This window comes from Pelophylax lessonae, assembly GCF_965119305.1.
Source record: "Pelophylax lessonae genome assembly, chromosome: 12".
Classification (NCBI taxonomy): domain Eukaryota; kingdom Metazoa; phylum Chordata; class Amphibia; order Anura; family Ranidae; genus Pelophylax; species Pelophylax lessonae.
The window spans coordinates 198,008,717-198,130,423 of record NC_138779.1 but is presented as its reverse complement, the minus strand read 5'-3'; the positions used below and the strand labels follow the sequence as shown (position 1 = coordinate 198,130,423).

At 44.7% G+C, this 121,707-nt stretch overlaps 1 protein-coding gene across 1 annotated transcript; it reads right to left on the bottom strand.

Moving 5' to 3' along the window:
• Positions 1–21,146: 21,146 nt before the first annotated feature.
• Positions 21,147–102,093, bottom strand: LOC309567677 (transmembrane protease serine 3-like). Its single transcript, XM_082273113.1, has 14 exons — positions 101,735–102,093; positions 93,435–93,488; positions 88,508–88,622; positions 86,487–86,624; positions 77,227–77,370; positions 73,568–73,712; positions 68,904–69,026; positions 62,953–62,996; positions 60,377–60,542; positions 57,555–57,724; positions 50,125–50,220; positions 49,756–49,898; positions 36,841–36,993; positions 21,147–21,190 (listed from the first exon to the last, which is right to left on the bottom strand). Exons 1-14 carry the CDS (start codon positions 101,741–101,743, stop codon positions 21,170–21,172), a joined length of 1,521 nt encoding a protein of 506 aa, XP_082129239.1. The 5' UTR covers positions 101,744–102,093; the 3' UTR covers positions 21,147–21,169.
• Positions 102,094–121,707: the final 19,614 nt, after the last annotated feature.

Here is a 121,707-nt window from a genome sequence, read left to right as displayed (position 1 = left end):
GGGGTGACGTTATCGTGGGAGGGGCTGTGCGCCTCTTGCTGAACTACAAATCCCAGCATGACCATCCAGGACCTCTAAGATTGCAAAGCTCCCAACATGTCGAATCGCATGACAAGTCGCAGCCTATTGCTGGCAATGGCACCGTTCCAATCAGTGTGACGTTGACTGATTGGCAAAAGTATTTCCTTCACTACTTTTGTCGATTTTGAGTGCGACTTCAATAGACATTTGTGCATGAAGCCGCACAGATGTCTTTCAATTAGCACCTGAAATTGCTCTGACCTGCTACTTTGAAATCTACTTCAAGCGAATTGACATAAGTGATTGGACACAGCGGGAGCCAATCAGCGTGTCCGGTGTACCCCATGTCTGCCGAAACCCGCTGATCGTTCCGGAGAGCCGCAGATCGCTGTTCTCTTAGTAGGGAAGACCGAGATCTTGTGTTTCTGCTACAGTACAAGCACCCCCCCCCCACACACACACAGTTAGCAAGCACTCCCTAGGAACACATTAAAACCCTTTGATCACCCCTGGTGTTTATCCCTTCACTGCCAGTATCATTAGTACAGTGACAGTGCATTTTTTTGTGTGCTGAACACTGTATTGGTGTCACTGGTTCCCATTCGTCCGCCGCAATGTCGCAGTCCCGTTATAAGTCGCTGATCGCGGCCATTACAAGTAAAAAAAAGAAAGATTCCATAAAAATATCTTATAGTTTGTAGATGCTATAACTTAGCAGAAAAAAAAAATTGTTCTTTTAATGTATTAGAGCGGAGCTGAGCATTCACTTCGCATTGTTGCAAAGTGCATTGCCGATCATTAACCCCTTCAATATCGGACACTTTTACCTCCCAACATAAAGTTCTTTAACCACTTAAGCCCCGGAGGATTTGGCTGCTAAAAGACCAGGGGGTATTTTGCGATTCGGCACTGCGTGATTTTAACGGACAATTGCGTGCGACGCTGTACCTAAACGAATTTGACGTCCTTTTTTTCCCACAAACAGAGCTTTCTTTTGGTGGTATTTGATCACCTGTGCGATTTTTACTTTTTGCGCTATAAACAAAAAAAGAGCGTCAATTTTGCAAAAATAACAATATTTTTCACATTTTTTTATATGAAATTCCCCCAAAAAAAATGTAAAAATCAAAATTTTTTAACATTTTCGGCCAATTTGTTTTACACTACATATGTTTGGTAAAAAAAATCGCAAAAAGCGTATTTTTATTGGTTTGCGCAAAAGTTATCGCGTTTACTAACAAAGGGAAAGATTTTTGTTATTTTTGTTGGGTTTTTTTTAACGCGTAATGGCGGCGATCTGCGTTTTTTTTTTGCGGTACTGCGACATTGGGGTGGACAGATCGGACCCTTGACTGACATTTTTGACACTTTTGGGGTTACCAGTGACATTACTGCAGTAATCAGTGCTATACATATGCACTGTTACTGCAAAAATACACTGGTAGTGAAGGGGTTAACTTTATTTGAGAGGGAGGGGCTGTGTGTGTCCCTAGGGGCGTGATTCTAACTGTGATTGGCTGTGGCTTGAGGTGTAGTTACACTGATCAACGGTTGTACATTGTAGAACCGTGTGATCGGTGTTTCTACACCGGGGAGAATGACAGGCGGCTTGTTTACACTAGCCGCCTGACTTTCTCCCTCTCCCCCGACGATCGCCGAGTGACAGGCGGACATCAGGTCCGCCAGTCACACGCGCGGGGGTCCCCGTGACCGCGCGGGAGCGAGAGCGCGCCTCCGGCGGCGCGCGCTCGCTCCCCAGAGCCTCACAGGCTAGCGACGTAGACCTACGTCGCTCTGCCTGTGAGGGGCTGACTACCGCAGTAAATATACTGTGCGCAGTCGGCAAGTGGTTAATTTTTTTGAGAAAAATAGAGCTTTCTTTTGGTGGTATTTAATCACCACTGGGTTTTTTTTATTTTTGCTAAATAAATGAAAAAAGACCAAACATTTTGAGAAAAATGTTTTTTTTTTTTCTTTTCTTAGTTTCTGTTCTAAAATTTTGCAATAAGTAATTTTTTTCCTTGACTGATTTGCACTGTTGAAGCACTGATAGGCACTGTTGGTGCTGCACTGATAATCAGGACACTGATGACCAGTGCCCTGATTATTTCCACTGCAAGTACCGGCTCGGCTCCACTCGGCCCTGCTTGGCTCGGTTTGGTTTTCCACTGCATGGTACCGCATGGTACTGCATGGTACCGCATGGTACGGTGTTGGAACGGTTCGGCACGGTTTGCTTTTCCACTAATAGTAAGTGGGTGGGATAACAACAATTCTCTGACCAATCAGTGGCTAGTAGTGACAAACAGTCAAGGCTGCATGCAAAGGATTGTGGGATATGGTATTGGTACGGCCCTCTTGGAACCACAACCGAGGTGGTACTGTTTAAGCGAGCCGTACCGCTTGGTTCCATGTAGTGGAAAAGCGCCAATATGTCCCTTGTCACACTTGCCGATTACCGGCTCTCTTTGCCTCACGCTGAAAGAAATGCGGATGACCGCCAAGTTAGCTTACATGCTTTCACAGCTGATCACATGGTAAAGGGCCTCTGTGATTGGCCCTTTTCCCTGATCTGTAATCAGCCGTGTCTAAAGAACACAACAATCACAGAGAGTGTCGCAGGAGGCATGGTTTGCGGGAGGACGCTCATGGACACCCTACCAGTACTGGATGACCGTGCTGTAGCCATCTTTAAGTTATGGCGCCGTCGGGAAGAGGTTAAGGACCATCCACTGCGCAGAAGAGGACCGCACAGCATCACATGACCGGCCTGAAGAGTTTAGAGAAGGTTAAATAAAATAATAGCTCACAACTGTCCCTGATTTTGAGGGATGGTCCCTGATTTGGAACCTCTTTCCTCCTCATTTTGGTCGGACCTGTATAGTTGTATATGAAAATACACAAATTATCCTTCAAGTGTTTTACAGTGCTAAATCTAAAATTTCAACAGCCACTGTAAAGGAATAGTAGTGCTAAAAAAAGTCACTTGTGGGTTAAGGCCCCTTTCACACTTGTGCGACTTCAAAGTCACGCGATTTTTCCCACGACTTTTGCCGCGACTTTGACTGGGTTTGAATGTCTTTGGCCTCCAAATCGTGCCAAAGTAGTGCAGGGACTACTTTGAAGTCGGTGCAACTTCAAGTCGCACTGATATGAATGGTACTCATTGGAAATAATGGAGAACAACTTGTCATGCGATTTTGCAGTCCCAATATAGGGTCAAAATCACTTACTTATATGTGTGTAGCCGTTTGTGTCCTGCCGTTTACCTCCTGCCGCATCTACTAATGTTTCCTGGTGGCCTAGTGGCCTAAATAGCCCAAAAAACACCTGCCGCGAATCGGCGCAGGTGTTATGCGACGATTGCGGCGCACCCGGAAGTGCGTCACATCACCGCCGCCGGAAATGACGTTCGTTGGAACGCATCCTCTCCGGGAGTAGGGACGTAAAGCGGAAGTGACGTGCGCTCACCAACAACCCAGGAAAGGGGTGGATCATCGCCGCCAATTACACTCCCGCTGAGAGCGTCCCCACTGGCGGAGGATTGAATTGGCCCAAAGTACGATACATACAGTGTGCAACCACCGAGGGAGGTCCATGCCCAACAGTTCCAATAAACCATTACAAAACACATTACTGAGTAAATCTGCCTGAACCATTCGGTATCTCGATCATCATATAATCTGTATCAATATAGTCAAAGATTACCCCAAATTAGGAGTATTTTAGAGACGGACATCTTAATAGCGGAGTTGATGTAAATATTTGTAATGAAAAGGGAAGGGGAAAAAAAAGAAAGAAAAAGCCTATTAGCCTATTGAAGGCTATTAGACCCTCTGGCTCTAATCACGTGCATCAAAACAAAAAAAGCCGCTATTGGAATCCATGCGTCCGGCGCCCTGCATGTAGTAGGGGGCCGGACGCATGGATGGGGGGGCGGCGCCCCTGCGCCCCTAATGGACGGGCCGCCACTGGGACAGAGTGAAGGCAGCCCAATGGAAATCAGAAACCACCTTAGGAAGAAACGACTGACTAGGTCGAAGTACCACCTAATCTCTGTGGACCACCAGAGAAGGAGAACGGCAGGACAGCGCCACAAATTTAGACACTCTGCGGGCCACCAAAAAAGGCAACCTTCTGTGACAGTGTACGCAGAGAAATCTCCCTAAGTTTTCAAAGGGAGGTTTTTGAAGAACAGACAGTACCAAGTTGAGATCCCACAGAGGTAATGGGGACTGTATCGGAGGAGCCACATGGCGAACTCCCTGGATTAAAGTGCGAATCAAAGAAGGCGTAGCTAAAGGGCGTTGAAAAAGCTCCGCCAAAGCCAACACCTGGCCTTTAACCACTTTACCACCGGAGGATTTTGCTGTCTTCCGTCCAGGCCACTTTTTGCGATTCAGCGCTGTGCGACTTCAACTGACAATTGCGCGGTCGCGCGACGCCGTACCCAAACTAAATTTACGTCCTTTTTTTCCCACAAACAGAGCTTTCTTTTGGTGGTATTTTTTACCTGTGCGATTTTTACTTTTTGCGCTATAAACAAAAAAAGAGCGTTTATTTTGAAAAAATAACAATATTTTTAACATTTTTTTATATGAAATTCCCCCCAAAAAAGATGTAAAAAGCAATTTTTTAAAAAAATTTTGGCCAATTTGTTTTCTGCTACCTATGTTTGGTAAACAAAATCGCAATAAGCGTATTTTGATTGGTTTGCGCAAAAGTTATTGCGTTTACTAACTATGGGAAAGATTTCTGTCATTTTTGGTGTTTTTTTTTTAACGCGTAATGGCGGTGATCTGCGATTTTTTTTGCGGGACTGCGACATTGCAGCGGACAGATCGGACCCTTGACTGACATTTTTGACACTTTTGGGGTTACCAGTGACATTACTACAGTAATCAGTGCTATATATATGCACTGTTACTGTAAAAATGACACTGGCAGGGAAGGGGTTAATTTTATTGGAGAGGGAGGGGTTAATGTATGCCTGGTGCTTACTGACGTGTGGGGGGGGGGGAGGTGACTGAGTGAGTCATGGACAGATCGGATGTCCAGCTATGCTGAACAGTCCGATCTGTCACTCCCTGTCACTATGGAGATCCGCCCGCTTATGTTTACACAGGCGGGCGGATCTCCACACTAGATCCCCGGCGATCAGGGCAGAGCAGCGGCGATCGCCACTGCTCCTCCCCTGGCCCGACTCCCGCTGTGAATGAAAACAGCGGGAGCGAGCCTCCGGCGGCGCGCAAGCGCCGCCCAGAAGGGGGAGTGTCTGACGACGTAGTACTACGTCGTCAGACGATAACGAGCCACTCTGCCGCAGTAATATTACTGTGAGCGGTGGTAAAGCGGTTAATAGTACCCAAGGCCAACCGCTGCTCAACCCCTCTTTGGAGGAAAGCCAATATCCTAGCCACTGAAAAGAAGCGAGGATGCACCTTAATCGATTCACACCATGAGACAGGCACGGACTGGCCATAGGACAGACCGGGCATATACCCGGTGGGCCGAGGCCTCCGCTCCGGGCGCATGATGTCTGAAGTGTCCCTATGAGATGTACGATTTCCACGTACGATGATAAATCTTCCTGGAAGTAGATTTTCTAGCCTTCAAAAGTGTAGTCAAAAGGACCCCTATCCTTCATTACCTGTCTTTCAACAATCACGCCATTAAAGCCATCAGGATGGAAGATTGGCCCTTGAGACAACAGATTTTCCCTCAGAGGAAGTCTCCAAGGAGCATCGGGGACCAACCTTACCAGATCTGCATACCAAGACCGGCGAGGCCAGTCCGGGGGCCACCAGAATGACCGGAATCCCTTCCACCTCTATTCTGCGCAGAAGCCTCGGCAGAAGTTTCAGCGGCGGAAACGCATAGATCAGCTGATCCTGACCCCAAGGAGCCACCAGTGCGTCTGTGGCGTCAGCCAGAGGATCCCGAGACCTGGCTACAAACCTCTGTACCTTCTCGTTGAGCCGAGAAACTAACAGGTCTACATCGGGTGTCCCCCACCGGACACACAACAGGTGAAACACCTCCGGGTGCAGGGACCATTCCCCCTGACCCAACACCTAGCGACTCAAGTAATCCACCTGCCAGTTCTCCACTCCGGGTATATGCATGGCAGAGAGGGCTGGAACAAAATTTGGAGCTGCGTCTGTCAATGAACTTCAGAGAAAAAATCCAGTTTTTTCCCTTTCTGCTATATAACATTCCCAAAAAAAAAAAAAAAAATTAAAAATCAAATTTTTTCATCTTTTTAGACCAATTTGTATTCTGCTAAATATTTTTGGTAAAATAAAATCCCAATAAGCGTATTTTGATTGGTTTGCGCAAAAGTTATCGCGTCTGCAAACTAGGGGAAAGATTTGTCATTTTATTTATTTTTATTTTTTTACTAGTAATGGCGGCGATCTGTGATTTTTTTTTTTTTTTTAGCGGAACTACGACATTGCGGCGGACAGATCGGACCCCTAACTGACATTTTTGACACTTTTGGGGGAACCAGTGACATTACTACAGTAATCAATACTAAAAATATGCACTGTTACTGTACTGACACTGGCGGGGAAGGGGTTAACATTGTGGGTGATCAAGGGGTTAAATGTGAGCTTAGGGGAGTGATTCTAACTGTGGGGGGGGGGGGCGTGGCTTCTGAAATGACCATAGAGACATGTGATCATATATAGAAGGATCACAGGGGCTCTATGATCATTCCAGAGAGAAGAACGGTCAGCTGTGTTTACACAGCTGACCGTTCTTCTCTCTCTGCGGGGAACGATCGCGGGTGTCAGGCAGCAATCAGAGCCATCTGCCCTGTGCATCGGCTTCCCCGCTGAAGAGTGGGGGCGGGTGCGCGCCGCTGGGGGCGGGTGCGCGCCGCTGGCGGCGCCCGCTTGCCCCCTAGCCTCGTGCACGAGAGCGACGTACGGCTATGGCGATTTGCCTGTGAGCAGCTGCCTGCCGCCGTATAACCCACGGGCGGTCGGGAACAGGTTAAAAAAAAATTGAAAGAGAAAAATACCTAAGCATGATCTGTCAATCCTTAGCCCTGCTATGTTATATGTGTGCCATGGCCTTGTAGCCATTTTAGTGCCTATTTAAATGTAATCTGGTACTGCAGAGGGATGGAATATAGAATCTGAATCTTTGAAACTTGATAATCTTTAGTAGATAACATATACAATGTCAGAATGAATAGACAACTGCAAGTCATCATGATCCGGTCCTTCCAGCTGTCACGGACTCCTCTGAGATAATAGAAATAGCTCATCCGCTGTGTGCCGGTAAACAACACTTTATGTATCAGCTGTATATTGTAAAGGAATAAAATGAAAACATAACAATAATAATAATAATATAAATGGATGTATATGTCTACTTTTATTTCAGATTGTTTTAAATGGTTAATGTGATTCTGACAACAAATTTTTTTAAGTAAATGTTCTGCACAAGAGCAGAAACCACAGGTTGTCTATTATCTTTATTAGGCAGATAGCAGCTCAGTGACCAGTAATGGTTGTTTGCTTAGAGAGAGTGACAGAAGGTGGCTGGAGGGGCATGAAGGGGCACTTGCACCTCTCCTGCAGCTGTGGCACCCCCCTTGTCTCTGCCCCCACCTTGTCTCAGCAGTTGGCAGCCAAGAGGCAAACAGAAGTCCTCCACCAGATCCTACATTTCCCTGTGTAGCCGCAGAGAGGCTCATCTCTCCCCCCCCTATCTCAGCAGTTGGCAGAAGAGAGGAGGACAGAAGGCCTCCTACAGATCCTGCGTCTCTCTGTGCAACCTGCAGCACCCCCTTGTCGCCACCTTCCCTGGCCTCAGCATTCAGCAAACTCCAGCAGCTGACTTCCGCTCTCCTATGGCCCCCCCTCCAGATTATGTACTTTCTGCTTCCCAGCTTCTTCCTGACATCAGCACCAGGTAAGGGGGGTGCACTGTGATGTAAGGGAGGGTGGGAGGCTCTTGATTTCTGATGGTGGGGGACTCTTGATATATGATGTAAGGGAAGGTGGGGGTCTTGATTTCTGATGGTGGGGAGGCTCTTGACATCAGATGTAAGGAGGGGTTGGGTGCGTTGGACACCTAGTCTGTGTAACGCTCCTGCGTTTTATGTATGATGTGGATTTTCAGCTGCAGAAATATTCCACTTCAGTAGTCATGTAGAGAAACGCCGAGACACCAATCCCAATTCTCAATGACTCATCATGTGTGGATGATCTCAATTCAGCAAGTAAATACACACACTCAATAAGATGTTTCCTAGAGTGACTTATGTATATAGTAACACAGTGATGATAGGCTGAAGAGACAGGTTGGGTAGAGATGGTAGATGACAGACACTTGAAAGGAAATGTTCTTGAAAGTAAGATAGTAGCAGATGGGATGCAGATAGGTTTAGCAATCATGTATGGTAGCAGATGACAGAGTAGCAGGTGGACATACAAGAGAGATCAACCCAGTGCAAGAACAGGTGGTAGTAGGCTCAAGAGCTAGCAGTCTTAGATAATGCAGATGTAGTAATAGTCCTTAGTATGCAGAGCTAGATAGTGTAAGCTTTAGTATGAAAGTTATAGAGGTTTCCCCTGTGGGGTACTTATCACTAATAGCAATGTAGTAGAGGAGAGGTTCGGCAAGAGCGGATGATCCGGTAGAGGGATACAGGGATCAGCGCAGCGTGGTTCTGACAGCAAGGTATGCTTGCAAGCATGAGAGCTTCAAGACAGGTTAGCATCAAGGCACAAAGCAGTTTGAACGAACACATGTGAGTGAGAGCCGGCGATCTAAATAGCCATCCAGTCCGGCGCTTAGTGATGACAGCATCAGTCTTAAAGGTGTATGCGCACCTTACCAAAAGAGAATGGTGGGGCGCATACACTTATGAAAGAGTAATTAGGGTACCCAAAGGTACCAGAACATTACAGTCTGACAGATGTAACCAACCTTTTGAGGGCAACCATAATGCTAATGCCGCCCAGGGTGAAATTTAATTTGTCACCCCTCATCTATAAGGTCACCATCCCCTTAAAAGCCCAATATGGGGGATTGGGGGGAGAAAGGGGTGGGGACAATTTATACTTTAAAGAGCCCCTTAATTTTAACAAATATATTCCCATAGGATTATATCTGCATTGTGAAAAAACTAAATTAATACCCGCGCTAATGGATCAATGACGTGAATATGTGATTATATATAAAAAATAAGGTGCATGGAAGTATGCAGCTGCTGCAACACTAAGTAAGCCTTTGGATGATAGTTGAAAGCCAAAATTAAGCAGCGCTAGCATTAGTGACAATAATCATGTGAAACAAATATATAATCAATTATCAAAAATCTAAAATACATATGTAAAATTCTATAATCTGCATTAGCATATTTTTATGCATAAAAACCAAAAAAATTCCTTGCGCTTGTGGGCTAGGTAATGTGTTAGGAGTATAAATCAAAATTTAAACAGCGTGCGTTCCACCAGCCGGAACTGACGTCACACGCTCTGCGCGTTTCGCCCTTCCCCTGGGCGTCATCTGTAGCTACCGGTGGAACGCCCGCTGCAGAAGCAGGAACCATCGCGCCGTAGTTAGCCGATTGTACCTATTTTAACTGTAAGTGGATATTTTATTCAATAGAGTCCTGCCTGGACATACTTCACCATGGCGGGCTTTGATTTTCATATGTCACTGAGGAACTTGGCCAGCAGTTTCATCTAACAGCTTCCTCCTACCCAAACAAGTACAGCGCTTTGCACACAGGACTTGGTCTCAAGGTTAATGTGGAGAGGGCACAGCAACCCCAGGCAGCCTTTGATGTCATATAGGCGCTAATATCTTCTTGTTCCGGTGAGTAGGGAAGCTGAAGGAGGGCACAAGCACTATTTGTGATTGGAGCACAGAAGCATTTTTCCAGCACCATTTGCACTTAAATATTGATTTTGGAGGACAATTATTTACCTTTTTTACCTTATTGGAGGACTTTATCATTATTTTGCACTGTTTGCACAAAGCACTTTATAGAATTTATTTATCATATGATTTATATGATTGTTTCAATTGTATATATAGCAGCGCTGACATTCATACACTATATATTTTTATGCATGGCTCAGCTGTCAATGAAGTGACACGCTATAGTATTCCCTATTGTGCTCCTCACCAGGCAGATACATTAAAGGTTATGTAGGGTATTGAGGGGAGGGGCCAAGGAGCTGGGCCAGCACGGAAAGTAAATAGAGAATTTCCAAGAAGAGTAGAGGGCTAAGATGTGTAAGGTGAGAGGGGGCTATGCTAGGGTATTGACTTATCTTGGAGAAGTTAAATGCGCTAGCAAGTTCAAAAGCACATTGAAAGCAAATAAAACATTTGTTTTATTCCATTGCAGCCTCCTGGCATAAGTCACAAATCCCAGGAGGCTTCAGGACAGTCTCCTCCAATCTGTGCATCTCACACATGCGCTGTGGGGAGTCGGCTATGACTGATCAGGAAGTCAAAGTCAGCTCCAAAATCCAAGATGGCGGCACAGGACTGAAAACACCCTGGAAGGGAAAGTACCTGCTTTGTAAAAGTCAGCTTCTACAATACTTTTTGCAGACCAGGCTGGAGTACCCCTTTAAAAACTAGTCTGCAATTAGGGTTCACATCTTTTGTCCTGCCAGGCTCCTTCTCGATAGCACTGCCATCATTTTAAATGTAAATTACTCTTCTGAGTCTGAAACATTTATGTGTTTGAACACTCTCATAAATAATGGCCATAAACTAGGGCAGGGCATCTAAAAAACACACTACAGTGCCTCGTATTTTTCTGCTGAGGAGATTGAAAGCCAGAAAAGATGGAACTTCCATCATGTTTGTGTAGTGACACACGTACACATATGACATTGGTATGCTCCAGAGGCATTCCTGAAATACAAGTGTTGACGCTCTACGATCAGCCCTTCCAGCTCTTCCAGATGCCGTTCAGTAACGGCAGAGTCAGATTCTTGGTTCTAAAATCCTATTTCCTTGTTAAAATCAGCCCTATTGTGCGATCATTATTACTTCTACTATCAGAAGCATTCAATTGTTACTTTCTGGGTTTCTCAGGATCACAATGGGCCAGGCTTCCTCAACAAGAGTTCCTCTGGAGGTTGCTAGGGGTTCATTGAACAGTGGGCAATGACAGAATGATCTCCCTCCTCCAATGATTACCAATGTAAGGGGGGAATTTCCTACTGACATTCAATGTAAGGACCACCTCTACACTGATCACCAGTTCAAGACTGGATTTCTCCACTGACCACCAATGTAAAGGGGTATTTCTCCACTGACCACCAATGTAAAGGGGGTATTTCTCCACTCACCACCAATGTAAAGGGGGTATTTCTCCACTGACCACCAATGTAAAGGGGGTATTTCTCCACTGACCACCAATATAAAGGGGTATTTCTCCACTGACCACCAAGTTAGGGGCATGTCTGCATTGACCCCCAATGTAGGAGGGTATTTCTCCACTGACCACCAAGTTAGGAGCATGTCTGCATTGACCCCCAATGTAGGAGGGTATTTCTCCACTGACCACCAAGTTAGGAGCATGTCTGCATTGACCCCCAATGTAGGAGGGTATTTCTCCACTGACCACCAAGTTAGGGGCATGTCTGTATTGACCCCCAATGTAGGAGGGTATTTCTCCACTGACCACCAAGTTAGAGGCATGTCTGTATTGACCCCCAATGTAGGAGGGTATTTCTCCACTGACCACCAAGTTAGGGGCATGTCTGCATTGACCCCCAATGTAGGAGGGTATTTCTCCACTGACCACCAAGTTAGGGGCATGTCTGCATTGACCCCCAATGTAGGAGGGTATTTCTCCACTGACCACCAAGTTAGGGGCATGTCTGCATTCACCCCCAATGTAGGAGGGTATTTCTCCACTGACCACCAATTTAGGGGCATTTCGGCATTTACCCCCATATGTAAGAAGGTATTTCTCCACTGACCACCAATGTAAGAGGCATTTCTGCATTGACCACCAATGTAAGAGGTATTTCTCCACTGACCACCAGTTTAGGGGCATTTCTACACTGACCACCAATGTAAGAAGGTATTTCCCTACTGACCCTCAATTTAGGGGTATTTCTGCATTGACCACCAATGAAAAGAGGGTATTTCACGACTGACCACCAATTTAGGGGCATTTCTGAGCACCAACGTAAGAGGATAATTCTCCACTGACTACCAATGTAAGAGGCATTTCTGCATTGACGACCAATGTAAAAAGGGTATTTCTCCACAGACCACAAATTTATGGACATTTCTGCGTTGGCCACCAATTTAGGGGCATTTCTGCATTGACCATCAATGTAAAGAAGGTATTTCTCTAAAAACCACCAATTTAGGGGGATTTCTGCATTGACCACCAATGTAAGAGGGTATTTCTCCAATGACCCCCAATTTAGAGACAGTTCTGCATTGACCACCAATGTAAGAGGGTATTTCTCCACTAACCACCAATTTAGGGGCATTTCTGCATTGACCAGCAATGTAAGAGGGTATTTCTCCACTAGTGGATGCTTTAATTGTTTTACACTATTAAAAGTGTCTCTTGTGTTCTATATTTTCACATGAAATACTGAGTTGCCCAAGCTGAGGAGGTTCTTTGGCTCTCCTCCATCACATCCACCCTGGGCAGTTAGGAGACTGGATGAGTATTGAGTAGGAGTTTTTTTCTTAGAGGAGTTTGCTGATTAAAATCTTTCTCTTTGAATGAAGGTCATGGCTTTCTGGTAAGCATTGTTTGCACACTTTGTGTGGTGTAAAGCACCATGTCTGTGTTTTAACAATCTGATCCCAGCCTCTAGCAAGGGAATTTTTCCAGGATTGTGTCCCTTTTGATAATCATCAAGTCTCTTGTATGGACTTTGTCTTGCACTTTGTTTTGTATATTTAAGCCACTGTTGTAAGGGTGTGTGCACAGGTACCTGTCACAAGGTTGTACATATGGATTGTTTTGCACTTTAAATGTACAGTATATTCATGATTTACTTTTAGTACACATGGCTTATGCCATATCACAGTTGAAGGTTTGTAGGTGTTATTATATGTTTGCATTCTGATTGAGTGCAAGGTATATATTTTTTTTAAAAATATTTAATCTCATGTGTTGAGTTTTATCCATAGTGCTAAACTTGGTGTTTTGATTTCCCTACTAACCACCAATGTACAGTAAGGGGGCATTTCTCCACTGACCACCGATGTAAGAAGAATTTCTCTATTGACCACCAATGTAAGAGGGCGTTTCTACACTGACCACCAATGTTTCCGAAGACATCACATCTCTGACGAAACGCGTCATTGGAGAAATACCCTCTTACATTGGTGGTGATACGCACGCTGCCTCGCTCCGAGCCCACTGTTGAACCGCACGCCGAGTCCCCACTTCCGGGTACGGCGGTACAACGCGATTGTTCACATACAGAATAGAAAAACCCCAAGATAGATGGGATTATATAGCGCTTGCTGGTAAGATCATGTAGAAATATAAAATATAATAAAAAAGTTACATAAAATCTAAACCCTTAAAATAAACACACATTGATAAATATATAACATTGGTGTCATAAAAGTGCAATAATGCCAGGTGAAGTCCAAAAAATAAAAAGTTCATATGTGACTTAGTGACAAATAATCCACTTCAGTGCAAAGAAAAGTGCTGGTGCTCAGTGTTGGATCCTCCAATGGATCAAAAAAATCCAATCATGAGAAGTGGCTTCAGGAAAGGGTAAGGTGTATACTCACCAGATAAGGTGGGTCTCAATTGCCTTACGACAAAGAGATCTACAGCGCTTGATGACCTTCCAGGTCAAAGGAATGGTGACTGCTGGGCTGTGTTCCCTGTAGACCGAACTCCCCTTCCTGAGCAGGTAAGGTCCTCCAAGTCCGATTAAGGAAAAAACACAAGGCTCTGAATGGTGCAGTACCGTTTAAAAGGTTCATTGGAATTGGTAGACAAACCGAGATAAAAACACGCTAGTTCCATGCCCGCTAATGTGATGTCTGTAGCGTGGAGAGCGGTAGCTACCGGATTGCGTTCCACGTGACTTCCGGGCTGACGGCGTGCGTTCCACCTGACGCGCGTTTCGTCAGAGCGTATGACGTCTTCAGAGGAAAAACTCTGAGGACGTCACCGGATGTGACGAAACGCGTCGGTTTGGACCGCATTACGTCATTACGCTACCCTGGGTGGAACGTAAGCCGGAAGTAGCCCGTTGATTCCGCGAGGAGGACGCGCAGCCCGCACCGCTGACCACCAGGGAGTGTTTTATACTTTAACATTGTATTCGGAACACGATGTACGGGTAATAAACTTTATTTAACTCTATTACGCTATCTGGAGGTTTCTTTCCTCTTCTCACATCATATTAAGTTGATTATACCCCGGAGCTCAGAGGAGCCACATCAATCCATAGGACCGCTTAAAGGATGAACCTTTTGGCCCAGGAGGCCACCAAAGCCTGAATGGTCTCAATGTCATACGACATATGAGACCCACTGCATCTGGTAAGTGATCCATTTCTTTCATTCACCTGGGAGAAGGAATCGACACCATAGCCAATCAAGCCACAGCATTTGCACCTTTTCTATTGTGAAGAATCACTCACACTAAGGACATTTTTTTGAGCACAAAGTTACTTTCAACATTGGACTGTTTTTTCTATTTGAATTGTATATAACTACGTATATAGGAGCTGGTAATCTATACCAATTATATTTTATATCACAGTCACCTATGCACTAAGGAATAATGTGAGCACTACATCACCTTTACATCTTTTATTGCCGTTTATTGTGGATTTTATAATAGTTTTTATGCATTTGATTTAATCAATTTTAGGAATTTATATAACATCCATTTAATTTTTTGGTTAGCAAGCGCTGTATTTGGCCTTTTTTTTTAAAAAAGACCATTCTTTTATACTACATCTTTTACTGTACAGCAGCTGTTCTCATCTCTATTTATTAGAAATTCTCCAATATATTTATATACTCATTAGATTTCTCTATTTATTTATATATATATCTATCTGAAATTTTATCCTTGGCGTGTGGTATATACTCTGTATATTTTGCCACATGAAATATTCTTGACCATGGGCATCAAGCGCATAAACATGAAGTTATTTCTGACCATTTGACTTGAATATTTCATGTTTATGAATTGGATGTCCATTGTCAGGAATATTTCATGTTTATGAATTGGATGTCCATTGTCAGGAATATTTCATGTTTATGAATTGGATGTCCATTGTCAGGAATATTTCATGTTTATGAATTGGATGTCCATTGTCAGGAATATTTCATGTTTATGAATTGGATGTCCATTGTCAGGAATATTTCATGTTTATGCGTTTGATGCCCGTTGTGAGGTGTACTTTATGTTTATGAGTTTGATGCCCATTATCAGGAATATTTCATGTTTGTGTGTTTGATGGATGTTGTCAGGAATATTTCAAGTTTGTGTTTGATTTCCATTTTGGGAAAAACAAAAGTGAATTTGTAACAAGGCCTCTGGAGTGCATTCTATTCTAGATAGATAGATATTATAAAAACTGCATTTTATAGTTGGCCCCCCTACTTTTGTCCCTGTCCCCCCATGTGCCCCCCCTAAATAACAAAGCTGGAGACGCCACTGTTGAGGCACACATCACCTACCCCTCTATAGAGTTGTATTACTTCTGACACTGCTTGTAACAAAACTGAGTACCTACAGCAGAGAGGGGGAGTATACCCCCTGGTGCTGCCCATAGGTGTAATCAAGTTCTTTTTCTGCCTAGTGTCCTACTCCTTCTAGAAGGCAGTATAACCCAATGGTCAAGAAGATTAGGAGCTGTGTCCCTTATTGAACATCAGAGAAATTGATTTTACGGTAAGTTAAAAATCCCATTTTATTCTCACTAATGCTGGGCCCAAGACATTTTCGACATTTATTGGCCACAATCTGGCCCCTCTAAAGTCTGCAGAAGAGTGAACTAGCCCTAGTTTGGAGACTCCCGTTCTAGAGGGATTCCACTGGTATGACATATGCATAGTTACAGTGTCCGAACTTAACCAATGTAACCATGCAATAAAAGACTGAAATCTAGTTTAAGGAGGAAAGGTAAGTACAGGGATCAGCTACTATCACATATTAAAATGTTAGGGCTAAATAACACTTTGAGGTATATCTATGCAGCCACCACATGCAAGGACTGGTAGGCTACAATAAATGACATATTTATTGGTTTTGCACAGAGCAGCGCCTGTCCGTTTCTTCTCGGGTCCCCCAGAGGCACTCCTGGCTCCTTCCCCTGCCGAGTGCCCTCATAGAAAGCCGCTTGCTTTGGGGACACTGGTACGTGCTTGCTCTCGAGTCCCACTCTGTTTGTCCATAAGACTGGCTGTGATTGACAGCATCTGAGCCAATGAGGAGGGAGAGAGCCTCTGCTCTCTTGCATACTGCTGGATCGAGACCGGGCTGAGGTAAGTATAAGGGGGCTGCGGGGGGGGGGAGCTGCATTTTTTTACCTTCATACATAGAATGCAGTAAGGTAAGGAAACTTCTGCCTTTACAACCACTTTACTTTGTGTCATAATCAATTGCCATTTCTTAAAGAGGAAGTAAACTTTTTTTTTTTAGGTTTTTTTCCCCCCCTGCAAAGTAAATGCATAATGTGCTAGTATGCATCACATACTAGCACATTATGTGACACTTACCTCCAAATGAAGCCCTCGTCGTCCCCACTGGAGGCCGCATCCATCTTCTGCCGTCTTCCTTCCTGGTCTTCGGACTCCGGGTATGCTACTGGCCGGGAGCAGCGTGACGTTACTCCTGCACAAATGCGCACGGGAACCGTCGGTCATGGCACAGGGCTCTGAAGAAACGACACGGGCGGCCGTTTCTTCAGACGTCATGACGTCATCGGCTTCATGCAATGTAAATATCTTCTAAACGGTACATGTTTAGGAGATATTTACAGTACCTAAAGGTAAGCCTTATTAAAGGCTTACCTATAGGTAAAAGTTATAAGAGTGGGTTTACAACCACTTTAATATTCCTGTTCTCAGTTTTGTTTCATCCTTTATTGCACTGTAATGCTGGTCTCCTGCAGCTCATATGAAGCTTGCATGACATTTCTCAGAGAAGGTTTGCTGATTTTACCAACAGTTAGGACCATGCCTGAGGAATGTACTGCTTATATATTTGTGTTTAATGGCTATCTGTGAATTTTTGAGGTCATTTACTTGACTTTCCACATGGCAGTGTTCCTTTCATTATACAATCTGTGCAGTGGCCGCACAGTACACAATACTATTTTGGGCATTGAGCTGCAAAGACTTTTTTTTTTCTTTGCTTGCATGAGGCCACGTGTAGACATTCCATGCAGCCGTCTGAGCTGTGTAATAAAAGCTTCATGTGTTTCTTCCAATCTGTCTATGTAACATGATTCAGCATATTCTTCCTAGTAGACGTGACCAGCAAAGTCATTCACTGCTGCTCGAGGAATGGGAGGGACAGTCTACTCTACACCAAGTGGTGGACTGAATTGAGATCTTAATTTCCTTCTTAAATTGGAACATTAGGCAAATAATGCTTTTTTTTTTAGCATGGGAAAGGCATAGAGAAGATTTACTAAAACTTGAACACTAATGCCTCGTACACACGCATCGATAGTTGGCCGTGAATTTTCGGCCAACGTCCGATCGGTCGATTTTCGGCTTGTTAGTATGATGCTTTCGACAACCGACTCCGACTTTTCGGCCGAACAAAATCTGGTGTGCATGCTATAAAATTTTTGTTGGCCGTCAACAGAACGGCCGATTGTTCGTCAGTCAGTACAGATTTCGGCAGACAAAAATCTGATGAGCAAGACTGGGCATGCTCAGAGAAGAAAAAACACACGGAAAGTAAACCAGCACATGACATCACTTCTGAAGTTGGTTTTTGTTGGCCGAGAAAATTAGTGTGCAGTCTAGAGCACATTTCAACCAACACAACAACACTGGACAAAAGGCGGCCGATAATCGTTGAGTGTGTACGAGGCTTTAGAATCTGGTGCAGCTGTGCATGGTAGCCAATCACCTGCTAACTTTAGCTTGGGCCTTGAGAATAAAACAAGGAAGCTTATTGGTTTCTGTGCAGAGCTGCACCAGATTTCGCACTCTCCAGTACGCGGGCACTCAGTGCTTCTTGGGCCTTTCGTCATCAGGCATCAGTTTTTTTTTTTTTAAAGCCCGTAGCGTGTGAAACACACTCAAAAGACTCCACCCGGTGCATAAAAAAGTGCACACACACAAACGTGAGGAACACAAAAAGTGCACAGGGTGTGCGAAACAAATGGTCTTCCCTCCGAAGAGGTAGGACCCGAACCTCGATCCCCCGGGGCGCAAGACTCCTGACAGGGATTTAAGGTACTCATTGTCTGTCTGGCCAAAACCAGACTGACCCCGTTCTTCAGGGGGACTGCCGAAACAGCCCTCCCTGAGTACTAAGTGGGGCTCCCCCGAAGGGAGACCCCATGGGAGAGGGCGAACTAAGCCAAAAGGCCATATCCACCCCCTCCCAAGACTCAAGGCTGGGCCCGAGGACCCACACCCTACAAGTCGTGCAAAAAAGAAAACAAAAGGTGATAGTGCAGGTGACAAACTACAAAGAAAAAGAGACAAACAAACAAAGAAGTGGGGGAAGGGGAAGTGGGGAAAGTGCTATGGTGCCATGTGAGGAACCAAGGCAGGCCTTCCAGCCGGAGCCGGAGTCAGGCATCAGTAACGCAGGTGTGCAAGGTGGGTACTTGGTCGTTTGGCCAATCATGCCTCTGACAGGACACTGTGCTGTGATTGGCCAAAGCATACAGGTCATGTGCATGCTTTGGCTAATCATCAGTAATTTATTCACTGCACCAGTGCAGTGCATTATGGGGCGCAAATCGGCGGGCTAACTTCCTGCCGAGCGTGCCATTTGTTCGTGTGTTCAGCGAACACACGAACAGCTGATGTTCGAGCCGAACTTAGGTTCGACTCGAACTCGAAGCTCATCCCTAGTCTGAAAGCGCTAGTTGTCTGGCTGTTTCTGGTGTCAATGCGTCTTAAGTTACAGGCCCGAATCAAGCATGTAGCAGGCAAAGTCAGTGAAGGTTAGAACTCCAGATCTGAATACTCATTCCAATTAATAACTCAGGAAGCATTTAAACCATTGAATCAGCATGACATCCAACCAACCAGAATTTTAAGAACACCACATTAACAATGGAAGCATATAGTGCATTGCGAAAGTATTCGGCCCCCTTAAACTTTTCAACCTTTTGCCACATTTCAGGCTTCAAACATAAACATATATAACTGTAATTTTTTGTAAAGAATCAACAACAAGTGGGACACAATCATGAAGTGGAACGAAATTTATTGGATATTTCAAACTTTGTTAACAAATAAAAAACGGAAAAATTTGGCATGCAAAATTATTCAGCCCCTTTACTTTCAGTGCAGCAAACTCTCTCCAGAAGTTCAGTGAGGATCTCTGAATGATCCAATGTTGACTTAAATGACTAATGATGATAAATAGAATCCACCTGTGTGTAATCAATTCTCTGTATAAATGCACCTGCACTGTGATAGTCTCAGAGGTCCGTTTAAAGCGCAGAGAGCATCATGAAGAACGAGGCAGGTCCGAGATACTGTTGTGGAGAAGTTTAAAGCCGGATTTGGATACAAAAAGATTTCCCAAGCTTTAAACATCCCAAGGAGCACTGTGCAAGCGATAATAACGAAGACCTGGCCGTCCCTCTAAACTTTCAGCTCATACAAGGAGAAGACTGATCAGAGATGCAGCCAAGAGGCCCATGATCACTCTGGATGAACTGCAGAGATCTACAGCTGAGGTGGGAGACTCTGTACATAGGACAACAATCAGTCGTATACTGCACAAATCTGGCCTTTATGGAAGAGTGGCAAGAAGAAAGCCATTTCTTAAAGATATCCATAAAAAGTGTTGCTTAAAGTTTGCCACAAGCCACCTGGGAGACACCAAACATGTGGAAGAAGGTGCTCTGGTCAGATGAAACCAAAATCAAACTTTTTGGCAACAATGCAAAACGTTATGTTTGGCGTAAAAGCAACACAGCTCATCACCCTGAACACCCCATCCCCACTGTCAAACATGGTGGTGGCAGCATCATGGTTTTGGCCTGATTTTCTTCGGCAGGGACAGGGAAGATGATTGAAATTGATGGGAAGATGGATGGAGCCAAATACAGGACCATTCTGGAAGAAAACCTGATGGAGTCTGCAAAAGACCTGAGACTGGGACTGAGCTTTGTCTTCCAACAAGACAATGATCCAAAACATAAATCAAAATCTACAATGGAATGGTTCACAAATAAACATATCCAAGTGTTAGAATGGCCAAGTCAAAGTCCAGATCTGAATCCAATCGAGAATCTGTGGAAAGAACTGAAAACTGCTGTTCACAAACGCTCTCCATCCAACCTCACTGAGCTCGAGCTGTTTTTCAAGGAGGAATGGGCAAAGATTTCAGTCTCTCGATGTGCAAAACTGATAGAGACATACCCCAAGCGACTTACAGCTGTAATCGCAGCAAAAGGTGGCGCTACAAAGTGTTAACTTAAGGGGGCTGAATAATTTTGCACGCCCAATTTTTCAGTTTTTTATTTGTTAAAAAAGTTTGAAATATCCAATAAATTTCGTTCCACTTCATGATTGTGTCCCACTTGTTGTTGATTCTTCACAAAAAATTACAGTTTTATATCTTTATGTTTGAAGCCTGAAATATGGCAAATACTTTCGCAATGCACTGTATATAATGAGTTTGGCTTACATAGTCAACAGTCATAGAAAATCACGTATAATCACCCACATTTGTTTAAAACAAATGTATAAGCCTACTCCACTCAAGCTGAGTATCGTTTTATGTATAAGGAAGCATAGACCCCCTTATGTATCTCAGAGACTCACCATAAAAGGTCTATGGGTAAATATTTCTACCTTACTACATCTGTACGTAGGGACATTAGATTGTAAGCTTCGGTGGGCTAAGTCTGTAGAATATGTAATGCAAAAAAATAACAAGCAAGCATAATTAAAAGCATAAATATATTTATTCTCCCTGATGGGCTCCATCTTGTCATGGAATCTCATTGTCAGTCTGCAGAGAAAAAAAGGATGAAAATGTTAATAATTATGGGGCGCATATATATACATACATACATACACAATATAAATATATGTATACAGTATAGAGATACAGATAGAGAGAGAGTGTGTGTGTGTATATATATATATATATATATATCTATACACACACACACACACGCGCGCGCTATATTACCAAAAGTATTGGGACGCCTGCCTTTACACGCACGTGAACTTTAATGGCATCCCAGTCTTAGTCCGTAGGGTTCAATATGGACGATTGGCAATATATATATATATATATATATATATATATATATATATATATATATATATATGCAGTATTTCACAAAAGTGAGCACACCCCTCTTTTTGTAAATAATTATATTTTTTCATGTGACAACTCTGAAGAAATACTTTGTTACAATGTAAAGCAGTGAGTGTACAGCTTGTATAACAGTGTAAATTTGCTGTCCCCTCAAAATAACTCAACACACAGCCATTAATGTCTAAACCGTTGGCAACAAAAGTGAGTACACCCCTAAGTGAAAATGTCCAAATTGGGCCCAATTAGCCATTTTCCCTGCCCGCTGTCATGTGACACGTTAGTATTACAAGGTCTCAGGTGTGAATGGGGAGCAGGTGTGTTAAATTTGGTGTTATCGCTCTCACTCTCACTCTCTCATATTGGTCACTGGAAGTTCAACATGGCACCTCATGGCAAAGAACTCTGAGGATCTGAAAAAAGAATTGTTGTTCTACATAAAGATGGCCTAGGTTATAAGAAGATTGTTAAGACCCTGAAATTGAGCTGCAGCACAGTGGCCAAGACCATACAGCGGTTTAACAGGACAGGTTCCACTCAGAACAGGCCTCGCCATGGTCGACCAAAGGAGTTGAGTGCACGTGCTCCGCGTCATATCCAGAGGTTGTCTTTGGTAAATAGAGGTATGAGTGCTGCCAACATTGCTGCATAGGTTGAAGGGGTGTGGGGTCAGCCTGTCAGTGCCCAGACCATACGTCGCACACTGCATCAAATTGGTCTGCATGGCTGTCGTCCCAGAAGGAAGCCTCTTCTAAAGATGATGCACAAGAAAGCCTGCAAACAGTTTTCTGAAGACAAGCAGACTAAGGACATGGATTGCTGGAATCATGTCCTGTGGTCCTATGAGACCAAGGCAAAATTATTTGGTTCAGATGGTGTCAAGCGTGTGGGGCGGCAACCAGGTGTGGAGTACAAAGACAAGTGTGTCTTGCCTACAGTCAAGTATGGTGGTGGGAATGTCATGGTCTGGGGCTGTATGAGTGCTGCCAGCACTGGGGAGCTACAGTTCATTGAGGGAACCATGAATGCCAACATGTACTCTGACATATAGATAGATGTTTGTTTGTATAATAGTATTATGGTACCAACATCCCTAATAATAATGCAAAAAAACAAGGAGTTAAGTGAAAGCCCTGGTGTGAGGGTCGAACACAGACACCTTGTTTAAAGTGATGAAGGTCTAGAAATGATGAAGAAAAGGAATGAAAATAGTGAATTTAAGCAGAAAAAAGGAGAATGGGGAAAAGTTGAAAGAGAAAGGGAAAGTAAGAGAGCTGAAAGAAAAATGGTAGAGGGGAAAGAAGAAAAAAAAAAGAGGGAGGGAGTGAAGGGAAAGGGGGAAATAGAAAAAAGGAAGGAAAGAGGAGGGAGGAGGGGGGGGGGGGGAAGGGAAAAACAAGGGGAAAGGGGAGGAGAGGGAAAGAAGAGAGAAGCAGAGGGTTGGATGGGGAGGGAAAGGGGGAGATAGGAAGAAAAGTTAGTAGAGGGCTAGTGGGATTTTAACGGTACTTAAATCAACGATGGAAAAACCACCATATATAAAAAGATATAAATTTTATTATTCCATTAAAAATTACATACATAGAGAAGAGAAAAAGATTATTGTAAAATAAAAAATTGTACAGAATAGATTACCATCATAGTCATATCAATTACATACAGTTCTGAACATTGCAGGCAGTATCGATGTTATGCAAGCTCCGATAACCCCAAAACAGGGTACCGGGCCTTAACCCAACATGTTTCGCGGGTTTCAACACTCCGCTTCTTCAGGGGTGTAAAATTGTACACTATATTGGTTGCCTTAGAGTTCCTGTGCAATAGAAATATGTTATGAGAACATTGTAATCAACAGTTGTATGCAGAGGGGTTATTTGCATGCACAAACACATACAGGTCCAGGGTTCCCACCACCAAAACACATGCAGGGGTATCCACCCAGTGAACGCCTCACCCACGGATGTGGAGGGGGTCATTAGGGTAGCGTGATTTTAATAATAAAGGTTATGTGTGACAATGTCACAATACCTGTATGTGATAGTATCAGTATCTGGTAGGTCATAGAATGCCCATGAGGTTGTATGGCCAGACAAAGTGGCACTTCTTTCTGTTGAGCATAAAAATGTTTATGTAATGCCGTAGCCAAGGGGGGGCTCTAAGCCTTTAAGGACACACAGTTCCATTAAGATTAAAGCTTACCAAACTTGAGTTGGAAGTATGCAAGTGTATCTATAAATACATCATGATGTTCCAAGTAGTTCTTTTTTGGCTCCAAGTTTGCATATAAGCAATTATGGAGGGATGTATGGGTGTTCCGGATAAAGGCTCCCTTTAAGGAGGTAAGAGGCACTTGAATGCCTGTATAGTAAAAAACAGATTGTATATAGATTAGGAGAGCATGAATCTAGGCATATGCAAGTCTGTCATATCCAAAGAATGGCTCCCAGCGCTTACCTCGTGTCTGGTCTGCTAGTGTATACCCCGGCATCTGCAAGGGAATTGTTTGCCCGCCACCTTATGAACATCCCCTCAACCCGGCGTGTATGCGCACCTCCGGGCGGAAGTGACGACATCGCGTCGGGTCAGGTCTCTAACGGCGCTCGCCAATGCGCAGGCGCGCGCCGTGCTGCGTAATCCACAACCGCAAGAGCAGCTGTACGTAGCCACATGATCAGACATGGGCGGGGACATTGCCCCGTAAGTCTGTCAGTCCAGAGACCACACATCCGTTGGGAGTGCTGAGTGATATCGCCCCCCGCAGTTGGATAGTGGGAAGTAGAGGACAATGAATGTGCATGCCGAAGCTCCAATGTGGAAATCAGATCTTGTATAGATGGAAAATGATTCTTATGAATATTAGAAAAATACAACAATATGACAATAATATATACATATATGAACATGAAACACCAATACTGAAGAAATGTTTGCAAAAATACATATATTAAAGGGTATATTGTAGGATGCTGAGATTGTTCCCAATCATAACAGCACCAACAATAACTAGTACTAGGCATCACACAGAAAGATTTTTTTGTGTGGCCTGTCATATCAAATTATTACAACATAGTCTAAATTTTGGCTGCTGATCTGTAATAGAGAGTAAATATTAGCAAATCCAGGGAAAATATTAAAATAAGAATATAAAGAGGAAGAGGGAAAAAAACAAACATATATTGTAAAGTACAATATATGTAAGGTAAGATTGTTTAAAGTGATCCCTCGATTGAATATGAATCGAGGGAAGCTCTCATGGTCCAAATTTGTCCCATATACATGCAGATCGCGGCTGCAATAGGCGGCCCTATGGAATCCTCCACGGGGGTCCCGGATGGTATTATGCAGAGTACAAGATGTGGTGATGTGTCACCTATTCAGCCAAGAAATGGTTTATAAGTAATCATTTCGTTGATACCTGGGGGTTGTGTAGCATTCAATGTTTCAATCCAATAGCATTCTTTTTGAAGAATGCGCTTGTCCCAATTACCCCCACGGGGATCCTGGGGAATAACTTCTAGGACAAAAAATGATACAACGGAATTATCAAATTTATGATACAGATTAATGTGTCTAGTGACACTGGTTTGATAAGTGCCTCCCTCCGAATGATAGACATGGTCCCCAATTCTTTGTCCTAGTTTGCGAATTGTCTTGCCGACATAGTAAGAGCCACATCGACAAGTCATTAAATAAACCAGTCCCTGTGTATTGCAGTCAGCGTATTGTTTAGATTTTAGCCATTGGCCATTAGGCAGGCGGATACCATTACCACTGTGGATCCAAGGGCATCTGCTGCAGGATCCGCAGGGGTATGTGCCTTTTTTATTGCCATAGTAAGGGCTCTGAGTTGTATAATGACTTTTAACAAGATTATCCCTGAGGGATGTGGCTCTTCTGAAGACTAAATCGGGTCTAGGTTTGACATATTTATTTAGCGTGTAATCCTGTGTGAGGATAGGCCAGTGTTTGCGCAGGACATCACGAAGAATTTCCTCATGTGCGGAAAATCTCGTGATGAACCTCACATTCTCTTGGTCATCCCTAGAGGCGGTTTTATACAGAAGTTCAGATCTTGATTTTGCCTTTGCCCGGTTAAATGCTTTTCTCAAGAGGCTTTTTGAGTAACCTCTGGCCAATAGCCTAGATCTTAGATGATTGGCCTGAGTGTGAAACTTTATGTCGGTTGCACAATTTCTGCGAATTCTGAGGTATTGCGCATATGGTATGCTTTTTTGAGAGCTTCCCTCGATTCATATTCAATCGAGGGATCACTTTAAACAATCTTACCTTACATATATTGTACTTTACAATATATGTTTGTTTTTTTCCCTCTTCCTCTTTATATTCTTATTTTAATATTTTCCCTGGATTTGCTAATATTTACTCTCTATTACAGATCAGCAGCCAAAATTTAGACTATGTTGTAATAATTTGATATGACAGGCCACACAAAAAAATCTTTCTGTGTGATGCCTAGTACTAGTTATTGTTGGTGCTGTTATGATTGGGAACAATCTCAGCATCCTACAATATACCCTTCAATATATGTATTTTTGCAAACATTTCTTCAGTATTGGTGTTTCATGTTCATATATGTATATATTATTGTCATATTGTTGTATTTTTCTAATATTCATAAGAATCATTTTCCATCTATACAAGATCTGATTTCCACATTGGAGCTTCGGCATGCACATTCATTGTCCTCTACTTCCCACTATCCAACTGCGGGGGGCGATATCACTCAGCACTCCCAACGGATGTGTGGTCTCTGGACTGACAGACTTACGGGGCAATGTCCCCGCCCATGTCTGATCATGTGGCTACGTACAGCTGCTCTTGCGGTTGTGGATTACGCAGCACGGCGCGCGCCTGCGCATTGGCGAGCGCCGTTAGAGACCTGACCCGACGCGATGTCGTCACTTCCGCCCGGAGGTGCGCATACACGCCGGGTTGAGGGGATGTTCATAAGGTGGCGGGCAAACAATTCCCTTGCAGATGCCGGGGTATACACTAGCAGACCAGACACGAGGTAAGCGCTGGGAGCCATTCTTTGGATATGACAGACTTGCATATGCCTAGATTCATGCTCTCCTAATCTATATACAATCTGTTTTTTACTATACAGGCATTCAAGTGCCTCTTACCTCCTTAAAGGGAGCCTTTATCCGGAACACCCATACATCCCTCCATAATTGCTTATATGCAAACTTGGAGCCAAAAAAGAACTACTTGGAACATCATGATGTATTTATAGATACACTTGCATACTTCCAACTCAAGTTTGGTAAGCTTTAATCTTAATGGAACTGTGTGTCCTTAAAGGCTTAGAGCCCCCCCTTGGCTACGGCATTACATAAACATTTTTATGCTCAACAGAAAGAAGTGCCACTTTGTCTGGCCATACAACCTCATGGGCATTCTATGACCTACCAGATACTGATACTATCACATACAGGTATTGTGACATTGTCACACATAACCTTTATTATTAAAATCACGCTACCCTAATGACCCCCTCCACATCCGTGGGTGAGGCGTTCACTGGGTGGATACCCCTGCATGTGTTTTGGTGGTGGGAACCCTGGACCTGTATGTGTTTGTGCATGCAAATAACCCCTCTGCATACAACTGTTGATTACAATGTTCTCATAACATATTTCTATTGCACAGGAACTCTAAGGCAACCAATATAGTGTACAATTTTACACCCCTGAAGAAGCGGAGTGTTGAAACCCGCGAAACATGTTGGGTTAAGGCCCGGTACCCTGTTTTGGGGTTATCGGAGCTTGCATAACATCGATACTGCCTGCAATGTTCAGAACTGTATGTAATTGATATGACTATGATGGTAATCTATTCTGTACAATTTTTTATTTTACAATAATCTTTTTCTCTTCTCTATGTATGTAATTTTTAATGGAATAATAAAATTTATATCTTTTTATATATGGTGGTTTTTCCATCGTTGATTTAAGTACCGTTAAAATCCCACTAGCCCTCTACTAACTTTTCTTCCTATCTCCCCCTTTCCCTCCCCATCCAACCCTCTGCTTCTCTCTTCTTTCCCTCTCCTCCCCTTTCCCCTTGTTTTTCCCTTCCCCCCCCCCCCTCCTCCCTCCTCTTTCCTTCCTTTTTTCTATTTCCCCCTTTCCCTTCACTCCCTCCCTCTTTTTTTTTTCTTCTTTCCCCTCTACCATTTTTCTTTCAGCTCTCTTACTTTCCCTTTCTCTTTCAACTTTTCCCCATTCTCCTTTTTTCTGCTTAAATTCACTATTTTCATTCCTTTTCTTCATCATTTCTAGACCTTCATCACTTTAAACAAGGTGTCTGTGTTCGACCCTCACACCAGGGCTTTCACTTAACTCCTTGTTTTTTTGCATTATTATTAGGGATGTTGGTACCATAATACTATTATACAAACAAACATCTATCTATATAATCTATCTGGGTGGATAACACACCCGAGGGCGCTCTCTTTGTTTCGGTTTGTCCGAATGTTTGTTTCATTTACCTTGTGACTATACATTGATAAGGTTGTAATGACTGCTGATCTATAATTTGAGCTTTCTAGGGACTTCCTATTTCATAAGTTTACATATTTTGATATTATAATTTAACTTCTTTTCATATTTCTACTCTTTATCTCTCACGTTCAAACGCTCTTTTCCCAGTACTGCTGATTGACGGCTGTATATGCGGCCATGGACCTAATGGGGAATGCCTGGACGGGCTTTATGGCAGATATTCAGTCCAATTGTGGGGTACGAACCAAAACTGAGGAAGATTTACAGGTATATTTAACAAAAATGCACAGTTTACTAAAACGGAAGTCTCATTTGTACTGGCACACCGAGTTTTTCTTAAAGTATATTAATGATAATATCAGCCCCCAGGGACTCAGGATACATAATTTACCAACTTTACGAGATCCCACAGAAAGTTTTAAAAAAGAATGGGAGGGCATTCTAAATACATGTAGTACAGACTTAATGAAGGCTCTGGTGACCCAGCACAAATCAGACATGGTAGTGCTGGACAAGGAGATTGAAGTCATGAACACTCAATTCGAACATGTATTTGATATACCTACCTTTGTCACTAGTTGGCAAGAGGTCAAAAACAAGTTGGAAGCTTTAAACAAGGAAATTTTTACCAAAAAACAACAAAAATACAATAAAGATAAACAGGCCTTTGTAGAAGGCTATGCCTACAGATGGACCACAAAGAATCACCCCTCACGGTCACGTAGACCCCCAACACGTAACACCACAGAGAACACAGAAGAACACATGGAGTCTGACTCCTCACTTTCCAGTTCTGTATCACATTTATCACAGGGCTCAAGACACAGTGTCACAGCCACACACAATCGCACTAAATCACAAAAACGTGGAAGGGGAGGAATGGGCCCCTCACCTAACCAATCTAACAAAAATAGCAAGAAAAAACCAGACACTCATGCACAACTTCTCACACCCTCACAAATGCCAAACTTGACACCGACTGTTCAAAAAATCCTCTCAAAAGGCCTTAATTCCAATACTCAAACTGAAAATGAGGATGGTTTTTTAGTGCTACCCCAAACCCCAATCACCAAGATTTCCAAACAGGGCAACCTGGATATCTATATAAAACCACAAACAAATTAATTTCCTGTTCAAATACTGACAACACCAAAAAAAATTTTAATATCATTAATCTAACTGACTTCAATCTCACAAAGGCACAAGAAGATGTTCTAGGGTTAGGCCTTGGCTTTTGTCCTTCAAAATCCATCGACACCCCAGAAACTATTAAGGACTTGCACCTTTTTGCAAGAAACCTTACGTTTAGATACATATTCGATACCGATAGGAAACAAAAACAATTTGAACGACAAATAGCGGAACAAACTAAACATCTTACCATGGCCGAAAGCAGAGCCCTCAAAGATTTGGTTCTCCTGTATGAGGAGGGCAACACAGAGGTGGTCTCTGTCTTTGATACCTCGACCTCCACAAAAAAACCCCCCCACACACAGGGTACCTTGATCCCCAAAAAAACCTTCAAACCTAAATCAGAAAAATTTCCTGATCTAACCATTAATCCTCACATCTGGACTTTTGTCCAAAGGGTTTCCCAGGACCTGAAATCTACTTCTTGGCCACCTGTAACTAGCAACTTAACACACGAACAAGAAACTGCATTAAAACAGTTAAAAGCAAACAAAAACATACTGATAAAGCCATCAGACAAAGGTGGCAACATCGTGATCATGTCACCTTGTCAATATGAACAGATGTGCATGAAGGTCCTGGAAAACCCGGATTGGTATCGTCCCATTCAATCCACACGCATTCAAGGATTTATTGAAGAATTCAAATCTCTTTGTAACAATGCTTATACAGCCGGATTAATAGACAAAGACGTGTACAAATTTTTAAATGTTAAGTTTCCAAAAACTCCTACGTTCTATACGTTACCGAAAGTTCATAAAGACATCTCATCCCCCCCAGGTAGACCGATCATATCCGGTAACGAATCACTAACTGAGAATGCCAGCAAATTTGTCGACTCATTCCTCATTCCTCACGTATGTGGTTTACCTTCATACATACGTGATACCACTGATCTTCTCAAACATCTGGAAGAGATTCAAGTTCCTCCGGATGCCCTGCTCGTAGCCATTGATATCGAGGCTTTATACTCGAGTATCCCGCACGAGCAGGGCATCCGGATGACTGAATCCTTCTTAAAAGAACAAGACCATACTACCTGGCCCCTTATGGATTTCGTCCTTGAATTACTCAGATTTATTTTGACTAGAAATTATTTTACTTTTTTAGAACAGATATATTTGCAAATACAGGGGGTCGCGATGGGCACTTGCTGCGCGCCGTCCTATGCCAACCTTTACCTTGGTGGCTGGGAGCGTCTGGTTTTTTCCAATGAGGACATGGAGCAATGGTTGTCCCATGTCCTCATTTGGTACAGATTTATTGACGATTTACTATTGATCTGGACAGGCAGCAGAGAGGACTTAGAGAAATTTTTATTAGCATTGGACAACAATGATCTCAATTTAAAATTTACACATACCATCAGCCATCATCAAATTTCCTTTTTGGATCTCAATATCTCTCTGCTGCCCAATGGCCATATCGACACAGATCTGTACCGAAAACCCAGCGCAGGCAACACCATACTGTGCGCAGCAAGTGCCCATCCCGCCCCCCTGATAAAAAGCATACCATATGCGCAATACCTCAGAATTCGCAGAAATTGTGCAACCGACATAAAGTTTCACACTCAGGCCAATCATCTAAGATCTAGGCTATTGGCCAGAGGTTACTCAAAAAGCCTCTTGAGAAAAGCATTTAACCGGGCAAAGGCAAAATCAAGATCTGAACTTCTGTATAAAACCGCCTCTAGGGATGACCAAGAGAATGTGAGGTTCATCACGAGATTTTCCGCACATGAGGAAATTCTTCGTGATGTCCTGCGCAAACACTGGCCTATCCTCACACAGGATTACACGCTAAATAAATATGTCAAACCTAGACCCGATTTAGTCTTCAGAAGAGCCACATCCCTCAGGGATAATCTTGTTAAAAGTCATTATACAACTCAGAGCCCTTACTATGGCAATAAAAAAGGCACATACCCCTGCGGATCCTGCAGCAGATGCCCTTGGATCCACAGTGGTAATGGTATCCGCCTGCCTAATGGCCAATGGCTAAAATCTAAACAATACGCTGACTGCAATACACAGGGACTGGTTTATTTAATGACTTGTCGATGTGGCTCTTACTATGTCGGCAAGACAATTCGCAAACTAGGACAAAGAATTGGGGACCATGTCTATCATTCGGAGGGAGGCACTTATCAAACCAGTGTCACTAGACACATTAATCTGTATCATAAATTTGATAATTCCGTTGTATCATTTTTTGTCCTAGAAGTTATTCCCCAGGATCCCCGTGGGGGTAATTGGGACAAGCGCATTCTTCAAAAAGAATGCTATTGGATTGAAACATTGAATGCTACACAACCCCCAGGTATCAACGAAATGATTACTTATAAACCATTTCTTGGCTGAATAGGTGACACATCACCACATCTTGTACTCTGCATAATACCATCCGGGACCCCCGTGGAGGATTCCATAGGGCCGCCTATTGCAGCCGCGATCTGCATGTATATGGGACAAATTTGGACCATGAGAGCTTCCCTCGATTCATATTCAATCGAGGGATCACTTTAAACAATCTTACCTTACATATATTGTACTTTACAATATATGTTTGTTTTTTTTCCCTCTTCCTCTTTATATTCTTATTTTAATATTTTCCCTGGATTTGCTAATATTTACTCTCTATTACAGATCAGAAGCCAAAATTTAGACTATGTTGTAATAATTTGATATGACAGGCCACACAAAAAAATCTTTCTGTGTGATGCCTAGTACTAGTTATTGTTGGTGCTGTTATGATTGGGAACAATCTCAGCATCCTACAATATACCCTTTAATATATGTATTTTTGCAAACATTTCTTCAGTATTGGTGTTTCATGTTCATATATGTATATATTATTGTCATATTGTTGTATTTTTCTAATATTCATAAGAATCATTTTCCATCTATACAAGATCTGATTTCCACATTGGAGCTTCGGCATGCACATTCATTGTCCTCTACTTCCCACTATCCAACTGCGGGGGGCGATATCACTCAGCACTCCCAACGGATGTGTGGTCTCTGGACTGACAGACTTACGGGGCAATGTCCCCGCCCATGTCTGATCATGTGGCTACGTACAGCTGCTCTTGCGGTTGTGGATTACGCAGCACGGCGCGCGCCTGCGCATTGGCGAGCGCCGTTAGAGACCTGACCCGACGCGATGTCGTCACTTCCGCCCGGAGGTGCGCATACACGCCGGGTTGAGGGGATGTTCATAAGGTGGCGGGCAAACAATTCCCTTGCAGATGCCGGGGTATACACTAGCAGACCAGACACGAGGTAAGCGCTGGGAGCCATTCTTTGGATATGACAGACTTGCATATGCCTAGATTCATGCTCTCCTAATCTATATACAATCTGTTTTTTACTATACAGGCATTCAAGTGCCTCTTACCTCCTTAAAGGGAGCCTTTATCCGGAACACCCATACATCCCTCCATAATTGCTTATATGCAAACTTGGAGCCAAAAAAGAACTACTTGGAACATCATGATGTATTTATAGATACACTTGCATACTTCCAACTCAAGTTTGGTAAGCTTTAATCTTAATGGAACTGTGTGTCCTTAAAGGCTTAGAGCCCCCCCTTGGCTACGGCATTACATAAACATTTTTATGCTCAACAGAAAGAAGTGCCACTTTGTCTGGCCATACAACCTCATGGGCATTCTATGACCTACCAGATACTGATACTATCACATACAGGTATTGTGACATTGTCACACATAACCTTTATTATTAAAATCACGCTACCCTAATGACCCCCTCCACATCCGTGGGTGAGGCGTTCACTGGGTGGATACCCCTGCATGTGTTTTGGTGGTGGGAACCCTGGACCTGTATGTGTTTGTGCATGCAAATAACCCCTCTGCATACAACTGTTGATTACAATGTTCTCATAACATATTTCTATTGCACAGGAACTCTAAGGCAACCAATATAGTGTACAATTTTACACCCCTGAAGAAGCGGAGTGTTGAAACCCGCGAAACATGTTGGGTTAAGGCCCGGTACCCTGTTTTGGGGTTATCGGAGCTTGCATAACATCGATACTGCCTGCAATGTTCAGAACTGTATGTAATTGATATGACTATGATGGTAATCTATTCTGTACAATTTTTTATTTTACAATAATCTTTTTCTCTTCTCTATGTATGTAATTTTTAATGGAATAATAAAATTTATATCTTTTTATATATGGTGGTTTTTCCATCGTTGATTTAAGTACCGTTAAAATCCCACTAGCCCTCTACTAACTTTTCTTCCTATCTCCCCCTTTCCCTCCCCATCCAACCCTCTGCTTCTCTCTTCTTTCCCTCTCCTCCCCTTTCCCCTTGTTTTTCCCTCCCCCCCCCCCCCCCTCCTCCCTCCTCTTTCCTTCCTTTTTTCTATTTCCCCCTTTCCCTTCACTCCCTCCCTCTTTTTTTTTCTTCTTTCCCCTCTACCATTTTTCTTTCAGCTCTCTTACTTTCCCTTTCTCTTTCAACTTTTCCCCATTCTCCTTTTTTCTGCTTAAATTCACTATTTTCATTCCTTTTCTTCATCATTTCTAGACCTTCATCACTTTAAACAAGGTGTCTGTGTTCGACCCTCACACCAGGGCTTTCACTTAACTCCTTGTTTTTTTGCATGTACTCTGACATCTAATTAAACCATGGAATGGGTGTGCACAAGAAGAAAAGTGGGTGTTGGCGCTGCTCTTACCTCCGAGTGTTATGCAAGCTCATATATCAAGTATAATTAGATGGACATGGAAAATGTACATAAACTAGAGTGGTGCCAGTTTATTAGATATACTGTAGATATAAACCCCAACTGGATGACATTTTGTTTTCTAAATCACTGTGTATCATATAGAACTGACATTTTTTCCATAAAAAAAGCTGTTTTCCCCTTTTTTATCTTGCATCTCAGTGCTACTGATCTCCTGCAATCTTTTTTAGCAGCTTTCTATCTACATACACTTGTTTCAATGGTCGCTGCCCATCATTGCTCTGGGACAGCATCGTAGTAAAAAATCTTGTACAATGCCTGCACAGCCATTTGTAGTATCCCCCAGGGGTGCGTGTGACAGAGTGACAGCGTAGAAGCACAACTAGAAGACAATTGTCACTCCATGACAGGAAGTGCCTGAACATGGCAGAGTCACCAGGTATTCTTTCACGGAAAACTCTAGATATAAAAGGACTGAAAAAAACTCTTGAAATGATGTTAACATGGTAAAGTTTATATGTGACCTTAGTGATCGGTTTATTTTGATACCTAAATTTACCCTTTTACAGTTTACAACCCTACCCTCTTTTCACCGAAAGAAGGAAGAGGGGAACCATACAAGTACAGCGAAGGGTCCCAGGTTGACTGAAGACAACAATTGAATCCCCGCCTGCAAGAAGATGCCTTCCTATTCGTGGCTACCCTTAAATGGATTGAATTGTAGTTTTGTACAATTTTTTTCTTTAATTAAGGTTAATGATCATGAAAAAATATGTTTTTAAAATACAAATACTTATATTTTTATACGCAGTAGACATGTGGAGCTCTCCCCTCCTTGTCACATGGTAGACATTGTGACCTTGGGTGAGGTGTGGTGCCTGGGGGTAATGTGGTGGATTGGCGCGAATCTGCTGTGACCTGGGTGGTGTGAAGTGGATGGGAGAAATGTACGGAGGGGTGGGGTTAAAGTGGTTTGAGAGAGAGGGGGGTGGTTGAGGGGCACATCAGCATTGAATGTGTGGATATATAGTGTAGGACAGCAGCATAGGATAGGGGGATAAGGAGTGGGGGGACAGAAGCAATGGGATGAAGGAGGAGGTGTGGGGGCCCAGAGATGCAGATGGTGGGACTACAGTATAGGATGAATGAGGAGCAGGCGACATGAGTGTGAGAAGGGTTAAGTAGTGGTGGGCCATGGCGTCAGGTGGGTGCTGTGGAGCAGCGAACTGCAGCACTGGATGGGAAGGTAAGGAGTGGGGACTATGGCATCAAATGGAAGAGTGAGAAGCGAAGGATTGCAGTGTTGGATGGTGATTGTCGAACGGGGGTGGGATAGGGGGTTGATGAACAGGAGACAACAACATGGGAAGGGGGTGAGGTGTGAGACAGCAGCATGGGATAAAGGGGTGGGGAAGGGCTAGCGGCATGGAAGAGACTTTGGGTGGATAAGGAGTTTGTTTGGATGTGATTGCAAAGGGAGAGCACTATAACTGGAGGCTGAGAGGAAGTTCAGGCAGCCTGGGGTAGAAAAGGGGTTCTGTCAAAGTGAAAGCAGTGAGCCTGGAGGCAGAAGGGCATATCAGGTGGCATAGAAAGTGACTGAAGCAACTAATGGGGGAGCAACAGTGCCTGGACTTGCAGAAAAAGGACGTGACAGCTGGCAGCCTCTAAATGCTCCACCTCTGTTCAGCACCAGAAGAGAAAATAGCAGCTGGCTGGATTTAAAGTCTTCAACAGGAACAGCAAGTGAGCAACTGCCATTTTGTTCTCTCTGCCCAGCAGGGGCAGAACTTTCAACAGAAGCAGTGTTACAACCTTCGGGAAGTGAAAATTTCCTAAACCTAAAAAAAAAACAAATGCAGCCCCCACAACTGCGGACTACAATGTATTATATTTTTGTGTTTAGGTTTCGATACCTTATATATCTTAAAGTGGAGTTCCACCCTAATTTTATACTTACCTCCATCTTCTCACTCCGGGTCACCTGAAAAACAAATGGCTAATCGCATTTTTTTTTTTTTTTTACTTACCTCGTAGCGAAGAAAATATACTTACCTTACTTCCTTCTTCCTCCTTCCTCTGCCGCGGCCCGTCGTCACTTCCTGGCTCTGCAATGATTCCTGGGAGCTGAACGTCATCGCTCCCAGGAATCATTGCGCCTGCACCGGCCCCGACGTCAGTTCCGGGGCGCGCGCGTCATCCCCTTCTAAACAGCTTCTGGGCATGCCCAGAAGCTGTGGAGGGATGACGCGCGCGCCCGGAAGTGACAGCGGGGCCGGCGCAGGGCATCGTGGGACCGAAGAAGGCGGAAGAGGACGCCGAAGAGGATCGCGCTGGCTTCAAGCTGCCCACATCTGAGATGGCAGCGCTGGACAAGACTTTTTCAGGGTAAGTATTTTTCCTAACAGGTAAGTGCAACCCGGGACAGATCAGAGGCTAGCCATTGTGGAATGCACTAGCCCTGACTGTCCCGGGGGTATTTTTAAAAAAAAAAAAATTCCAGGGTGGAACTCCGCTTTAAGTATGGTTCCTGCTCTTAGCTGTGACTTTTAGTTCTAAAAAATTACTGCACAGTGGCTCGAAAGTTCTTTTATATATGTACAGTTTTCTTTCCGGAGGCTTTTGTGAAGTACACAGTATGCTACTAGCAGTTCCAGTTGCGTTTGGGGTGAATACAAAAGCCCTTTTTGTTTTGAATGCATAGAGGCTCTATTAATGAATTACCCATGTCAACCTGCCAACTATGTAGAAGGAGGAAGAAGGTCTAACTTGAATAGGAGAAAAATTAAATACTTTAAAAATTATGAGCAAACAAGTTACAGTTAATAAGTAGTTGACCCTGAGCACTATAAAGTTTATTTGGGAGTAGCAGAGTTCCCCTCCTGGACTCATCATCACTCACCTGTAGACGGTGGTAGACCCAGTCTAGTAATACAGTGAGGTTAGTGTAAACTCCGGGGCGGTTGGGTCGACCACAGCCTTCTCCCCAGCTGACGATGCCAACCTGCCACCACAGGCCTCCTTCCTGGCAGACCAGAGGGCCTCCGCTGTCTCCCTGTTTTATAAAGAGAGTACTATGTCATTGTTCTGTATTGTAACCGGAATACAATATCTTATATATAGATTACTGTATTGTTTATTTAATGTCTTCATCATTAAAAGGAACTAAACTCTGGAAGCCGTGTCCCCCCAAAAAGGGAGGAGGTGAAGGACTAGTCACCTGCATTGTCTATGGTCTCCATCTTTGTAAAGGAAGGGTTTTGTTTCCTCATATCACAGTCTCCAGCAAGCACAGTAGTGACATCACCAAATCTCCTGAGACTAGTGTGAGGAGTGTATCAACGCTCCTGTTCTTTGACAGTTGCTGGTCTCATTCCAGCATCCTGGTTTTGGCTATGATGTATCCCTGTCTGTCTGTCCACCTGCAGGGTGACTGATGTAGCCAGTCTCTGGGTGGAGACTAAACCTGATTTAAGCCAGCCAAGCCTGCAGTCTCATGCTTGTGATAGCGCTGGTTACATGTGCTCAAGCTGCCTGTTGATGACCTTGAATCAGATATCAGACTACTCTCTGAACTCTGCCTGCCTTTTGACTACAGATGACCCTGACTATTCTGACCCTTGCCTGCCTTGTACCTGGACTGTCATTGAACCACTCTGCCTGTCTGCCAACAGCAAGTACCTGTTTGCTTTGCTCAGTTTGTGCCTGCCCCGGCGTTGTGGCCAGGCACTATAGCATTGTGCAAACAAAGAGTTCAGTGCTGTTACCCATATAATCCACCAGCAACATAGCTCACAGGTAGGTGCCTGATGCACAGTCACCCATCTGAGAGTAATTACCTATGAAGATGATCCACAGGACTGATATTGCTCTTAAACAGGTGTGTCAAACTTAATTTCTTTGCGGGCCACATCAGCATAATGGTTGCTCTCAAAGGGCCAGTATAGCTCTAAGATTAGATGTCCAGAGCACCCCACACCCCCTTACATGAGATGTCAAGAGCCCCTCCACCATCAAAAGTCAAGAGTCACCCATCCTTCCTTACATCACAATGCACTCCTTACCTTGTGCTACTGCCAGGAAGACGATGCGGGTGGATCTGAGAAGAAGTGCAGGGTCTGGACGAGAAAGACAAGCTTTTCGGCAGCTGCACAGAGGAATGCAGGATCTGGCAAAGGAGCTCTGTCTTCTCTTATGATGACTACAGAGACAAGGTGGGGGCAGACACAAGTGGGGTGCAGCAGCTGCAGGAGAGGTGCGAGAGCCACATGAAATGGCCTGGGGGGCTGCATTTGGCCCCTGGGCCTTGTTTTTGACACCTGTGCTCTAAAATCTTGCTTTTATTCAGGAAACCACAGTGTACAGTATGCAGATTCAGTCAGTTGACACAGTACAGCCTACATGGCTTTAATCATAACATTAATCATAACTATGACTAAAGCCATGTAGACTAAAACGCGTCAGCTGACTGTATCTGCATACTTTACACTGTGGTTTCCCTAAAGAAAGCAAGATTTTGGAGCAATATCAGTTGTACGGATCATCTTCATAGATAATTACTATAGCATTGTGTATAAGTCCTGGGGGCCACCGAGTACAGTGTGGAAGGGGCCTAATACATCTTCTCACTGTGCTCTCTTCTATCAGCATGTTCCCTGTCAGCGTATGTTCATGCAGCAAAGCCTGATTGGCTCCTAGCCCTGTCCCTCTTTACCCCTATGTCTGAGATAACAAAACATGACCAAAGATGTGCAAAAGATGACAAGAGTCTAATATAAAAGCAAATTCAGGTACTTATACTAGTTGCATTCAAACATACATGTCACTATTTTTATAGGAATACTCAAATGCACTAAAGTAACATTCTGAGTATTGGTTAAATAGAAAAAAAACAGATTCTTTGCATTAGGTCATCATTTAAAGCAGAGTTCCACCCATTTTTTCATGATAATTGCAAGGCAATGCCCACCAGCAGAACAGTATGTAATGGCAATCATTTTTTTTTTTTTTTTTATTGCTAAACACCTTATTTTTCTCTCTGCTGTTTGCACTTCCTGTCCTGGCCACCTAGGTGGTTTTTATTAGGCGATTCACTAGGACAGTGATGGTGAACCTTGGCACCCCAGATGTTTTGGAACTACATTTCCCATTATGCTCAACTACACTGCAGAATGCATAAGCATTATGGGAAATGTAGTTCCAAAACATGTGGGGTGCCAAGGTGAGCCATCATTGCCCTAGGACTTTAGGGATATCGGCATCATCTATCCCAGAAGTCCTAGGGACGACTAACAATGAAATCTTGCGGTATTTAGAGACAGGAAGTTCTGTGTTGATTGACAGGTTGCCATAAGATTGAGGCGGGAAATTCTGTCAATACCGACATTGTTATGGCAACCTGTAAACAACACGCCGCAACATGTATAGTCATTACTGCGCAGGCACGAGCCGGCTGCTCAGAATCCCAGAAGCAAATAGGAACCGGCTTCTGATGCCCACATTACGAATGGGCGCTGCCTGCCTTCTGAGATCCTGGGGATAATAACATATTGGTAAGTAGGAAGAAGGTTTACATTTATAGCAGTAACCTAATTTTATAGAACTAACAAGAATACCGCGGGTGCTTTTTGAAAAACATCGTCAAGGAGGCTGGAACTCCGCTTTAACAAAAATCATTTGCCAATTTTCACCCTCTGCCTCCCGGTGTCCCCCATGACCTGCTCCACTCTGCTACCAGAAAATCATGTTCATCAGCGATACCTGCAAATTCATAAATGTATTGCATAACAGTCCCGAAACAATAAATTTATAATCAATTATTGTCAATGACAGCAGTTAAGATAATGGGTTTTGTTATCAGCAGACTATGTAGCTATTGATTAGCCATTAAGGTTATTAGCCCTTCTTGAAGGAATCAAAACACCCCACTGTAAATGTAAAAGGTGTCAGAGGAGATTGGTAGAAGAAATCAATGAGAGCAAAGGTAAGTCATCTCACATCTAGACTGGTGGTGGGCACTCGACAGAAGTTTAATGGGGGCCCTTGTGTATTTCTTAAAGAAATGTTTTTCTTAGTTTTTGGTTAAAGCCAAGAAGAGTTAAGATTTATGCCAGATTTGTCACTATGGGATTCATTTTGTGTATTCTGCAAAAAAACAAACAAAAAAAAAAAACAAGGTTGATCCTGTTGTTTACTGTCCCACCCTCCTTGTCCATGTCCCCTCTGCAGCCTGAGATTGTGTAGACCAGCTGTTGCCACATCTACTGAGCATGCTCCAGCGTCAGTTCCCTTCTTTTCATTTTCTCCTTTTTTGTAATCTGTGCAGCCAGCATGACTATGAGTCACAAATATGGGCGTATACATTCCAGATAAATGACAGTCCAATCCCTCCCTCCTCCTCCATGCCCACTAAACAACTCAACACTATAGGGGCAGGGATGGTACGCGTTGATTAATGGAGGCATCGCCTCCCTGTAATTCTAAGCACATACACCGAATAGACACAGGCTGGAGGGAAGTGAAACAGACTTTGATTGGCAGAACCTCCCCCTAGGGGAGTCAACCCATGCTTTTACACAAAAATAAAGATTTGAGTTGGGACGCATATCTGTATGACAATTTAAAACATTTATTTGATATTAATTATGTATTTTTCCTTTGTATTTTGAGTCTTTTTTTTTACACATGTGACCAGCAGCAGAGGACTAGAAGCTCCTCCTGCTACTGTTTCCCTGCAGATGGGCTGTGAGAGAGCTGGGTCACATGGCAGCAGAAAAAATGTAATTAAAAAACCATCCACATACAGAAATAGAAGGGATAATGACATTTAAACAGGGTGTGTTTAGTATCACTTTAAGATAAGGTGTTTTTTTGTATCAGCAGACTATATAGCTATTATATAGATTAGGTAATTCGACTTTCTTGGAGGAATTAAAACACTTCAGGATATTGTAGATGTAAAAGACGTCAGTACCAGTGGAGATTAGCAGAGGAAATCGATGAGAGCAAAGGTAAGTCATCTGACCTGCTAGACTGGTGTTGGGCCCCCAACAAACGTGTGTCAGGAACCGGGTTGGATGCTGAGGTGACGAAAGGGCTCCCCTTGCGGCTGAGTGCAGAGCACCCCTGGAGATGGTGACAGAGGGTGCTGTGCCCAAAGGTACACGGGTTGCCTGCAGGTGTAGCTGCTTCAGGAATCGGATCTGTAGTGGATAAGATGGTCACAACCACTGGATCCCTGGAAGTGCAGGCAGGTCAATGCAAAGCAAGGTCAGTAGCCAGGCCGAGGGTCAAACACAGAAGGTCAATTAGGAGCAGAGGCTGGTAGAGTAGTCAGGATCAAGCCAAGGTCAAACACGAGAAGGCAAATAGGAGTCGGCAGGAGAAAGTCGGTAAGGCAAGCCGGGTTCAAAGCCAGGATAGAAGCCAGAGCAGGTCAAGGATAGCTGGGTCAGTAACGGGTAATCAATCTGATATTCAGGGCACAGGAAACACAAGGTACAAACTGAAGATAATCCAGCAATGAAGGATAGCCAGTGCTGAGTTTATATAGGCAGTGAATGCTGGTAATTAGCACTATTTAGCAAGCGCAGTCGTGTGCGCCAATACGCCGTTGCGTGCGCCAATGCGCCATCGCGTACCTATAGCTAATGCGCATGCGCGCGTTAGCGCGGCCATCTTGGACATTGGCATATCTGCCAGTTCTCCTCAAAGTTCTTCCCTGACAAAGTGTAAGGAAGCCTCTGCATATTTCTTAAAGCCTCACTCCAACCAAATATTTTCTTGGTTTTGGATAAAGCAGAGAAGAGCTAAGATTTGAGGTTTGTAGTCTTCTAGACAAATTCACCCGTCACCAGACCCAAAACGCCACTGTATAGGAATGCACAGCTAATGGCGATGCGGATACCATATCATAGTTCAAAGAACGAAATTAGGCAGAACTTCAAGCCAAACCTCAAAAATGTATTGAGGTTACCATTTCAAATGTAAAAATGACAATAAAAAGCCATATTCAACCAACTTTTCAGGGCCTTTCAATAAAGGGGTCAGCTTGATAAATGGATCCTGTGAAACCCCGAAACATTGGTGGGATATGTTTTTTTCATTCTTATCTGCACTGTAATTCAGTGTAAAAATTGGCCTTTTTGCCAGAGCAGTGGCGGCTGGTGAAGTTTTAAGATGGGGGGGCGCAAGACCCCGCCCTTCCATTATGACCCCTCCCATTTCTCAGAAGCCCCACCCCTTATAGACTCCACCCATTTTGTCCCCTGTATTTTGCTTGCGTGAACCAATTCTCCCAATATATCACATATTAAGGGGTCCATCAGTACTAGTATATCCCATAATAGGGAACAGGGGTCCTATTATGGGATATACTGTGAGAGACATCCTATTATGGGATACATGGACTGAGAGTGGCACAAACCCCACAGTACAGACCCCTCAAGCACAAACCCCGCACAAACCCCTCAAGCACAAACCCTGCACAAACCCCTCAAGCACAAACCCTGCACAAACAACTCAAGCACAAACCCCACAGTACAGGCCCTCTAGCATAAACCCCACAGTACAGGCCCCTAGCACAAACCCCACAGTACATGCCCCCTTCAATATAGTGACCAGTATAAATGCCCCCTTTCAATGTAGTGACCAGCATACATGTCCCCAATGCAGTGACCAGTATACATGTCCCCAATGCAGAGCTATGCGTGCGTGGCTCCAGTGCAGCCAGTGACCACCAGTATACGTCCCCCAATGCGGAGCTATGCGTGCGTGCCTCCAGTGACCACCAGTATACATGTCCCCCAATGCAGAGCTATGTGTGCGTGCCTCCAGTGACCACCAGTATACATGTCCCCCAATGCAGAGCTATGCGTGTGTGCCTCCAGTGACCACCAGTATACATGTCCCCCAATGCAGAGCTATGTGTGCGTGCCTCCAGTGACCACCAGTATACATGTCCCCCAATGCAGAGTTATGTGTGCGTGCCTCCAGTGACCACCAGTATACATGTCCCCCAATGCAGAGCTATGCGTGCGTGCCTCCAGTGACCACCAGTATACATGTCCCCCAATGCAGAGCTATGCGTGCGTGCCTCCAGTGCAGCCAGTATACATGTACCCCAATGCAGAGCTATGCGTGTGTGCCTCCAGTGCAGCCAGTATACATGTTCCCCAATGCAGAGCTATGCGTGCGTGCCTCCAGTGCAGCCAGTATACATGTTGCCCAATGCAGAGCTATGCATGCGTGCCTCCAGTGCAGCCAGTATACATGTCCCCCAATGCAGAGCTATGCATGCGTGCCTCCAGTGCAGCCAGTATACATGTTCCCCAATGCAGAGCTATGCATGCGTGCCTCCAGTGCAGCCAGTATACATGTTCCCCAATGCAGAGCTATGCATGCGTGCCTCCAGTGCAGCCAGTATACATGTTCCCCAATGCAGAGCTATGCATGCGTGCCTCCAGTGCAGCCAGTATACATGTTCCCCAATGCAGAGCTATGCGTGCGTGCCTTCAGTGCAGCCAGTATACATGTCCTCCAATGCAGAGCTATGCATGCGTGCCTCCAGTGCAGCCAGTATACATGTACCCCAATGCAGAGCTATGCATGCGTGGCTCCAGTGCAGCCAGTATACATGTTCCCCAATGCAGAGCTATGCATGCGTGCCTCTAGTGCAGCCAGTATACATGTCCCCCAATGCAGAGCTATGCGTGCGTGCTTCCAGTGCAGCCAGTATACATGTTCCCCAATGCAGAGCTATGCATGCGTGCCTCCAGTGCAGCCAGTATACATGTCCCCCAATGCAGAGCTATGCGTGCTTGCCTCCAGTGCAGCCAGCATACATGTTCCCCAATGCAGAGCTATGCATGCGTGCCTCCAGTGCAGCCAGTATACATGTACCCCAATGCAGAGCTATGCGTGCGTGCTTCCAGTGCAGCCAGTATACATGTACCCCAATGCAGAGCTATGCGTGCGTGCTTCCAGTGCAGCCAGTATACATGTTCCCCAATGCAGAGCTATGCGTGCGTGCTTCCAGTGCAGCCAGTATACATGTACCCCAATGCAGAGCTATGCGTGCGTGCTTCCAGTGCAGCCAGTATACATGTACCCCAATGCAGAGCTATGCGTGCGTGCTTCCAGTGCAGCCAGTATACATGTACCCCAATGCAGAGCTATGCGTGCGTGCTTCCAGTGCAGCCAGTATACATGCCCCCCAACAGGACAGGACCGACTGAGAGGACTCACTTACCAGTGGTGACCAAGTCCCGACTGCCTGGTGGTTCTTCTCTTCCAGTTCCAGATGACCTCTGCTCCTCAAGACACTGCCGCTGCGGCCTGGTGAGGTGACTGGTCCGGTCGTCTGGATCCGATGCTGGTGGTCTCCTCTCCGGTGCCGCCGTCACTCCCGTCCGTCCACCCGACTCCATCGTCCGTCCGGTCCACTCCAGTGAAAATGACGCACGCGAGTGACGTCAGCGGGGTCAGCGTCGGATGTCCTGGATGATGATTGGTCCAGGCTGGAGGCTGGACCAATCACAGCCAGGAATCCACGAAGTGGGGGTGTCCAATCGCTGTGCCTTGCGCCCAGGTTACGCCCCCAGAAGGCAGCCAATCGGCGCCTCTTCTGGGTCGTAACCCCCCCCCCCCCCCAGCCTCCACATAGGCCGGCGGCGGCGAACGCAATTTTTTATTTTTTTTTGAAAACTTTATTGCTCATTTTGTAATTTTTTTTTCTTTTTTTAGGGGGGGCGGCGCCCTGGCGCCCCCTATGCACCGGCCGCCACTGTGCCAGAGCTTCTTGTAATCAAGACTGGTCACTGCTGTTTTTTGCAGGCAGCCTGTAGTGGGTGGGCATGTTGGGTCCTTCCCACAGTTCTGTTCTCTGCACTGGCTATGCACAGCACATTGATGATATCACTACTACTTTCAGAAGGTAAGATCCGGATTTGCAAAGGGATTTGGTGCCCACAAAGTGGATTTATATACTTTGTGACTACTGAGAAATATAGAGTTTTTAAAGTCCAGCACCAGGCAAATTTTGTTTTTCCCATGCAGTGAAGTTGTGCCTGCACTGCATGGGTCAACTGCTCATTTTTTTTTTAGGGGTCAGCGCAAAGTTTATACTCACCTGATCCTTTGATCCTCTGGAAAACCGGGCTTCCCTAAAGTCCAGAAGTGGTCTGTTCCTGTCTATGGAGCATGTTTTGGGCATGCTGTCATCTGGAACAGTCGACTTTTAAGACCATTGGAGCAGGGGGGGGGGGGGGGGGGTGCCAGACCGGCCTTGTGCGGGGAGGATCAGAGGATCAGGTAGGTAAATGTCTGCTGTCCTCTCGTCTAGGATAAAAACAGCAGTTAACCCATGCAGTGCGGGTACAGTCCAAATGCACGGGGGAAAAAAATTTTGCACAAAGTTCGGCTTTAAATATTTTTGTGCCTGGAGCTAAACTTTAACCTAAAAAAACTAAGCCAAGCCCCATAGCTTTAGATCCTAAAGCTGGATACACAAGGATATATAAGATTTTCTGAAGACTTTTTCCTTCAGATTTACCTTTTCTATGTAGTGCAAGGGCCTGCCAGATTGCATACAAATTGAAAGTGTTTAGGTTTGACCTCATATTATATGGTTTTGGTAAGTCTAAAGGAAAAAGTCTTCAGAAAATCTTATAGTGTGTATGGCCCATAAGGGTCCTTTCACACGGGTGTTCCATTTGTCTGTTTTTCATCCCATTTTTTTGAGGATTAAAAACGGACGTAATGCATGTCAATGGGATTGCGGATGTCAGCGGATGATCATCCGCTGACATCCGATTTGCATCCTTTCCTATCAGTTCCGTTTTTTGGAACGGAAGAGAACCCTATTTTCCTTCAGTTTAAAAAAACGGACGCAAAAACGGATGTCAGCGGTGTCATCCGCAATCCCATTGACATGCATTATCTCCGTTTATACAACCAGCCTGCCGAATTCATTTGCAATTATCGCTAGCGGCTGCTATAGTCGCTAGCAATAATCTTTAGATTTGCGGATGGCTTCCCCCGTCTGCAAGGAGCAGATAACTGCTCAGCAAGGGGGAATTACCCATCAACACTATTTGTGTTGATGGGGAAATTGTGCAAATTTCTTTCCTGCAACCACAGGTAGAAATTTGCATCGTCTATGGCCTGCCTAAGGCTGCATTCACACTTGAGCATAGCGTTTTACCGCGTTTTCCACCGCGATTTTCAGGCGTTTTTTTCAGGCGTTTTTGGAGGCAGGCATTGACATCTATCAAAACCGCTGGTGATCAGCCCAAAAAGAAGCTCATGTACTTTTTTCAGCTACAGGCGTTTTGCAAAACGCTCAGATGTGAACAGGGGCCATTTAAATGAATGGGGTTTTACCTGTTGGGCGTTTTGGAACGTTTTTTTTTGAGCGTTTTTGGAGCTGAAAAACACTCAAAATCGCCCAGGTGTGAATGGAGCCTAACTCTAACCTAACCCATAAACTAATCCTTAACCACTTGCCAACCGCCCCACGCAGATTTATAAATAGAGAAAGCTCTATTCGTGGGGAAAATAAGGATATCAATTTGATTTGGGTACAGTGTCGCACGACCGCGCAATTGTCAGTTAAAATAATGCAGTGCCATATCGCAAACAATGGCCTGGTCATTAAGGGGGAAAACCTTTCCAGTCCAGAACTGGTTAAATACTGATTGAAGACTTGCCATGTTCCAAAGTCTAATTGATTGTTCCATTTACAAACAATAATGTAACTCTAGTTATCACAGTTAAATGGTTGACTCTGATATGACCCCAATCTTTCCTGTAGTTTCCAACAGCCGGTCACATCTTGAGATTAAATTTTTTTATATTGATTTTTAATTGTCTCATTTTAGAGTCATGCCACAGGAAAATCTGCTGCTGGTGGCATATCACCAAGGAGAGGCTTCTTACTTTAATAAGCTCCCTCCTGGTTATTGCTGTGTAAATTAGTAGTTCTTCTAAACCAGGCACCAGAATTATTTTATGTTTTATCAATGGGATTCAGAAGAAGCAATATTGTGTCTGTACCCGCTACTATTATTGCCTCAATATGACTAGGAATGAGCAAATCGCGTCAGAACTTCCTGACCAAGGCAGTTGGCTCACTTGAAGTTGGCATTGACCACTACTGGATCTACTGGGATTTTTCCTTGGAGGAGTCCAGTCCATTTGATTTATTATAAAGCTCATTTGACCTTTTTTGAAGGTCCATCGGCTCCGGTGAGTGGATTCCCAAAGGGATTTGTGGCACCTTTGCACCGTTTGGAGCACTTATTGCACTTTTTGACAGTGGCACTTTTGAGCACGTTGCACTCAGTATTGGACTATATGTGAGCAATCACATTGGACTGTCACACCAGTGTCCATTTGCATTTGTGATCTTTTGTTGCACTAAGTACTGTTGCACTTAGCACCATTGCACTTTGCATTTATTGCACCTGATGTATATTGTATCAGCACTATTGCGCTTTGTATTTGTGATCATTTATTGTATTTATCAATTTTGGATCTAGCACGATTGCACTTTATGATCACCATCACATTGGTGACCCACATTTATTTTATTTTTATTATATTTTTTTTTTGCAAGCGCTGTTTTTCAGTACACCATTGACCACTTACCAATCCTCTGTTGAGTCTGCAGAGTGAAGAGTGGTCCCCAAACAGGAAACATGCACTCAGGTAACAGCGTGGGTTTGTTATCCTCCTACATCACATGGGGCAAACACAAGGCCCGCGGGCCGAATCCGGCCCTCCAGGCCATTTCATGTGGCCCTCGCACCTCTCCTACAGCTGCAGGAGACCTCCTTCAGACCCTGTGCTTTCTGCTTTCCAGCAATGCCTCCAGCTTTTTCCCAGAAGCAGCACAAGGTAAGGGTGGTGTACTGTAATGTAAGGGAGGGTGGGGGATTCAACTTCTGATGGTGGGGAGGCTCGTGACATCTTATGTAAGGGTAGGTGATGCTCTGAACATCTAGTCTTGCAGATACAACTGGCCCTTTTGAGGGCAATCATATTGCTGATTCGGCCCTCGATTAAATGCAATTTGCCACCCCTGTCCTAGATCAGTGATGGTGAACCATAGCATCCCAGATGTTTTGGAACTACATTTCCCACGATGCTCTTGCCCACTGCAATGTAGTTGAGCATTATGGGAAATTTAGTTGCAAAACATCTGGGGTGCCAAGGTTCGTCATCACTGTCCTAGATGCATTCAAGCTTTCCAGAAGAACCAATGGGTTTCTCACTTTTAATGACTACCTTTCATGACTTCAGTGGCCTTGTAAGGCAGAAGTCTGCTTCCTTTTTATCGGTGCTATCCTACGGTAGTGTATAAAATTGCCTTGCAGGGATAGTAATGATGTGTTCTGTTAAAGAGGCCACTCTGCTAAGTAAATTCTATGCATTAAGATAAAAAGCCTTTTGTGTGCAGCAGCCCCCTTCATACTTACCTGAGGTCCCTCTAGCTCCAGCGATGTTGTAGGAATGTCTCGGTCATCCAGGACTCCCCTCCTCATTGGCTGAGATAGTAGCCACTCCTTTTTTATCTTGGCTGTGTGCTTAGGGTCATTATCCTGTTGGAAGGTGAACCTTTCCCCAGTATGAGTTTCAGAGCACTTTTGAGCAGGTTTTCATCAAGGGCGTCTCTATACATAGCTGCATTCATCTTTCCCTCGATCCTGACTAGTCTCCCAGTTCCTGCCATTAAAAAACATCCCCGCAGCATGATGCTGCCACCACCATGCTTCACTGTAGGAATGGTATTGGCCAGGTGATGAGCAGTGCCTGGTTTCCTCCAGACGTGAAGCTTGCCATTCAGGCCAAAAAGTTCAATCTTTGTTTCATCAGACCAGAGAATTTTCTTTCTCATGGTCTGAGAGTCCTTCAGGTGCCTTTTGGCAAACTCCAGACAGGCAATCATGTGCCTTTTACTGAGGAGTGGCTTCTGTTTGGCCAATCTACCATACAGGGCTGATTGGTGAAGTGGTTGTTCTTCTGGAAGGTTCTTCTGGAAGGTTCTCCTCTCTCCACAGAGAAACGCTAGAGCTCTGTCAGAGTGACCATCGGGTTCTTGGTCACCTCCCTAACTAAGGCCCTTCTCACCCGATGGCTCAGTTTGGCCGGGCGGCCTGCTCTAGGAAGAGTCCTGGTGGTTCCAAACTTCTTTCATTTACAGATGATGAAGGCCACTGCGCTCAATGAGACCTTCAATGCTGCAGAAATTTTTCTGTGCACTACCCCAGATCTATACCTCAATACAATCCTGTCTCGGGGGTCTACAGACAATTCCTTGGACTGCATGGCTTAGTTTATGCTCTGACATGCACTATTAACTGTGGGACCTTATATAAACAGATGTGTGCCTTTCCAAATCATGTCCAATGAACTGAATTTACCCCAGGTGGACTCCAATCAAGTTGTAGAAACATCTCAAGGATGAACGGTGAAACAGGATGCACCTGAGCTCAATTTTGAGTGTCATGGCGAAGGCTGTGAATACTTATATACATGGGATTTTTTTTTGTTTTTTTTTTTATTTTTAATAAATTTGCAAAGATTTCAAACAAACTTCTTTCACATTGTCATTATAGGGGATTGTTTGTAGAATTTTGGGGAAAATAATGAATTTAATCAATTTTGGAATAAGGCTGTATCATAACAAAATGTGGAAAAACGGAAGCGCTGTAAATACTTTCTGGATGTTCATAGGATTGACAGACTCACATGGATATATTGCACTGAGACTAGGATTGATTGCACAAAGCACATTCCTATTTGTGCAAAAGTATACCTGACAGGAATCCACTTTTCCATCCAGATAGCCGGCACATAACATTCTCTTGCTGATCATTCCAGGATAGTGAGACGACTGATTACAGATGCTGTTGCTGATCAGGTGGACCTTGGCCTCCCGTAGGACTGGAGACAGCTGACCTAGGTATCATGGGACAGAAAGAAACTATAAGCCACCCTTGACCTCCTCTTGCCAGCCATCCAAAGCTCGGCGTAATGGCGTTTTTTTTTTTGAGGATATATTGTTGGGGCCAATATGTTATCACTGATGGCAGACAATCAAACAGCATGGATCAATATATCACAGCAGACAGCTAGCCATACACAAGAGCCCAGCCACACACATTGAGCTCCACTGGCTCCTCACCACCCTCGCTCACGTGTCCCCAGCCACTTATCCAGCAGTTTCCTGTGGCCTGAAATTCCTGATTAGTCCTGGGCAGGCACACCGGCCGAAGGGTCTCTGCAAGAAAATTGGAAGAGAAATCAGGGCATGAGCAGAAACAACATGTCAAACCAAAATAAAAAAGATGAATCTGCATTAATAAAGTATCTATCTATAAAGTATCTAAAGATTCTCTGCGGGATCACTTTTATGGGCGGTAGGAGAGGTGCCCCTCCCACCACTTCCCAGTCGTTTTCCCCGCTTACCAGAGCTATCGGTAACGGCGAAAATGATCCGATCCTCTCCCCTGCTAAGCAGGAAGTTGAGTGAGGGCAAGCTGGCCCCACTCCACTCTATGGCCTTGGAGGACTGGAGCGTCATATGTCGTTTCCTCCCAAGGGCCTTAAAGGGCCCATTTTTTTTAATGATTTTTTTTTTTTTTTTTTTGCTTTTTAGTGTAGATGTGAGATGTGAGGTCTTTTTGACCCCAGATCTCACATTAAAGAGGACCTGTCCTGCTTATTTCTATTACAAGGGATGTTTACATTCCTTGTAATAGGAATAAAAGTGATCAAAAAATTTTTTTTTTACAGGGACAGTGTAAAAATAAAAGGTAAAATAAATAAAAAAAAAAAAAAATTTAAAGCGCCCCGTCCCTTCGAGCTTGTGCGCAGAAGAGAAACGCATACGCAAGTCTCGCCCACATATGTAAACGGTGTTCAAACTACACATGTGAGGTATCACCGCAATCATTAAAGAGTGAGAGCAATCATTTGAGCCCTAGACCTCCTCTGTAATTCTAAACTGGTAACCTGTAAAAAATTTTAAAGCGTCCCCTATGGAGATTTGTAGGTACCAATGTTTGTCGCAATTCCAGGAGTGTGCGCAATTTTGAAGCATGACATGCTGGGTATCTATTTACTTGTCCTAACATTATCTTTCACATTAAAGAAAAAATTGGGCTAACTTTACTGTTTCGTTTTCTTAAATGCAGCGAAATGCAAATTTAAATTTCCAAAAAAAACGTAATTTCCAAAAAAATGAAGTTTGAAAAGGCCGCTGCACAAATACCGCGTGACAAAAAATATTGCAATGACCGCCATTTTATCCTCCAGTGTCTTAGCCAAAAAAAAAAATATTTGATATATATATATATATATATATATATATATATATATATATATATATATATATATATATATATATATATCAATCATGTTTGGGGGTTCTAAGTAATCTTCTATCAAAAAATACTGATTTTAACTTGTAAACAACAAGTGTCAGCAATAGGCCTGATCCTTAAGTGGTTAAAGCATGACATGTTAGGTATATAATAACTCGGCGTAACATCATCTTTCATATTATCCAAAAACAAAATTGGGCTAACTTTTTTTTTTATATTATTCATGAAAGTATATATCTTCCCAAACAAATTGCATTTGAAAGAACGCTGCGCTAATACAGTGTGACATAAAATATTGCAACGATCGCCATTTTATTTTCTAGGGTCTCTGCTAAAAAAAAAAAATATATAGATATATAAAATGTTTGGGGGTTCTAAGTAATTTTCTAGCAAAAAATACTGATTTTAACTTGTAAACAACAAGTGTCAGCAATAGGCCTGATCCTTAAGTGGTTAAAGCATGACATGTTAGGTATATAATTACTCGTCCATCATCTTTCACATTATCCCCCCAAAAAAATTGGGCTAACTTTTTTTTTTTTTTTTTATTCATAAAAGTGTATATCTTCCCCAAAAAATTGCATTTGAAAGAACGCTGCGCTAATACAGTGTGACATAAAATATTGCAACAATCGCCATTTTATTCTCTAGGGTCTCTGCTAAAAAAAAAAAAAAAATATATATATATATATATATATATATATATATATATATATATATATATATATATAGATATAAAATATTTGGGGGTTCTAAGTAATTTTCTAGCAAAAAATACAGATTTTAACTCGTAAGCTACAAGAGTCAGAAAAAGGCTTAGGCATGCAGGGGGTTAAACTGATCATTTAATTTGGCTTTAAAGAAAGAACACGTTTTGCAGAGGCACCCTAATGGTGCTAATAAGCTTTCAAATACATTTTAATTTTGCCACTTCTTCTTTCATTAAGACTTCAGAATCAGGTTTTAAAATTGAGTGCTTTTTGCTACACACAAAAGAGAGTTCCATGGAATGAATTTGCGCTGTGCTCTTGTTCCGGGTTACCATTTCCATGTTCAGCTCTTACTGGCTATAAATTGATGAGCTGTATATCGGTATTTCCCTTCGCAGCTACAATCAAAAATGTGTTTCTGGCCCACAACCCACACTATGAGATATCCTCTGAGAGTCTCAGAACTCCTCATACCATGTATATCCCTAAAAAATTGGGAGGAAATGGGAATTCTCTGGATAGACCAAGTCATTCTTGACAAAGCCCCTAAACCGTTAGAATCTTTAATTACAGAATTCAACCTACCTAAAAATCTATTCTTCACATATCACCAAATTGCATCCTTCATTGCCAAGCACCCCATTCCCGAAATAAAACTACCTGAACTTATCTGGCAGTCAGTGGTGGCTGGTGCTCCGGGGGGGAGGGGCGTTAGATGGACCACACCATACCCCCCCCCCCGACCACATCAGCCCGCACACCATACCTTTCCCCCCCCCCGATCGCAGGCTCACTCTGCGTCTCCTCCTCCTTGGCCAATGGCATGGCTTGATTGGCCAGGAGGAGGATCTGTGTGACAATAGCAAATATTTATTCGCTATTGTCACACAACTGGGTGGGCTCAGGGCGCAGTGCTCTGCGCCCTGAGCCCACCCTTTTTTTGAAGCCTATTAGAGCCTCTGGCTCTAATCACATGCTTCCAAAAAAAAAAACCCCATTGGAATCCATGCTTCTGGCGCCCTGTATGTAGATTAGGGGGCCGGACGCATGAATGGAGGGGCGGCGCCCCCAATGGATGGGCTGCCACTGCCGTGGACCCAAAGACCAGTGAAGTTCCTCTCTTCCTCAAACCCCACACACAAAGCTATCTCCCTGTTTTACAAAACCCTACAAAACAAAACAGTCTTTACTAAATCATCACCCATGTTAAAATGGGAGGTAGATCTCCGCAATACTTTCTCTGACACCCAATGGAAAATGGCCATTCGCTGCAATTATTCCCTATCCCACTGCATTTCACATTGGGAGCAATCACAAAAACTTCTCTCCCGGAGGTATCTAACACCATATTAACCTTCCAAAATTTCCAAATCCCAATCGCACCTTTGTTGGAGAGAATGCGGCCAAACTGGGAACCTTCTCCCCATATTTTGGTCCTGTAAAAGCATCACCAGCTACTTGAAGAAAAACTTCTATATTATTTCTAAAGTCACAGGGATCCTGACGAAACCTGACCCTGCCTTAGCTATACTTCACATAGGAATGGAAAAATCCCCTCAACTCCTAAGAACAGTTGTCTTCTACTCACTGGTGGCTGCAAAAACGGTGATAGCTAGACACTGGAAGACCAACTTGGCACCTAACCCTTCTGAAACCATAAACTTGATTAATCTACAATTCTCGTATGAAAAAAATTTACTCTGATAAAACCTCTTCACGTAAGTTTTTTGATGCCACATGGAAACTTTGGATGGAAAGTCAATACCATAATAATTCCGTATGATATATTTTCAGATTCTTTATACAAGTTCTCAGTTTTGTAGAACGTCTTGATGTACTAACACATCTTTTGCTGTTTTATTTATGACATTCTTAAACCTTGCAACTTTTCTGATAATTTTAATTTCCTGTTGTAATATGTTAAAAACAATAAAGATTTAATGTTGAAAAAAAAAAAAGAAAATTTCCTATCAAATACTTACCGTAATTTTCCTTTCCTGATGGACTCCATGGCAGCATACGTACGGGTAGCTCCGCCTCCTCACTTACCCCATAGGACCCCACTCCAGTGCTTTAAGTGGGCCAGTACGCACCGGTACTCAGTACCGCCACTTCCAAATATGGCTCTTGAGCGTACCACCACCTCTCCGTGCACCTAAGCGTAACGGTACGCTCATTTTGGACATCTGCGCCCCCATCGCCCCCCCCTGAGAATATTTCCCACTCCAGAGCCAGACCAGTCACCACCAGTGAGTCCCCCTGCTCCGGAGTCCCAGCCCAGGCCAGCAGCGGCAGCAGAGCTGCCACGCTGCTGGCCTGTACTGCAGTGCACACGTTGCTATCGCCGCCCAGCGTCTAGCAACCAGTGAGGTCATCTGAGGAGGAGAGCGAGGCCCCAGCATATACTACGGAGCCTCCTTCCTCCTCTGCTGTGCGCCAAGTGGAGTGTTGGCTTCACCCACCTCCTACCTCCAGCTACTCCAGGCCAGAACAGCACAGTGAGTCCTGTGTGTCAGCCTCAGCCTAAAAACGTGAGTAGGAGCAGTTCTGGGGACCCTGATGTGGGATGGGATGGGATGGGGGGGCTCTGTGGGGACCCTGATGTGGGAAGGGATGGGGGGGCTCTGTGGAGATCCTAATGTGAGGAGGGGGGGTGCTCTGTGGGGACCCTGATGTGGGGTGGGGGCGCTCCGTGGGGACCCTGATGTGGGGGGGGCTCTCTGTGGGGACCCTGATGTGGGGGGGGGCTCTGTGGGGACCCTGATGTGGGGAGGCTTTGTGGGGACCCTGATGTGAGGTGGGGGCGCCCTGTGCGGGCCCTGATGTGAGGGGGGGGCTCTGTGGGGACCCTGATGTGAGGGGGGGCTCTGTGGGGACCCTGATGTACGGGGGGCTCTGTGGGGACCCTGATGTGGGGGGGCTCTGTGGGGACCCTAATGTGAGGTGGGGGGCGCTCTGTGGGGGCCCTGATATAAAAAAAATGTATAGGCTATAAAAGAGTAACGGCACCTCTTTTGGGCCACTTAAAGCACTGCCCCACTCCCATAAATCTTTTCTCCGAGTCAGGAGCCATGTTCCATGACTAGACTACTCTAGGAGATGGGAGGGAACTCCAGCTCCATGAAGTCCACCAGGAAAGGAAAATTACGGTAAGTATTTGATAGGAAATTTTAAGTTTTCCTGACAGACTCCATGGCAGCCTACATACGGGAAATACCTAGCCATACACTCCCGGATGGGCACTTCTGGTCAAACAGAAAAATGGTTTAATTTGCACCATCAACTGACAGAATTCTTAAACCAAAATTAACAGAGGACAAAGAAGCTGGTTAGACACAATAATGAGCCATAAAGGTATTGATCGAGGACCATGAAGCCGCTTTGCAGATAACTTCAGGCGCGAAATGCCGGGAGGCCGCCCATGATGTACAGATCCCTCTGGTGGAATGCGCAGTCACCGGGTAAGTATTGAAACTGTAGGAGGAGGACAAAAAAGGAACACGGTCCTGACTCGGAGCAAAGATTTATGGGAGTGGGGTCCAATGGGGTAGGAGAGGAGGCGGAGCTACACGTACGTATGCTGCCATGGAGTCTGTCAGGAAAAATAAAGAAAAGGTAATTCCTCGCGCTTATGGTAAATTAATGTGCATAAAATTGAAATAAGTATAAATACTACGGAAGACGCCTGATTGGATGGCGAAACGCATCTAGCGATTGGCTGAGCGTACCGGATCTAGAACGACGTCAAGAGCAGCGAACCACCGCGCCGCACTTTGTATATGTGATTTCTACCTAGTGTAAGTAGGTTTCTTTTAATAATAAAATCTATATCTGAACTTACTTCACTATGGATGGCAATTTATCTTTATGAGGATACCTTGGACATAAGGATGGCCACCTATAAGGATCTCTCCTAGTGACCGGATAATATGTGGTGTTCCAAGGAGCTGTAACAACAGAAAAGGATCTATTTTCTGCCAGATTACTAGAGTTTTGTGGTAAGTAGGGAACCACAGGGGGAGCACCAGGCACTTTATTATAGCAAGTGGAGCACAGACGCACTTTCCTTATTTGGCACTGAATGGACATTATATTTTATATTTATTGTTATATTGTTGCACTGAATGGACACTATTTACTGTATATTGAGTTATTGGACATTTTTCTGCACTCACTATATCGTTTTGATTATTCCATTGCACGTATTTAAAAGAAGTGTTTGATTGATAGAATGTATTGCATTGGCATTAGATTTGCACTTTTGCTTATTTGTGCATTTATAGTTTGGATATCAGTAGCAGCGCTGAACAGGGCCGGTGCTAGACTATTTTACGCCCTAGGCAAGACCAGCTACTTGCGCCCCCCCCTCCCCCCTCCAAAAAAAATAAAAAGGGTAGGGGTTAAAAACTCCTCTATGTCCAACCCAGTGACCCTGATCTGATGGTTCCTCCATGTTATGCTGTTGTACCCAGTGACCCCCATATTCCTCCATGTCACACCTGGGGAACCTGATGTCATTCTATGTCACACCCAGGGACCCTGATGTTTTTCCATGTCACATTCTGGGACCCCAATATTCCTCCATGTCTTGCTGTCATACCCACTGACCCTGATGTTCCTCCATGTCACACCCAAGGAACCCAGTGTTCCTATATGTCATGCTGTCATACCTAGTGACCCCAATGTTCCTATATGTCACACCAGGGGTCCCTGATGTTCCTCCATGTCATACCCGGAGAGACCCTGATGTTTTTCCATGTCACACCTGGGGGACCCTGATGTTCCTCCATATCACACCTGGGGACCTCAATCCACCATAGCACACCCAGGAACCCCAATTCCTCATGGCACACCTGGTAACCCCGAATCCCTGTTACACCCAGTGACCCCTATCCCCCATGTCACACCTGGTGACTCCGATTCCCCATGACACACCTGGTGACCCCGATTCCCTTTCACACCAGGGATCCTCCATGTCACACCCAGGGACCGCGATCCCCTATTCTGGGGACGCTCACTGAGCGGTATGAAGAGAGTGGCCCGTGCTCTGTCCTCCTTCACTGTGATTCCTTTTCCTAGGACACTCCTCTCCTGGACCACAGTGCTCACCACAGCTCCAGCCGAAGAGGATCATCATGCAGGCAGCACTCCGGTGGGCTCCCTTCCTGCCTCTTGGGGTCCCCCCAAGTAGTTCCGCCACTGCCCCAGACACCTAGCATCTTCCTCTGACCCTTCTTCCTCCCCCACTGCTGCCCCTCCCCTCAGCTCACAGGGATCATTAATAAAGGAGAGTGCTGACTCGTGGCTGCGCCCCTAGGTGACAATGCGCCCTAGGCAGCTGCCTAGTTTGCTTAGTGGAAGCACCGGCCCTGGCGCTGAACCATTTTGCTTATGTCAGGAAAAATGTGTTTCTGTACTACAAAATTTGAATACATTTTCTATGAGTAAAATGTAGCATGTTTTTGATTCTCCTGCTCCATCCAGATACATTATGATACTATATAATAAGACTGACATACCAGAGAAGGCCATAGGCTGGCTGGTTTTGATCAAAGCAACATCAAAGTCATTGGTTTCGGGGTTGTAGAATCCATTGTAGTAGATGCTGCGGATGGAGACAGATGTTGAAGGGTTGAGAGATGTAGAGCCGACGTGAACCTTCCATCGATCCACGGTAAGGAAGTTAGACCTGCGATATGGAAAACAGTCAGGCCTAGAATGGAGAGTACTCAAAGCATAAAAATACAGCAGGAGCACCCAGCCAAATGGGTAAAGAATCCAAAAGTGCTTTAATGGTTCTTTAACATCATTACATAAAACAGCCAATGTGTTTCAGTGTCAGTATTCATTTTTCCAGCATCTATTGGTTAAATGGTTTGCACTGCATTGTCATTTGTAGTTGATTTCATTTTGGTCTCCATCATTGTGGCTGGAAACATCTGCCAGAAAAAACAGCTCCATCTTATTTAATAGACAGCATTTAATATGTCTATCAAGGTGCTTGGAAAAATAGAATTTGGAAGTGAACAATCAGTATATCCTTTGGCAACAAAGTCAGCTGTATTCAGAGAACATAACAGAACATGTCATTATACACTATATTGTCAAAAGTATTGGGACACTTACCTTTACACGCAAATGAACCTTAATGGCATAACAGTCTTATGGCGCTTTTCCACTGCATAGTACGGATCGGTTTGGCGCTTTTCCACTGCATGCTCCCGCATGGTACGGGTTAGAACGGTTCGGTGCGGTTTGGTGCAGCGGCGCTTTTCCACTACATGGTACGGCATCGGTACGGCTCGCTTAAACAGTACCACCTCGGTTGGGGTTCCAAGCAGGCCGTACTGATACCATATCCCACAATCCTTTGCATGCAGCATTGTTTGTCACTACTAGCCACTGATTGGTCAGAGAATCGCTGTAATTCCACCCACTTACTACTAAGTACTACAACAGTGGACCCGTGTAGAGCCTATACAGTGCTGAAAGGTGCCGACTCGTACCACGCAGTGGAAAAGCAAACTGAGCCAAGCTGGGCCAAGCAGTGCCGAGTGGAGCCGAGCTGGTACTTGCAGGGGAAAAGTGCCTTTAGTCTGTAGGGTTCAATATTGAGTTGGCCCACCCTTTGCCGCTATAACAGCTTCAACTCTTCTGGGAAGGTTGTCCACAAGGTTTAGAGCATGGGTGTCCAACCTTTTGGCTTCTCTGGGCCACATTGAGTATAGAGAAATTTTCTCGGGCCGCATATAAAGTAATAAAATTCCGCCGCACCCTTCCCGCGCCACCGCACCCCCCGCACTAATTTAACACAACTAGAGGATGATCACATGAAATGGAATCAGTATACAGAGGTTTACTTCTTCTGAGAGATAATAAAGGAACACGCAAACCACCATGATCACTTCAGTGATTTGAAGTGGTCATGGTGGTAGGAGTCAGAAACACTGCACATGCTCCCCTCCCCTCTGAGGCAGCCTCTGCCTACCTTTAGTTGTAAGCTGCTGTGGCTGTGCCCCCGACCCTACTTCCATTCTCCCCAGCAAAAAAAAAATGTCAGGGGGCAGTGGGCCGCATTGCCTGCAGTACTGGGCCGCAGGTTGGACATGCCTGGATTAGAGTGTGCACTGGTCCAAATCATTTAGTGGAGGGGGGATTATGGTGTGGGGTGTTTTTCCAGGGATTGAGCTTGGCCCCTTAGTTCCAGTGAAGGGAACTCTTAAGGCGTCCGCATACCAAGACATTTTGGACAATTTCATGCTCCCAACATTGTGGGAACAGTTTAGGGAAGGCCCCTTCCTGTTCCTGTTGGCTCGCAGTCTCCGCTCTAATTCATCCCAAAGGTATTCTATTGGGTTGAGGTCAGAACTCTGTGCAGGCCAGTCAGGTTCCTCCACCACAAACTCGCTCATCCATGTCTTTATGGACCTTGCTTTGTGCACTGGTGTGCAGTCATGTTGGAACAGGAAGGGGCCATCCCCAAACTGTTCCCACAAAGTTGGGAACATGAAATTGTCCAAATGTCTTGGTATGCTGACGCCCTAAGAGTTCCCTTCACTGGAACTAAGGGGCCAAGCACAACCCCTGAAAAACATCCCCACACCATAATCCCCCCTCCACCAAATGATTTGGACCAGTGCACAAAGCAAGGTCCATAAAGACATGGATGAGCGAGTTTGGGGTGGAGGAACTTGACTGGTCCTGACCTCAACCCAATAGAACACCTTTGGGATGAATTAGAGCGGAGACTGGGAGCCAGGCCATCTCATCCAACATCAGTGCCTGACCTCCCAAATGCGCTTCTGGAATAATGGTCAAACATTCCCATAGACCAGCTATGTCCAAACTATGGCCCTCCAGCTGTTCAGGAACCTCAATTTCCATCATGCCTAGTTATGTCTGTGAATATCAGAGATTTGCAATGCCTCATGGGAATTGTAGTTCCTTAACAGTTGGAGGGCCATAGTTTGGGCACCCCTGCCATAGACACACTCCTAAACCTTGTGGACAGCCTTCCCAGAAGAGTTGAAGCTTTTATAGCTGCAAAAGGTGGGCCAACTCAATATTGAACCCTACGGACTAAGACTGGTATGCCATTAAAGTTCATGTGCGTGTAAAGGCAGGCGTCCCAATATTTTTGACAATATAGTGTGTATACTGGGAGAATACCTATGAGAGACCAGAAAGAAGTTTAAAGCCATGATTGACGCCTACACCTCATGTACTGATGTCTTCTGCAGTGCACCAGTCTATAAAGTAATACTACTGAGCGATAGTTTTACAACTCTATTATTACATACTGCGAGACCACATCATTGTGAACTGCTAGAAAAAGACTCACAGGACAAAGCAGTGAGCCGCACTCATCACCCACTGCGCTGAAATGATGGATCCTCCGCAAACATGGCGTCCATCCCAACGCAGGCTGGCTACCCATGGCCAACGTCCCCAGGCTGATGGAGATCCTCCAATGATACGCTGACTCTCTGAAGCTGACCGCCCGCAATCTGCGACAAATGGAAAATAGGCAGACAAATGGCTTCAAACAGAGCACCACTTCTTGTTAAATAAAAAAAAAAATTTACATTTTCTTTTTACAACATTTAGATATTTTAAAAAGAACACACAAGTGCAATAAAGCCATTCTTCAGTCTCTAGAAAAAAAAATTAAAAGTCAGCAACTACACGTACTGTAGCTGCTGACTTTTAGTATAAGGACACTTACCTGTGCAGGGATCCCGCGCCGTGCTCACCCTAGCCAGTTCTTCACTGGTCTTTGGGTCCACGGCAGTGGCGGCCCATCCATTGGGGGCGCAGGGGCGCCGCCCCCTCATCCATGCGTCTGGCCCCCTAATCTACATGCAGGGCGCCGGACACATGGATTCCAATGGGGTTTTGTTTTTATTTTTGAAGCACGTGATTAGAGCCAGAGGCTCTAATAGGCTTCAAAAAAGGGTGGGCTCGGGGCGCAGAGCACTGCGCCCTGAGCCCACCCAGTTGTGTGACAATAGCGAATGACTATTCACTATTGCCACACTGATTCTCCTCCTGGCCAATCAGGAAGCCGGTCCTGAGAGAATTTCCCGATTGGCCAAAAAAGGAGAAGCCATGCTAATGGCCAAGAAGGAGGAGGGAAGCCCGACCCACGGAGGAGACTGCTGCCTGCCCTCCACATGTCAGTCCAGGGTGAGTGAGCCGACGATCAGGGGGGGGGGGTATGGTGTGCGGGCTGGAGCTGGTGTGGTCCGGGGGGTATATTGGGGCCCATCTGATGCCCCCCCCCCCGGCCCATGGAGCACCAGCCAACACTGGTCCACGGCAGTGCTGGGACAAGGTCACCTAGAGCCCAGGGCAAACATGTCAAACTGCAGCCCCCCACCCCCCCCTAGATGTATTTGCATTATGTGCCAGCATGTGAGTACCAATATGCAAGCTTACCCCCTAAACATAAATTCCCCCTCCTCTCATAAATCAGCCCCACCCTGCTACAATCCCCCCTCCCAGCACAAATCTTTGTCCTCTCATCCCCACCGAGCACAAATTGCCCCCCTAATTCCCCATCCTAGCACAAATCTCCCCAAAAATAATTTCTCCCCCTAGCACAAATCCCTTCAATCATCCCTACCAGCACAATTCTCTCCCCCTCCCCCCCCCACCCTCTACCATATCACCTCTTCTAGCATAAATCAAGCCAATTCCCCCCTCCTAGCACAAATCCTTTTCTCCCATTCCCCTTCCCAACACAAATCCCTCTAAATCACCATTCCCAGACCCCCCCCCCCCCCATTTTCTCTTCTAAGACAATTCTTATCCCCTCCTGCCCATCAAATTAAATCCCCCCTCCCAACACAAATCCCCTCCCCTCCGCCTCACATGATACCACAGTGCCCAGGGCCACCACCCCTCTTGCCCCCCCTGTCCTGGCCCTGGTCCCCAGCACCAGCATGTTTAGTCTGGTAAATCGGTTTGTGGCTCCTTGTAGCTTCACAGCCAGTTTCCCATTGCATACCAGAGTCATGCTGCGCTTTGCGGATGGTCCCACAGCCTCTTTGGGACCTGTGATGTGTCCCAGAAGCTCGCGGATCGGGACTTCCAGCGGAATCACCTACGCAATTAAGGTGGCGTAGATATCTGCCAAAACTAGGGCCCCCCCCACAAAAAAAAAAAAATAATATACCTTTAATATTGTTAGAGGAGGGGGAAGGAATTCTTGAAAGCTAAACTTCCCCTTTAGGGTGAAAGTCCACTATTAAGGGGTTTTAAACCCAAAACCAAAAATGTTTTATATTGCAGTTTATCAATCATTAGATGTAGGGACTGCATTCGTTTTCATTTCTTTGCCTTTTTTCCCCTAGTGATCTGCCCAGTAACACACCTACTGTATTAGTGAGACACCACTCTGGATGAATGAGCACAGAAGGCACAGCAGACAGTGGCATTGTCAGTCTGGGGGTATTGGTAAATGTATTAACAGATTTATAAACAGTTAAAAGCAAATAGTTTTTTTTTTTTTTCCTTTTGGGATAAAGTTTTTACAAGAATAAAAACAAATCTGATCATTTTAATCACCCCTGCCATGTAAACTGATACATTCTGCTGGAAACTGAAGAGCTTGTTCTTTTGACATACAACAGACTTGTTGGATCACCAGATGAAAATGGTAAAAAGAACGCCTAAAAAGAAAACGAGTAAAAGTATTGGTAAGCTGCAATATAATAAAAAGTTTATTTTCAGGTTTAATACTGTTTTAAGTGTCTTTTTTTTATTTGTATTATCTTCCTGGAGTTCAGCTTTTGTATCATTGTTCAGAAAGAGTAGGATATCTGGCACCATCTTCTGGTCATCGACTATATTGCAGTCGTTAAAAACTTCTACTGTTTGCTCCCAGCTTGCCTGTGGCAGTGATCAGTGTCTTACCTGTGCACTGCAGTGACACCCCCTCCTGAGCTGGGCACGTTTCACTGCAAAAAAAACACAAAAGGACACAAGATTTCAATATACACTATATTACCAAAAGTATTGGGACGCCTGCCTTTACACACACATGAACTTTAATGGCATCCCAGTCTTAGTCCGTAGGGTTCAATATTGAGTTGGCCCACCCTTTGCAGCTATAACAGCTTCAACTCTTCTGGGAAGGATGGCCACAAGGTTTAGGAGTGTGTCTATGGGAATGTTTGACCATTCTTCCAGAAGCGCATTTGTGAGGTCAGGCACTGATGTTGGATGAGAAGGCCTGGCTCTAAGTCTCCACTCTAATTCATCCCAAAGGTGATCTATCGGGTTGAAGTCAGGTCAGTCAAGTTCCTCCACCACAAACTTGCTCATCCATGTCTTTATGGTCCTTGCTTTGTGCAATGGTCCAAATCATTTGGTGGAGGGGGGATCATGGTGTGGGGTTGTTTTTCAGGGGTTGGGCTTGGCCCCTTAGTTCCAGTGAAGGGAACTCTTTTTTGGACAATTTCATGCTCCCAACTTTGTGGGAACAGTTTAGGGATGGCCCCTTCCTGGTCCAACATGACTGCACCCCAGTGCACAAAGCAAGGTCCATAAAGACATGGATGAGTGGGTTTGGTGTGGAGGAATTTGAGACCAATTAGAACAAAGAATGCAGCACCTTGAAAATACTCCACATCTGAAATCTGATTGGCCACTATGATTCAGTTGATTGTATTGCTTACATTTCACTGTATTAACCACTTAAGCCCCGGAAGATTTTACCCCCTTCCTGACCAGGGCCTATTTTGCGATTCGGCACTGCGTGACTTTAACGGACAATTGCGCAGTCGTGCGACGCTGTACCCAAACAAATTTGACGTCCTTTTTTTCCCACAAACAGAGCTTTCTTTTGGTGGTATTTGATCACCTGTGCGATTTTTTGATCATGCGCTATAAACAAAAAAAAAGCGTCAATTTTGCAAAAATAACAATATTTTTCCCATTTTTTTATATGAAATTCCCCCCAAAAAAATGTAAAAATCAAAATTTTTTAACATTTTCGGCCAATTTGTTTTATGCTACCTATGTTTGGTAAAAAAAAATTGCAAAAAGCGTATTTTGATTGGTTTGCACAAAAATTATCGCGTTTTTGTTGTTTTTTTTTAACGCGTAATGGCGGCGATCTGCGATTTTTTTGCGGGACTGCGACATTGCGGCGGACAGATCGGACCCTTGACTGACATTTTTGACACTTTTGGGGTTACCAGTGACATTACTGCAGTAATCAGTGCTATACATATGAACTGTTACTGTAAAAATGACACTGGCAGTGAAGGGGTTAACTTTTTTTGAGAGGGAGGGGTGGTGTGTGTCCCTAGGGGCGTGATTCTAACTGTGATTGGCTGTGGCTTGAGGTGTAGGAACAATGATCAACGGTCCTACATAGTAGAACCCTATGATCACTGTTCATACACAGGGGAGAATGACAGGCGGCTTGTTTACATTAGCCGCCTGCCTTTCTCCCTCTGCACCGACGATCGGCGAGTGACCGGCGGACATCGGGTCCGCCGGTCACACGCGCGGGGGGGTCCGTGACCGCGCGGGAGCGCGCATCCGGGGGTGCGTGCTCGCTCCCTAGACCCTCACAGGCTAGTGACGTAGATCTACGGATCGGCAAGTGGTTAATGGATCCAATCAAAGGGGATTTCAGTCAACTTTGTTGAAGCTTTTAACCACTTGACCTCCAGAAGATTTACCGCCCTCATGACCAGGCCATTTTTTGCGATACGGCACTGCTTTACAATAACTGACAATTGGGCGGTCATGCAACGCTGAAATTTAGTGGAAAGTTTAGTGGAAAGCATTGACACTAATACAGTAATCAGTGCTAAAAATATATATTGTCACTGTACTAATGACACTGGCTGGGAGTTGGTTAACCACTTCTGGACCAGAAGGTTTTCCCCCTTAATGACCAGACCATATTTTGCAATTTTGCACTGCGTTACTTTAACGGACAATTGTGAAGTCGTGCGACGCTGTACCCAACAAAAATGTATCTTTTTCCCACAAATAGAGCTTTCTTTTGGTGGTATTTGATCACCTGTGCGATTTTTATTTTTTGCACTATAAACGAAAAAATAAAAGCGACAATTCAGAAAAAAAAAAACAATATTTTTCACTTTCTGCTATATAACATTCCCCCCAAAAAAAACGTAAAATCAAAAATGTTTTAACATTTTAGGCCAATTTGTTTACTGGTACATATTTTTGGTAAACAATCATTGCAATAAGCGTATTTTGGTTTGCGCAAAAGTTATCGTGTCTACCAACTACGGGAAAGATTTATGTCATTTTTATTGTTAGTTTTTTTTTACTTGTAATGGCGGCGATCTTTAGCGGGACTGCAACATTGCGGCGGACAGATCGGACCCCTAACTGATATTTTTGACACTTTTGGGGGGGGGGGGGCCAGTGACATTACTACAGTAATCAGTGCTACAAATATACACTGTTACTGTAATAATGACACTGGCAAGGAAGGGGTTAACACAGTGGGTGATCAAGGGGTTAAAGGGGAGCCTAGAGGAGTGATTCTAACTGTGGGGGGGCGGGGCTTGTGAAATGATCACATGTGATCCTATATAGAAGGATCACATGGGCTCTGTGATCATTCCAGAGAGAAGAACGGTCAGCTGTGTTTACAACAGCTGCCCGTCCTCTCTCAGCGGGGAGCGATCGCGGGTGCCAGGCGGCAATCGGAGATGCTGGCCCCATGCATCGGAGTCCCTGCTGCAGAGTGGGGATGGGAGCGCGCCTCTGGGAGCGTATGCTCGCCCCCTAGCTGCAGGCGCGCAACCGACATACAGCTACGTCGGTTCGCTGAGGAGGGGCTGCCTGCCGCAGTAAATCTGCGGCGGGCGGTCATTAAGTGGTTAAACAGCTGACCATTCTTCTCTCTCAGCGGGGAAAGATCGCGGGTGTCAGGCGGCAATTGGAGCCGCCTGCCCCGTGCATCGGAGTCCCCGCTGCCGAGTGGGGGTGGGAGCGTGCCGGCGGCGCGCATTCGCCCCCTAGCTGCAGGCGCGCGACCGACGTATACCTACAGCGGTTTTTGCAGGAGGGCCGTCCTGCCGCAGTATAACTGCGGCGGTCGGTCGGGAAGCGGTTAGCTTTAGCCAAAAAACCTGGAAGCCTATTGGTTTCTCTGCAGAATTGTGACTCATTTTTCCCTCTCTAGCTTTAGTAAATCAACCCCTAACTGATGCTTTTGACAGTTTGTGGAAAGCAGTGACACTATTACAGTAGTCAGTGCTAAAAAATATGCACTGTCACTCTACTAATGACACTGGCTGGGAGTTGGTTAAATATCTAGGGCGATCAAAGAGTTAAATGTGTGCCAAGCCAGTGTTTATGTGTGCTGCTTTTACTAAGGGAAGTAATGGATTTTCCCCAATGGAAGGCTAGTAATAGCAATCAAACGGCTAGAAAGCCACTCCAATTGCTATTACAAGACAGCCGACCGCCACCTCTAAAAAAAACTATATCGGGGTGATACAGCTGCAGGCATCATCCCGGTGCAACCACTGAAAATCCAGTGATGTGCGGGCATGTCGCTGGATGGGAAGTGGGTAAAGTGGCCATCAGCACTCCTATTAGGACCTTTGTTCAACTTTTACAAACTGGGAATGAATGGTCGTTTTAAAGCTTTAAGAAAGCTCTGCAAATGATCTGTCATAGCTTGCAACTCACGCTGCTCTGAGAGCCGGTTCACACATATGCGATGACAGACATCGTAGCGCACTGCTCTGCAAATCACATGTGAATTCTGTGCGATGCAAATTTAGCCATACAGATTGTATGGCTGAATTTGCATCGTATTCGGACCAAACTCGCACAGGACCCTTTTTTGGGTCCGCACCAGAATCGGATCGTATGGGTTTTCACACCTATGCAATCCGATTCATGTCCGAACTGACAGTTGGCACTGTGATATGCGAACTGATCTGGGGGTGTCGTTAACTTTGTATTGACACCCCCAGCGATTCGCACATGGCAGTGTGAAATGCCTGTGAGTTATGTGCGATGCGGGAACCCGCAGTGGATTTGCAGGGTTCCCGCATTGCATATGTGTGAACCGGGACTGAAGCCTGTGTGTAACACAAAAATAATCAAGGAAAATAAATAAAATGCGTCCTCAAGACAGAGGGGGGGGGGGGGGGAGGGGAAAAAACAAAACAAAGCACAAATATGGCCATCACACCAGGAAATAAAGTGGAACTAAACACTCTCAATCAACATTAACTAGTCTTACACTATTAGCCTTAGTAAATAGATAGGAAGGCATATTATCCACTTGGCCTCTGGAAGATTTACCCCCCCCCCCTTCATGACCAGGCCATTTTTTGCTATATGGCACTGTGTTACTTTAACTGGCCATTGCGCGGTCATGCAACGCTGTATCCAAACTAAATTTACTTTCTGCTATAAAACATATCCAATATAAAAATGTAGAAAAAATCTAATTTCTTCTTAAATTTAGGCCAATATGTATTCTGCTATGTTTTTGGTAAAAAAAAAAAAAAAAAAAAAACTAATAAGCGTATATTGATTGGTTTACGTGACCATTATAGCATCTACAAACTATGGAATATACTGGAATTGTTAAATATTTTTTTGTACTAGTAATGGTAGGGATCAGTGACTTACGAGCTTTGGCTGTACTTCTTCTTTAATGATAACAATAAAGGCAGTAAAATAGATCCCCGGTAGCTAGCAACAATGAACGCCTCCAGCAACAATAGACGCCCAATAGCCAGCATCAATAGACCCTCCAGCAGCCAGCAACAATAGCAAGCATCAATAGACCCTCCAGCAGCCAGCATCAATAGACCCTCCAGCAACCAGCATCAATAGACCCTCCAGCAGCCAGCATCAATAGACCCTCCAGCAACCAGCAACAGTAGCCAGCATCAATAGACCCTCCAGCAGCCAGCATCAAAAGACCCTCCAGCAGCCAGCATCAATAGACCCTCCAGCAGCCAGCAACAATAGCCAGCATCAATAGACCCGCCAGCAGCCAGCAACAATAGCCAGCATCAATAGACCCTCCAGCAACCAGCATCAGTAGACCCTCCAGCAGCCAGCATCAATAGAACCTCCAGCAGCCAGCTTTGATAGACCCTCCAGCAGCCAGCTTCGATAGACCCTCCAGCAGCCAGCATCAATAGACCCTCCAGCAGCCAGCAACAATAGCCAGCATCAATAGATCCTCCAGCAGCCAGCAACAATAGCCAGCATCAATAGACCCTCCAGCAACCAGCATCAAAAGACCCTCCAGCAACCAGCATCAACAGACCCTCCAGCAGCCAGCTTCAATAGACCCTCCAGCAGCCAGCTTCGATAGACCCTCCAGCAGCCAGCTTCAATAGACCCTCCATCGCAAAAAATGGCCTGGTCATTAAGGGGGTAAAACCTTCTGGGGATGAAGTGGTTAATGTCTGGGGGGGGTTTCCTGGCCATGGACCCATATCACTTTATCACTGTGTTTCATCATGTTCCTGCTGAAAAAAGCCCTGCTTTTAACCACCCATTGATATGCCCCGAGTGAACGAGACCTTAGAAAGTGATGGGAAATCCAAAATGTAATGGTTGCCACTAGAACAGGGGAAGGAGGAAAATCCTGCCAATGGAGTGATGTGTTCCAGTGCCAACTGCCATTACTGGATTACCCATCACTTTGGGGATATTTCATGTCATGTCTTTGGGACAATAAGTGGAAAAAAAAAAAAAGGAGAGAAGAAAAATAAAAGCTGAGGGATGTTCCATCCCTTTCTTGTATTCAAAGTGAGAAGAATTTATACCAGAGGTTGAGAAATCTGGTCTAGAGGGTACAGACTGCCATCTAGTGTTCATGTATTGTCACCTACACAGGGCTCAGGAACGTCTCGAGGTTACTGGGAGATCCGGGAGTTTTGTTCACCACAGCAAATGACTCTAGGCAGGCAGGATCTGTCGAGTTCAGTGACACTGGAGAAGAAAATACTGTGTTGCTGTCACAGGGAAAGAAATAGAGAGACGGTTAGAACAGAACTATCACTGCCATAAGCAGGGCTGCTGATGGGGGGGGGGGGGGGGGGACCACCAGTCCTCCTGTAGGGGGCCCGGGCACACAGGGGGGCCCCAACAGCATGGGGAATCAGTGCGGTCGGGCAATTACAGAAGGAAGCCCTGTGCTCTCTGCAGCAGCTGAAAGCCAGTTTCTTCCCCTCCTGACAGCTTTCAGCTGCTGCAGGGAGAGACACTCGGGCATCGTTCTTGTAATTGCTTCTCCAACACTGATCCCTCTCCCTGTTCTGCCAGCTTCTGACCCCCCCCCCCCCCGTGTGCCGCCCCCCTTTCACTGTGCTGCCCCCCCTCCCGCAGCGACTGCAGGCTTCCCTGTCCTGTAAAAAAATAACAAATTGTAAAAAATAATAATAATTAAACATTGTAATAAATAATTAAAAAGAAAACTTTAAAACAAAATAATTGCAACATTTTTTAACATTTAAAAAAAAAAAATTATGCAAAAACAATTGTAAAAAACAATAAAAAAAGTGCTAATTTTAGTGTATTTTTAATGAAAATATTGTCTTGATATATTCGGGGGGGAGGGGGGGGGGCCTGCCAGGTAGGCTGTACAGGGCCCCGTGATTTCTATCAGCAGTCCTAGCCATAAGAACTGTATAGGGAAAGGGAGATCAGAGGACTCCCATTGCAACCTGTAAGCATAAGGCCTCCTTCACATGGGGTGTACTATACCATACCCCCGTGCAGGGGCATGTTTACCCGTATGGGGGTTCCATGCATCCCCCTGCAGGGAGTCCCACTGATATCAATTGGGTCGCAGACATCGTCGCTGTGGACAGTGTCAGTAGGGCAGTGGACGGTGTCAGTAGGGCAGTGGATGGTGTCAGTAGGGCAGTTGACGGTGTCAGTAGAGCAGTGGATGGTGTCAGTAGGGCAGTGGACGGTGTCAGTAGGGCAGTGAATGGTGTCAGTAAGGCAGTGGGCGGTGTCAGTAAGGCAGTGGGCGGTGTCAGTAGAGCAGTAGACGGTGTCAGTAGAGCAGTGGCTGGTGTCAGTAGAGCAGTGGATGGTGTCAGTAGGGCAGTGGATGGTGTCAGTAGAGCAGTAGACGGTGTCAGTAGAGCAGTGGACGGTGTCAGTAGAGCAGTGGACGGTGTCAGTAGGGCAGTGGATGGTGTCAGTAGAGCAGTGGACGGTGTCAGTAGAGCAGTGGACGGTGTCAGTAGGGCAATGGATGGTGTCAGTAGCACAGTGGACGGTGTCAGTAGAGCAGTGGACGGTGTCAGTAGGGCAGTGGATGGTGTCAGTAGCACAGTGGACGGTGTCAGTAGAGCAGTGGACGGTGTCAGTAGACCAGTGGATGGTGTCAGTAAGGCAGAGATTAGTGTCAGTAGGGCAGTGGATGGTGTCAGTAGAGCAGTGGGCAGTGTCAGTAGAGCAGTGGACGGTGTCAGTAGACCAGTGGACGTGTCAGTAGGGCAGTGGATGGTGTCAGTAGCACAGTGGACGGTGTCAGTAGAGCAGTGGACGGTGTCAGTAGACCAGTGGATGGTGTCAGTAAGGCAGAGATTAGTGTCAGTAGGGCAGTTGACGGTGTCAGTAGAGCAGTGGATGGTGTCAGTAGGGCAGTGGACGGTGTCAGTAGGGCAGTGAATGGTGTCAGTAAGGCAGTGGGCGGTGTCAGTAAGGCAGTGGGCGGTGTCAGTAGAGCAGTGGCTGGTGTCAGTAGAGCAGTGGATGGTGTCAGTAGGGCAGTGGATGGTGTCAGTAGAGCAGTAGACGGTGTCAGTAGAGCAGTGGACGGTGTCAGTAGAGCAGTGGATGGTGTCAGTAGGGCAGTGGATGGTGTCAGTAGAGCAGTGGACGGTGTCAGTAGAGCAGTGGACGGTGTCAGTAGGGCAATGGATGGTGTCAGTAGCACAGTGGACGGTGTCAGTAGAGCAGTGGACGGTGTCAGTAGGGCAGTGGATGGTGTCAGTAGCACAGTGGACGGTGTCAGTAGAGCAGTGGACGGTGTCAGTAGACCAGTGGATGGTGTCAGTAAGGCAGAGATTAGTGTCAGTAGGGCAGTGGATGGTGTCAGTAGAGCAGTGGACAGTGTCAGTAGAGCAGTGGACGGTGTCAGTAGACCAGTGGACGGTGTCAGTAGGGCAGTGGATGGTGTCAGTAGCACAGTGGACGGTGTCAGTAGAGCAGTGGACGGTGTCAGTAGACCAGTGGATGGTGTCAGTAAGGCAGAGATTAGTGTCAGTAGGGCAGTGGATGGTGTCAGTAGAGCAGTGGACGGTGTCAGTAGAGCAGTGGACGGTGTCAGTAGAGCAGTGGACGGTGTCAGTGGAGCAGTGGACGGTGTCAGTAAGGCAGAGATTAGTGTCAGTAGGGCAATGGATGGTGTCAGAAGTTTTTTTATTTGTATTATTATTATTTATTTACTTTTTATTTTATTATTTTTTTAAATTTTTTATTTTTTTTACAATGTTTTTTAGGAGCCCCGTTGGGGGCCTTGTTGAATTATCAGGGGTCAAAAAGACCCCTGATGTCTCACTTTTGAGACAGAGAAAGGGACTGGGGATTCTCCAGTCCTCTCTGCAACCTCTGCTGCACTGAACAGGCAATGAATAGGAAATGCTCTGTGCTGAGCGTCTTCTTGTTCATTCACACTGAGTGATCCCTCTGTGTGCCCACAGCAGCTGGCAGGAGAGGAGGGGGAAGAAAGGGACATAGGGGGCGTCTGAGCAGCAGGGGTAATATGCACTACAAATGGTGATTAGGGCACTGGCATCTGGCACACCCTGTGTGCACGCCTATGGCTGTAACCAATTATAGAGTGTGAGCTGGAGATTGGCTTTAATTCATTTTTGTATCCAAATCTCCTAATACTTTTTTCACACCCCTCCCCCCAACTGACATTGCTGCTATCTGCTGTGCCTCATTTTCTCATTCCTCCAGAGTCGTTTCTCACTAATAAAGGAGGTATATTATTGGCCAAATCACCAGGTGAAAGCAGAGGGGAAAACTGATGCAGCCATCACATCTAATGACTGGTAAGCTGCAATATATTACATTTTTGGTTTTGAGTTTAATACCGCTTTAGATTGAAAGACTGAACAGATGTTTAACCACTTGCCAACCAGTCACGTTGACTGTACTGCAGCAAAGTGGCTCGTTACCGTCCAGCGACGTAGATCTACGTCGCTGGACTCCTCCCCTTGTGGGCGGCGCGCGCACGCCGCCAGAGGCGCGCTCCCGCTGTATTCAGTCACAGCGGGAGTCGGGCCAGGGGAGGAGCAGCGGTGATCACCACCGCTCTTCCCCGATCGTCGGGGAATCGAGTGTGGAGATCCGCCCGCTTGTGTAAACAAAGCGTGCGGATCTCCTAAGTGACAGACAGTGACAGATTGCAGGATTCAGCATAGCTGAACATGCGATCTGTCCCTGTGTCACTCAGTCACCTCCCCCAACACACGTTAGTAAGCACCAGGCATACATTAACCCCTCCCTCTCCAATAAAATTAACCCCTTCCCTGCCAGTGTCATTTTTACAGTAACAGTGCATATGTATAGCACTGATTACTATAGTAATGTCACTGGTACCCCCAAAAGTGTCAAAAATGTCAGTCAAGGGTCCGATCTGTCCGCCGCAATGTCGCAGTCCCGCAAAAAAAAAAAAAAAAATTGCAGATCGCCGCCATTACTCGTTAAAAAAAAAAACACCAAAAATGACAGAAATCTTTCCCTTAGTTAGTAAACGCAATAACTTTTGCGCAAACCAATCAAAATACACTTATTGTGATTTTTTTAACCAAACATAGGTAGCAGAAAACAAATTGGCCAAAAATTTAAAAAAAAATTTGATTTTTACATTTTTTTGGGGGGGGGAATTTCATATAAAAAAATTTTAAAAATATTGTTATTTTTTCAAAATTTACGCTCTTTTTTTGTTTATAGCGCAAAAAGTAAAAATCGCACAGGTAATCAAATACCACCAAAAGAAAGCTCTGTTTGTGGGAAAAAAAGGACTTAAATTTCGTTTGGGTACAGCGTTGCACGACCACGCAATTGTCAGGTAAAGTCGCACAGTGCCGAATCGCAAAAAGTGGCCCAGACGTAAGAGAGCAAAATCCTCCGGTGGTAAAGTGGTTAATGAAAGATGAATGTGTGTATGGCCTGAGCTCTGTGTACCAATATGGGGCAAGTGGGCCAGTGCCTGGATCAGCAAGGTTAAAGGGGGCAGTACCAAAACCTCAGCTTTCCACAATATCCATGGGCACCATTCTTCTACAAGGCAAAGGAAAAAGGGATGCGGCTGCATGCAATTCCCCCACCGTGCGGAATGTATGGCAATTAAACCGTATACTTGGAAAATCTGGGACTTATTAGATTTTATAAATTCTTTGCTCTATCGAATAGTCCTGGGAGAAGGAAGTAGGAAGAATCACTAAATCCCATAGAAAATCTTATTTAACAGGAACATTGCATTCAGTTGGAGTATCAGACAGACAGACAGAGACGCATGGAGTACCTGTTGAAGCCCAGCTCTCTGCACACCGTCCAACCATCGGAGGTCTTCCAGCCCTGGTGACACACGGTGTAATAGCGGCCAGCATGAGCGTTGTACACTTGTAGCAGTGATTGTCCGGTCAGCAGCAGCACTGGATTCCTGTATTCTGACAACATAGCCAGAGACTGTCATATTTGTCTGCTGCTAGTTTAAAGTTTATGTCAATGCAGAACAATAAAAAGATAATTAAAAAAAAAAAAAAAAAACTAATAAAAATAATAATACTAATTTAAAAATTCGATATCTCTGTAACAGGGCCGGGACAAGGGATGGGCAGGAAGAACAGCTGCCTCGGCCTGAAGCTCATAAAAGTACATGAGCTTCTTTTTTTGGCGGATTACAAGTGTTTTTGGTCAGATGTCAATGCCTGCCTCCAAACAACTGCAAAAAAATGCCCGAAAAACACCTAAGAAAAAAAAAAAAAAGCCTGATAAACACCCGAAAAAACGCCTGAAAATGATATGCTCAGGTGTGAATGAAGCCTCAGTGTTCCCATTTTTTTGTAGGGGAGGGAAGGGATTTTTGCTGACACAAAATGCTCATACATTTGGGAACAGGGCGCCATTTGGCATCTTTGCCCTGGACGCTAGATGACCTTGTTCTGTAAAACAGGCACCTTTTCCCATGTTTTGTTACTTTACATACCCTGCAAGTACAGCAAAATACCCGGTGATCTGCCAGAAATGCACTCAGGTCCTAAGTCCTGTTAACACATGGCAATTTTGTGGACTGAGTGGTGTCAGCCCTGTCCATTGCCTTTTGATAAACTACTCAAATCCTCCCCCTATAAGGGTGCATTCACACCTGCAACTCCAATTATGCCTTGTTTCCACTGAGTGGTACGGTATGGTTCGGTTCAGTACGGTACGGTTCGGAACGGTACACCTTGCATTTCCACTGCCAATAGTACCCTTTCATGATAGGCGTGGTGTAGCAGGAAAGCTGTGATAGACGATTCTCTGTCAACCAATCAAAGTTCTGCAGAGTGTAGCTCCACCCTGTTGGTACAGTACTAATGTGTTTGGTACCCCAACGAAAGGGTCCCAAAAAAGTGGTATGGTACGGTTCGGAATTAGGGTACCATTCACAATGGAAACGGCAAAAATAGCGTACCGTACCGTACCGTACCGCTAAGTGGAAACGAGCCATTAGATGCGAGGACCCCAACGGGGGTAACACTTCCTGTGTTATCTCAAGGAACCTAATTAGCCTTCCTGGGAAAGGGAAGGGTCGTTTTCACACGGGCGGTGCGCCCGACAGAGTCCGTTTTGGTCAGCGGGGATCGAACCGCCGATCCCCACTGAGCAGGCGGATGACAGCTCCGTCTCTGCTTACTTTGCAGAGATGGAGCTGTCAGAGCCCCGCTCTCCTCTATGGGAGATCGGATGAAAACGGACCGCCTGTCTTATCCGATCCGATCCTCCAGACAGATGGAAAATAGGGTTTCCATCCGTCCAGATTTCACGGACAGGATCGGATCGGATAGTGGCGGGTGTTAAGCCCCGTACACACGTACCGATTGTCGGCCGTAAATATTCGGCCGACGACCGATCGGCCGATTGTAGGCTTGTTAGTATGATGCTTCCGACAGCCGACAGCGCATTTTCGGCCGAACAGAATCTGTCGTGCAGGCATTAAAATTTTTGTTGGCCAACACCAGAACGGCCGATTGTTTGCCAGTCAGTACAGAATTCGGCCCACAGACAGCAGATTAGCAAGACTGGGCATGCTCAGAAAAGAAAAAAGACAAGGAAAGTTAACCATCACATGACATCACTTCTGCAGTCGGCTGTTGTTGGCCGACAAAATTCGTGTGCAGTCTTTTGCAGTTTTCAACAGACACGACAGCCCTGGACAAAAGACGGCCGATTGTTCGGCCGACGATCGGTACGTGTGTACGGGGCTTAAGCGGAGATGTCTCAGCTGACATCCGCTGCTCCATAGGGCTGTATGGAGCATCCGATCAGGTCCACCTGAAAAACTGACAGACGGACCGGATTGGAAAGCCCGTGTGAAAGAGGCCTTAGGTTGTATTCACACCTGCTAATGCACCTGCACTCTAATTAGATGCGAGAACCCCAGCAGGGGGGTTCCCGCGAACAGCTGGCAGGGGCATCCCCATTGAAAGCAATGAGAGGCTGCCAGCTCCAGCATCTAGTTTAGGTCACTTGCATGCAATCGTTCATGCAGCAATCATATGGCCCCTTTCACACGGGCAATCCGATCTGCCTGTCAGTTTTTCAGGCGGACCTGATCGGATGATCCATGCATCCCTATGGGGCAGCGGGTGCCAGCGGCCGGGCCGATGCTACCTGTAAGGCGACCTAGGCAGCCGCCTAGGGCGCAACTTAGCAGGGGGCGCTGGCATCCTGCACCTGGAATCAGTAATGGACCGCCGGCCGGTGCGGCACTCCTCATGCTGTTCCGCCTGAGCGCTACAGCAAGCCATGCTATGTGAGGGCTTCAGCGTCGCCGAAATCCCCATAGGAAAGCATTGAATAATGCTTTCCTATGGGGAGGTCTAATGCGTGTGCACGGGCATTGCCGCGCATGCGCATTAGGTCTCCCCCTCTCGATCGATCCCCCGCTGAGCAGAACGGACTCCGTCGGGCGGTGCGCCCATGTGAAAGGGGCCTTAGTGAGCAATCGGCCCTGGATGCAGACTGCCTGTGTCCAGGGACGATCACTTACATGTGACCACTGCATGAGAGATTACATGCGAGTGGCTGGCTGCCTCCCTATAAATGAGAAATATGAAACCACTATGACGCTATGTTGATAAATCAATCCATAATGTCACTTGGAAAAATAGCGAATGCTGTTAGCTCCTCATAAATGGTCTTGAGTAACCTACTGCACACATGTAAAGAGAACAGTAGAGGGCACCAACATCTAAGTGTAGAGGATTTATTAAAAACATAAGTAAAAAGGGTTAGAATGCACTCACTGCATAAGACTAAACTGCCTATCATCAGAGTCCAGCCTTCTGTGGAGCCATGTGGTAGAGCAGAGTTAGGCAGGAAAGCAGCTGGAAGATGCAGAGCTGCACAGGGAAGCTGCTGGTATATGGTTGATGCTGTCATTCAGAGTGGAACTCAAGCAGGCATGAATGTAGCCAAAAGGCTTCCGGGGTATCTCGGCCAGCCATATTGGGCTCGGCTCCGCTTCAGCTGCTGTCAGGAGGGTTTGGCTGTGATGTCACATGTCACGTAGGGGTGTGTGGCTACGCATTTCAGTGCTGGCACTGCCCCTTTCTCAAGCCTCGCACAGCTAATCACAGGAATCCCCACTGAGGCTTTTGCATCTAATCAGTGTGCGGGTGCATTCACAGGTGTGAAAACACCCTAATTGTTCTGTTGTCCAAAATAAGAACCAGGAGGGCTAATTAGGCTCCTTGAGATAACACAGGAAGTGTGCACAGGACACAGTTCTGAATTACGATCAACAGGTATTTTTTATACTTATCGAGCAGATATAACAAAAGGCTTTAAAAGGTATATTTTTACAAACCAAAAGGGAACATCTTGGTTTTCATTTATTTTACCAGACCAGTCATTCACACCAAAATGCAAAAATAATATAAGAAAAAAACACTTTGTTATCATCATCTGCTTCCTCACCGCTGACCAGGGTCCGGTTGCTTGGCTGCCTGCTTGGTGGGCAGGGGTTGGCACCATCGGTAAGAGAACAGTTTAAAGGGGAGACACAATTCTCAATGTAGTCCGGACAGGCTCGCTGCACCGCTGGCTGGTAGAAGTACTGCACTGAAATCAACAGAAGTGTATTCATTATCTTCACTGGTAATGGCAGGAAAGGGGATATACCTTGTTCCTATTGCACAATTTATGTACACATATGTAGCACCCTCCTAGGTAGGTGCTAGTGAGAGAGTATAGTTTTGGGCTCTGTCTGCCTATCAGAGGGGCTGCAGGGAAATCTATATTGCTTTCTGCCTACCAGAGAGCAGGATCTGTGAGTTAGGTCTGCTCAGTGTGTGATTCTTTGGGTCTAGAGAGTATTTCACGCTGGTCCAATATGGAGGCATGTTGAACAGTGGGAGGAAACCTGACCAATGGATACACAGGCTTTAATAAAGTCCCAGTGATTGGTAGAGACTGGCTGTCTCAGTGCATTATAGGATACTGTATAAAAGCCAGGAGCACATGTGCTGCGGGGGTCTTTGGCTGGAGAGCAGAGTCCTGGAGGGAGGGTGGCGGCTTCCTCCTCCTCTGCGGCAGTGGCACGCGATCACAGGCAGTCAGCCTGGGGACCAGAGGAAAGAAACTGAACCCAGAGGTCCAGGAGAACTGACTGGAGGGATAGAGACACTGGAGACCCTCAAAAAACTATCGTAGTACAGGGGATTGTGTCTAGGGGCCTGACCTGAGGGGGGCCACCCCGGTGTAGGATAGTCAGAGGATGGGTGTCAGTCTGTGAAGTGAAAGGGGATACTAGGCAGGTATCCAGAAGATAATAAAATAATAAAAATCAGAGTAAAGAGTCAGCAGCCTGGCACTGTCACAGAGTCAGAAATCAGTCATTGAGGCACTCAGCCAGCCGTTATGGGAGCATGGGGAGATTTTAGAGGAGGCTGGAGGTGTGTTGGAGGCTTTGTGGACTCATCCATCCCTATTGGCTATCCTGTGGAAAATCACTGCATATTTGAGGCTTTATTACATTCTTAGTCTGGTGAGTGCATCCCCAAAGGGGTTTCCTTGAAAACACCTTGGCACCTGTGTGGAGCACCTCAAGCACCTTATCCAGCACTTTATTTATATTGTAAATGGACTATAATTTTGGACTGCACATTACTTAGCACTTTTGCACCTTTTTTGCACTATTAATGTATTGTGAATGCACTATATATATATATATATATAATAATATATTAATGATTATATAATAATATATTATCATTAGTGCACTTTATTATCAAATTTTGCCATTTTATTTTACATTATTGGAAGAATTTGGATATTTTAAATTGCAGATTTGAGCACTAGTGCACTTTATTATTACTTACATCACAATAGCGATAAATTCTATGCCTGATAGCGCTGTTTTAGATTATTTTATTATTTTTCTTGGTTTTTAACCTAAGTGAGCAGCAGCTGCAGGATACACTATTTTTTATTATTTTTATATATTTTTTTTATACTTTATTTCACTTAGCGCGGGTTTTAACACATTTATTATTACAGGTATTCTGAAGATATTCTACCAAACTAAGTCGTCTGAACAGAGACTTGACCTAAATTCATCTAGTGGCAAGGTGAATCTGCAGCCTGGCTGCATCTCCAGATAGGAGTCCTCATCCATTGTGAATAGTTCAATTTGGAGTATCCCACTATTCCCTTTAAAATAAAACACCAAAAACAGCTACATACCCCTGGACTGATCATTGACTGAGCCAAAGGAGTAAAGTGTTAATCTGTGAATGCCAGTATTGCTAACGGTAACCCAGGGGGACCCGAGAGTGTATTATCCAGCAGTCCTCAAGGGGGCAGTGCTACACATATATGCTTCAGCTTTTTGCAGCCAATGCTAATAAAGTATTACAAGCGCATTTGCATTAGTGATACAAATCACACAAATGTTTTTCTTGTCCCAGTATGTTAAAACATTATTGATATTTGTATAATGTTATTCCTTCTTCCCATATAAATGATAATTTTACTCCATATGCTTGTAAGTAGGTGCTTCCAAAATGTTCTGTGTGTTAAAAGTATTTTTTTCTATTATATTCCTGGGTTCGGTATTTCAACTGAATTCATATGTAAAAACTATTTGTTGCAATGTAGGTTAGTTAGTTGACCTCTGAGCGGGCGGTTCCTGAGAAGGAAGGGTTAACATTGCTTGCCAGGTTTTCTCGCTCTTTTCAGGAAGGGTACCGCCCCCTGTAGGTCATACCATATACCAGTAAATAGGGGCTCATTATTGCCCAGAAATAGTTGAGGGGAAATACTGCCAAATTATAGTCATTAACTCTTTTGGTTTGCACCCTCTCGGGGAGCCCAGTCGGGGTTCCAAGGAGTATGGACTTATATGGACTTATGCTACCAGTTTCTGGACTCAGGGGTGTAACTACAGGGGTTGCAGGGGTTGCGATTGCTACCGGGCCCCATGGTCAAGGGGGCCTGTGTGGCTCCCCTGCACACCTGGATAGGAGGGGCGGTGGCGGCAGCATGTAGAGTAATCACTGTCCTCCTTTTTCCTCATGTAGCTGCAGGAGAAAATGGAGGAGATTGATTCCTCTGTATGCTGCCCCTGCCACTCCTCCTATCCAGTTCACTTGTGTTCTGCTGTCTCTGGGCCCCTGTGTGCTCCCCTGGTTCCCCCCCCCCCACTGTGCTCCCCCCAGGCTTGAAGGGAAGGGCCCCGGCCAGGGGTCCGGGGGGCCCTTCATGGTTTCTTGCACCGGGGCCCTGAAGGTTCTAGTTACGCCTCTGTCTGGACTCATGGATTATTTGCTACCCCATGGGGATTTATTGCCAATAATAGACTTTTGCATTGCAAAGAACTTTTTAAGGACTTTACTACAACGTTGTACAGGACTATGTGTTGAAGATGTCCTTAAGAACTGTTCGTTTATTATATTTATCTACTTCAGTAAAAGATCTTTGTTGCTCATCTAATCTGCCTGGCCTGAAGTCTCTGAAGGGGTGCATGCATGGCGTATCAAAGAACAAGGAAACAGGTGACATGGCAAGGGTGACAGACTCTGGTAGTGAAGGGGTGTTATCCTTGGCCCATTCACTAGTGAAGCCCCGTAGGAGCTGCTAGAGTATTGCCCAGATATTCCTCACTTCTGTACTGACAGCCAGGCAGCCAGGTGTACACACTTCAGCTCGTTGGAGTCAAAGACCAGTCTAGGGGTGTTGTTTTGTAGTTTTATTTTAGAGGAACTTTGATAGGGTAAGGGGTTTGCAGTGGGATAATCCAGAACAAAACTATTCACAAGCTAAGGACTCTAGTGGGTCTAGGCTGATCTAAGATGGAGCATTAGGCGAAGTCCCTTGACGGGAACAGATGGCAGACTTCTCCTGTTTAGCAGTGTAGAAATAAAGAAGCTTGAGCAAAGTCCCTTGCAGTAAGTGGAAGGTGGACAGAGCTTTTCAGATCACTAGCCAGTGATCCCTTTAGCTGGGCCCTTAGCTGACTAGAGAACAGGAGAGGGGGTTTAACAGCACTAGTCCCTGAGATCCCATAGATGTCTGCACTCAGAGCAACTGGAGAGCAACCAGAAGGCTATTTCAGTGATACCAGATGGATTCTTAGCGAACTCCCTCTTAGTCAGCTTAGAACCAGGGCAGCTCTTTCATTCCAGTTTCAGGCCCTCAAGTCACCCACCTGAGGCCGCGTGGCAGCAAGTGCCAGGGGAGGTAAGCCTGCCTCAAACCAGGCTGGTGCAATCCACTATGGGAAGGACCCATAGTTTGTGTTCTCTGAATATATATGCCAGCCCCCAGCATGCTCAGGGGCACCTCCCCCTCTAATTGGCCAGAGCTGCAAACATATTCATGCTGCCTATTTGCCTTGCTTCCACCTATGTTCTGGAAAACTCCACTAGTTTCCAGAAAGCAGGAGGAGCCCAAGTAAACTTAACCACTTAAGCACCCCGGAAGATTTTACCCCCTTCCTGACCAGGGTTTTTTTTTTGCGATTTTTTACTGCGTGACTTTAACGGACAATTGCGCGGTCGTGCGACACCGTACCTAAACGAATTTCACGTCCTTTTTTTCCCACAAACAGAGCTTTCTTTTGGTGGTATTTGATCACCTGTGCGATTTTTTGATCATGCACTATAAACAAAAAAAGAGCGTACATTTTGCAAAAATAACAATATTTTTCACTTTTTTTTATATGAAATTCCCCCCCAAAAAAATGTAAAAATCAAAATTTTTTAACATTTTCAGCCAAATTGTTTTATGCTACATATGTTTGGTAAAAAAAAAAAATCGCAAAAAGCGTATTTTGATTGGTTTGCGCAAAAGTTATTGCGTTTACTAACAAAGGGAAAGATTTTTGTCATTTTTGGTGTTTTTTTTTTTTTTAACGAGTAATGGCGGCGATCTGCGATTTTTTTGCGGTACTGCGACATTGCAGCGGACAGATCGGACCCTTGACTGACATTTTTGACACTTTTGGGGTTACCAGTGACATTACTGCAGTAATCAGTGCTATACATATGCACTGTTACTGTAAAAATGACACTGGCAGGGAAGGGGTTAACTGTATTGGACAGGGAGGGGTTAAGTGTGTCCTAGGGGCGTGATTCTAACTGTAGTGGGACATGGCTACTAGTGTAAAAACAGAGATCAACGGTTCTACATAGTAGAACCGTCTGATCTTCATTTTTACACAGGGGAGAATGACAGGCGGCTTGTTTACATAAGCAGCTCTGCCTTTCTCCCGCTGTACCGACGATCGTAGTGTGACCGGCGGACATCGGGTCCGCCGGTCACACGCCCGCACTCCTCCCTGAACGAGCCGAGGCGGGCGCGCGCCTCAGCGGGCTTGCGCTCGCCCGCTATTGGCTCAAATCCCAGTGACAGGCGAGCGACGTAGATCTACGTCACTCTGCCTGGCCGGGGCTGACTGCCGCAGTAAATATACTGTGCGCAGTCGGCAACCGGTTAAAGTGATTATAATGGAAAAATATGTATAAAGAAAAGTAACAAACATGTTATATTTAACTGCTCTGTGCAGCGGTTTTGCACAGAACAGCTCCAATCCTCCTCTTCTCGGGTCCCCCATCGGCGCTTTGGGCTCCTACCCCTTGCCGAGTGCCCCCATAGCAAACCGCTTGCTATGGGAGCACTCGCATGCTCACTCCTGAGCCGAGTCTCTGCGTCCATAAGACACGGACAGTGCGGCTCAGCCCTGCCCCTCACTCCTGTCTCACTGGCTGTGTCTCAGTCAATCAGGAGGGAGAGACTCGGGTCGCGTGCACATTGCTGGATCAAGATCAGGTTTATGGAAAGTATTGAGGGGGCTGAGGGGGGAGCTGCACACTGAAGGTTTTTTTACCTTCAAGTAGAGAATGCATGAAGGTAAAAAACCTTCAGCCCTTACAACCACTTTAACAGCACCAGAACATCATGAGCAGTTTTGACTAGTAAATTGCAGCACTCTGTTAGGCAGAATGCTAAACATAAATTTGCCCTTAGCTCCACCGTTAGGCGGAGGAGCAAATGACACTAACCTAACTATTTACATCCTAGCACCTATACTAGGGGAGTGCTACACTAGCAACCAGTTCCCCAAATACTGGAACCGACCCAGCAGGACAGAGTATCTAGGGACCTAGCCTTGAGTAGTACTTTTGAAACACGTCAGCCAGGCATATGGGGGCACCATCACGTCATCCAGCACCATAGAAGTATCCTGGCAGTCCTGGAGGCGATTGGTTCAATTTTTCTTACATGTGTGCTATTATCATGCGTTTGTGAGTACAATGTATGCTTTTTTGGATTTTGATAATTTTTTTAAAGTGATAATGCATGAGGTCGGTGCGCCCTTCTCTTGTTGTTGTTTTTCAGTATACCCTTGGTCCTGAGAGGGCAGCAAGACCCCAGATGGTGATAACAGACCATATAAGACCACTCACCTTCCCACATACCACTTGAGCGCAGGAGAGATACTGTGTTGGATTACCAAGCCTGGAGTCACAGAGGAAAGTGTATGTCAAGAAGGGCATACCAATAACCAAGATGGCTCCTCTGGGCGGATTCCTGTGTGCCCAGTGGGGCCATCTTGGTTATTGGCATGCCCTTCATAAAGTCCAGTTCCTTGCCCTTTACATGCACTTAGAAAATGTGCACGTACCTATGAGTGTGCACATACATGTGACAGTTCGTGGCACCAAACAGGTTGTTTAAACTGAGTCAGTGCTCTGCTCCAGTGCTATCTTGTCAAAAGGGTTCCAATGCTAACCTGCAATCTGTTATCCTGCATCTGATTCCAGTTACTGACTTGGCTTGTCTTGACTGCTCCTTGAACTCTTCCTGCACCAACCCCGGCTTGTCTTCTGACCCTCACTTCTGTCTGCTCCCTTGGCTTTTACACCACTGATCTTTTACAGAATCTGGCCTGTGCCCTGACTATGCTTTTGTCTGCGCCCCTGCACCTGATCTGACTACCAGTATCTGACTCGGCCTGCCTGACCCCTCTTCTATCCAGCCTGCTGCTATTCCTCTGCTGCAAGTATCAGCTGTCAGCCTGTACCTCACCAGTCTGCTGCCACCAGTGCCAGCCTGTCTTGCCTACTGCTGACCTGCCATGACCCAGCTTGTCTAATCCGCTGTGGTTCACCACCAGTTTACCACTGCTGGCCTGGATATCATATCGGCTTTACTGCTAGCAAGACCAACAGGCACTCATGCCACTCTGCCTGTTTTCTCTATCAGGGGCCCTGAGCCAGAGGTGAAGGAGAGATCTTCCTCAGCATGTCAGGCCCTCCACCGTGTACATGTAGTAGGGGCCCTGGGAGAAGAACAAGCATGGAGTAATGGAGAAATGCATTTTATGTATCCAATAGCAACATATGGATCGGTCACTGGGAGTGAGGTGATAGGAGTTGGTGGATGTACAGTGAGCCTCTCTCAATCTCCGACCAGCGATTGGGCGCAGGTAAACTGGACCAGTAGACCACAGCTCGTAGATGGGTGGCATAGTAGTAGTTGATAATATTTGGGGCTCCTAGACCTCCTCATATCTTTAATGAGAATAATACTGAGTTGGCGATACAATGGGATTTATTGTTCCATATGAATCCTACGAAACCTCAGTGAAGAGCTTTCAGTTGTTTCAAGGGTATAGATACCAGTAGGGTTTCGAAAAAATAAAAAATTCTAGGACTTGTCAGCTTTTTATTGCTGTCTGTGTCCCCGTTGTTGAGAATCACCCTCTCTATTTTTCCTGTTTACTATCATCATCGCAAAGAAAGAAAATCCCAAAAGTTTGGTTGTCCCCAGAAGAGTAATAGAGGGAAAATCTTCTAATGGTGACACAATTCTGGTGACACCCCAGCATGCCTTCACTTTGCAGGGATTTCCTCCCACTTACTGTTTTGGTTACGGAACAGGAAGTGAAGGGATATCTCCACAATGGGACACAGATGGCATTAACCACTTGCCGACCGCCGCACGACTATCTACGTCGGCGGTCAGCCCCTCACAGGCAAACTAACGTAGGGCTACGTTGCTTGCTTGTGAGGGTCTAGGGAGCGAGCGCGCGCCCCCGGAGGTGCGCTCCCGCTCCCGCGTGGTCACGGACCCCCCCCGCGCGTGTGACCAGCGGACCCGATGTCCGCCGGCCACTCGGCGATCGGCGGGGGAGAGGGAGAATGTCAGGCAGCTTGTGTAAACAAGCTGCCTGTCATTCTCCTCGCTGTAAAGACACTGATCACATGGATCTACTATGTAGATCCGTTGATCAGTGTCCTTACAGCTCAAGCCACAGCCAATCACAGTAGAAAGCACGCCCCTAGGGACACACACAGCCCCTCCCTCCCAAATAAAGTTAACGCCTTCACTACCAGTGTATTTTTACAGTAATAGTGCATATATATAGCACTGATTACTGTAGAAATGTCACTGGTAACCCCAAAAGTGTCAAAAATGTCAGTCAAGGGTCCGATCTGTCCGCCGCAATGTCGCAGTACCGCAAAAAAAAAATCGCAGATCGCCGCCATTACGCGTTTAAAAAAAAACAACAAAAATGACAAAAATCTTTCCCTTTGTTAGTAAACGCAATAACTTTTGCGCAAACCAATCAAAATACGCTTTTTGCGATTTTTTTTACCAAACATAGGTAGCATAAAACAAATTGGCCGAAAATGTTAAAAAATTTTGATTTTTACATTTTTTTTGGGGGGAATTTCATATAAAAAAATGTGAAAAATATTGCTATTTTTGCAAAATTGACGCTTTTTTTTTGTTTATAGCGCGTGATCAAAAAATCGCACAGGTGATCAAATACCACCAAAAGAAAGCTCTGTTTGTGGGAAAAAAAGGACGCCAAATTCGTTTAGGTACAGCATCGCACAACCGCGCAATTGTCCGTTAAAGTCACGCAGTGCCGAATCGCAAAATACCCCCTGGTCGGAATGGGGGTAAAATCTTCCGGGGCTTAAGTGGTTAAAAAACCTGACAGGGGTCTCTTAATAAAAAAAAACGTTTGCCTTTATTGACACTTTAATTTATGGGAGGTGCCACTGCTTCTGTGCTCTGTATCATGTGACCATTTTGATTGGCTCTCACAGTGGTCTCATGATTGGGAGTCCTTCCCCCTGGCCTAATCAATAGCCACCCACAAGAGGTTAAAAAGGGAGCTGCACCCTGGTGAACATTGATCTCTTCCATGTTGTTCAGGTAGATCTCCCTCTCTCTAAGCCCTGGTCTAAATACAAAAGAATTAAAAAGAAAAAGAGAAGAGCGCACAGATCTCATGCAATAAAAAGTAAAAACATTTATTATATAAAAAAACAAAGTGGCAACACACATTTTACCCCACTTGGGACAGAGCGCATCAGGCTAGAGGTGAGCAGTCAAGCAGCAAGTCACAAACCACAGCCAATAGCGGGGCTGGAAAGGATGCAGTTATCCTTGTCCTCTCCGAAGAACGGGACCTGCTATAGAGGTCTTGAAACCAGCAGCATCAATGATCTTCTGGGTGCACCACTCAAGGGAAGAGGTGCAAGCTGAGTTAGGATGGCAGTCAATGGAGCAAGGTGCAGGATGTCCCTCTTTGCACCTCTTCCCCTGAGTAATGCACCCAGAAGATCATGGACACTGATGGTTTGATTGTTCTGATTAGACCAGTACAAAGCAGAGGACAGAACAGCCACCAGGAGGTAATATATCCTAATGTGACTTACAGAGGAGAAGGATGGACAAGGATATTGCAACGATCGATACGATGATGGAAATGGCGACAAGGATTCTGGATGCATGGTGTAAAGAACACAGGGACAACTTCTCCTCTGAACTGCAAAGACTTTCACATCTGAAAAAATCTGTAAGAGTTAAAAGTAGTCATATTAGAAAAAAAAAACTAAGCTCTGCTTACACTAAAAAAGGCAAATAAAACGTTAATATACAATAATGTGAGAGATCCTGATTATCTCTATAAAAAGTGTATTTTGTGCCAAGCCCATTTCTCTAACTGCCATAAGCATGAGATGAAATTTGAATATGTGTTCCTATGTGTAGCACCTCTGTGTAACCACGCCTCTTCCTCAGCACCTGTGTGTAACCACGCCTCCTCTGCACCTGTGTGTAACCACACCTCCTCTGCACCTGTGTGTAACCACGCCTCTTCCTCAGCACCTGTGTAACCACGCCTCTTCCTCAGCACCTGTGTGTAACCACACCTCCTCTGCACCTGTGTGTAACCACGCCTCCTCCTCCTCAGCACCTGTGTGTAACCACGCCTCTTCCTCAGTACCTGTGTGTAACCACACCTCCTCTGCACCTGTGTGTAACCACGCCTCTTCCTCACACCTGTGTGTAGCCACATCTCCTCCTCAGCACCTGTGTGTAACCACGCCTCTTCCTCAGTACCTGTGTGTAACCACACCTCCTCTGCACCTGTGTGTAACCACGCCTCTTCCTCACACCTGTGTGTAGCCACATCTCCTCCTCAGCACCTGTGTGTAACCACGCCTCTTCCTCACCACCTGTGTGTAACCACACCTCCTCTGCACCTGTGTGTAACCACGCCTCTTCCTCACACCTGTGTGTAACCACGCCTCCTCCTCACACCTGTGTGTAACCACGCCTCTTCTTCACACCTGTGTGTAGCCACACCTCCTACTCCTCAGTACCTGTGTGTAACCATACCTCCTCCTCAGCACCTGTGTGTAGCCACGCCTCCTCCTCAGCACCTGTGTGTAGCCACGCCTCCTCCTCAGCATCTGTGTGTAGCCCCAGCTCCTCCTCAGCACCTGTGTGTAGTCACACCTCCTCCTCAGCACCTGTGTGTAGCCACAGCTCCTCCTCAGCACCTGTGTGTAACCATGCCTCCTCCCCAGCACCTGTGTGTAGCCACACCTCCTACTCCTCAGTATCTGTGTGTAACCATGCCTCCTCCTCAGCACCTGTGTGTAGCCACGTCTCCTCATAAGCATCTTTGTATAGTCACATCTCCTCCTCAGCACGTGTGTAGCCACACCTTCTCAGCACCTGTGTGTAGCCACACCTCCTCCTAAGCACCTGTGTGTAGCCACACCTCCTCCTAAGCACCTGTGTGTAGCCACATCTCCTCCTCAGCATGGTGCGAACACCATTTACATATGCATGCACAACCTACGTATGCGTTCGGTTCGGCGCACAAACACAGGGGGCGGGGTTCTTAAAAAAAATTTATTATTTGCTTTATTACAATTTTTGTTTTACTTTCACTCTGTCCCATTCATTTTTTTTTTTCTGTTTTGTTATTACTTTTATTTCTATCACAATAAATGTAAACATCGCTTGTGGTATAAATAAAACATGACAGGTCCTCTCTATGGAGACATCTGGGGTCTATAGGACCCCAAATCTCTCCTCTATCCTGGAAAGCATGAGATGGATGTAATTAATGCCCCTTTAAGACCCTCCCACTAGTAAAATGTATGCACACGACTATTTTATGCGGTTTGGAGGCACACCCTGTGCGTAGGTGGGGAAAGGGGGGTTTTTGGGGGTCATGATTGAGTTCAAAACCCTGTGTATTTTGAATAGGATGGGAGAGACTTCAAAGCTTTGAACAGATGGGATCAGATGACACCGCAACAGGAACGCTTTTGCGTCTGAATTTCAGCTTTAAAGGTCCATAAATATCAGCTAGAAGAGTTACCCCATACTGTCCAATGAGACTTTAAGCCCTGTCCCCTTGTCACCTCCATAGTCTCCTTACTCTGATTTTGCTGTTCGGTAGCGGTTGAGATGATCACACCAGCTTCATCTACCGGTAGCGTGGCACAGCCTTCCGCCACACTTTCCTCTCCACTTCTGCTTGGATTGTTCCCATTCTGCAAAATTAACAACAACAATGCAAGATAAGAATGAGACCATTAAAAATAAGATTAGATCAGTCTGGTGATAGGTCACTTGGCCGAGTGCTACAGGTTTACTTACCGCCCCCTCCTGGCCATACAAACACTGTAACTGCAAGCTTGATTTTAGCTAGCATACAAGCTAATTTGTAGCTGCTTCAAATGAATATCTGGGCAAAATGAAAAAAAAATATACACAGTATATATTCTGTAAATCTCTGCAATACATCATGCACATTTCCCCAGATTTTAAATCTTTAAAAATGTACAACTCCTCCTGCTCATACAGACTGTCAGGAAAACTGTGGTCATGTTCCTGCCAGAAGAACTGTGCATGCGCACAGAACAGCAGGCAGACCTGTGCACAGATATAGGGCTGTGCGCACATCAGTGCATTTACGCTTAGGCGCATGAGGTGGTGGGAAATGCTGGCTGGTACTGCTTGCTGGTACTGCTGGTGGGAACTGCTGGCTGATACTGCTGGTGGGTACTGCTGTCTGTTACTGCTGGCGGGTACTGCTGGTGGGTACTGATGGCTGGTACTGCTGTGGGTAGTACTCATTGCTGGCTGGTACTGCAGGCTGGTACTATTGGTGGGTACTGCTGGCTGGTACTGCAGTGGGTACGGCTGGCTGGTACTGCTGTGGGTACTGCTGGCTGGTACTACTGCTGGGAAATGCTGGCTGGTACTCCTGGCTGGTACTGCTGGCGGGTACGCCTGGGGGGTACTGCTGGCTGCTACTGCTGTGGGTACTGCTGGCTGCTACTGCTGGCGGGTACAGTTGGCTGGTACTGCTGGTGGTTACTGCTGGCTGGTAATGCTGGTACGTACTGCTAGTGGGAAATGATGGCTGGTACTGCTGTGGGTACTGCTAGCTGGTACTGCTGGCTGGTACTTCTGGCGGGTACTACGGGCTGGTACTGCTGTGGGTTGTACTCACTGCTGGCTGATACTGCTGGCTGGTACTGCTGGTGGGAAATGATGGTGGGTACTGCTGGTGGGTACTGCTGGCTGGTACTGCTGTGGGTATTGCTTGTGGGAAATGCTGGCTGGTTCTGCTGGTGGGTACTGCTGGCTGGTACTGCTGGAGGGTACTGCTGGCTGGTACTGCTGTGGGTACTGCTGGCTGGTACTGCTGGTGGGAAATGCTGGTGGGAAATGCTGGCTGGTACTGCTGGTGGGAAATGCTGGTGGGTACTGTTGGCTGGTACTGCTGTGGGTACTGCTGGTAGGAAATGCTGGCTGGTACTGCCGGCTGGTACTGATATGGCTATTGCTGCCTGGTACTGCTGTGGGTATTGCTGGCTGGTAATGCTGGCTGGTAATGCTGTGAGTACTGCTGGCGGGTACTGCTGTGGGTATTGCTGGCTGGTATTGCTGTGGGTACTTCTGGCTGGTACTGCTGTGGGTATTGCTGGCTGATACTGTTGTGGGTATTGCTAGCTGGTAGTGCTGGTGGGAAATGCTGGCTCGAGACAGTGTGAGGAGCAGCGCCGCGCTGAAGGAAGCATGGTGCAGAGCCGATGCTTCCTCTCTCGGTCAGTCCTGACAGTCTGAGTCACAGGCGAAGTGATATCAAATCCACTCCGCCTGTAACTCAGACTCTCAGGACGGAGTCGGAACTATACAGGTAGCATCGGCTCCATTCTGACAGCTCAGCTGTCAGCCTGAGCTGCAGTGGTGTGTTTCAGAGCCCCAAACGCCGCCGGCTCTCCCCACGAGCATCGGCTCCATTCGGACAGCTCAACTGTCAGCCAAGATATCAGGGGAGCCAGACCAAATGATTTTGGGGGCTGTACGTTCCCAGTGCTCCTTCTGGGCCTATATTGAGGTAGGGGCCTGGAGCTGCAGCTCCAATAACTCCTACGTTAATCTGGCCCTGAGCTGCAGTGGAGTGTGTCAGAGCCCCAGACGCCTATGGCTCTTCCCATGGCAATGCCCGGTCTGTGCCTGAAATTACTCTCCAGTCCATCAAGGCCACTACTTTCATCCTTCGCAACTACACCAGCCCTGTGTGCAGTTTACAGCTTGTTTACATGTAACTGATACTTAATAAATTACACTTATTATCTTGCTTATACTGATCTGACGCCCTCTTCTATTTGTTAAGTGTTGTCACCCTTAGATAGGAAGTGTGCCAATGGCAGGATCACCAAAACAAAATTAAATAAAATAAAGAAATAGAAAAATAAAACAAATGCAGTCACCTTATCTACAGATTGATAACTGCAATTTATAAGAGCTAGGAACGGGGAACGGGGGGGGGGGGGGGGGCAGCTGCCCCTAAAGCAATGTTTCTATATGAAGGGGGGCTCCATGTAGCAAGCTGCTCCCTCCTTACCACATGCATGCTCTGGGTGTCTACCATCTGTATTTTTACAGACAGTTTGTTAAAGAAAAGCCTATTCTCTCCCCCCGGATAAAGTTTGTAGAAAAGAAAAACTGTCTGTGAAAATATCGACTCTATACTACATCATGGATGAGTGGTCCATTCCTCAGCAAGTGTGCGGGGGAGGAAACACTGTAATACATTAGATAACTATGTCTCTTGATATCTTGGCATAACCAATAGCAACACTTCAACCTGCCCCTTCCCTAGCGCCATCAGCTGGCCACATTGAAGTCACGTCAAGGAGAAGAGTGAGGCTTAACAGTTGTCTGACTGTCACAAGACACAACCTAGAGTCAGGAGGGTGATTATACTCAGGATGTTAAGTGAACTCATAGAACAGAAGAAGATGGAATGGCAGTTACGTCAGTGCCGGGGGTCCTCTCTCCTTCATTTGCAGCACCCCATGGCACCTAAGGGTAGTCAAGTCATGGCTGACAACCCAGCCACCCTCTCATATCCATGGCCAGATTTAATGTACAGACAGATCAAATATTTCGGAAAACAAAACACTTGACTGCACCCAACGCTGAAATGCCACTCCAGGGTGGAGTCAACCAATTTTATTACATTCCCTCTTGTTTTATTGTCACTGATGGGAATGTGAGATAGGAAGCTTCTGAGCTCCGAACAAACATATCCATAACGGAGATGTGTTTTTTCTGCCTTTTTAGGTTTATATTGCTTCTTACGTCTTTTATCCAGTGCTGTTGTGTTGGTTGGAATGTGCTCTAGACTGCACACGATTTTTTTTCGCCAACAACAACCAACTTCAGAAGTGATGTCATGTGATGGTTTACTTTCCGTGTGTTTTTTCTTCTCTGAGCATGCCCAGTCTTGCTCATCTGATTTTTGTCTGCCGAAATCTGTACTGACTGACGAACAATCGGCCGTTCTGTTGACGGCCAACAAAAATTTTATTGCATGCAGACCAGATTTTGTTCGGCCGAAAAGTCGCAGTCGGTTGTCGGAAGCATCATACTAACAAGCCGACAATCGGCCGATCGGACGTTGGCCGAATATTTACGGCCGACAATCGGTACGTGTGTACGGGGCATTACACTGGGAGGGTATTAACCACTTTAGCCCCGGAGGATTTGGCTGCTCAAAGACCAGGCCCTATTTTTCAATTCAGCACTGCGTGATTTTAACTGACAATTGCGCGGTCGTGTGACACTGTACCCAAAAGAAATTTACGTACTTTTTTTCCCACAAACAGAGCTTTCTTTTGGTGGTATTTGATCACCTAGGCAATTTTTATTTTTTGCGCTATAAACAAAAAAATGGCAACAATTTTGAAAAAATAACAATATTTTTCACATTATTTTATATGAAATTCTCAAAAAAAATGTAAAAATAATTTTTTTTAACATTTTAGGCCAATTTGATTTCTGATACATATTTTTGGTAAAAAAAAAAAAAAAAAAATTGCAATAAGCGTATTTTGATTGGTTTGCGCAAAAGTTATTGCGTTTACTAACTACGAGAAAGATTTGTCATTTTTATTGTTTTTTTTTTTTTTTTTTACTAGTAATGGCGGCGATCTGCGATTTCTTTTGCAGGACTGCGACATTGCTGCGGACAGATCGGACCCCTCACTAACATTTTTGGGGGTACCAGTGACATTACTACAGTAATCAGTTCTAAAAATATGCACTGTTACTGTAAAAACGACACTGGCAGGGAAGGGGTTAACTTTACTGGTGATCAAGGGGTTAAGTGTGTCCCTAGGGGCTGTTCCTCACAGAGTGCGGAGTTCGGGGGTGCACTACTACGTGCAGAGTTCTGGGGTTTGCTATGTACGTAGTGCAGAGTTCAGGGGGGCGCTGCCTACAGAGTGCAGTGTTGGGGGGGGGGGGGCAGGAGGGGGGTTGTTCCTCACAGAGTGCAGAGTTAGGGGGTGCACTACTACGTGCAGAGTTCTGGGGTTTGCTATGTACGTAGTGCAGAGTTCAGGGGGGCGCTGCCTACAGAGTGCACAGTTGGGGGGGGGGGGCAGGAGGGAGGTTGTTCCTCACAGAGTGCAGAGTTAGGGGGTGCACTACTACGTGCAGAGTTCTGGAGTCTGCTATGTACGTAGTGCAGGGTTCAGGGGTGCGCTGCCTACAGAGTGCAGACGTTAGAGGTGCTCTACACACACTGTGCAGAGTTCAGCCTTCTTCCACCGCTGCTTACCTCTGCATCACCCATCCATATCTCACTTTCACCCCTCTTCAGCTATGACCTCTGTATACCCCCCAACTCATAGCTGTTGTTTTTGCATCTGCAGTGGCAGGAGAGGGGAAGAGGTCAGGCGTCATAACTAGAGTTAGAATACACATGGAAACCAGGGACAAAGTACTACATAGGGAACAAACCTGCAAAATAAAAATCTGATGATAGTTCTTTTAAAACTCACCTGGTCTCTGTTGCTTTCTGTAAAAATATCAAATACAGAGATTCGTTTTGATGCCTAGAAAAAAAAAAAAAAAAAACACAATTGTACAGCAAATATGGTATACAATGTACAGTATCTCACAAAAGTGAGTACACCCCTTACATTTTTGTAAATATTTTATTATATCTTTTCATGTGACAACACTGTAGAAATGACACTTTGCTACAATGTAAAGTAGTGAGTGTACAGCTTGTATAACAGTGTAAATTTACTGTCCCCTCAAAATAACTCAACACACAGCCATTAATGTCTAAACCGCTGGCAACAAAAATGAGTACACCCCTAAGTGGAAATGTCCAAGTTGGGAACAATTAGCCATTTTCCCTCCCCAGTGTCATGTGACTCGTTAGTGTTACAAGGTCTCAGGTGTGAATGGGGAGCAGGTGCGTTAAATGTGGTGTTATCGCTCTCACTCTCTCATACTGGTCACTGGAAATTCAACATGGCACCTCATGGCAAAGAACTCTCTGAGGATCAGAAAAAAAAAGTATTTGTTGCTCTACATAAAGATGGCCTAGGGGCTATAGGAAGATTGCCAATACCCTAAAACTGAGCTGCAGCATGGTGGCCAAGACCATACAGCGGTTTAACAGGACAGGTTCCACTCAGAACAGGCATAGATGTAGGAGTGGTGTCAGCACTGCTGCAGAGGTTGAAGGGGTGGGGGGGGGTCAGCCTGTCAGTGCTCAGACTATACGCCGCACACTGCATCAAATTGGTCTGCATGGCTGTCGTCCCAGAAGGAAGCCTCTTCTAAAGATGATGGAAAGCCCGCAAACAGTTTGCTGAAGACAAGCAGACTAAGGACATGGATTACTGGAACCATGTCCTGTGGTCTGATGAGACCAAGATAAACTCATTTGGTACAGACGGTGCCAAGTGTGTGTGGCGGCACCCAGGTGAGGAGTACAAAGACAAGTGTGTCTTGCCTACAGTCAAGCATGGTGGTGGGAGTGTCATGGTCTGGGGCTGCATGAGTGCTGCCAGCACTGGGGAGCTACAGTTCATTGAGGGAACCATAAATGCCAACATGTACTGTGACATACTGAAGCAGAGTATGATCCCCTCCCTTCGGAGACTGGGCTGCAGGGCAGATTTCCAACATGAGGACCCCAAACACCAAGATGACCACTGCCTTGCTAAAGAAGCTGAGGGTAAAGGTGATGCACTGGCCAAGCATGTCTCCAGACCTAAACCCTATTGAGCATCTGTGGGGCATCTTCAAACAGAAGGTGGAGAAGCTCAAGGTCTCCAACATCCACCAGCTCCGTGATGTCTTCATGGAGGAGTGGAAGAGGACACTTAGGCCCCTTTCACACGGGCGATCCGGTCCGCCTGTCAGTTTTTCAGGCAGACCTGATCGGATGCTCCATGCATCCCTAAGGGGCAGCGGGTGTCCGATCCTGTCCATGAAATCCAGAAACCCTATTTTCCATCCCGTTGGATGGATTTTATCGGATGGGATCAGATGAAAATGGACAGGCGGTCCGTTCTCATCCGATCTCCCCATATAGGACAGCGGGGATCTGACAGCTCCGTCCCAGCACACAGAGCGGAGAGGGAGCTGTCATCCCCCTGCTCAGCGGGGATCAGCGGGTCAATCCCCCGCTGAGCAGAACGGACTCTGTCGGGTGCGCCGCCTGTGTGAAAGAGGCCTTAATGCGATTTTTTTTTACCAAAGTCATGTAGCAAAATTCACATGAAGAAATGTGTTTTATAGCAGAAAAGAAAAAATATTGTTTTTTTTTTTTTCAAAAATTTCTGTCTTTTTTGGTTTATATTGCAAAAAACAAAAAGCCCAGTGATGGCCAAATACCATCAAAAGAAAGTTCTATTTGTGTGGAAAAAGAAAAGGGATCTAAATTTTATATGTGTACAATGTTGCATTACTGTGCAATTACCAGTTAAAGTAGTGCAGTGCTAAATAGCAAAAAATGCCTTGGTCATGAGGGGTAAAACCTTCCGGAGGTATATCTATAGCAGCATCACAGGGTTACTTATTGAATAAAGTGGACCTGTAGCTCTACAAGTGTGCGTGAATAGATTCCTGACATGTCACATTGTACAGAAACTCTGTCATTTCTTTTAAAGGGCTTCACCTGTTATTAAAAAGCCATTTATGGGCTTCAGTCCATTGACTTTGCCTAGGCTGACATAGAATCATCAACCTACTTTTCTCAGCCAGTGTTTAGATTGCAACAATGTAACTCTGCAGCAATTCACAAGGTGAGAAACTAAAGCAGGGGGCTGATCTGTGTCCAACATTTGTGTACATTGTAAATTAACATATAAAGCTACTGCGCTGGCAGACCCTTAGCCCCCTTTCACACTTGTGCGACTTTGACGCAACTTGAAGCAATGCCTCTGCAAGCGTGAGGTCTATGGACTTCAAGTCGCATCAAAGTTGGACCAAAGTAGTGCAGGGACCAATTTGAAGTCACTGCGACTTGAAGTCGCACAGATATGAATGGTACTCATTGGAACTCATTGGGTATGACTTGTCATGCGACTTTACAGTCCCAAGTTGCAGGACAAGTTGCACATGTGTGAAAGGAACCTTAACCACTTCTGGACCGGAAGGATTTGCCCCTTTAATGACCAGGCCATATTGCGATTCGGCACTTCGTTATTTTAATGGACAATTGCGCGGTCCTGTGACGCTGTACCCAAATAAAATTGATGTCCTTTTTTTCGCACACATAGAGCTTTCTTTTGGTGGTATTTGATCACCTCCGCAATCTTTTTTTCTGCACTATAAACAAAAAAATAGCGACAATTCTGAAAAAAAAAAAAAACAATATTTTTCACATTCTGCTCTATAACATTCCCAAAAAAAATGTAAAAATCAACATTTTTTAACATTTTAGACCAATTTGTTTTCTGCTACATATTTTTGGTAAAAAAACAAAACAAAATCGCAATAAGCGTATTTTGATTGGTTTGTGCAAAAGTTATTGTGTCTACAAACTTTTAGATTGTAAGCTCTTTTTAGATTGTAAGCTCTAACGAGCAGGGCCCTCTGATTCCTTTTGTTCCAAATTGTAGTGTAACTGTAATGTCTGCCCTCATTTTGTTAAGCGCTGCGCAAACTGTTGGCGCTATATAAATCCTGTATAATAATAATAATAATAATACAAACTAGGGGAAAGATCATTATTTTTTTTTTTTTACTAGTAATGGAGGCGATCTGCAATTTTTAGCAGGACTGCGACATTGCGGCGGACAAATCGGACCCCTAACTGATATTTTTGACACTTTTGGGGGGACCAGTGATATTACTACAGTAATCAGTGCTAAAAATATGTACTGTTACTGTAATAATGACACTGGCAGTGAAGGGGTTAACACAGTGGGTGATCAAGGGGTTAAATGTGAGCCTAGTGGAGTGTTTACTAACTGTATGGGGGTTGGGCTTGTGAAATAACCATAGAGACATGTGTTCCTATATAGAAGGATCACAGGAGCTCTGTGATCATTCCAGAGAGAAGAACGGTCAGCTGTGTTTACTATAGCTGACCGTCCTCTCTCAGCGGTGGGAATGATCGCGGGTGTCAGATGGTAATCGGAGCTGCCGGCCCCGTGCATCGGAGTCCTCGCTGCCGAGTGGGGGCGGGACACTCGCCCCCTAGCTGCAGGAGCGCAATTGACGTACAGCTACGTAGGTTCGCACAGGAGGGGCTGCCTGCCAAAGTAAATCTGCGGCGGGCGGTCCTTAAGTGGTTAAAACATTAGTCTAGGTAAGTCCAGATAAAGATCACTATGAATCCAGGCTCTATTCACATACAGGCGTCTCATATCGTGGGCAGAATTTCTGCCCGCAATCCCAAACCATTGCAAGTTGCGGGATGCCCGTGCGATTCCCATGACTTGCAATGGCACCCCAAACGCGGCGCGATTTTGCCACGATTGTCCCGATGAATCGCGGTAAAATCACACAAACAGAATCGCGGGGCCCCTGTCACCCAAAAAAAGGAAAAATTTTGGGCGACAGGCGTCCCACGATTCTGTTTGCGCGTATTTACCGCGATTCGTTGGGCGACAATTGTGGCAAAATAGCGCTGTGTTTGGGGTGCCATTGCAAGTCACAGGAATCGCACGGGCGTCCCGCGACCTGGAAGTGGTTCGCGATCGCGGGCAGGATCGTAGCAATTCTGCCTGCGATACGAGACGCCTATATGTGAATGGAGCCTCAGGGTAACGATTGCTGCTCCTCCTGATTCATGTATTAGGTGACCTAATGCATATAAAAAACAACAAACAAACAAACACAAGAGGGCGCCACCATCTAAATATAGATGATTTAGGCCAGGTTCCCACCCTATGCATTTTTTAGTGCATTTTCAGTTTTGCAGAAACACACTAGAGTCCATTTAACATGGCTTGCTATGGGTCACGTTCACATCTGTGTGTTTTATGGAAAGGGACAGGGACTTTTTTATGGTTTTTGGTTCCATAGACTTCAATGATCAAAAACGTGCATTGAAAAGCGCAAAATGCCCTTAGAATATTCAAACTGCAACCTGCATATGTGTGAACCGGGCCTTAATAAAGGAAAGGATTAAAAACAAAATTGTACTCACTGCAATAAAAAAGATGTAGAGGGTGTCAAACTCCAAAGGGAAGTCACTTGTGAAGCGACCACTAGCTGCAGAGATCGGCAGGAAAGCGACTGGGATCTGCAGGGAAGTTGCTGGAGAGAACCGCCGCTCAGCAGGCGGGCTGAAACGCAACCATCTTAGATGGAAGAATCAGCGGCTTCCAGGTAGTTGTGCTTCCTGCTGCTTTACCCAGAAGCTGCTGATTTATCCATCTTAGACGCTTGTGTCTCAGCCCGCTGGAGAGAACCGCCACTTCCCTGCACAGCTCTGCAGATCCCAGTCGCTTTCCTGCCGATCTCTGCAGCTAGCGGTCGCTTCACAGGTGACTTCCTTTTGGAGCTTGACACACTCTACATCTTTTTTAATGCAGTGGGTGCAATTTGTTTTTAACCCTTTCCTTTATTAACCACTTGTCTCAATTTCAGCTGTGACATTCAGATAGTGGGGTCAGAATTTGGCGTAAACAACATGAAAGCATGGATCCATCCTGCCTTGTATCAATGGTTCAGGCTGGTGGTGGTGGGGTACTGGTGTGGGGGATATTTTCTTGGCACACTTTGGACCCCTTAATACCAACTGAGCATCCTTTAACCACTTGCCGACTGCTCACTCGAGCTCTACTGCGGCAAAGTGGTTAGTTATCGTCCAGCGACGTAGACCTACGTCACTGGACACCTCCCCTTGTGGGCGGCGCTTGCGCGCCGCTGGAGGCTCGCTCCCGCTGTTTTCAGTCACAGCGGGAGTCAGGCCAGGGCGATTGCCGCTGCTCTTCCCCGATCGTCTGGGAATCGAGTTTGGAGATCCGCCCGCCTGTGTAAACAGAGCGGGCGGATCTCCTAAGTGACAGGGAGTGACAGATTGCAGGATTCAGCATAGCTGAAGCTGCGATCTGTCCCTGTGTCACTCAGTCCCCTCCCCCCACACACGTTAGTAAGCACCAGGCATACATTAACCCCTCCCTCTCCAATAAAATTAACCCCTTCCCTGCAGTGTCATTTTTACAGTAACAGTGCATATATATAGCACTGATTACTGCAGTAATGTCACTGGTACCCCCAAAAGTGTCAAAAATGTCAGTCAAGGGTCCGATCTGTCCGCCGCAATGTCGCAGTCCCGCAAAAAAAAAAAAATCGCAAATCGCCGCCATTACTCGTTAAAAAAAAAACACCAAAAATGACAAAAATCCTTCCCTTAGTTAGTAAACGCAATTATTTTTGCGCAAATCAAAATACGCTTATTGTGATTTTTTTTTACCAAACATAGGTAGCAGAAAACAAATTGGCCAAAAATTTTAAAAAATGTAGATTTTTACATTTTTTTGGGGGGGAAATGTTAAAAATATTGCTATTTTTTCAAAATAAACACTCTTTTTTTGTTTATAGCGCAAAAAGTAAAAATCGCACAGGAGATTTAAATACCACCAAAAGAAAGCTCTGTTTGTGGGGAAAAAAAGGACGTTTGTTTGGGTACAGTGTCGCACGACCGCGCAATTGTCCGTTAAAGTCGCACAGCGCCGAATCACAAAAAGTGGCCCAGACGTAAGACAGCAAAATCCTCCAGTGGTAAAGTGGACCTACGACCTACCTGAGTATTGTTGCTGACCATGTCCATCCCTTTATGACTACAGTGTCCCCATCTTCTGATGGCTCCTTCCGCAGGATAATGCCCCATGTCACAAAGCTCAAATCATCTCACCACTGGTTTCTTCACCATGACAATGAGGTCACTGTACCCCACTGGCCTCCACACTCACCACATCTCATCCAATAGATTAAGTGATATTTTATTTTATACTTTCTTTGATATTTTCTTTTATTTTTTCTACTTGACCCTTGAGTCACTTCCATATCTGGCCATTAAAGTCCCTTCCAGAGGCATCCTCTTTGTTCTTCTCTATTTTTGGGATGTGGGCCTTATCTCTGAATTGATCAAACCTTCATTCCCTTTACCAATACAGCACCTTTGGAATGTGATGGAATGGGAGATTGGCATCATGGATGTGAAGCCGACATATCTGCAGCAACTGCGTGATGCTATCATGTCACTATAGACCAAAATCTCTGAGGAATGTTTCCAACACCTTATTGAATCTATTTCAAGAAGAATGAAGGCAGTTCTGAAGGCAAATGGGGGTCTGATCCGGTACTAGCAAGGTGTACCTAATAGGGATCGACCAGGGGCCGATATGCACTTTCTCCGATATATCGGAATCGGCCACCAAGGTGACCGATATTTCAGGAAAATGCTTGTACCGGATTGATGCCTGCAGCTAGAGGTATCACCCCGGTACCGGTGTCCATAGCCGATGGTCGGCTGTCTTGTAATGAGAAGCCCCTCGGCTGTCATTACAAGGAGCAGAAGGGGACGTCCGCCCCCTCCCACCGCCTTCTGGGGCTTGCCCGGGTCTCCCGTTCCACCGGGAGACCCGGGCAACCAGCCTGCATGGCCGCCGAAGACCCGATAAGAGCCGCATTCGGCTCTGATCGGGTCTCCATGCAAAAACCCGGAAGTGATGTCATGACATCACTTCCGGGTACTCGGTGCCAGATCCAAAAAAATTACAGCATTCAAACCAGCCAAACTTGGCGTTTTGAATGCTTTAAATGCAGAGGAGGGGTTTGGGGTCTTTTAGACCCTCAGATCCCTCCACAAGAGTACCTGTGAAAAAAAAAAAATGTTTTTTAAATGTACGAAAATATCGGCCAAAATCAGCTGATCCCGATATGTGATGACCAAAATATCGGTATCGGCAATGAAAAAACTATATCGGTTGATCACTAACTTTTGCGCTATAAACATAAAAAAAAGAGCGACAATTTTGAAAAAAAAAACACAATATATTTTACTTTCCGCTATAAAACATTCCCAATAAAAAAATTTAAAAAAATCAAATTTTTTCATCAGTTTAGGCCAATATTACATATTTTTGGTTAAAAAAAATCCTAAAAAGCGTATTGGTTCTGAAGGCAAATGGGGTCCAACCCGGTACTAGCAAGGTGTACCCAATAAAGTGCCGGTGAGGGTCTAAGTGAAGCACTGCAAAAATTGACGGCGCTATGTCCAGGGGAGGACTGGGCCAGGGGGCAGGGGGGCAATTGCCCCCTGGGCCGCTCTGATACCATATGAAAGGCTGCACTACTTCTGCCAAAGACATGCCTAAAGGATTCCTGGTGAAGAGAAGTAAAAAGTCCCCACTGCTGACCTACTGAGTGTGAGTTGAAGACCAGCATGGATAGTGTAAACTATGTCTGAGCAGAGGGCGGTTCCATGCCCCACTGGAGACTCTTCTCCCCCAGCCAGCCACAACCGATCTGTCCCAGCTCTCTCCAACCGCCCCCTGCTGGCCAGGTCGGGAACCCGATTTCAGCCGGTGAGTAGAGAGTACCTGGAGCAGGGTTTCAGCCTGGAATGGGGGTCAGGAGGGGGCCAGGAAGAGGGAGAGTGGGAGGGTGGCTGCACCATGGACCTTTGGTTTGTACTTGCCCCCTGGGCCAAAAGTTGCCAGTTAGCCCCTGGCTATGTCAGTACCTGTACTAATATTTTGGCTGCAGCTCATTAACTTGTAGTTATAAAAGCCAGGCAACTAGCATTTGCAGCAGTAGCCTCTGTGTTTCTCATGACAGGTGTCCCTTTAGGTGACATGTCGCAGGGGCTTACCCTTACCTTTGTCATCCTGAGTGGCCATACCACGGCGGCCTGTTAGCTGTTCTAGTGATGTTCACCGGCCGCTCGCTGTCAGTCCTCTGTACCACCTATAGCAGACAACCCTCCGACTACCATCAGATGCATGATAGTTTAACTGTATCCCTGTATCTGCCAACCAAGGAGAACGCAGGTAGGAAACTCCTTTGTTACCCCAAATGACAGCCAGCGAACAGAGGAAAGCGCGTCCCAGTATCCTGGTGACATCCCGAGAGAAGAGGAGCTGCTGGCGGGATCAGGTGTCCACCGCGCGGATACAGTTACTGAAATAGTCATGATATACAGCTGTCTGCATGACACACTGATACTCCTGTGTAGCCGGACCAGGCAGGTACTGCGAAAGAGGTAGAAATCATTGTTAACGTTGGGTGACATCATTATTATCAAAAAAATGGCTAAAGTCAGCAAATCAACAAATGAATTCCTAAAGCAGTATTAAACGCAAAACCAAAAATATAATATATTGCAGCTTACCAATCATTAGATGTGGCTGCATTTGCTTTCTCTTTTTAGGCTTTTATTTGTCCCTCTGTTTTCAACTGGTAATCTTTTGGTGTGTGTCAAAAATGCACAACCTAACAGAAGTCTATGGGACTGCAGCTAAAGCTGCAGGTAATCGCTGACACATCCGAGATACAACCATAAAACAGCGCACGAGAGGGAACCTGGCCTAAGAGTTAAGGGCCTTTCACACGGGCTTTCTGCCTGGCAGACTCCGTTTTGCTCAGCGGGGATCAGGGCTGGCCCAAGACATTGTGCTGCCTGGGTCCAAGAATGAAATGCTGCCCCCCCCCTCTCAGGGCTGGCCCAAGACATTGTGCTGCCTGGGTCCGAGAATAGGACTATGAAAGCAGTCAGAGGAGTGTGAGTGTGTACGGAGTGACAGCAGGAGCAGGACAGAGCAGACACTGGGCAGATGAGCGCACCAGGCTTTCTACTGTCTATAGTGCCACAGTGCCCTGCAGTGCTGCAAGCATGGTACAGGAGAATGTGGGGCTGCAGACATGGTACAGGAGAATGTAGGGCTGCGGGCATGGTACAGGAGAATGCAGGGCTGCGGGCATGGTACAGAACAAAGCAGGGCTGCGGACATGGTACAGGAGAATGCAGGGCTGCGGACATGGTACAGGAGAATGCAGTGCTGCGGGCATAATACAGAAGAATGCAGGGCTGTAGGCATGGTACAGGAGAAAACAGGGCTGTGGGCATGGTACAGGAGAATGCAGGGCTGCGGGCATGGTACAGGAGAATGCGGGGCTGCGGGCATGGTACAGGAGAATGCAGGGCTGTGGGCATGGTACAGAAGAATGCGGGGCCGTGGGCATGGCACAGGAGAATGCGGGGCTGCGGGCATGGTACAGGAGAATGCGGGGCTGCGGATATGGTACAGGAGAATGCCGGGCTGCATGCATGGTACAGGAGAATATGGGGCTGCATGCATGGTACAGGAGAATGCGGGGCTGCGGGCATGGTACAGGAAAATGCGGGGCTGCGGGCATGGTACAGGAGAATGCGGGGCTGCAGGCATGGTACAGGAGAATGCAGGGTGCGGGCATGGTACAGGAGAATGCAGGGCTGCGGGCATGGTGCATGAGAATGCGGGCTGCGGGCATGGTGCATGAGAATGCGGGGCTGTGGGCATGGTGCAAGAGAATGCAGTACTGCGGGCATGGTAGAGGAGAATGCGGGGCTGCGGGCATGGTAGAGGAGAATGCGGGTCTGTGGGCATGGTACAGGAGAATGCGGGGCTGCGGGCATGGTAGAGGAGAATGCGGGTCTGTGGGCATGGTACAGGAGAATGCGGGGCTGCGGGCATGGTGCATGAGAATGCGGGGCTGCGGGCATGGTGCATGAGAATGCGGGGCTGCGGGCATGGTACAGGAGAATGCGGGGCTGCGGGCATGGTGCATGAGAATGCGGGGCTGCGGGCATGGTGCATGAGAATGCGGGGCTGCGGGCATGGTACAGGAGAATGCGGGGCTGCGGGCATGGTGCATGAGAATGCGGGTAGCAGACATGCGTCAAAATGAGCTAGAAATGTGCACTGAAAAAACATGCTGGCTCTCTGCGACCATAAAGGTTCTGGAGCTACGGTTGCTCTTACTGTGCCCAAGTAGCGCAAAGAGCAATCCTAGTATGCACAGTATAAAAACCAATCAGCTTTTAGCTTACAATTGTTAGTGCAAAGAGCAATGTTAACGCTCACAGTAACCTAGCAACCAATCAGGTTTCAGTTTATAGCTGTCATAGCAGCTAGTGCAAAAGAGTAAGGCTCCATGTACACGGGACGTTGTAAATGGCCGTTTAGGAGCAGTTGGGCGTTTTTTTTGTTATCTTATCTGTCCATGTACACAGGGTCGTTTACAGTCATTTGCAGGCAGTTGAGTTCAGGGACGTTTTTTGGAAAGCAATTATTTGCGTTCCAATGTGTGTTTCCCGGCGTTTCAAAAAGAAATAACGCGACTGAACGCGTCCGAACGCGATGACCCGCGTTTAGCGCTCGCGGTTTTTCCATTTTAAAGGGGAATGATTTTTTTGACCTCTAGGAACGGTTCTAAACGCAAACGCCCGCTAAACGCGGGTGCAAACGCGACCTAACGGACGTTTTAAACGTCCTAGAAATTCCAGCATTCAAAGGGACTTTTAACAACGTCCCGTGTACATGGAGCCTAATGGTCATGGACACAGCGCAGTTACCCATAGCAACCAATCAGCTTTTGTTTACAACTGTCATAGCCAGCGTAAAGAGTCATGGTAAGAGACAGCAATGTAACCCATAGTAACCAATCAGCTTTCTGATTATAGCTGTAATATCAGCTAGCGCAAAGAAGAGTGATGGTAAAGGACACAGACCAAAAACCCATAGCAACCAAACAGCTTTCTGTTTACAACTGTCATATCAGCCAGCGCAAAGAGTGATGGCAATAAACAGACTGCAACCAATAACAACCAATCAGCTTTCTGTTTATAGCTGTCAGATCAGCTAGCGCAAAGAGTGACAGTATTAGACAACGCTGTAACCCATAGCAACCAATCAGCTTTCTCTTTATAGCTGTCACATTGGCTAGTGAAAAGAGAAATGGTAATGCTTGCAGTGCAGTAACCCATAGCAACCAATCAGCTTTCTGTTTACAGATATATTGGCTAGCGCAAGAAGTAATAGTAATGCACACAGTGCAATAACTCATAGCAACCAATCAGCTTTCTGTTTACATATATATTGGCTAGCGAAACAAGTGATAGTAATGCACACAGTGCAATAATTCATAGCAACCAATCAGCTTTCTGTTTATAACTGTTATATCAGTCAGCGCAAAATGTGGCAGCAATAGACATCACTGTAACCCATAACAACCAATCCGCTTTCTCTTTATATCTGTCATATCAGCCAGCGCAAAGAGTGACGGTAATCGACAACGTTGTAACCCATAGCAACCAATCATCTTTCACTTTATAGCTATCATATCATCTAGCGCAAAGAGTGATGGTAATAGACAACACTGTAACCCATAGCAACCAATCATCTTTCTCTTTATATCTGTCATTTCGACCAGTGCAAAGAGTGACAGTAAAAGACAATGCTGTAACCCATGGCAACCAATCAGCTTTCTGTTTATAGCTGTCATATCAGCTAGCGCAAAGAGTAATCGTAATAGACAACGATGTAACCCATAGCAACCAATCATCTTTCTCTTTATAGCTGTCATGTCGGCTAGCGCAAAAAGTAATGGTAATAGACAACGCTGTAACCCATAACAACCAATCAGCTTTCTCTTTATATCTGTCATATCGGCCAGTGCAAAGAGTGATGGTAATGCACACAGTGCAGTAACCAATAGCAACCAATCAGCTTTCTGTTTACAGCTGTCATATCAGCAAAGCGAATTGGTAATTTGTGCAGCATAGTAATCTATAATGACCAATCAGATTTCAGTTAACGGCTGCAATGTTTTTTTTTGCCTTATTACCCATTGCGCCTTTGTTGCTCTTTTTAATACGTTGCTGAATGACCCTGCGACAGGTACACTTCACAACGCATTTCATGCCTAAAGCAGGAATAACACAACATGTTGACACTCGGCGGAGCGATGCAAGGACAATAAACCCCAGCTGAAGCCAATATATCAGGCATGCGCGCATTTCTCAAAAAATGTGGCCATACAGGTTTGGGAGCTCGGCGCGTTCTTTGTTTAATAATGGAAAGGCACCGCCAGGCGCACAATGACGATCCATAACGTTCTATAGATCCGCTGGCCACACAGGAGGAGACCCTGCTATCTATTAACAAAGGAGCCGAGTACTCTGACACTGCGTCTCGGATGACATTCACTTATTTATAAACAGCGGCTTGAGCTGACGCGCCGACCACGATTACCTTTTATTATTACGGTCTTGCTGCATCCGTGTGCTTAAAGCAAACGTACTGAGAGAAATAAGCAGCTGCCATAAGCGTCCTCATGCTGATCCTCCGGCTTGCTCGCTCACTGATTTGGAATACGCACCAATCAGCATATTTTTGTGCGCTGCAGTAAAGCGCAGTAATGTCGGCCATTTTTCTGCTCTGGATAAATGCAGGTCACATAGACAACAATTGGGCGCCATCCATACCACAATGCTGGTGTGACGTGTGGCGCGGCGTGTCTGCAATTTTCTGTAGCGCGCTGGATGCCGACACGCGTCAGCGCACTGCAGCACCATGCGCCACGCAGCTGTGTGGTGACATGAAGGAAGTGTCACTATTTGAAACTTCAAATAATGTTACAAAAAGGAAGCATGCGCTAGAATGTGCATCACACCCGCTTCCTGACGGAGCTCTCTCTGCTCTTCACCGAACAGTAAATCGCTACATTTTACTAGAAGAAAATCTAATTGTGCGCTACCTTAAGGCTGCATTCACATGTCAGCTTATAATCGCGGGCAGAACCGCCGCGGTTCCGCCCGCGATTCAGAGATTTATTGCAAATCGCGGGACGCCTAGCGTTGCCCGTTGATTTGCAATAGCCCCCCAAACGCCGAGCGATGTTGCCGCGATTTACGCCCGCCGAATCGCGGCAACATCGCGCAAACAAAATCGCGGGACGCAATACGCTCCAAAGAAGCTCTTGTACTTTTTTTTTTTATAAGCTGACATGTGAATGCAGCCTTAAAAAACCAACCTTGATAACCTAATACAAGCTACTGCTACCACCTAAATATGTTCCACGTCTACAAGATAAAATGAATGAATATATGCGATAGCGCTGCTAAAAATTAATAAATCACTTGTTAACCACTTGCCGACCGCCGCACGACTATTTACGGCGGCGGTCAGCCCCTCACAGGCAAAGCGACGTAGGGCTACGTCGCTAGCCTGTGAGGCTCTAGGGAGCGAGCGCGCGCTCCCGCGCGGTCACGTACTCTCCCGCGCGTGTGCCCGGCGGACCCGATGTCCGCCGGGCACTCACGATCGTCCGTTACACTGGGAGAAAGGCAGGCGGCTAATGTAAACAAAGCCACCTGTCATTCTCCCCTGTGTAAGAATAGTGATCATACGGTTCTGCTATGTAGGACCGTTGATCACTGTTCTTACACATCAAGCCACAGCCAATCACAGTTAGAATCACGCCCCTAGGACACACTTAACCCCTCCCTCTCCAATACAGTTAACCCCTTCCCTGTCAGTGTCATTTTTGCAATAACAGTGCATATGTATAGCACTGATTACTGCAGTAATGTCACTGGTAACCCCAAAAGTGTCAAAAATGTCAGTCAGGGGTCCGATCTGTCCGCCGCAATGTTCGCAGTCCCGCAAAAAAAAAAAAAAAATCGCAGATCGCCGCCATTACTCGTTAAAAAAAAAACACCAAAAATGACAGAAATATTTCCCTTAGTTAGTAAACGCAATAACTTTTGCGCAAACCAATCAAAATACACTTATTGCGATTTTTTTTTACCAAAAATATGTAGCAGAAAACAAATTGGCCAAAAATTTAAAAAAATTTAGATTTTTACATTTTTTTGGGGGGGGAATTTCATATAAAAAAAAACGTGAAAAATATTGTTATTTTTTCAAAATTTATGCTTCTTTTTTGTTTATAGCGCAAAAAGTAAAAATTTGCAGAGGTGATCAAATACCACCAAAAGAAAGCTCTGTTTGTGGGGAAAAAAGGGCGTTAATTTCGTTTGGGTACGGCGTCGCACGGCCGCGCAATTGTCAGTTAAAGTCGCACAGCGCCGAATCGCAAAAAAGTGGCCTGGACGTAAGACAGCAAAATCCTCCGGTGGTAAAGTGGTTAAAAAACCAACCTTGATAACCTAATACAAGCTACTGCTACCACCTAAATGTGTTCCACATCTGCAAGATAAAATGAATGAATATATGTGATAGCGCTGTAAAAAATTAATAAATCACTTGTTAAGAAAACAGTGTTTAAACATACAGTGGTGATCGAAAGTTTGGGCACCCCAGGTAAAAAAATTTGTATTAATGTGCATAAAGAAGCCAAGAAAGATGAAAAAATCTCCAAAAGGAATCAAATTACAGATTAGACATTCTTATAATATGTCAACAAAAGTGAAATTTTATTTCCATCATTTACACTTTAAAAAAAAAACAGAAAACTACAAAATGGCGTCTGCAAAAGTTTGGGCACCCTGCAGAATTAATATCTTGTACTGCCCCCTTTGGTAAGTATCACAGCTTGTAAACGCTTTTTGTAGAGTCTTTCAATTCTTGTTTGAGGTATCTTTGCCCATTCTTCCTTACAAAAGTCTTCCAGTTCTTTGAGATTCCTGGGCTGTCTGTCACGCACTGCTCTTTTAAGGTCTATCCATAGATTTTCAATTATGTTGAGGTCAGGAGATTGTGAAGGCCATGGCAAAACCTTCAGTTTACGCCTCTTGATGTAATCCCCCCTGGATTTTGAGATGTGTTTAGGATCATTATCCATTTGTAGAAGCCATCCTCTCTTTAACCACTTAAGCCCCGGAGGATTTTACCCCCTTCCTGACCAGGGCCTATTTTACGATTCGGCACTGCGTGACTTTAATGGACGATTGCGCGGTCGTGCGACGCTGTACCTAAACGAAATTGACATCCTTTTTTTTTCCACAAACAGAGCTTTCTTTTGGTGGTATTTGATCACCTGTGCGATTTTTATTTTTTGCGCTATAAACAAAAAAAAGAGCGACAGTTTTGAAAAAAAAAAAACAATATTTTTCACATTTTTTTTTATATGAAATTCCCCCTCCTCCCCCCCCAAAAAAATGTGAAAATCTTAATTTTTTATCATTTTGGGCCAATTTGTTTTATGCTACCTATGTTTGGTAAAAAAAAAATCACAATAAGCGTGTTTTGATTGGTTTGCGCAAAAGTTGAAATTCTCAAAAAAAAAAAAAAAAAGGTAAAAATCCAAATTTTTTTAACATTTTAGGCCAAAAAAATTTTCTGCTACATATTTTTGGTAAAAAAAAAAAATCACAATAAGTGTATTTTGATTGGTTTGCGCAAAAGTTATTGCAATTAATAACTACGGGACAGATTTTTGTCATTTTTATTTTTTTTTTTTTAACGAGTAATGGCGGCGATATGCGATTTTTTTTTGAGGGAATGCGACATTGCGGCAGACAGATCGGACCCCGGACTGACATTTTTGACACTTTTGGGGGTACCAGTGACATTACTACAGTAATCAGTGCTATAAATATGCACTGTTACTGTAAAAATGACACTGGTAGTGAAGGGGTTAACTTTATTAGTGATCAAGGGGTTAAGTGTGTCCCTAGGGGCGTGATTCTAACTGTGGGGGGGCGTGGCTTGTGATGTAACCACAGAGACATACGATCCTACATAGCAGGATCATATAGTCTCTGCAGTTACACCAGGGAGAATGACAGGCGGCTGTGTTTACATTAGCCGCCTGCCTTTCTCCCTCTCCAGCGGGAGATTGCGAGTGACCGGCGGACATCGGAGCCGCCGGTCACTCGCGCGGGGATGTTAGTGAACGGGCGGGAGCGCGCTCGCCCCCTAGAGGCTCACGGGCGAGCGACGTACCCCTACGTCGCTTTGCCCAGTAGGGGCTGACCGCCACAGTAAATAGTCGTGCGGCGGACGGCAAGTGGTTAACGGACAATTGCGCGGTTGTGCGATGCTGTACCCAAATAAAATTGATGTCCTTTTTTTCCCCACAAATAGAGCTTTCTTTTTGGTATTTGATCAGCTATGCAATTTTTATTTTTTGCGCAATAAACAAAAAAAACCCCAAAAATTCTGAAAAAAATATATATATATTTTTCACTTTCTGCTACATAACATTCCCATAAAAAAAAAATTAAAATCTATTTTTTTTTCATCATTTTAGGCCAATTTGTATGCTGCTACAAATTTTTGCTAAAACAAAAATCCCAATAAGCGTTTTTTGATTGGTTTGGGCAAGTTATCACGTCTACAAATTAGGGGAAAGATTTATGTAATTTTCTTTTTTTTTTTACTAGTAATGGCGGCGATCAACGATTTTTAGCGGGACTGCGACATTGCGGCGGACAGATCGGACCCCTAACTGACATTTTTGACACTTTTGGGGGGGACCAGTGACATTACTACAGTAATCAGTGCTAAAAATATGCACTGTTACTGTAATAATGACACTGGCAGGGAAGGGGTTAACACCAGGGGCGATCAAAGGGTTAAATGTGTGCCTAGGGAGTGCTTTCTAACTGTTGGGGAGGGGCTTGTGGAATCAACACAGAGACCTGTGTTCCTATATAGGAGGAACACAGGTGCTCTGTGTTCATTCCAGAGAGAACAACGGTCTGCTGAGTTTACAGCAGCAGACCGTCGTTCTCTCTCCACGGGGAGTGATTGCGGGTGACCGGTGGCAATCGCACCCGCTGGCCCCATGGATCGGCTTCCCGGTTGCCTAATGGGGGCACGCGTGCCCCCAGTAGCGCTCCCGCGAACCGACGTACCTATATCAGTAAAAGCCAATTGAGGGGGCAGGAGGATGCTAGGAATGCGATTGGAGTGACTAGGGGGTCCAGAGGCCAATCGTTAGTGAATACACCCCCCCAGTATATAAGATAGCCCCGCCAAATCTCTGGCATTGTAATACAGGGATGTGGAAGAGAGTGGAAGCAGTTCTGTTACTCCTGCTGCAAAAGTGTCATTTAGCAATTATTAGTGTGAGGAAAGGGATATCTAGTGTAGTTAGGGTGCTATTTTCCACTATAGTTAGATTCAATAATCTAGTTTCTGTAGGGAAAGTGTTAAGTGTCAGGGTGACCGTAGTGTAGTGTAGGGTGAACTGACTCTGACTGCTATGGCAGGGTGACCAAACTCATCCATGTCAGGGTGACCGCCATAGAAAAAAGATCGTTTGTATTAGAATTGCAGTAGAGCAGGATAGTGGCTTCGCTACTTTCACAGCTGGCCGTTTTTGTTGCAGGCGTTTATTGGGCTTTTTTGTGGACGTCTTTGGAGGCAGGCATGACATCTGAACTTCTGTGTAGGGGTATATATACACACACACATGTATGTATATATACACATACACATATATAGGTGTGAAAGTAGCAGAACCCTATGCCTGCGCTAATGAAATTATTTGCAGGCATAGGGCTTCGCTCCTATCACACCTATATATGTGTATAAATAAATATATGTGTGTGTGTATATATACCCCTATACAGAAGTTCAGATGTTATGGCTGCCTCCAAAGACGCCCAAAAAAAACGCCTGCAACAACACACCTGGGCGTTTTTGTTGCAGGCGGTTTTTTTTGGGCATTTTTTGGGCGTCTTTGGAGGAAGGCATAACATCTGAACTTCTGTATAGGGGTATATATACACACACACACATATAGGTGTGATAGGAGCGAAGCCCTATGCCTGCAAATAATTTCATTAGTGCAGGCATAGGGTTCTGCTACTTTCACACCTATATATATGTATGTGTATATATACATACATGTGTGTGTGTATATATACCCCTACACAGAAGTTCAGATGTTATGCCTGCCTCCAAAGACGTCCACAAAAAAGCCCAATAAACGCCTGCAACAAAAACGGCCGGGTGTGAAAATAGCGGAGCCACTATCCTGCTCTACTGCAATTCTAATACAAACAATCTTTTTTTTTTCTGGTTCTGGACATGCTACAGAGCTGAAATTTCACAGGTACACCTTTTAGACCCCCCAGACACTAAATCCAAAGAAATCTCGTTTTTTTTTTTCAATAATTTTTTCAATAATTGTCTCTCTATCAAAAACGACAATTTTTAAGAACTTTTTTTGTGTGATTAATAGTCCCTGGGGCATGACCCAGAACCCTAGGCACTTTTAGGGGCATTTATTGGGTTTTAGGGCTTCAAAATTGTGTTTTTTGATTACCGAAGTTTGGGTCCCATTGATTTCAATAGGGTTCTGAAATCCGGGCCGAACTTTCGGGAAGTTCGGGTGTTCTGGTGGAACCGAACTTTTCAAAAGTTCGATCATCCCTAGTAAGGACCCCTCACTCATCAAAGCTCCCACTTACATCAGAGTTCCCCTTGAATCAGGGTTCCCAAAGCCCCCCTACATCACACACTATACTATACATACACTTTACTATACTATACATACTGCACTATACACACACACTATACTATACATACTGCACTATACACACACACTATACTATACATACTGCACTATACACACACTATACTATACATACTGTACTATACACACACACTATACTATCCTATACTATACCCACACTATACTATACATACTGCACTATACCCACACTATACTATACATACTGCACTATACACACACTATACTATACATACTGCACTATACACACACTATACTATACATACACTTTACTATACATACTGCACTATACACACACACTATACTATCCTATACTATACCCACACTATACTATACATACTGCACTATACACACACACTATACTATACATACTGCACTATACACACACTATACTATACATACACTTTACTATACATACTGCACTATACACACACACTATACTATACATACTGCACTATACACACACACTATACTATACATACTGCACTATACACACACTATACTATACATACTGTACTATACACACACTGTACTATACATACTGCACTATACACACACTATACTATACATACTGTACTATACACACACACTATACTATACATACTGCACTATACACACACTATACTATCCTATACTATACCCACACTATACTATACATACTGCACTATACACACACACTATACTATACATACTGCACTATACACACACTTTACTATACATACTGCACTATACACACACACTATACTATACCCACACACTATACTATACATACTGCACTATACACACACACTATACTATACATACTGCACTATACACACACTTTACTATACATACTGCACTATACACACACACTATACTATACACACACACTATACTATACATACTGCACTATACACACACTATACTATACATACTGCACTATACACACACACTATACTATACATACTGCACTATACACACACTATACTATACATACTGCACTATACACACACACTATACTATACATACTGCACTATACACACACTATACTATACACACTGTACTATACACACACTTTACTATACATACTGCACTATACACACACACTATACTATACTATACATACTGCACTATACACACACACTATACTATACATACTGCACTATACACACACTATACTATACATACTGCACTATACACACACACTATACTATACATACTGCACTATACACACACTATACTATACATACTGTACTATACACACACTTTACTATACATACTGCACTATACACACACACTATACTATACACACACACTATACACACACACTATACATACTGCACTATACACACACACTATACTATACACACACTATACTATACATACTGTACTATACACACACTTTACTATACATACTGCACTATACACACACACTATACTATACATACTGCACTATACACACACACACTATACTATACATACTGCACTATACACACACTATACTATACATACTGCACTATACACACACACTATACTATACATACTGCACTATACACACACACTATACTATACTATACATGCTGCACTATACACACACTATACTATACATACTGTACTATACACACACTTTACTATACATACTGCACTATACACACACACTATACTATACATACTGCACTATACACACACTATACTATACACACTGCACTATACACACACTATACTATACATACTGCACTATACACACACTATACTATACCCACACACTATACTATACATACTGCACTATACACACACACTATACTATACATACTGCACTATACACACACTTTACTATACATACTGCACTATACACACACACTATACTATACACACACACTATACTATACATACTGCACTATACACACACTATACTATACATACTGCACTATACACACACACTATACTATACATACTGCACTATACACACACTATACTATACACACTGTACTATACACACACTTTACTATACATACTGCACTATACACACACACTATACTATACATACTGCACTATACACACACTATACTATACATACTGTACTATACACACACACTATACTATACACACACACACTATACACACACACTATACATACTGCACTATACACACACTATACTATACATACTGCACTATACACACACACTATACTATACACACACTATACTATACATACTGTACTATACACACACTTTACTATACATACTGCACTATACACACACACTATACTATACATACTGCACTATACACACACACACTATACTATACATACTGCACTATACACACACTATACTATACATACTGCACTATACACACACACTATACTATACTATACATGCTGCACTATACACACACTATACTATACATACTGTACTATACACACACTTTACTATACATACTGCACTATACACACACACTATACTATACATACTGCACTATACACACACTATACTATACACACTGCACTATACACACACTATACTATACATACTGCACTATACACACACTATACTATACACACTGCACTATACACACACTATACTATACATACTGCACTATACACACACACTATACTATACATACTGCACTATACACACACTATACTATATTTTGTGTGATTAATAGTCCCTGGGGCATGACCCAGAACCCTAGGCACTTTTAGGGGCATTTATTGGGTTTTAGGGCTTCAAAATTGTGTTTTTTGATTACCGAAGTTTGGGTCCCATTGATTTCAATAGGGTTCTGAAATCCGGGCCGAACTTTCGGGAAGTTCGGGTGTTCTGGTGGAACCGAACTTTTCAAAAGTTCGATCATCCCTAGTAAGGACCCCTCACTCATCAAAGCTCCCACTTACATCAGAGTTCCCTTTGAATCAGGGTTCCCAAAGCCCCCCTACATCACACACTATACTATAAATACACTTTACTATACTATACATACTGCACTATACACACACACTATACTATACATACTGCACTATACACACACACTATACTATACATACTGCACTATACACACACACTATACTATACATACACTTTACTATACATACTGCACTATACACACACACTATACTATACATACTGCACTATACACACACTATACTATACACACTGTACTATACACACACTGTACTATACATACTGCACTATACTATACATACTGTACTATACACACACTATACTATCCTATACTATACCCACACTATACTATACGTACTGCACTATACACACACACTATACTATACATACTGCACTATACACACACTTTACTATACATACTGCACTATACACACACACTATACTATACCCACACACTATACTATACATACTGCACTATACACACACACTATACTATACATACTGCACTATACACACACTTTACTATACATACTGCACTATACACACACACTATACTATACATACTGCACTATACACACACTATACTATACACACTGTACTATACACACACTTTACTATACATACTGCACTATACACACACACTATACTATACTATACATACTGCACTATACACACACTATACTATACATACTGCACTATACACACACTATACTATACATACTGCACTATACACACACACTATACTATACATACTGCACTATACACACACTATACTATACACACTGTACTATACACACACTTTACTATACATACTGCACTATACACACACACTATACTATACTATACATACTGCACTATACACACACACTATACTATACATACTGCACTATACACACACTATACTATAAATACTGCACTATACACACACACTATACTATACATACTGCACTATACACACACTATACTATACATACTGCACTATACACACACTATACTATACATACTGTACTATACACACACTTTACTATACATACTGCACTATACACACACACTATACTATACATACTGCACTATACACACACACACTATACTATACATACTGCACTATACACACACTATACTATACATACTGCACTATACACACACACTATACTATACATACTGCACTATACACACACACTATACTATACTATACATGCTGCACTATACACACACTATACTATACATACTGTACTATACACACACTTTACTATACATACTGCACTATACACACACACTATACTATACATACTGCACTATACACACACTATACTATACACACTGCACTATACACACACTATACTATACATACTGCACTATACACACACTATACTATACACACTGCACTATACACACACTATACTATACATACTGCACTATACTATACATACTGCACTATACTATACACACACACTATACTATACATACTGCACTTTACACACACACACACACTATACTATCCTTTACTATACCCACACTATACTATACACACACTATACTATACATACTGCACTATACCCACACTATACTATACATACTGCACTATACACACACTATACTATACATACTGCACTATACACACACTATACTATACACACACTATACTATACATACTGCACTATACACACACTATACTATACATACTGCACTATACACACACACTATACTATACATACTGCACTATACACACACTATACTATACATACTGCACTATACACACACACACACTATACTATACATACTGCACTATACACACACACTATACTATACATACTGCACTATACACACACTTTACTATACATACTGCACTATACACACACACTATACTATACACACACACTATACTATACATACTGCACTATACACACACACTATACTATACATACTGCACTATACATACTGCACTATACACACACACTATACTATACATACTGCACTATACACACACTATACTATACACACTGTACTATACACACACTTTACTATACATACTGCACTATACACACACACTATACTATACTATACATACTGCACTATACACACACTATACTATACATACTGCACTATACACACACACTATACTATACATACTGCACTATACACACACTATACTATACATACTGCACTATACACACACACTATACTATACATACTGCACTATACACACACTATACTATACACACTGTACTATACACACACTTTACTATACATACTGCACTATACACACACACTATACTATACTATACATACTGCACTATACACACACACTATACTATACATACTGCACTATACACACACTATACTATACATACTGCACTATACACACACACTATACTATACATACTGCACTATACACACACTATACCAGGGCTTGACAAATTTGCCTGAAATCTAGGAGCCAGCTAAAAAAGTTAGGAGCCAGTTTTTTTTTTTTTTTAAACTAACAACCAAGCTTTATTTAATAAAACTGATACTAAATTTACACATAAATACGACTAGAACCCCACTCTCCTATATAGCGCAATTGGATGGAAACAGACTGTCTGTCTCTTTCCATCCGATGCCATCTGATCGGATCCACGGGATGGATAGAAAATAGAACCACCATCCGTCTGTTTTTGGCGGGCAGGGTCAGATGGCGGCAGATTACCGCTCCATAGAGGAGACTGAACGGTCCGATCAGGTCTGCCTGAAAAACTGACAGGCGGACCTGATCAGACAGCCCGTGTGAAAGGGGCCTTTGGCTGTGGCACAGCGATGAGGAAAAAAAAAAAAATATATATATATATTTATATATATATATATATATTTTTTTTTTAATAAGAATTGAAGAAAAAAAAAAGAAAACATTTTTTTATTTTTTTTTTTTTAACCACTTTACTACCGCTTACGGGAATACTACTGCGGCAGAGTGGCTCGTTCCCGTCCAGTCACGTAGTATTAACGTGACTGGACTCCTCCCCTTCTGGGCGGCGCTTGCGCGCCGCCGGAGGCTCGCTCCCGCTGTTTTCATTCACAGCGGGAGTCGGGCCAGGGGAGGAGCAGCGGCGATCGCCGCTGCTCTTACCCGATCGTCGGGGATCGAGTCTGGAGATCCGCCCGCTGTGTGTAAACACAGCGGGCGGATCTCCATAGTGACAGGGAGTGACAGATCGGACTGTTCAGCATAGCTGGACATCCGATCTGTCCATGAATCACATAGTCACCTCCCCCCCTACACGTCAGTAAGCACCAGGCATACATTAACCCCTCCCTCTCCAATAAAATTAACCCCTTCCCTGCCAGTGTCATTTTTACAGTAACAGTGCATATATATAGCACTGATTACTGCAGTAATGTCACTGGTACCCCCAAAAGTGTCAAAAATGTCAGTCAGGGGTCCGGTCTGTCCGCCGCAATGTCGCAGTCCCGCAAAAAAAATCGCAGATCGCCGCCATTACGCGTTAAAAAAAAAACACCAAAAATGACAGAAATCTTTCCCTTTGTTAGTAAACGCAATAACTTTTGCGCAAACCAATCAAAATACGCTTATTGCGATTTTTTTTACCAAACATATGTAGCATAAAACAAATTGGCAAAAAACTTTTAAAAAAATTGGTTTTTACATCTTTTTTGGGGGGAATTTCATATAAAAAAATGTGAAAAATATTGTTATTTTTTCAAAATAAACGCTCTTTTTTTGTTTATAGCGCAAAAAGTAAAAATCGCACAGGTGATCAAATACCACCAAAAGAAAGCTCTGTTTGTGGGAGAAAAACTACGTAAATTTCGTTTGGGTACGGCGTCGCACGACCGCGCAATTGTCAGTTGAAGTCGCACAGCGCCGAATCGCAAAAAGTGGCCTGGACGGAAGACAGCAAAATCCTCCGGTTGTAAAGTGGTTAATAATTAAAAAAAAAAAAAGAAAAAATTATTATTTTTTTTACATTTAAAAAATAAATTAATAATAATAACCACACTCCCTGTCCACTTACCTTTAAGCAAAGGTAACTGGACAGAGAGATGAAGCCTTAAAAAACTTCCCTCTCTTCTCCTCTTTGGAAGGAGAAGAAAAGGCATTGAGAACATGCATTACTCCCGGCCACCACAAGAGGGCGCCAGTTCCCCTAGCTTCTCATCTCACAGAAGAAGGCCGAAAAGCCGGGGACTAAATTTCTGGTCGGCGTGGAAGTCCGTGAACTCGAAGAGGAGGTGGGGGGCGCAAAAGGGACAGGACAGCTCAAGCAGGGCACCCCAGGCGCCAGGTCGCTAATTCTAGTCGCAAATGCGACCTGGCGCCCGGGATTTGTCGAGGCCTGCACTATACTATACATACTGCACTATACACACACTATACTATACATACTGTACTATACACACACTATACTATACATACTGCACTATACACACACACTATACTATACATACTGCACTATACACACACACTATACTATACATACTGCACTATACACACACACACTATACTATACATACTGCACTATACACACACTATACTATACATACTGCACTATACACACACTATACTATACATACTGCACTATACACACACACTATACTATACATACTGCACTATACACACACTATACTATACACACTGCACTATACACACACTATACTATACATACTGCACTATACACACACTATACTATACACACACTATACTATACACACACACTATACTATACATACTGCACTTTACACACACACACACACTATACTATCCTTTACTATACCCACACTATACTATACACACACTATACTATACATACTGCACTATACCCACACTATACTATACATACTGCACTATACACACACACTATACTATACATACTGCACTATACACACACACTATACTATACATACTGCACTATACACACACTATACTATACACACTGTACTATACACACACTTTACTATACATACTGCACTATACACACACACTATACTATACTATACATACTGCACTATACACACACTATACTATACATACTGCACTATACACACACTATACTATACATACTGCACTATACACACACACTATACTATACATACTGCACTATACACACACTATACTATACACACTGTACTATACACACACTTTACTATACATACTGCACTATACACACACACTATACTATACTATACATACTGCACTATACACACACACTATACTATACATACTGCACTATACACACACTATACTATAAATACTGCACTATACACACACACTATACTATACATACTGCACTATACACACACTATACTATACATACTGCACTATACACACACTATACTATACATACTGTACTATACACACACTTTACTATACATACTGCACTATACACACACACTATACTATACATACTGCACTATACACACACACACTATACTATACATACTGCACTATACACACACTATACTATACATACTGCACTATACACACACTATACTATACATACTGCACTATACACACACACTATACTATACATACTGCACTATACACACACACTATACTATACTATACATGCTGCACTATACACACACTATACTATACATACTGTACTATACACACACTTTACTATACATACTGCACTATACACACACACTATACTATACATACTGCACTATACACACACTATACTATACACACTGCACTATACACACACTATACTATACATACTGCACTATACACACACTATACTATACACACTGCACTATACACACACTATACTATACATACTGCACTATACTATACATACTGCACTATACTATACACACACACTATACTATACATACTGCACTTTACACACACACACACACTATACTATCCTTTACTATACCCACACTATACTATACACACACTATACTATACATACTGCACTATACCCACACTATACTATACATACTGCACTATACACACACTATACTATACATACTGCACTATACACACACTATACTATACACACACTATACTATACATACTGCACTATACACACACTATACTATACATACTGCACTATACACACACACTATACTATACATACTGCACTATACACACACTATACTATACATACTGCACTATACACACACACACACTATACTATACATACTGCACTATACACACACTATACTATACACACTGCACTATACACACACACTATACTATACACACACTGTACTATACATACTGCACTATACACACACACTATACTATACACACACTGTACTATACACACTGCACTATACACACACTATACTATACACACACACTATACTATACACACACTGTACTATACACACTGCACTATACACACACACTATACTATACACACACTGTACTGTACATACTGCACTATACACACACACTATACTATACATACTGCACTATACACACACTATACTATACATACTGCACTATACACACACACTATACTATCCTATACTA

Excerpts from the sequence above, each read along its gene's own strand:
- LOC309567677 (XM_082273113.1), bottom strand. Across the intron at positions 77,371-86,486 it reads CTTGTCCATCCTTCTCCTCT|TGCAGTACTTCTACCAGCCA; the intron begins GTAAGTCACATT and ends TGTTGATTTCAG. Across the intron at positions 60,543-62,952 it reads GGTGTCACTGCAGTGCACAG|ATTGCGGGCGGTCAGCTTCA; the intron begins GTAAGACACTGA and ends CATTTGTCGCAG.